The sequence below is a fragment of the Vigna angularis genome, chromosome 7 (genome assembly GCF_016808095.1).
Source record: "Vigna angularis cultivar LongXiaoDou No.4 chromosome 7, ASM1680809v1, whole genome shotgun sequence".
In the NCBI taxonomy this organism is placed as follows: Eukaryota; Viridiplantae; Streptophyta; class Magnoliopsida; order Fabales; family Fabaceae; genus Vigna; species Vigna angularis.
This window is the reverse complement of record NC_068976.1, coordinates 27,600,897-27,745,075: the sequence shown is the minus strand read 5'-3', so window position 1 is coordinate 27,745,075 and position 144,179 is coordinate 27,600,897. Positions and strand designations below refer to the sequence as shown.

General features: G+C 32.6%; 9 protein-coding genes and 1 pseudogene across 15 annotated transcripts; 3 read left to right on the top strand and 7 right to left on the bottom strand.

Moving 5' to 3' along the window:
• Window positions 1-6,975: 6,975 nt before the first annotated feature.
• LOC108337452 (probable LRR receptor-like serine/threonine-protein kinase At1g06840) lies at window positions 6,976-16,715 on the top strand. 2 transcript variants are annotated; one of them, XM_052879794.1, is made up of 21 exons: window positions 6,976-7,112; window positions 7,303-7,474; window positions 8,180-8,330; window positions 8,846-8,917; window positions 9,096-9,167; window positions 9,440-9,583; window positions 9,694-9,765; window positions 9,870-9,941; window positions 10,739-10,813; window positions 11,362-11,430; window positions 11,606-11,674; window positions 11,837-11,908; window positions 12,035-12,121; window positions 12,334-12,402; window positions 12,560-13,041; window positions 13,508-13,666; window positions 13,868-14,151; window positions 14,870-14,921; window positions 15,097-15,347; window positions 15,832-15,966; window positions 16,167-16,715. In XM_052879794.1, exons 2-21 carry the CDS (start codon window positions 7,375-7,377, stop codon window positions 16,512-16,514), a joined length of 2,835 nt encoding a protein of 944 aa, XP_052735754.1. In that variant the 5' UTR covers window positions 6,976-7,112; window positions 7,303-7,374; the 3' UTR covers window positions 16,515-16,715. The 2 variants fall into 2 exon arrangements, with proteins under 2 accessions (XP_052735754.1, XP_052735753.1); XM_052879793.1 differs by having other exon boundaries at window positions 6,976-7,189.
• A 2,922-nt stretch (window positions 16,716-19,637) lies between these two features.
• Window positions 19,638-30,197, top strand: LOC108337551 (probable LRR receptor-like serine/threonine-protein kinase At1g06840). 3 transcript variants are annotated; one of them, XM_017574106.2, is made up of 21 exons: window positions 19,638-19,707; window positions 19,822-19,982; window positions 21,291-21,441; window positions 21,551-21,622; window positions 21,778-21,849; window positions 22,068-22,211; window positions 22,339-22,410; window positions 22,519-22,590; window positions 23,387-23,461; window positions 23,802-23,870; window positions 24,027-24,095; window positions 24,225-24,296; window positions 24,523-24,609; window positions 25,110-25,178; window positions 25,448-25,932; window positions 26,619-26,777; window positions 27,050-27,333; window positions 27,582-27,633; window positions 27,869-28,119; window positions 28,459-28,593; window positions 29,585-30,197. In XM_017574106.2, exons 2-21 carry the CDS (start codon window positions 19,877-19,879, stop codon window positions 29,930-29,932), a joined length of 2,844 nt encoding a protein of 947 aa, XP_017429595.2. In that variant the 5' UTR covers window positions 19,638-19,707; window positions 19,822-19,876; the 3' UTR covers window positions 29,933-30,197. The 3 variants fall into 3 exon arrangements, with proteins under 3 accessions (XP_017429595.2, XP_052737047.1, XP_052737048.1); XM_052881087.1 differs by lacking the exons at window positions 19,638-19,707; window positions 19,822-19,982 and having other exon boundaries at window positions 21,174-21,441; window positions 29,655-29,816; XM_052881088.1 differs by lacking the exons at window positions 19,638-19,707; window positions 19,822-19,982; window positions 21,291-21,441; window positions 21,551-21,622; window positions 21,778-21,849 and having other exon boundaries at window positions 22,139-22,216.
• A 10,312-nt stretch (window positions 30,198-40,509) lies between these two features.
• Window positions 40,510-44,663, top strand: LOC108336631 (disease resistance protein RPS2-like; annotated as a pseudogene).
• A 32,832-nt stretch (window positions 44,664-77,495) lies between these two features.
• On the bottom strand, window positions 77,496-89,076 carry LOC108336174 (putative B3 domain-containing protein At5g58280). 2 transcript variants are annotated; one of them, XM_017572509.2, is made up of 8 exons: window positions 88,988-89,076; window positions 88,544-88,651; window positions 88,265-88,330; window positions 88,083-88,181; window positions 86,920-86,981; window positions 86,688-86,847; window positions 86,350-86,556; window positions 77,496-78,144 (listed from the first exon to the last, which is right to left on the bottom strand). In XM_017572509.2, exons 2-8 carry the CDS (start codon window positions 88,619-88,621, stop codon window positions 77,626-77,628), a joined length of 1,191 nt encoding a protein of 396 aa, XP_017427998.1. In that variant the 5' UTR covers window positions 88,622-88,651; window positions 88,988-89,076; the 3' UTR covers window positions 77,496-77,625. The 2 variants fall into 2 exon arrangements, with proteins under 2 accessions (XP_017427998.1, XP_017427996.1); XM_017572507.2 differs by lacking the exon at window positions 88,988-89,076 and adding an exon at window positions 88,859-88,969.
• A 1,654-nt stretch (window positions 89,077-90,730) lies between these two features.
• LOC108337654 (putative B3 domain-containing protein At5g58280) lies at window positions 90,731-95,358 on the bottom strand. The gene is made up of 8 exons (XM_052880434.1): window positions 95,293-95,358; window positions 94,854-94,931; window positions 94,570-94,635; window positions 94,388-94,486; window positions 93,577-93,632; window positions 93,345-93,504; window positions 93,006-93,212; window positions 90,731-91,423 (listed from the first exon to the last, which is right to left on the bottom strand). Exons 2-8 carry the CDS (start codon window positions 94,929-94,931, stop codon window positions 91,049-91,051), a joined length of 1,041 nt encoding a protein of 346 aa, XP_052736394.1. The 5' UTR covers window positions 95,293-95,358; the 3' UTR covers window positions 90,731-91,048.
• Window positions 95,359-98,439: 3,081 nt separating this feature from the next.
• On the bottom strand, window positions 98,440-101,532 carry LOC108337710 (metal tolerance protein 4). 2 transcript variants are annotated; one of them, XM_052880431.1, is made up of 7 exons: window positions 101,189-101,532; window positions 100,804-100,973; window positions 100,334-100,532; window positions 99,872-99,948; window positions 99,404-99,554; window positions 99,032-99,165; window positions 98,440-98,723 (listed from the first exon to the last, which is right to left on the bottom strand). In XM_052880431.1, exons 1-7 carry the CDS (start codon window positions 101,367-101,369, stop codon window positions 98,544-98,546), a joined length of 1,092 nt encoding a protein of 363 aa, XP_052736391.1. In that variant the 5' UTR covers window positions 101,370-101,532; the 3' UTR covers window positions 98,440-98,543. The 2 variants fall into 2 exon arrangements, with proteins under 2 accessions (XP_052736391.1, XP_017429774.1); XM_017574285.2 differs by having other exon boundaries at window positions 99,770-99,948; window positions 101,189-101,531.
• Window positions 101,533-103,708: 2,176 nt separating this feature from the next.
• Window positions 103,709-106,544, bottom strand: LOC108336234 (cytochrome b-c1 complex subunit 8). The gene is made up of 2 exons (XM_017572601.2): window positions 106,185-106,544; window positions 103,709-104,058 (listed from the first exon to the last, which is right to left on the bottom strand). Exons 1-2 carry the CDS (start codon window positions 106,352-106,354, stop codon window positions 104,010-104,012), a joined length of 219 nt encoding a protein of 72 aa, XP_017428090.1. The 5' UTR covers window positions 106,355-106,544; the 3' UTR covers window positions 103,709-104,009.
• Window positions 106,545-110,250: 3,706 nt separating this feature from the next.
• On the bottom strand, window positions 110,251-114,210 carry LOC108338626 (KH domain-containing protein At3g08620). Of its 2 annotated transcripts, XM_017575625.2 has the most exons (8): window positions 114,054-114,209; window positions 113,741-113,811; window positions 113,528-113,616; window positions 112,408-112,559; window positions 111,658-111,774; window positions 111,417-111,533; window positions 111,122-111,265; window positions 110,251-110,670 (listed from the first exon to the last, which is right to left on the bottom strand). In XM_017575625.2, the coding sequence occupies exons 2-8, from the start codon at window positions 113,764-113,766 to the stop codon at window positions 110,524-110,526; spliced, it is 792 nt and encodes a 263-aa protein (XP_017431114.1). In that variant the 5' UTR covers window positions 113,767-113,811; window positions 114,054-114,209; the 3' UTR covers window positions 110,251-110,523. The 2 variants fall into 2 exon arrangements, with proteins under 2 accessions (XP_017431114.1, XP_017431113.1); XM_017575624.2 differs by having other exon boundaries at window positions 113,741-114,210.
• A 9,504-nt stretch (window positions 114,211-123,714) lies between these two features.
• On the bottom strand, window positions 123,715-124,647 carry LOC108336630 (uncharacterized). Its single transcript, XM_017573102.1, has one exon. It carries the CDS (start codon window positions 124,645-124,647, stop codon window positions 123,715-123,717), a length of 933 nt encoding a protein of 310 aa, XP_017428591.1.
• A 10,216-nt stretch (window positions 124,648-134,863) lies between these two features.
• On the bottom strand, window positions 134,864-137,203 carry LOC128197873 (protein FAR1-RELATED SEQUENCE 11-like). Its single transcript, XM_052880714.1, has 5 exons — window positions 136,355-137,203; window positions 135,949-136,219; window positions 135,809-135,894; window positions 135,127-135,685; window positions 134,864-135,015 (listed from the first exon to the last, which is right to left on the bottom strand). Exons 1-5 carry the CDS (start codon window positions 137,201-137,203, stop codon window positions 134,864-134,866), a joined length of 1,917 nt encoding a protein of 638 aa, XP_052736674.1.
• Window positions 137,204-144,179: the final 6,976 nt, after the last annotated feature.

Here is a 144,179-nt window from a genome sequence, read left to right as displayed (position 1 = left end):
TAAATAATGCCTAAGTGGAACGTACCTAGCTTTTGGCCCTGGCTTTGTATTTATAATTTACCTCATGGATCCTGAGCTGATATAAGCCCAATAAAATATAAACAGAATAAGATATAAACAGATTACCTGAATATCCGGTTGTTTTTTTAACCACTCGGTTAATATTTTATACTATACAAATATCACAAGCAAAATTGGTTTTTTTACCTGAAGCGCTAAGAGAAAGTAGTTATAAGAAAAACACAACACACTCTAATTTTAAAAATGCTATTAATATATATAATCTTTATTTCATTTATATTTATATTTTTAATCAAATCATACATAAACATACTAAAAAGTTATTAAATTTAATTATATGTTTTTACAACTATTAATTTATTTTATGCTCCAATAATGCTTTTCTTCGTATTATTTTTGAAAATCTTATGATTCTAATTTTTAGTTTTTAATTTTTATAATTTTTTATTTGAGTTTGAGTGAATATAACATTTTTAATTAAAATATAAGAAACGAGTGTTATTTTAATAAAAATTTAAAAAGACGAGTATTATTGATTAAAAAATATAATAGAGATAAATATGGATTTAAAAGTTAAAGAGAATATAAATGTTATTTTATTTAAAAAAAACTTCAATTTCAAAATAAGAAAAGTATAATATTATTTATAGAATGACAATGTAGTACAAACTACGTGGACTAATTAGCCATGACAAAAAAATTCGCGTTCGCGAATATTTTTGAATAAAATCCGCGGTGAATAGTTGATACTTTGATATTTTATCAGTTATATTTAAAATATGTTTTTTATTCATTAATTCTTAATCCAAAATAATAAAATTAAGAAATAAATAATTCTTGTTTCAGTCTATTTATATGCAAATTATATATGTCATGCAGAGCGAGCCAAAAATATTTGTTATAAAAAAGAATGCCTAGAGTGTCGTTATATTGATATTGTAAAATATCTAAGCTTATTTGGTTGTTTACGTTCCATATGATGAACGCGATGCTTATTAGTTATAGTGCACCTGATAAGCTTTGGGGAGAAGCCTTGCTTAATATGTGCTTTTTACAAAATAGAATACCTCATAAGAAGACTGGTAACACTCCCTATGAGCTGTGGAGAGGTTATCAACCTAACCTTAAATATCTAAGAGTATGGGGATGCTAGCTAAGGTGATGTTACCCGATTCCTAAGAAAAGGAAAATAGGCTCTAAAACATCTGATTGCATGTTCTTAGGCTATGCTGAACATAATGCTGCCTATAGGTTTCTAGTTTTTAAAAGTGATATACTTGAAAGTAATTCTATAATGGAGATGAAAAATGTTGAGTTTTTTGAACATGTTTTTCCTTTAAAGGTTAGTGAGACGTTTCAACCTGTAGATAATAATAATAATGATGCCTTGTGTGAGGAATTAAGAAGGAGTAAAAGACAGAGGAAGGAAACTTCTTTCGGTAATGATTTCTATACCTATCTAGTTGATAATATCCAAATAGCTTTGTAGAAGCTATTAGAGCTCCTGATGCAAAACAATGGGATAAAGCCATTAAGACTGAAATTGAATCAATTCAAAATAAAATAATACTTGAACCTTAGTAGATTTTCCTAAAGGAGGAAAATCCATTGGTTATAAATGAATCTTTAAGAAAAAGTATCATTCTGATGGATCTATAGAGAAATATAAGGCAATGTTAGTAGCAAAAGGTTTTATTAAAAAATCCAACATAGATTATTTTGAGACTTTTAGAATGGTGATTTGGAGGTGGAACTTTTTATATGACTCAACCTGAAGGGTGTGTTGTACCTAGTCAAGAGAATAAAGTATGTAAACTTTTAAATTTTTTGTATGGGTTGGAACAAGCATCAAAACAATGACATGAAAAACTTGATAATGTATTGTTATTGGATGGTTTTTCACCTAATGATGTTGATACATGTGTATACTCTAAATTTGAAAACGATGATTGTGTCATTATATGTTTGTATGTGGATGACATGTTAATTTTTGGTACATGCAATGAAATTGTCGCTATAACTAAACTGTTTCTAGGATTGATTTTTGAAATGAAAGACATGAGTGAAACCAATGTGATTTTAGGTGTTAGAATAATAAGAAAGGGAGATAGTATATTGCTATCCCACCAAAAATACATTAAGAAACTTCTTAAGACGTTTGGGTATTAGGATTTCAAACCCGTGAGTACTCTTTATGATGCTAACTCTAAATTAATGAAAAATAAAGAATAATCTATATCTCAGCCTCAATATGCCCAGATAATTGGGAGCTTATTGCACTTGATGAGCTTTTCTAGACCTGATATTGCTTATGCAGTAGGTAGATTGAGTAAGTACACTCAATGTCAAAATCAAGAACATTGAGATGCACTTTCAAGGCTCATGAGATACTTAAGAGGTTCAATGAATTATGCCATTGAATATAGCTGATTTCCCTTTGTACTAGAATGGTACAATGATCTAACTGGATCTATGATTCAAATGAGACAAAATTTACTAGTGGTTATGTATTCACACTTGGGGGGTGGTGCGATTACATTGAGATCAGCCAGACACTCAATTATTGCAAAATCAACAATGAAATCTGGGTTTGTCGCTCTTGAGATGGTTGATAATGAGGCTGAGTGGTTGAAAAAATTCTTAGCAAACATTTCACTAGGAATGAAATCAACCGCATCGGTGTCAATAACTATGATATCCAAATTGCAATAACTATAGCTAAAAACAAGAATTACAATGGAAATAATAGACATATACAATTGAGACACAATTTGGTGAAACAATTGCTAAAGAGTGAAACTATTTCCATTGACTATGTGAAGTCAGAACAAAATCTAGCAAATCCTATGACAAAACCCTTAGGAAGAAATATGATCTTAGAAACATCTAGGGGAATGAGACTTAAGCCACTGACAAACAAACAAGTGATGGTAACCCAACCTTTGTGATTAGTGCTCCCATGAATAAGGTTCATATGGGTAAAAACAAATCACTTGTTAGTTCTGATAACACTAATTTGATTTTAAATCAAATATGTCCATTCCTATGGTGTGTGTGAAAGTGTTAGAGACTGCATTATTAAGAGGTTAAACTTTGTAATTAAACAAAATTTTTAATGATCTTCATATCCCTTACGGGTGGTGTATGATTTGCAGCATACACTTGATGAAATCACTTATATGAGTGTCAAGTGGGGCCGCTTGCATGAGATCTTGGCATGATCTCTAGAACACTCATGAATATCAGGCACGCACATGGCCTATTAAGCGCAATACAACGATAACAACAAGGATTGTGGGGATGTATTGTGATTGATAAACCTCTAATATACGTCAAGTGTCCTTGGTTCATATAACTTGCTATACCAATTATACTGTGTGTTAAGTTTCTTGATCTAGGAGCTCTGATACATTACATCTTATGAAACCCCATTAATTTCTCTTTTATTTCTTTCGTCTTTTATGTATATATATATTTTGCAATATGTGGGGGATTGTTATAAAAAGGAGTGTCTGCAGTGTCGTTATATTGATATTGCAAAATATTTAAGTTAGTTTGGTTGTTCACATTCCGCAAAAAACATTGGAACGTTGGAACTCCAAGTGGTCAAAATCACTCATCCGCAAGTCTCGCTCGGGATCATCCACGTTCAAAGAGTGGTTTTGCTCATCCGCAAGGCACAAAATCAGTTTCGAAGGCACAAAATCAGTTTCGGGAAGCTTCTTTCATAAGATGTTTTTTTTCCTTGGATCACTCCTTTTCATGCTCTATAAATAAAGCACTTCATTCACTCCAAAATACATAATCAAAAACCACTCTTTCATTCTCTCTTCTATTAGTTTCATTCTTTCTCTTTTCTTCTTTTCCTAAAAATATTCTAGGTTTATTTTATACTCTTTTTAGAGATTCTTGTTAGTTTTGAGATCTTCAAAAATTCTGAAAAGTTCCTATTATATTTTGGGGTTTGCACAATACACCAGAGATAAGTCCTTGAAAATAGTAATCTACATGCCTCAAAAAATCTTTCATTCGTGATTTTTATTTTTTTTATTGTCAGCTTCTATAATAATATTTGCGAAGATACATCCATCTAATATATTTTTTATGAGCTAAAACGGAACAGGACAATATGTATTATTATCCCTAATTATCTAGCATGACTTAAAAATATTTTCACAAATAAGTTTTAGAAGTAAAAAAAAATTATGGTAAATTCGATCTCCATTCTACCCATCAACTTATTCAAATTTGGCAACTTAATTATGATTAGGATCTCCAACATAAATAGACTTCTTCTATTTAAATATTGATTTTAAGACTTTTCTCAAGATTGGATAGCTTGAACAGTGTGAAATCACCCAATAGTTTAATGATTATGTATTTGAATAATAATTAAAAAAAACGAGTTACTTTGAGAATTAAAATTTAAAAAAGTAATTTGTTATACATTTTAGTTAAAAATGTTAGATATATTAACATAATGTGAAAAAAAATCGTATTGAACTGTATCTAACACATCCAAATTTGTCAAACTTTACTTGAATATATGGAATTTGATAAAGTCAAACCTGTATCTATGTAGAAAATTAGTTGACCGTTGTTCCTTTTATATATATTTATCAACCTCAAAGTTGAATTTGCTTCAAATAATTTTTAATACGATAAAAAAGAAATTGGACACCTGTTGCTTTTTTGTGCATGATTGCCTTCTGTGTTTGCTTATACATATAATCAATTTTTGTTTGTACATGTGATTTGAATATATAAATATAAAAGGATATTAATTTTGAATTATATTATATAATATGTTATAAAATTCTTCGACCAACGCTCATTTTTTTTTTAAACAGAAGACATAATAATATTCCTAGCTCATAATGAAAATATTTTTAAAGCAAGTATTTACCAATATATTATCATTTTGAATTCTAGGTAACATTGTTTTACTATATATCATTTTTTCTTGAACTTCTTATTCGTTCAAATTCACTCTTTTCATCTTCAAGCTAATATGCAATTTTTTTTGTATGATAATTTTATTTCGCCCATAAAAATGAAATTTCTCCATTATCTTAATCGGATTCGGTGGTAAATAAATATAAAACGGTAAGAGATAACTATGTTTTAAAAAAATAATATCATTTTTAGTTTAAATTATATATATATATATATATATAAGAAATGTAAAACTATTGTACTTATTTTCTCGAGGAAGCTTTTCTTTACACACGAAAGTGTTATACTCACACCGATACTTATTAAAACACTGAATTTTAGACCACTAGGTATAACAAGGCATATTCTGTAACAATCTGAATTAGTAAAATTTCTCTATTAATAAAAACATTTCATAATTTATATTAAACATACAAATTATATAGAAATACTCTATGTATTATATTATTCCTTCGAAGAAAGATTTCAAAAACAGAATACTTTAAACAAAAAAAAAAATCATTCCAAATCACTTCACTCCCGTTTCAAATAATGCAAATCAAATCAAAGAGAATTTAAATTAAAATAGAATATATACATCGTTCACACATCTCATACTTCTTTCTTTTTCATCTATTATTCATTATTTATATATCATATATATCAAACACATGTATCTTATTTTTTTCTAAACTGATCACATATAATTTAAATTCAATTAAAATATTAATAATACATTGCAATAACATAATATTTAATTACAATATTTTCATTAATTATATAAAAATAATCAAAATTTCAGTTGAATCTAATAAGTAATGAAACGAAAATATTTATGGTAGACAAGTAGCATCAAAATCCTTGATAAAATATTGATTTGAGAATGTTTAGTGATTCAAAAGTGAAATTAAGTGTCAACAAGTCAGCGAGTTCACTAATTTTGTTGCAATCGATGGTATTACATAGACACTTAACATTACATCAAATTTTGGGACTTTTTTATGAGTTTAAATCGATCAATTTGACTTTTCCAAAACTATTCATTACTAAATATGTCTTATAAGATTACAAGTTAGCTTTGTCTTAGAAATTCCTTATTAAGGACTAAAACAACACAAAAGAATTGAAATTAATTTGTTCTATTTGAAAAACTGACCGGATGAACTTAAAAATCTTGCTTCAAGAATTTTTCAAGTGGTTTCTGATTCTCAAAACAAATAAACAAAAAGTGAGAACTTCTAGAAAGAAGTTAAGTAACTTAGAAAAGTAGTTTGTAGAGAGATAATATATTTTATAAACTCATTCATAACAATACTATTAACCTTTTAATATTAAAATAGTCAAATCTCACTATTTTTAAATCACTATTACATGTCATTTTTTATGTATTTATAAATTTTATTTACTATAACATGTTTCAAATATTAGTTATACTAACTTTTATTTTCATATACATAAAAAAATGTTATTATTCGTAAGGAGTTGTTTTTTTTTCTTTAAATTTTTAAATTTTTCCTTTGATCTTTGAAATTGGAACATTCAAGCACACATGTAAGTAGTTGTCTCTTTCTTGTCCAATTCAGCCGTCAAGGATAAAAATATCTAGGTAACTTCATACAACACCTCTTGAAAATAATACCCTAAGAGAAAGGACCAATTCCATATAATTAACCCGCTCTTATATTTGATTCCAGAAAGTCAACACCACCAGCTACATAAATAAATATGATTAATTATATAACATGAATCTCTTGTGTTTGGTTCCCCAAGTTAAGAATGACCAACTCCACTATGAAAAGTTCTCTCCCTCTTTTTAATTACTTTAGTTGATATTTACGCTTGCACCTACGTTGAAAATTAAATTAGCTACAGTAACGAAAGTGATGGCCTTCGTCACCACTCCTAAACTACACCTGCAATTCCACGTTGCATTGGAGACCTGGTCAGAAGTTTGCATTCACCTGTGTACTCAGTTTTCAATGTTAATCTTATTTGTTATAATGACATATAAAGTTGTAGTTCACGTGTTGCTTCTCTCATATAATATTTGCTTGCAGGTTAATTATATATACAATCCTTTTCTGGGATAGGTTCTACTCTGTTGTTCCCGCAAGTGGGGTTCATTATTTTCTTGTTCTAAGCTTTCAGTGAAAAGGGTATTCTTATAAGGTTTTCTAGCTTTCTGGGATTTTTTTTACTTGGATATGCATGCATGAGGTTGCTTTTGCAAAGGGTATTCTACTTTGATTTGATAGCTATCTGTGTTTTGGATTTAGAAGAATATATGGGGTGGTGGGTTTTAAGTGCACGCAAATGAATGTTTCTGACTGGTGTTGTTGCTGGTAGGGAAAGAAAAGCAAAACCCTGTTCAGTTCAGGAGAGACAATCTAGAGGCTTTGTGTTTTCTGGGTTTCTGGGATGTATCTTTCAAAGGGTTGCAGGTGTGAAGTTGTTCTCTTTTTGTGGTTTTCCTGCTATTTTCTATTGGCTGCTAGTCAGGTCACTGACCCCACAGAAGGTATATTCCTTCCCTTTTGTCTTTTGTTTGTATTCCATGGTTTGCATTTATGATTCTGAAAGTGGTAGTAGGAATCAGTTGTTCTGTCCGGAAGCACTTTCTGTTAAATCCAATTTCATATATCACCAAATCTTTCCCCCTCTTTGTGTGGATCCAATGGGTTTTTATCAATATATTCTTTGTTATAATGTAAAATATTATCCATGAAGCCATTATCAGAAAATGGAAATATTTTATCTGTGTATAGTAAAATGATAATCCCTCAATCTCATTTTATTTGTTGTGCTTGGAATATTTCTCTCTCTCAAATTATTTTCCACTTAGAATATAAGGAAAATAATGATAAATTTTTCCCAATTATGCCCTCTAGAAATGAGCTAGTAGATGACAGTTGCAACTGTTAAGAGTAATTGATCCTTTATGTAAATATGGGTGTTTTAGTCAAATAATATTATGTTATCACAGAAATGGGTATAAGTAAAAGTTTCTTATGATTTTGTGGACTATCTTAATTGACAAAATGAGATCGAGGAAGTAATATTTAGAATCAATAGAAATATTCATTTATTGTTTTCTGCAAAAAACATAAACGGTGCTGCTATAGTTTCTTTTCACATATTTAAAAAAATAATATGTTTATAATGTCATGTTGTTTTCATTTGCCTCTCTTGATAGTATGATTGTTTCATTTACTTTAACATGCAGTTGAGGCATTGAGAACCATAAAGAGAAGTTTGATTGATATTAATGGAAATTTGAGCAACTGGGATCGTGGAGATCCATGTACATCGAACTGGACAGGGGTTATGTGCTCCAATACAACATTAGCCGATGGCAATCTACATGTTCTACAATTGTATGACTTTGATCTTCCACTAAACCTTTGTTTTTGTAATAGCCATGTTAACATATGTATAACCTTCCTTGTTTTGGTCAATGTTTTATTAACTTTTCTCCCTTTTGATCTGCTCAGTTTCGTATAGAGTCACAATAGTTGTTGAGTCCAAACTTTATTAATCAGAAACTGTTTAGATTAAAAAATTTGAACTTACTACAACAATGGGTATTGGCTGTAAGTTCACAATGCTGTACGATGATATTTTCTGTATTTTGACAAATTCATATATCTTGAAGCCAAAGAAAAATTTCTGTTTAACTACCTTTCTATCTTTTCATTACTTATCTTTTACTTCTAGAACCAATACTAATAATTTAATGCTCTGCATAATAGTACAGTGTCAAGTAGTATACACATGTAAGCTTCAGAATTCAGATTATATTTTCTTGATTAACTTTTGACAAATCACTTGGAACAACTTTTGCTACTACTATTGACACATGCGTTTGAGGACTGTTTATTTTTGTGTGTAGGCAACTGCTGAATTTGAACCTGTCTGGAACTTTGGCACCAGAGATCGGCAACTTGTCTTATTTGGAAATAGTGTAAGGCAGTAGCTGCATTGATGTTTCTAATGCAAACCGGTCACATATGAACACTCTTCAATTTTGAAATTTCTAGCTTCAACTTTTGTAAAATATATAGATTCATTTAAATTTTTTCATTCTGTAGCAGCTTGCAATTACTTCCTCTAGTAATGGTTTGAATTTTCATTCTTGAAAGGGACTTTATGTGGAATGACATAACTGGGAGTATACCGAAGGAGATTGGCAATATCAAAACTTTGAAACTCTTGTAAGTGCAGTCATCTATCTTGGCCAGCATGCAGGACCATGGTTGAATAATTTAGCAGTCTTGATTTGATTTCCTACTCATTAATACATATTAGTGCATGACCAAGCACATCTTTGAATAAAATGAGAGTGGTGTTTCATAGGAATTTGAAGTCAAACACCTGTTTCTATAGAACTGAAATTGAATTCAATTGGTTTCACAAGTAAACGGCTGGTATTTTGACACAGTTAGAATATTTCTTCTTTCTTTCTTATCAAATAAAGTTTTTGCAGACTCCTGAGTGGAAATAAACTAACAGATAATCTGCCTGAAGAGCTTGGCCATCTTCCAGTGCTGGAGAGAATGCAAATTGATGAGAACCATATTACAGGACCCATACCACTATCATTTGCAAACCTGAACAGCACACAACACTTGTAACATTCTTTACTATTATTACTAAAGTTTTAAAAACTATCACTCTTGCTACTTTCTTAGCAAGAAAACTGAAAGGAAATAATGCCTTCTTCTTTTCCCAATGGAGCAGCCACATGAACAACAATTCACTTAGTGGACAAATCCCAGTACAGCTTTCAAAATTAGGAAGCCTCATTCACCTGTAAGTTATTGGTGACATGATAGCCACTGACATATTTCTCTGGCTTTTATTTAATCCTTCATTTTGACGTTCATATTAACAAGATGTATCTTTTGGACATGCAGTCTTCTTGACAACAATAAATTGACAGGAAATCTCCCATCCGAGCTCTCTGAGATGCCAAGCTTGACGATACTGTATGATATATTATTGTGTTAAACAGGCTTGTGTGCATGTCTTTGAGTTCATTTGGTTATGAGTTTGTTTTGGATGAATAGAGTGCATATTCTTTATGTATGTTCAGGCACATCTTGCTTCTCTTCCTCTGGTTTTTATTCTCTTGTTAGATACTTTTATTCTGTGACAAAATGTCTGATTTTGACCGAGTTAAGCTTTTTATTTCAATTTTACATGGTATGATGTGAAGGGAATGTTGGGTACAAACAATGTCCCACATCGGGTAAAATAAGAGATGAACATGGATTTATATACACATAAGATACCTAAATTGGTAAGAAGCCTTTTGGAGTGGTACCAAAAGCAAATCTGTGAGGGCTATACCATAGTACTTTATGCTCATATTTCAAATATGTACCATTCAAACTCATTTATGCATTTGGAAAAATTTCAACAAATATATGCTATGATACTCCCCTGCCATCTTCAAACTGTTTAGCCTTTGGTTATTTCACAGAACTGTGCATTAACCCAGGAAGAACTGTTTTGCTGAGTCTTTGTTAGTAGCATGCTCATATGAAGTGATGCCAACCTATCATTACAAATTGGAAATGCAAGAAGTGAAATTCTAAAGTTGAATATTAAAAACCTAAGAACATTATGTTGGAAAGTTAACATTTCTGTCATTGTACTGTTAGACCCTCTGGTTTTTTTGAAGTTTTTGTTTCTATAATGTTAGCTGAACTTGAATCAATAAAGACGTCTTACAAATAAATAAATATTTGAAGTAACATTTTAGATCTTCTTGTTATTGCAGTCAACTTGATAACAATAACTTCGATGGAAGTAGCATACCAGAATCTTATGCCAACATGCCAAAATTGTTGAAATTGTAAGTGCATTTTGTGATTTTGTGTTTACAAGGAGTGAAGCTGCGGAAGCCTTTATTTTAATGTATTCTGAATACTGATTTAAGATTCTAAACCTTTGTGATTTCTAGTTTATGAAACTTTTAATTAGAGGTGCTTAAACTATTAATATATATATATATATATATATATATATATATATATATATATATATATATATATATATTGTTTCATGATATTTAGACAGTTTGGCACTTTGCAAAGCACATATGAAAAAGAATTCCATAACATGGTCTCATTCCCTCTCTTTTCAAATGAGTATTTACATATTGCTATTAGTCTGATACTGTTGCATTAGCCTAATGTCCAAATTGTTTTGGAAAAATATTATGGTTTTCTCTATTTCCTTTTTCTTTATTTGGAAGATACTGCACTAACATTGAATGATCAAAGTTATGCTTAACAAATTTTCATGTCTCAAATAAAAATATTTAGTTCTATGAGGAGAAATGATCAAAGTGTAAGGTTGATGGTCCATATGTTCTTACTGGTGTTTTCTTGGCTTTATCAGAAGCCTTAGGAACTGCAACTTGACAGGATCAATTCCTGATTTCAGCAGGATACCACACCTGGCTTACCTGTAAGTTTAGTTATTTCATTTTCTTTCAAATTAGTTTATGCATTGACTTTATTGGCTTTTTATCAAAAGAAGTGGCTGCACCTGACAAAATATTGAGTTAGACAATGCACATGTTTAAAAATCCGTCCAAGAATTGGTAACTGTTTCAACTGATTTCTACTTCTGTATGTTCCAGTGACCTCAGTTTCAATCAGTTGAATGAATCAATTCCTACCAATAAGCTATCAGACAATATGACAACTATGTAAGAACTTCTATTGCTTACAAATCTATTAGTCATGCATTAGTTGATTTGGATTTCTCCTTACGGATATTTTCCTCATGTTAAGTGGTTGGAGAAAATAGTCTAAATATAATTACATGGATTGCATGATATATTATTGTCTTACTACGAGGACTTGTGCAGTGACTTATCAAACAACAAGCTCAATGGAACAATTCCATCCTACTTTTCTGGTCTTCCACGTCTTCAGAAATTGTAAGTTTGTCTTTTGTTTCACCCTTTCTTCTTCTACATCAAACCGTAATGTATTTGAACACATACATATATGGAACACTGCTATAAAATCAACGATTTTTCAAGACGTATCTTTCCCTATGACAGGTCAATTGCCAACAATGCAATCAGTGGCACTGTTTCTTCTACCATTTGGCAGAACAGGACTTTGAATGCAACAGAGCAACTTATCTTGTAAGACATGAAATGATAATTACGCAATTTTGCTCTTGTAGGTTGATATCGTGGAGCATGAATTTATGTGTCCTTCATTTTTCTTCTTCATTGGGTGATACCATTTGTGAGAACATGCAGATGTCTGTATATTCCCAAGGCATCCTGTATCCATACAAGTGTTTTGTTAGCTTTTATTTTGATTTTTCTGTTTTTGATTTGCTCTGTTGCAGGAACATGAAGCATAATCAACTTACAAGCATATCAGGCACTACAAATCTTCCTTCAAATGTCACACTCATGTAAGAGTGGTGGAGAGCTTATCCTCTTTCTTTGTCATGCATGTTCATAATAATTATACAAACCTTATGACAAAAGTCAAATCTCGTTGAACATTGATTGACATGAATTTCATCTTGGGTAACTTGCCACATTATTATTGAAATTACTGTTTTTCAGGCTTGAGGGAAATCCTTTATGTTCGAATGACAGCTCCTTAGCTCAGTTTTGTAGACGTGAAAGTGACAATAACATGGACGGAAGCTCAAGTGTTCTCTGTCAAAGTCAAGGGTGTCCCCCTTCTTATGAATACAATGAGGAGTGTATCTGTGTTGCCCCATTGATTGTTCATTATCGGTTGAAAAGTCCAGGTTTTTCAGATTTCCGTGCATATGTTACAGAATTTGAGAGCTTCCTGTCAGATGGTCTTAGTGTGCATACTAATCAGCTGTTCATTGAGCGTTATACGTGGGAAGAAGGGCGATTGAGAATGAACCTGAAGCTTTTTCCAGAATATATTGACAATTCAAGTTCTCGTCAGTTCAATACAAATGAAGTTGTTCGAATTAGAGACATGTTCAGAGAATGGGATATTCCGGACAGTGACCTGTTTGGTCCTTATGAACTCTTGGACTTCGTTCTACTGGATATTTACAGGGAAGGTGAGTTACAGAAACTTATGATGACATGATAGAGTGTTTAGAAGTACTTGGACAATGTTAACAAGAAAAATGAAGTTGAACCTCAGTCAGGTGGTTGAACAGTGATCATGAAAACTTAGTTTATGGACAAGTTAAATTTTTTTAGAGAGATCTACATATTAGCTAGATGAGTGAGTTTTTATATATTAGCTTATGCATAAGCTAATTTTAGTTGATTGAGAAACCCAATTCATTTTTCCTTCATATTTTTTCTCTACTAAAGTTGCTTATAAAGAAGCTTTTCCAAACAGCCCTAGTGGTTCTCTTGATTCTATTAATAGATCAGCCTTTTTATAGTATAGTTCATACTTCACGTGTCAAATGAGTACTTTGAAATTATGTTCAAGGTTGATACCACATATGGAATATGATATTGAAAACTGTTTTATGGTTGATCACTTGAACTCATATACTCCTTATTATGCAGCGACTACTCCGTCTTCAAGTTCAGGGATAAGCACAGGTGCACTGGTTGGAATAATCTTAGGTGCAATTGCCTGTGCAGTTACATTATCTGCAATTGTTTCCATTCTTATTCTGAGAGTACGCATGAGAGATTATCGTGCACTTTCCAGACGGCGTAACGGTGAGTATCTTATAGTGAGTTAGCCTATTATTTCTTCCTCTTAGAAATGTCTTGAACGCTTTGGCTCTTGTATAATCTGATGTCTAGATGTTGTTGCATATGTTTTATTTTGGCATAACTCTATTATAAAGCTAATTTTCTCTTATCATGAAGAATGAGTTGATTGTATATATCTTAAACAAAGGCTTCAAAAATTGACAGCATCAAGGATCTCGATAAGAGTTGAAGGTGTAAGATCATTTGATTACAAAGAAATGGCATTGGCCACAAACAATTTTAACGAGTCTGCTCAAATTGGAGAAGGAGGCTATGGGAAGGTTTATAAAGGACGTCTTCCTGATGGCACAGTTGTTGCCATAAAACGTGCACAGGAAGGTTCACTGCAAGGTGAGAGGGAGTTCTCTACAGAAATAGAATTGCTGTCAAGGCTACACCATCGAAACCTTGTGTCTCTCATTGGATACTGTGACGAAGAGGGTGAACAGGTAACTTTTGTTTCACAGTTCAAAAATGTAAACTCAAAAGTAATTTTTATACAAGTTTTATTTTTGACGAGTCTTGTTATACTGTCTCATGTTTATTGATTTGATTCCACTAGAATGTGGTTTGTACTAAAATAAGATGTGGACTAAAACTAATATTAAAATTACAAGGAGTTCTACTAACGCACTGACATACTGGTTACAATGTATTTGAAAGTAGAAAAATCATCATTAAGTGCTAAGTAGAATTTACAAAATCCGACAATTTTCAATAAATTTCAGTCAATGTGATGAAATTTGAATTAGCCTTATCTCTACTGAATTTAAGATCTCCAACACACCTCTTTTCATGTCAATGCATGTATATACCATGCATGAACTAAATATTTGCAAATGGGTTAATAGTAACAACAGACTTTATTAGAATAGACTCTAAGACATTTTAGTAAGTGAATTTTAACCAACTCATCCTTACAAAACCAACTTGTAACATAAGGATTATCTTCACTTATGTACTATAAATTAATCTTATCTCTAATCAATTTGGAATCTCCAATAGAAAGTATTGATGAATTATAGGTAGGGAACTTAAGTAATCCAAATTCATATTCTTTTGCTTAGTATCCTTTCAAAACATTTTGGTTCTGTTTCTCCGTTAAATCTTATTTCCTTTTCTGATTAGTTCATTTGTTCTGTTTGTTTATTTTATTTGTGCTTGCAGATGTTGGTTTATGAATATATGCCAAATGGAACTCTAAGGGATCACCTTTCTGGTATATTCAAACTTTTATCATCTAGTTTTCTGTATTCCTCGTATAAGTTTTCCTTGTTCTTTCTGGTTCCAATTTGGTTTCAAGTACAACGAGACTAAAGTTATAACAATACTTTTAATTTAATAAAAAAAATGCCTTTCTATGTCTTAACTATGTAGCTTACGTTTTATGGCAGCTCATTCAAAAGATGTTTTTAGTTTTTCTCTGAGGTTAAAGATTGCTCTAGGATCAGCAAAAGGTCTTCTATATCTGCACACAGAAGCTAATCCTCCTATATTCCACCGAGACGTGAAGGCCAGCAATATATTATTGGACTCTAGGTACACGGCAAAAGTTGCTGATTTTGGACTTTCACGTCTTGCCCCAGTTCCAGATATTGAAGGAAATGTACCTGCTCATGTATCCACAGTAGTAAAGGGGACCCCGGTATGGCTTTCATAACTGTCTTTGCTTTCACTGTAATTGAGCATGTGTTTTAGGAACTATCAGGACAATTATGTGTATAAAATAACTGCTGGCAGTCAGGTTTGTGTTTTGTATATTGTAATTTGCAGTGTACATTTCAAATCCAAAACACAAAGAGGTGTCTTGTTAAGAAATGGACCCAACTTATATATTATAAACTAGTCTTATCTTTGTTCGACGTATTCCTCATGCCGAGTTATACTTTGATACCTTGTTCATTAAAATTGGACTTTAAGTTTAATTCAATTTTACAAAATCAACTTGTAAGATAAAATTTTCACCCACTTGTATATTGTGAACTGTGAATTGACCTTATCTGTAATCGATATGGAATTTCTAACATGTCTAACTAATTCATTGGAAATTATTTTTATATATTGGTTTAGGTTGAATTTATCCGTTCAATGATTTAATCTTCTGTTTGTACATTGTTCTGAACGTGCAGGGTTATCTTGATCCAGAGTACTTCTTAACTCGTAATTTGACCGATAAAAGTGATGTTTATAGTTTGGGTGTTGTATTTCTGGAACTTTTGACTGGCAGGCCACCAATCTTTCATGGTGAAAATATTATTAGACAGGTATGTTATGGTTTCACTTGTTGACAATTGGAAAAAAATAAATTGAGTCAACCTGTTTTAACTTCAGCACAAGATAACTATAACTAAAAAGAGAATACCATTTCGTTTCATCTTCTTATTTTCTTCTTCATGTAAGTGCTTATTGAGAAGTTTATGTTAGTATGACCTAAATCTTTTTGTTTTTTCCTTTCTTATTTCAGGTTAATATGACATACCAGTCTGGTGGAATATCTCGGGTGGTTGATAAACGTATTGAGTCTTACCCATCTGAATATGCAGAGAGATTTTTGACTTTAGCCTTAAAGTGTTGCAAAGATTCACCAGATGAGAGACCTAAAATGGCAGAAGTGGCTAGAGAGCTTGAATACATCTGTTCTATGTTACCCGATTCAGATACCAAGGGAGCTGAATATGTTAAAAGTGATTCTTCTGGTACAATATTCAGTTCAGAACCTTCATCATCTATTATAATGACTCCTTTTATTTCAGGAGATGTCTCAGGGAGTGACCTTGTCAGTGGAAGCATACCAACCATCAAACCAAGATAGAAGTTGAAAAATATACCTTGTTTTGAAAATATAGTTGATTGAACCTGAGAGTGTTAATTGATACCTTGTGAACTAGACAATGAAACCAATTTACTAATTTTCATTTATTCTTTTTGTGCTGCTTTGTTGTATGAAATTGACAGTGGATTTGCTTGTAAGTTATAATTAATTAATTTTATAACAGTGAGAGATATTGGTTTACGATGCTGCATTACAGGTACTTTTGAAGTACTAATCACATGTATTTTAGTCAATCAGGATTTCAAGTTCTTGACTTCCGTGATTCTTACATAAAATTTGAAGTAAATATCTAAATATTTGGATAATCACACTCAAAAAACTATTGAAAAGAGGGAAGAATCAAACACTTAAATACATCACTAAACATATCATATTAACGATACACGATATAAGACTTAGACATCTCATAATATCGAATTCCCTATCAAATTCTTGGATCCAAAAACAAGACAATAAACACTCAGATAAGTATATAACAAGATTCGGCAATGTGTATGGTAGCAGAACAACTGTCTTTCTGTCTTTGTATTATTGATTATTTATGTAAAGATTTTAACATTACCACCACACCCAACTCGTCACTACACTCTGCTTCCCTTCAGCAATTGTTTATACATCGTACTGTAGACACCTGTTTCCAGAATGACTGTAACATTTGATTTGTTCTTTAATCTGTCTCAAGTGTCACCTGGAATTCAAGAGTTTCGTTACTTTTCTAGTTTTGGAGATTTGGAAAATAAAGCAAGATGACAGAAAGAACGTTATATTATCTGAAAAAAATGAGTAGTGGAGGTTGCTCTTTTGAGTACGAGGATGGGATGTCAAGTTTTTTTCTTTTTTTTTTTCTGTGATAATGTTGGCAGTATTTTAAAGGTGAATTGGTATGTAATGTGCAAGAAACTTAGTTTTTTGATAGCCAATGCAATTAGAGCAGGAAAATTATTTTAAACTAAATTCCTCTGTCTTTTGTTTTTATTTTTAATTACTCTCTGCAGTATTTCGTATTTATAGATTGAAAAACAGTCACACATATATTATAAAATATTATGACAATACATTCATTATATATTGAACATCGCAATAGAATAAAGCATAGGAACCAATACACCATAAAGATTATTTACATGTATAAATCACAGGTACCAAAAACACAAGTTGATTAAATTTTTGTTGTATGTATCCCCGACTCAATTTAATTTTTTCTTAATGGGTTGAAAGAATTAAAGTTGATTTCTTCGTTTGAAAAAATGCCTTGTATTAATTTTAAATATTTGTACAACACTGATTCAAGCAGTACTACCTCTTTTATTACTGAGTTAAATAGGCCGAAATATTACCCACATAATCCTATTGCTAGATTAGCAAAAAAATGTTACCTGCCCAATCACTTAAGACACTGTTCCATATCACTCTTTTCTTTTTTCAAATCAAGACTACACTTGCCATACTTAACTGTAGCTCCCTTTTTTTGCATGCTTAATTGTAGCATTCTATTTACATATCTGATAAACAAAAAATAAATATTTAACATGTATAAACAAATTACAAAACATGTCATCCATCAGTTGTGGCTAAAAGGAACTGGCCCAATATAGATGAAAATTACAAGAGTTACGGTAAAAATTTAAAATAGAAAGGAGCAGAGAAAACAAGATTACTTGTATTAAGTATGTTTACTAAATATATATTCAATTGATTAAAATCATTGCAGTTATGAGTGATTACATTAAGAAAGAAACTTCATTCTTTTAATTCTTTAACTATATGACTTTCAGTTTCATAGCTAATTTTCCTCATAACCCCTTGTTCATTTAAAATGTCCGATTGGCCTTTTCTAGTTTAAATTAAATCAAGTTTAGTTAATAACTTCATGATCAAGTCAAACATTAATATGTATTTAATATAGATTTGTCTCAATCATAAATATAATAATTATCAAGTGGATAATTGGATGGATTATTTGAAATATATATTCACCAACTTGAAGTAGATTACTTCGTTTAAATCTTTTTTTTTAAAGAAAAGTGAATGTCGTTTAGTTTGCAATGGATTTCTTTTTACTCTTCATTTGGTACTTGGTACGTATATGCTGGTACATGCTGACGTTTTTTTCATATTAATTGTGTATAATCAACATGTGATTCGTTTATATAAAACTATAATAGTTGAGAAATATAATTAAACAAAACTACACGTACAAAAGTACTCAAAGCCCAGAGGGAATAATTAAAACTCCAATCAATTATTAGAAATTGATTCAATAACTATCATCCCCTAAATTCAAAAAAATCCCCGGATAAATGGTAAAATGAAATGAACATTTTCTAGCAAGAATTAAATTTTCACTCTCTAAAACAAATTATATTTTAGAAAAAATTATGAGATTTTTCTTAAAAATTAAGTCACTAAGAAAATTTCTAAATAATGATTAATTTTAGTGACAAAAAGATATATTTGCAAACTAATTTAAAGAATAATTTCTTAATTATAAATTTGTTTAGAAATCATTTTTTTAGTAGTCAAAACCTTAATAGTTAATATTAGTGATCAATTTATATACCAATTTATAATAGAAACTCTTTTAGTAACCAATTTAAAAATCAATTATAATTTTTTATTCATAATAAAAATTGCTTTAGTTATCAATAATTTTTAGTTTGGGTTTGTATTTAAATTAAATTAATAAACATAATGAGTAATCATTTTTAGTGATTAAAATTCATCATTAGGTTTTTGTTTTTTTAATTGAGTTGTCATAAACTAACTAACTTTAGTTTATACATACAGATTATAAAATAGAAATTAGTTGACATTGAATACTTCTTTTAATTTGAAGAGCTATTAAATTCGCTGTGGTATTACTTTTTCTAATTTCTTTCCTTATCAGTTCAGATTTGCTGTTATTCTCATGCAAGTTACTTGTTGAGGAGCAAGCCACAGTGACGAAAGTGATGGCCTTCTTGGAGAAGTACACTAACAATTCCTCGTTGCTATGGCGACCAAGTCAGAATTTACCTTTACCACACTATCTACTGTACGAAGTTTTCAACGCTGATACACTCTTCTTATTACATTATATAACATTTATTTGCAAGTTATAACAAACATTTTTCATTTGACCTGTTGTTGTGTTCTTCCAGCAAGAGCTTTACGATCTGTTTCCCGTTCTAAGGTAAAACCACCAAACCAGTTTGGTTTTGATGGCTGCTGCATGTGCATGACACTTTTGCACTTGGATTATGCATTCATATCTTTAATGTCTCTAACTGGTTTTGTTGTTGAATAGATTTTGCAAAGTTCAGGGGAAAAATATTGAATTGGTTTTGGCCGTTTCAGCTGAGATGTATCTTTCGAAAGGTTGTAAGTGTGAAGAAGTTGTTCTGCTGAGTTTGTGTTTATACTGCTACTTTTCATTCGCTACTGCTTTGATCACTGATCCCACTGAAGGTATAACTTTTATTTTTTGATTTCCATATTTTTTCAAGTTTGTATTCAATTATCATCTTTTTAATGATTCATTACCGCTTCTAGAAGTGATATACGGTTTAGGGTTTCAGAGTGTCTGCTACCAAAAACATTATGCATAGCAACAATTCTTCTAATAACATTCTTTTATTCTTTATTGATGAAAATTGGTTCAAAACTATACAAGACTAGAGAAAAAAAAAACTGTATCACCAAATTTTATTTATTTTTTATCAAATTTTAATCAATGAAATGATAATGTATTTTTTTATGTTTTTGCAAACATGATGTCTTATGGCTCCTATAAATAGTAATATTCAGATTCACTCACTAAACATATTCAATCCAAACAAAGTCTCCTCTGTAGGAAAAAAAAAACATACACGCTTATAACAATGTCTAATGGGGGGAGTTAGAAGATAAACATATACTTGTATCTACCTGAGCTTTAACTTGCTAAAATCGTGTGAAGAATCGGAGAAGGATATTTTTTATTTAAATTTAAAATTTATCATGTGTATGATGATCTAATATTGAACAAAGATTATAATATAGTTTTTGTATATATGGATTGAAGCATCTAAATATATATATATATATATATATATATATATATATATATATATATATATATATATATATATATATATATATATATATATATATATATATATCTTTGTTGATGAAAAAAAAATTGTAAATTAAAATTAAAATTGAGATTTAATTGGGGAAAGGAGAAATCTCAATATAAACAGAAACTATTAACTATTTGTCCATTTTTTCTAAAAGATGTAAAATTAAATAATGGTCAAGTTAAGTTTATTTATTGAGTGGTGAAGTCAACTGTCACGAAGAGGAAAAAAGTCTCCACTTATCAGGCGTGGGTGTAGAAAAATAAAATTGTCTAACAAGAAGAAAATAAAATAAACTTGCGCAATAAATTATGAAATTTTATTGACTTATAGACTTAATGAAAATTTTAAACCTAATATTTTATTCCTTTCGAAAGGTGATTAGGTTTGATGAATTTAATGCTTATTATAAAAAAAAATAATGAGTAGGGAAAATTATTAAAAGATTCTCTTGCTTTTTTAGATAACTCTTAAACTTACAAGTTTATCTATATGAACATTTTGTGCAGTAGTTATATTAAACTATAGGTGCTCATGTTATCCCTAATCATTTCACCTAAACAAATTCAAGTTATATTGAACTACTGCTGGACACAATGTGTAATGTTTTTTCATAGGTTTTTATTCATAATATGTGATTTATATGATTATCTTGCAGTTGAGGCGTTAAGAATGATAAAGGGAAATTTGATCGACATTAATGGAAATTTGAGCAACTGGGATGGTGGAGATCCATGTACATCTAACTGGACAGGAGTCATGTGTTCTGATACAACATTAGTCGACGGGTATCTACATGTTAAACAACTGTATGACTTTAATTCTCCACTTTCAATTTCTTCTTCTCTATAAGCCATGTTAACATGTATAAATCATCATTTTCTTGCTCCAAGTTTCAAACTTTATATTTTCCTGTAGGCATTTACTGAACATGAACTTGTCTGGAACTTTGGCACCAGAGATTGGCCGCTTATCTTATCTGGAAGTGTTGTAAGGCTGTACCTACATTGATGTTTCTAATTACATACCAACATTCTCAATTTTGCAGTTGCTATATTCCACAGTTTTTCATTTGGATATTTCCATTATTCCAATCGCAATTGCTTTCTTCTAATAATAAAGCTTTTACTTTATATTCTTCGAAGGGACTTTATGTGGAATGACATAACTGGGAGTATACCGAAGGAAATTGGCTTTATCAATCCTTTGAAATTGTTGTAAGTTGAAATAAAATTTTCTTCTTGGCCCGTAGTAACTTTGTAGTTTTTGTCACCTTAGTAGTTCTGAGTCCTTTTACTCATATTAGTGCATGAAACAGACTCGCCATCAAATCAAATCAGAACAGTGTTGTCTTAGTAAATTGAAGTTAAATAACTAGTTTCTGTAGGATATTTTTTTAGTTTATATCATAAATAAATGCCCTGTAATTTTGCAGACTCCTAAGTGGAAATCAATTAACTGGTGAGTTGCCAGAAGAACTTGGCTTTCTTCCAAACCTGACTCGATTGCAAATAGATCAGAACAATATCACAGGACCTATACCTTTATCATTTGCAAAGCTGAACAAGACTATACATTTGTAAGGTTCTCTATAACGATACTTCACTTTAAAAACTTGTTACTTGAATTTTTCTCTGTTTGTCTTCTACCTTTGATATTCTTTTCAAGAAACAAAATAAAAATAGTGCTTTCTCCTACTGGAGCAGTCACATGAACAACAATTCACTTAGTGGGCAAATACCACCACAACTTTCCAGCTTAGGAAGCCTTCTTCACCTGTAAGTTACTAGGTGACATGATTGCAGTTATTGACATATTTTTCTTGGTTTTTATGGTCTATTGGCAAGTCTATATATTGTTGACAAAATGTATTTCTGGGCTTGCAGTCTTCTTGATAACAACAACATTACAGGAGATCTTCCCTCTGAACTCTCAGAGATGCCAAGCTTAAAGATTCTGTATGATTTATTATTTGTTGCATAGTGTATGCATGTCTTTAAGCTCGTCTGGTTTTTGTTTTGTTTTGGATGAATAAGAGAGTGTTCTTTATAAAGTTGGTGACATTTCAGATTGCTTCCGCTTGGTTTGAATCTCTGTTGGTTGTTCAATTTTCTTTTAGCATGTGTTGGATCAAATAGAATGAAATCAATAGTGCGAAGAGAAAGGTACACACGAAGAACCTAAATAGGACTCCAGTGTCATAAGAGCCTTTGGAGCTTTTTAGGATCTTTGTGCATACGACTTTCTTCACATGAACAATCACGATAAGAGAATCCATTATTTTATCTGGTAATAAAGGACCTTATGTTTTTTGGTAATTGTTTTCCTTTGTCTTTTCTTATATGTGATTATAACCTTATTAGTTAACATGTTAGGCTCTGTAAATTATATATACTCTTATTTCAAATATAAGGTACCACTCGAATCAATTATTTTCTTTCTAACATATTCTTCAGATACGAATTTCCATGAATTTATGTTATGCTGCTTCCTGCCATCCATAAACAATTTACCCATTGGTCATTTTTTCGAAGGAGATATTTAAAATCACCAATAATATGTAATCCTTAAAAACTGACCTCGTGATGTAGGAAATGAAGAAAACTTTGAAATTTTTTCGAAGTAGCAATTCTTTAATGTTCAATTTCAAATGGGCGGCAGAGCAGGGCAGGGGCAGAGAATTACATTGACTAGGATCAATATATACTTTATCATTATATTTAAAGTATTTCATAGATCTTGTTGTTCTTGCAGTCAACTTGATAACAACAACTTTGGTGGAAATAGCATTCCACGCTCTTATGCAAACATGTCAAAATTGATAAAACTGTAAGTTCATTTTTTGATCCTTTTTTGTAAGTATGTTAACACTACAAAGCGACCTAAGGTGCTGGGAATCTTTGTGATCTGATGTACAAAGGAATTTCAGTTAAACATTGGCAATAAATTTAAGTATAAAGGTCCAAAATTAAAAAAAAAAAAATATATGGATATTGTTTAGTGGAAACATGATAGTTAGAAAGTTGATTAACTGGTTTTGAATACCCAAATCTATATAAAGGTCCAAATTGTTTGAGAAAAGTTTTATTTCCTCTATTTTCTTTCTTTGGCGTACACAACAAAGTGTAAGGTTGATAATATGCTGTTATTGGTTACTTGGTTTTATCAGGAGTCTTAGGAATTGCAACTTGCAAGGACCAATCCCTGATTTGAGCACGATACCACGCCTTACGTATCTGTAAGTTATCTCATTTGCATTCAACTCAGTTTATGCATTGATTTTTAGGATTCTAAAATGAAGTGTCTGCACTTGGCATAATGATGTAATTGTTCAAAAGACAGTACATCTAAGACTCTAACAGTTTCTACTAATTGTTGTTTGTGTATATTCCAGTGACCTCAGTTTGAATCAGCTGAATGAATCAATTCCAACTAATAAGCTTTCAGACAATATCACAACCCTGTAAGAACCTCTATTGCTTAAATAATTTACAAATCTACTGGTCTCGCATCCAATTATTTCGATTTGCAATGTAGATATTCCTCTTATATTCACTGTTTTGCGTGATAAGCTTCAAAATATCGTCTGCAGTGATTTATCAAGCAATAATCTTATTGGAGCTATTCCATCCTACTTTTCTGATCTTCCACGTCTTCAAAAGCTGTAAGTTATCTTCTTTTTTCCTCATCCTTTCTTCTTCCACAACAAACGGCATTGAATTGCATAAACCAAACAGTTTACCAAACGTTGTAAACTGTTCGAGTTTATATCACCTTACGTTACAAATCATATTTTGACGAATTTCAAATTAATATCCGTTTTTGATTTCTAATTATATAAAAATTGCTGTGAAATGAATGAGTAATGAACACATGTCTTTCTTTGACAGGTCAATTGCAAACAATTCATTGAACGGAAGTGTTCCTTCTACCATTTGGCAGGACAGGACTTTAAATGGATCAGAAATGCTTCGCTTGTAAGACATGAAATAATAATTTGGCAACTTTCCTGTTGTACCTGTACTTGGAAGCATGCATATTTGTGTCCTTTTTTCCTTTTCATTATAGAAAAAGGTTGTGGTTGAGGAGCTGGATTAATTGATAGTACATGTGTATGTTAAGACCCAAACAATTGGAATATTCTTAAATACACTAGAATAATTAGTGAGTAATAGTCAATTTGTTATGCTGAGACAGCCGGAATAAACTAATAAATCATATTTCCTATACATAGGAAGAGTCGTGGATAGTAGAAGGTGTTGGAATTAAGGCTAGCAGAGTTCTTTATATGCAAGGACTTTATTATTCTTTGTGTAGTTTAAGTTGTTGATACTAGGATTTGTTCTTTCACTCGCAAATTTGGTCCAGGCTATCACATCTTCCATTCTTGTGTGTTTTGGTATGTTTTTGTTTTAACTTCTGTATAGGTGCTACTGAATTTTGATGTTCTTCTCAGCATGGCCGTATGATCTTTCAGGGACATGCAGAATAATCAACTTACAAGCATATCAGGCAGTACAGATCTTCCTCCAAACGTCACCCTCTGGTATGCTTCTGACCATATTTTGCAGTTACACTATAACGTGATTAGGGTAGTGGAGACATGATAATTATTAAGTTTGTTGTGCATATTAAAATTAAAATTAATAATTTATTTAGTATCCTTATGATAAAGGTCAAAACTCACTGAGCATTGCATTTGACAAAAATTCACTGAACATTGAATTTATCATTTCCTTGTTTTCATTCTACATATGTCTTAAGCTACTGCATGACTTATTTTGTTTGGAGGCTTTGAAAGTTACTATTTTTCAGGCTTGAGGGAAATCCTATGTGCTCAAATAATAACACCTTAGCTCAGTTCTGCGGATCTAAAACTGACAGTAGCGTCAACGGTAACTTCAGTGTTAGCTGTCCCACCCAAGCATGCCCCCCTCCCTATGAATATACCGTGGACTGTTTCTGTGCTGCCCCCTTGCTTGTTAACTATCGATTAAAAAGTCCAGGATTTTCAGATTTCCGCACTTACATGAATGCATTTGAGAGCATGATGTCAAGGGGTCTTAAAATACGTATTGATCAGTTCTATATTCAAAAATTTGAATGGGAAGAAGGTCCTCGTTTGGGAATGCACTTGAAGCTTTTTCCTTTGTATGTTGATAATAACAGCTCTCATGTTTTCAATACAAGTGAGGTTCTTCGGCTCAGAAACTCTTTCTTAGACTTTGATCTTCCAACCAATGATTTGTTCGGACCTTTTGAGCTTCTAGACTTCATTCTCCTGGATCCTTACAGGGATGGTAAGTCACAGAAACTTCTTATGATCAGTTAATGTTTAGCGGGAAGTTGGACACTGAACAATATGACCTTGGTTGAATAGTCTTTAGCCTGTTAAACATTATTATCGAATGGATTTTAATGTTCAGTTTATTAATTGAATTGTTCCAATCACATTTTTGTATTTATGTCAGCAGTTCTCCTGTTCATGTTAGTATAATTCATGTCTCTCACCTTTCAAAGTTTGATTAAAATTGTGAAACCAAAGTTTTGCTCTAATAGTGCTATTTGATTTGTGACTGCTCTCAAACTGGACGTAGAGGTCTTTTTGTCAGAGTTTATCTACTTATGGTATTCTGGAAAAGTAACCATCTGTTTAATTACTCCTCAATTTAAGTTTTTTATTCAATTTCTCGGTTTAATTCATTCGAGATACCCTGACAATTAAGCAAAACTAAAGAGTTGTGATAAGTAAACGTTGGACAACTGAGATGCAATGCCTTGTTCATGGTTATATTATGTGTTGCTGTCAACAGTTTAAACGAAGCCGGTTAATATTGGAAATTTAATGCCCCTACAACTCATCAATGATTAATAGTATGACGCTTAATGCCAATTGATTTTAAGATGAAATCTGACAATCTATATGCAAAAAGTAATATTTTTTATTTGTTTTACGTTTGTTCTCATACTTTTTATATTGCCACAGTGATTGTTACCTCTCCAAGTTCAGGGATCAGCAAAGGAGCACTGGCTGGAATAGTCTTGGGTGCAATTGCCTTTGTAGTTACTTTTTCTGCAATTGTTACTATGCTCGTTCTGAGAATACTTTTGAGAGATCATTCTACACCTTCCAAACGGACAAAAGGTACCTTTAAATGAATAACCTAGCCTATGATTATTTCTTCTCTTTGAATTGTCTTCGGTGCTTTGCTCTGTCAATGAGAAGTCTAGATGTTTTCATCAAAAGTCAATGTTTTCAAATTATCCTTTTGGGACTGTTGCTGACATTCAGAATAGGCAATCCATTTAAAAGGATAATAGACGTTCTTATAACAAAAAATGAATGTGGATAGGACTAGATCACGTAACTAAATGATCAAAATACATGTTAAACATAGACTTCTATTTGTTTCGCAGCATCTAGGATCCCAATAAAAATTGAAGGTATAAGATCATTTAACTACGAAGACATGGCTGGCGCTACGAACAATTTTAGTGACTCAGCTCGAATTGGACAAGGTGGGTATGGGAGGGTTTTCAAAGGTCTTCTTCCTGATGGCACTGTTGTTGCCATAAAGCGTGCACAGGAGGGTTCCCTGCAGGGTGAGAAGGAGTTTCTTACAGAAATAGAATTGCTATCAAGGCTACATCACCGCAACCTTGTCTCTCTCATTGGATACTGCGATGAAAAGGGTGAACAGGTAACCTTTAGTTTAAAGTTCAGAAATGTAAAACAGAACTTGATAAAGTAAAAACATTAGTAATCCTTGATTCTTTATTTATTTTTGAAAGTTCTGTTTCCATAACTTCAATTACCTTGTTGACTCGTGTTAGTTGCACAAGGATATGGATTGTACAACTTACTGCATAGAATAACTATCCCTTAAATTTTAGTTCATTCTATGTCTGGTTTATTTTCTCCATCTGATTTACGATTTTCATTTGGCAGATTTTGGTTTATGAGTACATGCCAAACGGAACGCTAAAGGATCACCTTTCTAGTAAATCTTGTACCTTTGTATCTAATTCGTTGCATTGTCTGATAACTTAATATAAAGTCAATTACATTTTATAGTTGACTCTGTCATGAAATAAGTGTTGTTTTACCTGTATAAGTTTCCCTTGCTTTTTCTATTCCCATTTTGCAGCACAAAGAGACTTCTGGTTTTTCTTTTATAGAAAAAACACGTGTTTCTTGTTGTCTCTCTGAACTATGCACTCAATCTTTTATGACAGTTTATTCGGAAAAACCTCTTAGTTTTTCCATGAGGTTGAAGATTGCTCTAGGATCAGCTAAAGGTCTTCTGTATCTACACACGGAAGTAGATCCTCCAATATTCCACCGAGATGTCAAGGCCACCAATATATTATTGGACTCCAAGTTCACTGCAAAAGTTGCTGACTTTGGACTTTCACGACTTGCCCCAGTCCAAGATACAGAAGGAAACGTGCCTGGTCATGTATCTACTGTGGTAATGGGGACTCCGGTAAGGTTTTCATTAATGGGTTTTGTTCTTCTCTGAAAATGAGCATGTTCATAGTCAAGATAAAATTAGGAAGTATAAAGCACCATTTTACATTATTTAAAAAGAAATGTAGAACAAAGCATTAATACACATGATCCTCCCATCTCCCCTGTTACACATTGGGATCTTCAACCTTTTTCATTAATACACGTTCCATGAGGTTGAAGATTCATGACATTGGGATCGATTTCATTCTTTTCTCATACCCCTGATAATCTTCAATGTCATGAATCTAACCTTTTGCCTACAATGCCTCCAATCTAATCCTTTTGTTGTTTGTTCACTGTTTTAATCATGCAGGGTTATATTGATCCAGAGTACTACTTAACTCACAAATTGACTGACAAGAGTGATGTTTATAGTCTTGGTGTTGTATTTCTAGAACTTCTGACTGGGAGGCCACCAATCTTTCACGGCGAAAATCTTATTAGACAGGTATAGTTTGTTTTCTCTTCAAATATTTTCCAGAATTCTATGTGAAACATAAAACAATCATCTGCTTTAATTTTTGTTGCAACAGTCATATTAGTTTTTGTGCTCTGATGAGTAAGGGCTATAACAAAAATAACAAAGGCCTTTGGCTCTTCTTTCATTCATATAATTTAGTGATAAACTCTGTAATGTATCCTTCATAGACTCCCCTAAGGTTCTTTATATTCTGCTAATCTTGCTTCCAATTTTACCATGACTCTTTCTTCCATTTCTTCATAGCTGCATTATTACGAGTTGCCTCCACCATGACTCTGAAAATTCAAGTGACTGATACCAATTGTTATATAAGAATACAAAACACAAGGATCTTATATTACAGAAACACTCTTGAGAATCATTTAAAAGATTATAGAAAAAGAATAAAATTCAATTACAACCCCTTTCTTTCTCAAACAAGTACCCCTTTATATATCTCAATAACGGAAATAACTGTCATCCGTTATTTATGTTATTAGACGTTCACTTAGTTACAACAATTATTCATGACATATTTTCATCCATTTACTTTCTGAACAATGTTTGAAACTGTCATGTTCAATCCTTACCCTATTAATCAAAGGTTTTAGTCCAGTCGCTTTCCCTTGTTTGAAGAGATAATTATTGAGAGAAATTGTTTTAATAGGCTGCACCTTGATCTGTAATTCATGGTTTGGTTACAATCAAGGAATAATTAGCTATTGTTAAAAATTAACTGCAGTCTAATTATCATGACTAACTTACATCCTATCACTAGTCAACACAATATATTGTACATTACTTTCTAATTTATAAGGTGTAAATGCTAATATTTATTTAATAATCTAACATGATCAAGGTCCAAATGATTTGTATCACTTGTCATAATAGTTCCTTATAATGATTTCCCATCTCTAAGATATTTATATATAGAGAGAGATAACATAATTCTTGACATATTTTAAAATACTGTTTTCAGGTTATCATGGCATACGAATCTGGTGGATTGTTTTCAGTTATTGATAAACGTATTGGGTCTTATCCTTCAGAATACGTGGAGAAGTTTTTGACGTTGGCCTTAAAGTGTTGCAAAGATGCACCAGACGAGCGACCTAAAATGGCAGAAGTGGCTAGAGAGATCGAAAACATCTGTTCAATGTTACCCGAGACGAACAATGTGGAAGCAGAGCATGGGAGAAGTGGTTATGGAAGAATAATATCCAGTTCACAACCTTCATCATCTACTAGCAGGACTACCTTTGTTTCAGAAGATGTGTCTGGTAGTGACCTTGTCAGTGGAAAGATACCCACCATTAGGCCTAGATAAAACTTGAAAATCATCACCTGTCTTGAACAATGAAGCCATCACATGTACTATATATATCACAGTCAATTTTTTGTTGATGTTTTTCTATGTTACCTATTTTAAGGTTAATTGACAGTGAACTGTTTTGTAAGTTATACATTCATGTTGTGCACCCATCAGTGTATCTTTATTACGTTTTGTAATGGCTGAAATACTGGTAGTGTCACTGCTACATCAGCCATTTGTATTTTCTTCGATTGTCACTTCATCCTTTTGCTGATTGATACGCATAGCTTTGTGTCGGAACTTAAATATTTTATGGTATTTCCATAAGGGTATTTAAAGACTATAGAGTACACGAAGCAATTGGCTAATGGGTGTTGCTCCCTCCACCTCCATCTATACTTCCTCCACCTCCCTACATTATTTTAAATACAATTATATCAAGTTAAAAAGATTTTTACTTTTATCCTATTTTAAATAATTTGAAACCCTAATTTTACTTTTCCAGCACCTACCCACGGAACTCTCTTCTCATTTCCCCATTTTCGTTTCACCTCCCTACCTCCCGCACTTCCATTCCTTTTTCTTCCTAGTTTTTTTTGGCTTGAAAGCTTCCATTGCCGTCATGGTGTGAAGGAGTGTCGCCACCGTGGTGTAGAAGAACATCGAGGAAGGTCTAGAGCATCAACCAACGTGAGGAAGTATACATCAACGGAGGTGACATCCTTCAACGGATGTCCCCTAATAAAACAAACTCTAAAATAAAAAACGTAACCTTTAAACGAGAGACATCTTCAACGGATGTCAACATCCGTTTAAGGTAAAACGGATGTCGACATCCGTTTTTCCTTAGACGGATGTTGACATCCGTTGGAGGATGTTGACATCCGTTGGAGGATGTTGACATCCGTTGAAGGATGTCATCTCCGTTTTAAAGGTTACGTTTTTTATTTTAGGGTTTTATTTCAAGGTTTATTCGAATACGAGGAAGCACTCCACGCACCACGAGAGGGAGACTGCTTGATAATTCTTTCCACCACCACCAACCTTTGCAACTTGTAGTATCTCACAACAGACGAAAGAAAGAGAGAAAAACATATAATGTTAAAATGAAAGAAAATTATTTTACTCATGTACAGGACTAGAATAGGTTATTAACGAAGAATAGGTTATTAACGAAATAGGTTGTGAATGAGTAAAATTGAAAAATAATAACCGTAAAAATAAAATTTTAGTGAGGGACAAAATAGTAAAGGGGAGGTGGAGAGAAAAAGGTGTGGTGGTGGAGGGAGCACACTCCTGACTAATTTGTGCAAACTAATTTCTGGAAAGGCCCACTTAATAAAGCTTCAAGATTATTGCTTCCTTCACCCCACAATAAGAAGAAAAGACTCGAATACTTTTCGCATATGCACCACACCGTCATTGTTGGTATCACCACCAATCGTCAACGCACTGCAGAGGAAGTAGTAGTATAAAAAGAAATAATTTATAAAAAAACATAAAGAAGTTCATAACAAATGACTGAAAACTCAAAAAAGTTGTAAAAGACCTGATTATACTTATAGAATAAAATATTATATTTTACATAAATATAATAAAAATAATTATTATTATTTGTACAAAATTATAATTAGTCATAAGTTTTTTCTTAATTTATAAATTGAATAATAAAATAAATTTAAATATTATATTGTAAAATCACACAAACATAACAATTAAAAACATAAAAACAAAAGAGGTAATAATAATAATATAAATAAAATATTATCAACCAATATGATTGTTGTTGACTTAATAATAAAATTTTAAAAAATTAAAAAAGTTAAAAATTAAACTCCACTATATAATATTAATTAATAATTAACAATTATCAATATAAAAAAACAAATGATGAATCACTAATCAATCACCTTCATCATCACTTGTTTTGTATTTTGTTTCCGTATATCCAAACCTGAACAAGGAAAGAATTACTATAGTATAGATTTCCTTTATAGAACGTGACTTAATTTCTTGTATGTTTGACACATAAAATAACTTGCTCAGGGGTCAAAGCACAAACTTAACAAAATCGAAAGAAAAAATAAAATTAAGGAATAAATGTCATCTTTATCAATTTTATATACTTTGCTTGTAAACTGAGGAAGGATGAACTTCCTCTTACTTTAAGTTTAATCTCTAAAATTGCAACTCGACAACACCATTCAACTCATACTGTGCTTTAACGTTGTTTCTGAATTCTTGTTCTTCTTGACACACATATCTCTTCTGGTACGTACGTTTCCTGAATTCTAATCTTCAATTCAGTCTATATTTTGTTCAACTGTGAGTCTAATTTTATATCCAAGTTAATGATATGAAATGAAATTTTTATTTTCTAAAATTAATTGCTGATATTTATAACGATAAAATTGCATAATGTCAACTATTTGAATAGTGAAAATAAATTAATACTAGGTTTTTTCTATTTCAAATATAACAAAATGATCATATGTATATATAGAGAGAGTTAGTTGTGTTTTAATATCAGTTGACAGAAATAACATTAAGGCTTAAATGCTTACTTCGTTCCCATGTTAAGAGGTGAATTTCTGTTGAGTATACACCATTCATATACTTTTCATAACATAGTGACCCAATGTTGTATACTCAACAGAAATTCACCTCTTAACATGAGGACGAAGTAAGCATTTAAACCTAACATTAATAACTTTTTACAGGCTTACGTACGTAAATTGTTTAGAGAAAAAAAAAGTGAATAGTGAATGTTTCGTATTCTCTTATACACATATTAGAAATATAATATAATATAATATGTAACATTTATATGAGCTACATAAAATAGAAATAAAAGAGAGAATATTGGGAATAAGGCCCAACATCCCTCGAAGTCCAAAAGGGTCCACATCGCTTGGAAGCCCGTTGAGAGATAAACCGAAAACATAAAAAAATCCTAACTAACTAAATAAAACGATTACTGTCTTTAGACAATAATCTGACCGGTTATATTCGGTCTCAAATAGCCTCCCCTCAAGCTGGATGGTGTATACTCACTAATCCAAGTTTGGGAACTATCGATTTGAACCGAACACGATGAGGAAACTTGGTGAAGATGTCGGCTAACTGTTCATCCGAACAAACAGGAAGGAGATGTAGGAGATTTGCCTGTATCTTCTCACGAACAACATGGCAGTCGAGCTCTATGTGCTTGGTCCGTTCCTGAAAACTCTGGTTATGAGCTATGTGTCTCGCTGACTTGTTGTCGTAGTAGAGAGTAGGAGTCCCGGCTTCTTGAACTTGTAGATCTTGTAGGAGATAATGAACCCATTGTATCTCACATACAGTGGCTGCTAAAGCTCGATATTCCGCCTCGGTGGAAGATCTGGAAACGACGCTCTCTGTTTCTTGGATTTCCATGAAATGAGTGATGATCCAAGAAAAACACAAAAACCTGTAGTAGACCTTCTAGTATTTGGACATGTTGCCCAATCTGAATCACTGAAAGCCTTTAGATGTATAGGAGAATCAACTGCAAAAAATAGTCCTTCTGAAGGTTTAGACTTTATGTACCTAAGAACATGTTGCACAGCCCGATAATGATGGTTAGTGGGAGATTGCATAAACTGACTTAACAGATTAATGGAGAAACACAAATCAGGTCTGGTATTGGTGAGATAGAGCAACTTCCCTATCAGTCTTCGATAGGATCCAGGATCATTCAAATAGTTGTCCATTTTATACAGTGAGCTCGTATCACTTCGAAAGGGGGTAGAAGACGGTTTGCATCCCAGCATCCCTGTTTCTTCAAGTATGTCTAGAGCATACTTCCTTTGACATAAGTGAACCCCTTTCTTAGATCTGGCCACCTCCAAGCCTAGGAAGTATTTAAGTTCTCCCAGGTTCTTTATTTGGAATCTACTATGCAAAAGCGCCTTTATGTGATTGATTTCTATCATGGAATTTCTTGCCAATATGATGTCATCTACATAGACAAGTAAGGCTGTGAAGTCTGTAGGTGTCTTTTTGATAAAAAGAGAATGATCTGATTTAGATTGAATATAATTGGCAGAAATAAGAAAAGATGACAGTTTGTCAAACCATTGTCTACTGGCTTGTTTTAATCCATATAGGGATTTAGTGAGTCTGCAAACCTGATCCTGTTTATGGATATTAAGGCTGGGTGGTGGCTCCATGTAAACTTCTTCATTTAGGTCACCATGTAAGAATGCATTGTCCACATCAAGTTGATGTAGAAACCAGTTATTTGAGGCTGCAAGAGCAATGAGCAACCTAACAGTATTGAGCTTAGCAACCGGGGAGAAGGTGTCCAAGTAATCTATCCCTTCTTGTTGGGTATAGCCTTTTGTTACTAGACGAGCCTTGTGTCTTTCTATAGTGCCATCAGCCTTGTATTTAGTCTTGTACACCCATCTACAACCAATGGGGTTCTTTCCTGGAGGCAATTGTGTTAAATACCATGTATTGTTGTCCTGTAAGGCCTTGATTTCTCTTTGCATAGCTTCTGCCATTCACGTATGTCTTTGGCTTCATTATAAGAACGAGGTTCATGACTTGTAGTGATGGCCATAGTATACTTCAAGTGTTTTTCTGACAAAGAATCACAAGACAATAGAACAGAAATGGGATAAGGGGTTTTGAAATTGTTTTTCATAGATAAGGATTGATTAACCTGATGTACATAGTCACTTAGATACCTTGGAGCCCTTCTAACTCTGTTAGATCTCCTGTGACTATGATTTTCTTCACTATCAGTAATGTTGTCATTGCCATTGCTGTTAGTGGCAGTCTGTTGTGTCTGCCCTTGATAATTAGTATCCATTTCAGTAGGTCTATCATCTTCAATAGGACTGTAACTGCCTAGGAGATCATTCAGAGAGGTAGTTTTGTCTGCTTCTCTATCATTGATGTCTCTGCTGCTTTGTTGGTCTTTGTAGGGAAAAATGTCGTCATAAAAGACAACATTTCTACTTATAAAAAGTTCTCTAGTGTTAATGTCTAGAACAATGTAACCTTTGACACCACTCTTGTAACCAAGGAAAATCCCCTTCCTTGCTCTTGGGTCAAGCTTATTTCTGCTGTTTTCAAGAGTGGAAGCAAAGCACAAGCTGTTAACTCTTTGGCAAGTGTACCAAATCGTGCTAAGTAATAAACCGGTAAGACCGGATATCGTATCCCAAGGAACTCGTATGACACTTTACAATCGTATACTTATTTAACTAATTTAGACTAAAGAATATTCCCTTTTGATATGGTTTTAGTGCAATGAAATTTAACTTCATATATACGTGATAAATTGAACTTCTTGTAGACAAAACACTTGAAAGTTTATTAGTGAAAGATGATACAATATGGAATGGAGATGTTGGAGAATGATTGTAATTACTACACTCTCATGCAAATGCACATTACTACTACTTCATTTAATTGCTCATGTCAACCTGCCTATAATACTCAAACCCAATCCCTTGGTAGAGAGAGTCTAGACTTACTCATTAAGTTCCAATCCCTTGGTAACCTAGAAAGTTCATCTGCATTAAGAATAGTTGTTTAAGACAACTAAAGGGCCAAGCTCTATCCCTAAACACAATTTCCTTTAGGTGTTTATTCTAGATCAAGGTTCACATAATACTTCCCAATATCAAGCAAACCTAAGATTCATGCTATGGTTGATCAAGTCACAACAAGCTTTAAGAGAAGAAATAAACACTCACAATAAATGAAAGAAGCTTAAATTCATTGAACACAAGTGCAATTACATGAAAGTTTCGTAGTTACATCATTCCCCAACAAATTGAACTTAGCTCTCCATAGTCATGGAGAGCTTGAGCTTACAATGGAAGAAAATGGAAGAGATGGAGACCCAAGGAGGAAGGATGGAGAGTTCCCACTGCCCAAAACCAGCTCCCAGAGGTCCAAAAATGGTCTTTCTAGCTTCAGCCGCCAAGAAGATACCACCCTCAGTTCACGGAAGCCTTAAATAGGTCTAGGGTTCCAAGTCAGCAAAAGTCGCGCCCAACCCCCTTCTTCTGGGGTGCCCAGGTGCGAGGTCTGTGCTGGGGACTGGCACCCGGCGCCCTGTCTGGGGCGCCTGGGCGCGAGGCCTGCGCAAAAAGTGGCGCACAGCCCCCTGTCTAGGGCGCTCGGGCGCGAAGCCTGCGCAGAAAGTTGCGCCCAGCCCCCCCCCCCCCCCCCCCCTTCTGGGGCGCCCAGGCGCGAGGTACCTTCCATGCTCCTTCAAAACTCTTGCTTTTGTAGCTTTTTCTTTGCTCCCACTCTTGGTAATTAAAATACTCCTCCAAAGCACGCAAATTGCCTACAAATTGAGGAATTAGTGATGAAAACTTCTATGTGAAGCCTAAGCTAAACTTATTCACAAACTTAGATAAAAGAGAGGATTAAACATGTTTCAAGCTTCAAAAGAGTCGATTTGGTAAGAAAATTGCATCACAGATAATGGTAAGAATTACCGTTATCACAAGCAACCAAAGGTTTTGAGATTCAAATAAGTGGGAGGAACATTATAAACAAGATCATGGGGAGTTTTGTTATTAAGAATAGGGGAAGGTAATCTATTTATTAAGTAAACAGCGTGACTAACAGCATAGGACCAATAGGCATTAGGAATATTTGATTGAAAAAGAAGGCCACAGGTGACATTAAGGATGTGTTGGTGTTTGCGCTCTACAATAGAATTATGTTTAGGAGTTTCAAAACAACTCTTTTGGTGGTTGATACCATACAAATCATACAAATTAACACAATTGAATTCAGGCCCATTGTCTGACCTAACAGTTTTAATCACTTTATCGAATTGATTTTTAACTTTAACAATAAAATTTTGCAATAAATCTCTGGTTTGGCCTTTATTGTTCATTAAAAAGGCCCAGGTATGTCTACTATAGTCATCAACTATGGTAAGAAAATACTTATGACCATGAACAGAAGAAATTGAAAGACGACCCCATATATCACAGTGAATCATTTCAAAACATTCAGTGGAGAGAGAAATACTTCTAGGAAAAGGCAGTTTATGTTGTTTAGCATAGTGGCAAGTATCACAAACAATATTAGGGCTCATTCGCACATAGGGAAACTTCTCACATATTTGTTTCACAGTTTTGTGTCCAGGATGGCCTAACCTATACTGCCACAAATTTACATCAACATGTTTATAGGAAAAGGCAGTCTTTGAAATAAAATCTTGGTCCAGATTGGGAAAAGCTTGCAGGTGGTATAGTCCTTTGTAAGAATTACCATACCCAATCATCTTCAATGTAGAATTCTCTCTTGTTTTTCTTGTTGCATTAGGAGAGAGAAAACTCGATTGATGTTGGGGAGGGGATCCATCAACAGGATCTGAGTTCTTACAGTGTTATAGGTATCATTCAGCCCTTTTAAGAAACATATAACGTGTTCTATTTCTCTGTATTTTAAAGAAATCTTTGAGAGTTCACAGTTGCAAGGGATGTCACATGTACAACTAGGTATGGGTCTAAGAGATTCCAATTCTTCCCAAAGGATCTTTAAATCTGTGAAAAACTGGCTAACACTTCTTTCTCCATGTTTGATTGAATGAATGTCTTGGAGTAAATCAGAAATTTTAAAGTAGTCACCTTTAGAGAATCTTTCCTTCAATTCATCCCATAACTCTTTTGCTTCTTCAACATATATCACACTTTCTGCAATCTGTGGAGAAAGTGTCTTAATAATCCAAGAAAGAACCATCATGTTGCATCTTTCCCATGCATCGAATAAAATCTCACTTCTTTGAGGTTTCTTGATTGACCCATCATTGAACTTGATCTTGTTCTTGGAAAGGAGAGCCCTTCTCATGCTTCTGCTCCAAGAAGAGTAGTTATTCTCACTTAGGACTTCAGAGATGAGAGTAAGTCCTGGATTTCCCCCAGGATGTAGATAGAAAGGGCTGGCAGGATTGGTGGATTGGTCCATGTGATCCATTGCAGCAAGAAACAAGAAGTAGCAAGAACGAAAACCAAGAAGTAACCAAGAAACAGACCAAGAAGTAGCAAGAACGAAAACTGGGGCAGCGGAAGCAGAACAAGTATTAAACCTGGCTCTGATACCATATTGGGAATAAGGCCCAACATCCCTCGAAGCCCAAGGGTCCACCTCGCTTGGAAGCTTGTTGAGAGATAAAATATCTCGTGGAAAAAGGCTCTGGCAGATAGACTGCCTTCGTCACACGCAGATGAGAGAGAGAGAGCTTTAGGCTCTTCTTGAAACTAGAGAGAGAAGAAGCGAGGAGCTGCCTGCAAGGATTCAACCATGGATGTTGGGAGGAGAAGAGAAGAAGATCTGTACAATGGCTTCATGAAAGGTAAGAAAAGCGTAAACTTTGTTTGATTCTCTGTAATGGTATTTTGCATATTACAATCTACTGAAAATGAAAGGGGAAACTCTATTTATAGAGTTTATGGGAAGAAGGGGAGAAATCGAAAACATAAAAAAACCCTAACTAACTAAATAAAACGATTACTGTCTTCAGATAGTAATCTGACCAGTTATATTCGGTCTCAATAGAGAAAAATACGTAAACTTTCTAATCATCCATGAACAAAGAAAATTAATAAGGAATCTCTTCAAAGAATAAAACTTGGTGTCCAATTTGATTTAATCTATTAGTGCCTCCCTAAATGTGAAACTTCTTACTATTTTGTAAAATAACTCGACGATTTAGTTGAAATATATGAAATTTTCTCTTCAATAGAACAATAGTTAATTTTAATTTTCTTTTTTTCAACCAACTTTAGAATCTTATGAAAATGAATATTAATGTGTTTAGATAGTCAATGAAATATAGTATTTTTGCATAATGAAATTGCAAATTTGTCACAACATATATGTGGGGGAGTATCTTGTTTATGATAGGTTACTTTTAAAATTTTTCATAGTCACATTATTTGGGTTGTATAACTAGCTATACCAATGTATTTTGTTTCGACAGTTGAGAGTGCAACAATTCATTATTTCTTTGAAGATCGTGATATTACATGTATCTTGATGTGTGTTTTTTTTCTTATTTCTACATCTATTGTCCAATCGTTAGCCAACAAGTTTAATTTTACCATTACTAGCATAACAAACTCCCTTATTCAAAGTATCTTTGGTGTATCCCTTAATTCTTTTAACACCTTGCAAATGAATTTACTAAGTGATCATACTCTAAATTCAATATGTGGCCTTGTTGTAGTAAAAAATATGAGACTTCCATCAAACTTTTGTAATAGGTTGAATCTACTCTCTTGTCATCAATTTCTCTTGTTAGCTTTAATTTTTTTTCAACTTGTGTGGAGATTAACTTTAAATTCTCCATCATAAACTTCTTAAGAATATAACTAGCATTTTTTTATATGAAAATTCCATCATTTTGTTGAATAACCTCAATGCCCAAAAAATGATACATTATGCCCAAATATGTTATTTCAAAATGTCTTATCATAGTCTCCTTGAACTCTTCAATCATTTTGGGATTGTTGCCAATAAATATTAAATCATCAATATAAAGGCACATAATAAGAGTATCTCATGACTCAATTTATTGTATAAGGTATATTCAAATGGATTCCTGAAATCCATTTAGCACAAGTTATAAATCAATTTTCTTATAAGCCTTTGTTGTTTGCTTCAAATCACAAAATGTTTTTTTTTTTAATTTGTAGACTTTATCTTCGTTACCCTCAATCACATAACCTTTAGATTGTTCAACATATACTTCTCTCTCCAAAGTACCACTTAATAAAGACATCCATTAAAAATGTTCATTTAGTATTCACCATAGATTTTACATGTGAATATTTATGGGTATAATTTTTTTTGTCACCCCTAAACTCAATCAAGATTAGTTACTTGTCATGGGATTTATATTATAGACTTAATATTTTTTTTAAGTTCTAATTGACTTGTTAACCTGCTTAAAATTCTATTTAGTAAAAAAAAACCTTTAGATGGGTATAATATTTGCTTATACAAGCTAATGAATTAATATGTCAATGGAAAAAAAATTATTTAAAATAAAATATAAACTATGGAAATTGAAATTCCTAGACTCTCACAGACACTAAATTAGAGGTAGTTCAACTTGATAATAGTTGAATCCTTTACTTGTTTGCATGACATACTTATTTTCAAGGTTCAATTATAACTTTTATGATATTTTTCCTTTTTCCAATTAGGTTTGTAAATACGACATTAGTTTATTTTGTATCTGATCTCAAAAATTATTGAACAGTGTTTTGAACAATAAAATAAAATATATATATATTAGGGACAGACAAATAGCTAAATAAATTATTAGGTTTGCATGCCATTTTTTTTTCCTTTGACTGCATATTCATTTTCCAGTATACAAACACTACTATTTCGTAGCTAATGAGAAATTGATGAATTCATTCATGTTTAGGGACCAAGTCAATTCAAATGGAGGATTTTTTTATCTTCATCGCAGCAAATATTGCAGAATATGCAGTGCATTCAATTTTACATCATACTCAATACTTGTGTGGTTTCAACGACTTTGCTCCCAATCTTTCAAATGCCAAAATACGATTGGAATTGACTCGAGATGAAACTCTTTGAGAAGGTTGTCTTGGCAACAGTGTCGCAACCTCTAAATATAATAAGTATTCAAGATCAGATTTCTGATCAATGGAGCGTTGAGTTAAAGGAAGCATCGGAAATAGGTAGAGCACAGAGACTATCAGAAAGATTAAGGAAAGGTAGAACTCTTGTAATCTTGGATGATGTATGGGAAAAGCTAAACTTTGAAGCTTTAGGTATTCCATTTGATGAAAACAGTAAAGCTTGTTGCATATTCCTAACAACTGGGAGTAGAGAAGTATGCACTTGTATGAAATGTCAAAATATAATTGAACTTAATCCCTTGACTAACGGGGAAGCTTGGACTTTGTTCACCTTCCATGCAAACATAAGTAATGACTCCCCAGAAGCTTTGACATATTGTGCAAGAAGAATCGTTCTTCAATGTAACGGATTGTCTACTGCAATTGTGACGTTAGGAAGCACGCTAAAAGATAAAACCATTGAAGAGTTTGAGTCAGCAGGGTTAAGACTACAAAATCCCGAACAACTTAGTTCTCTAAAAGGCTTAACAAGTCATCAAGTTTGTCTTAAAGTAAGTTATGATAATTTGACAAACCAATTAGCCAAATCCTTATTATTGTTGTGTTCAATATTTCCAAAGAATCATGAAATTGATTTGGAAGATTTATTTCGATTTGGAAGAATTGAGAAAGAAAGGAGGGTGATGCGTGCAGCTATTAACATCCTTAAGAATTCTTATATGTTGGCATATGTCAAAGAAAAAGAAAAGGTGAAAATGCGTGACTCGATCCGTGATGTAGCCTTATGGATTGCAGCTGAAAGTGGTCAAGCAATTTTGACATGTACTGCAGTGGATCCGAGAGTGTTGGTAGATGATGAAATCACGAAAGATAAGAATGTAATAGCCTTATGGGATATGAAAAATGGTGAACTTCTCAACTATGAATGGAATTGTCCATCACTTGAAATTCTCTTGCTTCATTCTCCACAGGTTGGCTTTACAATATCAAATGCTTTTATTGAAAGGTTGAAAATGCTTAAACTACTGGCATTCTTAAAATTTGAATATAGGTGGGAAGTTGCCTTTGGAGACAGAAACTCCATCATGGTACACTTCACCACTATCGCAATCAATCGAGTCATTAAAAAATCTCAATACTCTTAGCTTGAGAGGTTATAAATTAGGTGACATCTCAGTTTTGGAAAGTCTAGAAGCACTTGAGATTCTTGACTTGCGTGGCTCTTCTTTCAAAGAATTGCCTAATGGAGTAGTAGCATTACAGAAATTGAAACTCCTAGATTTGTACGGTTGTTTGATTGAGAAAAATAATGCTTATGAAGTTATAGGAAGATGTTTGAGGCTAGAGGAATTGTATTTGTATTTGTTTCCATCAAAAGAGGAGTTTCCACATGATGTCTCTTTCTCGAGATTGCAGAGGTATGTTATAATACAATATCACTCTGAATCATTTCCATATTACATACATGCTGACATTTTGGAAAAACATAGACCATCTAGAGCTCTGTGCATAGAAGGTTTCAATGCCTCTACTCAAACTTTCATGTCATTACCAATTAAGGATCTCTTTCTGAGGGCAGTGTACCTTCATTTGAAGTACATTGAGGGAGGTTACAAAAATGTAATCCCATCCATGCGTTCACAAGGCATGAATCAGATTGTTGCCCTAATCCTTGAACACTGTCTTGATATTGAATTCCTCTTTGATGGAACTTTTACAAACAACAATGTTGATATGCTTCATACCAAAACTGTATTTTCCAACCTATGTACCGTAAGGTTGCATCAGATGCATGGCCTTCGAGAAGTGTTTCATGACCCTTCTTCACAATGCTCTTTAGAAAAATTAGAAGAGTTGAGCATTGATAGTTGTAACCAATTATACAACATATCCTTCCCAAGGAACTCAAATCTATGCAGTCTAAAGGTCTTGAAAATTCAAAGTTGCCCAATGCTAACTTCTCTCTTCATTCCATCCTTTGCCCAAACTCAAGTGTTTGGTGATAGCTCTTCGCAATGCTCTCTAGAAAATTTACAAGAGCTACTCATATATCATTGTGAGAAATTATACAACATATCCTTCACTAGGAACTCAAAGCTATGCAGTCTTAAGGAGTTAAGAATAACAAGTCTCTTCATGCCATTCATTGTCCAAACTCTGAAGCTGCTGGAGGTTCTGCAAATATATGAATGCAGTGAATTGATGCACATAATTCCAGCAGAAGGGAATGATTATGTTGGTACTCAAGATCATACATCTTTGATGCTCCCAAAATTAAGGATTATTGAGATTGCAGGATGTGACAAGTTGAAATATATATTCCATGTGTGTTTTGGAAGGCTACCAAGTTTGGAAAGGCTGATCACTAAAAATTGTGACAAGTTGAAGTATGTATTTGGCACTGAAAAGGAACATCATCTTTCAATGTACCATGAGTATCCAGATTTGCTTAATTTGGAAGTTCTCTTGTTAGTTTCCTTACCTAACCTGGTTGACGTTTGGCCTTCTTATTGTCATCCACGTTTACCAAATTTGAAAGAGTTACAATGCACTGAATGTTCAACATTGTCTAACTCTTCTTTGAGGAAGATGGCGATTGCTTCAGGTCTATACCACCAAGGCACAACTGAAATGGTAATATGTTATTTAAAATTGATGTTTCAGAAGTCTAAATTGTTAAGATGTCAACACTGTAATTCATGCTTCAGATTTTATATATTATACACAAAATGGTCAAAACAACTTAGGAATTTATTAAATATAATACCATAATTGAACATGTCTAACTTTTTTTTTTGAAGATGCAAGTACTTCGTAAACTAGAATTTTGTTTCTTTTTTAATTACTAGGTAGTTATTATATTTAATTGTTAGAATTACAAGTGAATTTAAGTTTTACATTTATAAAAATGAAAAAATAGAATATATTATAAAGATAAAGATCCGTTAACTCATTATCTTAAGATTTTGGATTAAAAATGATATTAATTCCTTATGTAATTGGACTTAAAAGTTCAAATAATTTTAAGATAAGTTCTAACGAGAAATGTATACAAACTATAGCAATAGAAATGGCTAGTAAACCTTGTTTCATCTTACACTAATTTTTGTGGTGTTAGTTATTTTCTTTTTTGATGACTATAGCATTCTTTCTTTATATTGAAAATTCCATTAAATTGGATTATCACACGTAGCAGAGTAATTAACAATGAATTGTGTTGTATGTAGAAGAAACTGCTAGATGAAGCTGCCCTCAAATTCACAAAGCTTATATTTTCTCATCTTGGAGTAAAATGCATTTTTCAATTCCAAATAGGAGAACTTGGGACCAATAGAGAACTACCCTTAAGGTTATCTACTCTGGAATTGCTGGATCTACCACAACTCAAATTCATATGGAAAAGCCCCACAAATTTTCTAAGCCTCCAACTGCTTCAATTTTTACATGTGGATAGATGTCCAAAATTGAAATCCATCTTCTCCTCTGCCATTATTAGAAGCTTACCAGTGTTGAGAAAACTAGAAATACTCAATTGTGAGGAATTGGAGCAAATATTTGATTCAGGGGATGCACAAGAACTCAAAAGTCTATTTACTTGTTCCCAACAAGTGTGCTTCCCTAAACTGGAGCAGATCAAAGTTAAAAAGTGCAACTTGTTGAAATTCCTTTTTCATAATTTTGAGGCTGGCCATTTTCCCAGTCTAAAAATTTTGAGAATACAAGAATGTTATCAAATAGAGAAGTGTTTTTCTTTCGAATGTGAAGCTGATATGGACGATAAAGTGGGGAGGGACAAAGATAGCGAACAAGTTCTGCTACAAAACCTGAGAAATATAACACTCACAAGTTTGCCAAACTTCAAAGAGATTCACCGTGGATTTCAGTTAAAAGATCATGTTGAACAGATCATAGAGGATTGCCCAGAATACTCTCGAATTATGGGTAACATTCTGATAATCTCATGTCTTACTTTTATCCAAAATTACTATTTTCTTTTTTCGGCAGCCAAAATTACTATGCCTTCAATTACCATCTTGAGTGAAATTCTATTTATTATGAAGTTTTTAATTCATGACAAATGCTTTGTGTTTAGAATAAGAGAGAGGCATAAGATAAATCCGTGATGTGTGTAGATCATATATGGAGTTATGCATTTATAAATAAATAAATAAATACAAAGAGATGAGTCTTACATCTAAGACTCCCCTCACACGATGCATATAAATTGTATCTACTCTTTCAAATATAATCAATTATAAGTTGCACTAATAATTTAGTGAATATATCTACTAGTTAATTATTAAAATTAACAAACTCAATGTTAATTTCTTCAAACACCATATTTTCTTGAATAGAATGATAATTAATCTCAATATGGTCCTTTCATGAAAGATGGGATTTGAGCTAACATGAAGAACAATTTAATTGTTGCATATAAATGTGTGTCATTTAAGTTTGAGTGACCTCTCCAAATTTACAATCATTTAATTAGTTGTTTAAGCCAAATAAGCTCACAAGTAGATGAGGTCATAGTTCTATATTTTATTTCCGCAGTAGATCTTATTATAGCATTTTATTTTTTCCTCTTCCAAGAGATCAAATTATCACAAACAAAAAATAAATATTTGGAAGTGAATCTCTTATTAGAAGGAGTGTTTACCTAATTGGCATTTGAATAACATACAACTTTAGTGTAATTATTTTATTTACAACAAACATTTTCCAAGAGAACCTTTAATGCACTTTAATATGCTGACAATATTTCAATGATCTACACACGAAGAATTAAGAAATTCACTCACCACACTAACTACAAAGGAAATGTCGAGAAGAGTAGATGTAAGATAGTTTAGTTTTCCAACTAATATTTTGTACTTCTCAAAATTTGATAGTGGACCCCCTTATAAGGTGGGAATTTGGTATTGAGATTCATGAGTGTGTCAACATACTTTAAGATTTCGTGGTGACCATTGTCCGTAAGTACAATATCATCAACATATACTACTATGTAGATACAAGAACACTTAACTGACTCTAAAATATTGAATGACAAACCTCATTGTAAGTCATACCAAATTCTTTAACAACAATGCTAAATTTGTCAAAATCAAGTCCTAGGAGATCGCTTGAGGCCATACAAAGATTTGTGGGGAGACATATTAATCCAGAAGACTCCTCTTAAGCAACAAAACTTAAAGGTTGCTTCATATAAATTTCTCCCTATAAATCACCATTAAGAAAAGCAATTTTTACATTCAATTGACAAAGAGACACTAGTACAACCAAGGGATATTGTCTTGGTTGTTTTGGGTTTATGATCGCGGTTACAGAACCGAGGTATATTCAAGTGAGGTAAAAAGTTTGGACTTTTGGCCTCGGTTCAAAAAACCCGAAGCAGTAAAGCAAAAAAAATAAGTAAAAATAAATAGGTCTATTGCCTCGGTTCTAGTTTGAACCGAGGTCGTAAACCCTTAAAAATAATTGACCGAGGCAGTAGGATTTTGCCCCCTATTTTTTGAAGGACTTTTGGCCTCGGTTCTCTTTTGAATCGAGGCAGTATCTTAGAAAATTTAATAAAAAAAAATTAACCAATAAAATAAATTTAATAATCAAATATCAAATCAAACTATTATTTATTATACCTAATGATTCCCTGACGTAATACTGGCAACTTTCCAATTCCATTAAATGCTAATAACTAAGGAGTGAGATAATAAAAGATAAGATTTTGACCATTGAAGGGACAAGAAAAAATTACAGGCCCGTAATAAATTAAAGGATTCTACTGAAAATAAAATTCAACCTAGTAAATAGACAAAACATATCACTAATTTGTTAACCAAGACATCAGTAAGAAGTCGTGTTTGTATTCTAATTTTTAAATAAGAAAGAAATTTTCTTTTGACTAACACTCTATTGTACCAAGAGTAACATGTTTTAAATTAAAGGGTACCTACCAGGCTTCAGATCTCTGTGTATGATTCCATTGGCATGTAACCAATCCATGGCCAGAGCAATATCAAGGGCAAACTTTATAGCCACATAAAGCTCTAATTGTTTAGGGCATATAAATATCTTCGTAGTGACAAACCAAGCAACATCTCTGTAACAATAACCATCAGAGGATCCTTACAAGCTCCAATAAACTGGAAGAAACAAAGAAATGCCTTATCTTCAGAAATAGGCATCTATTAGTCCTACAGTAGCATAAAGATCAAAAGACCATAATATACACTTTACACTATACATAGATAAGTCTTCAATGAAACAAACGATACAAAACACATACAGTTATAACATTTAAAGATATGCTGATATATCATTCGCGAGCAAAACGATTCTCCCGTGAAACTCTTTCTTCTAAAGTACTCCCACGATGCAGAACTTTGATAGCAACAATCCGTTCTCTGTACCTGGAAAATTATTACCTACACCTATAAAAACTAGCACTCCAGCTGCCAACAAACCACTTGAAGTATACACATAATTGTACAGTTGAATCCACCATACCATAACGACATTATCCTTTTCTAATGCATCCACAATTAATAACATTGGAATAAAAGTCAAATTAAGAGTTGAAAGCTCTCCATTAAAATCTCCATCTTTATATGGAACTTCACACGTGTTGGGACACCCGAGGAAGGCCATTTACTTCACTTTCTATCAGAACTAGCAGGGAGTTATTATAGCCACACAACAATCTTCAGAGAAAACATGCAGTATGCAACATATCAAGATCTTTATTCTTTCACCAATTCATCATTCGACCAACATCGTCTAGTTCAAAGTCAAGATATGCATTTCAACAAATTTCATGAGGTAAAACATAATTACAAGCCAAACAAAGTAGTCCACATATATCAACCATTACGGCAAAGCATTACAATGTATTAATAGATTAGCTCCCCTACCTCAACTCCAGTAGTTCCAACTCCTCTATAGGATCTAAGGGGTCTCCAAATATCTAAATCTACACTAATTTTGTCCAACCTCCTTGCTTACTTCTTTCTATCTCAGACCAATGTTCTTCCTTTCATTAGCTTCCAAATGAAATTTCCAGAATAGCTTCCAAATGAAATTTCCAGAATAGCTTCCAAATGAAATTTCCAGATGGATTAACTTGTCAAATACCAGAATATCAATGGTAGAAGCATGCTTCAAACTGCACATAAAAGTTATGAGAAAAGAATATATTCAAAAAATCACACGATGATCGGTCTCTAAAAATTGCCAAGTGCAACAACAACGCGTTGTCGTCGACGCTGTCGTCCTCGGCCTCCAAAGCAGAGCCGAACGGTCCCGCCGCAGCTTCATCCACAGGGGTTGAGGGCTCGGGAGTGGGCTGGATAGGGTGTTAGGCCATCGGCTCCACCATTGGCACGGGCGGCACCAGGCAGTCCACGAACAACACCAGATGATCTGAGAAACCCAAAAAAAAAGGGAGAGAAAGGGGATAACAGTTGAAGCAATGTAGATCTGAGAAAGGGGATAACAACACTAAAATTGGGGATTTGGGATCTGGATTAGAACCCTAGGAGCTGTTATCGAGTACCTGGTTCATTCCCAACGGCCACCGCTTGCTCTTCACTCTAGAGGCGATGCACTCGCAGGCGAGGTGGAAGTCGCGCTCGCAACCGTCGCACACGACGAGGTGGTGGTGGCTCCCGACGGCGGCGAGGCAACGCGACAACACTGTAGAGGCGCCAACGACGCGGTGACCCTGTAACGGCAGCGGTAACGGAGCGGCGAAGATGAAGGAGAGGTTGGATATGAAAAACCGATATTGCCTCAGTTCTTACTAAACTCGATGCATATACTCACCCTACTGCCTCGGGTCTAATCGGAACCGATGTTGTAGGTCAATCTCAAAAAGTTGTCAGTGGAAGACTCAGAGGTAGGTGGGAAACAACAGAACATTACGCCTTGGTTTGACCATTAACCGTGGTAATTTGAACTTTATGCCTCGGTTCAAGAGGAACCAAGGCCTATAAGTTTGTTTAAATTTCAAAAATACCACCGCTTTTACATATGCTTCGGTTTTTTGGAAACCGAGACGTATTACTCGCGTTCTTTTCTTCGTTTTGCACTAGTGAGACTAGACATGTCATGCACACCAAGGTAGTTCGCACCTAACTTGAAGCTAGAGTGGAAACCACCAGCTCACTCTACAACTCCCTCACAGGTTAACTCAACTTCTCAACACACAGGAATGAGAGGCAAAGGAGTGTGTCACTCCATGGCTCTAGCTATTCCAAGAGACTCAGTAGAAGGTTGAGGGAAAATAAGGGTTCTCTAGCGTTTAAGAGCCATCCTGATACACCTCATGTGACAGACATACTCATAACATGCATACTTTATATGCACATAAGACTCGCTTTCGAAAGACTAGGACCAAGTGAATCCACCAAGAATCTTTCACTTGTCACAAGCACACCTCATTTACACGAAAAATTTTCCTAGGATGTTGTCATTTAGCAATGTCAGATCCCTATTGGGAGGACCTACTTTACCCAACCCATGTGGTCAAACTTGTATCCACCTTTTTTTCATGTGCAAACTCCTACTATAAAGACCTCCTACAATTCTCACACCATATTCACCTTTCTCTTGATGATATTGTGTGCCTACACAAGTGAAGATAGCTCTCTTATCTGCCCCTATTCAATTTGCTCATTTACCACCTTATAGGGGGTTATCACCCTTAGAACACCCATTAATGCAGTCATCATAGTATACATATCATACCTCACACAAGTATCATTTTAGCATAAGGTTCAAGCTCTACTTTGCTCAGCAACAATCATTGTATATCTGTAACTGTCACAAACCTTACTCTGCAGCCTCTTGCTCAAGCACCTAGGTAGTTTTTGGACTATCCAACACAAATCAACCTCTAGTCTACACATACACAAATGGCTTTGTACCTTTATGGAAGGAGTTCAAAATTGTCTCTACCATCATGTAATGAGCACCTCGTCTGGTACCTCACTGGATTGCCACTTGTTTAATACCCAAGGTCGTTTAATAGAACTGGGTCATCTAATAGCCTAAGTCATCTACAAGGAAAAGTTGTCTAATAGTCAAGTCGTTTATAATAGCCCGAGTTTTCTACTAGCCAAGGTCGTCTAACAGCTCGAGTCGTTCAATAGCCCGAGGTCATCTGCTAGGTACCTTGTTCGGTGCCATATTAGACTATTAATTGTCTAATAGACCCCTCATTTAACCATAAGGTGTTTAGTTTGGTTTTACTCATTGAGTCCTCCCCAACCAAGCAACTCCAAACCACATGCTTCTTCCTCACAATTTTAGACTCACCCATTCTATTTCCCTCTGGTATTCCCCTCATAATCCTACCTTAACAGGTTTTAATTGGAATCACCCATAGTTGACCATTAGAATCCCATATTCAACAATGCACCACATGGTGGCAACCACAAACTAGGTTTGTCTCATCCACACAAAAACATCTTGCAAACAATACATATAGGAACCACTATGTGCTTAACATATCATCATGTTCTTAACATACCAATATACATTCCTTTATCTTCATAATACTTAAAACTATCTAATAGGGTAAATATTATCATTCATACAACATATCAACATGTTGTTCATAACATTGTCATCACTTTTCACCAAACAAAACATTGAAGCGCTAAACAACCATTGCTAGGTTCCCTTGCCTTTCAAACTCATTTTCTACCAAGAACACAACACTGCTACTAGCTCACCAAAGCTTCCTCTCAAGTAGACATTCCTTAAATAGACTCTAAGCACCAACAAGCTCTCACATTATGACTCAAAAATCATAATCAACTCTAACGAAGAAAAGACATGGAGAGAAGAACGTAGGAATGAGACATGCTACTAAGTTCCCTTGACCTAATATGGCTGATATAGCCTTTTGAAAGGGACATCATAATACTTTTGGTTTGCTTTGCATCTTCCCCCAATAGAAAGCAAAATCATACCATAGTATTGTTGGGGTCAATTTTATCCTCAAAAAGGACAAGGTATAAGAGTGTCAAACCTTATTTTCTTTCCATATCTTTTCTCTATCTTCCTTATGTCTCTCCTTTGTCTCTACACTCATCTTTCTCTAGGCTTAAGGCCTCTACATTACCATTGCCACGAGAACCCTTTAATGTGATTTTGTGTTTCAAATCCTCACTCCTTTAAACTCTAATTGTGTAGTATACTATAGAAGAGATAATATTTTCTTACCTAAAGCATGAAGCATCTATGAAATTCCTAAAGTTTTGCCCTTCATGGAGTAATTTCTTTAATAAAGGGTTGTAGATTTTATGAGAATACAATATCAAAATCCATGCAACAACTCTGAAAATTGATTGAAGAAATTAATCATATTTATGGAAATAATTTATTCAACTTGAATATCCCATTATCCCATATTATTCTACATATTTGGGAAGTCGCTAACACTCTCTCACTTTGTCCATTTATCCCATTATCAATCAATATAAGAAACTAAATACAAGAACCATGGTGATAGGTCTTCTAAATTTGAGTATTATTTCCCATGCATAACAATATATCAAATTTCTCATCAAAGACTCCTAAATATAATGAATAAATCATATGTTTATTCTGAGTCAAATAAAATGAAATTTCTCAAAATAAACAAATATGTGCAAAACAAAGGAGAATAACGAAATATGAGTTTTATGAAAGTAAAATTAATGATTGTTAGACATGGAAGTAGGTCCAATTTTCATTAAATGATCCTTAAAAAATTTTAATGGCATGCCTTTAGTTAAAGGATTGATAAGCATTAACTCAATACTAACATGCTCAATGACCACTTTCTTTTCTTTAACATATTCTTTTAGGACTAGATATTTAATTATGTGTGTTAAACTGATTTTTGTCGCCTAAAATCAGAACAAAATCTGGTCCCCACTAATGTAGCATAAGGCAACCAGAATATCAATCCTAGGACTCAACAAAATTAAGTTTTAAAATGTAGAGTTAAGTCTTGTATTTATTTACTAATTATTTACTTACTAACTACTACTAAACAGGTGGGGACATTTAAAATGAAAACACAGAAATTAAAAAATTAAGAAAAGCGAAACTATAATCTGTTTTAAAATAAAAGAAGGAAGAAAATAAAGAAATAAAATCTAAGCTAAAGTAATGAAGAGATTAAACCTATTTATATCCAAAACAAAACCTATATACTAAAACTGGAACAAAATCAGAAATAAAACCAAATTGAAAAGAACTTAAAACTCAAGATTGAAAAGCATCATATCAACAAGAATGTAAAGGCTGAAACAGAAGTAAAGCAGATCATAAATTCTAAAATACTCAAAGTAAACAACTGGAACATCAAAACTCAAACTGAACTTCAACTATCACTATCAAAAGCAAAGACAAAATTGATTTCATAGGTGAATGTACATTGATATGAATAAAAGAGTGCTTAGAGTTCTCAAGAAGACATCATGATAATGTGAATCCCAATCCAGGGTATTCTAGTTCATATTTCAGAACTTTAATTTGACTCTTTCCACTCATTTTTCCAATCAAGGTTCATTAGCCTATTCATCAATCTAAAATTCACAAACAAATTCAAGAAACACAAATTTGAATCAATTTTTATGCATTGGACTTTTCTCTGTCTCGAGAAGACATCTCGATGAAAAATGCTCACTATGGAGACATTTAATTCCGAAAGAAATCATAAAATTGTAGAGAATCAGAATCCAAATCATTTTCTCAAAACATAACAATGGCAGAAATCAAGAACACAGAACAATCTCAATACAACAAACAAGAATAAAAGCAAAACACGAAATCGAATTTTATTAATATGAAAAAGGAAAATTACACACATTATACCAGACATCACTAAATGAGGAGCTCACGGATTGTCACAGTTCCATGAATCTCATCAGCGAAATCCAGAATCACGAACAATATCTCTACTCTAAGAAAAGCGAATAAAACCCTAAACTCTAGAACGGAGAACTGTAAACTGAAAGGGTAAAAAGTGTGTGAAGAAGTGTTCTCTATCTCTCTATTTACATGGTGAAAACCCCCTTTATATAGGGTTGGAGAACGAAAAGAGAAAGAGGAAAAATTAGGAGAGGGGAACCTCGCTTCACTTGGACGCTTCAATCTTCGCCCTCCACGTGGCATCTCCAGTCAGCTCCATTTGCTCGCCAGTCAGCTTCTCCGGTCAGCTATGGTCAGAGTGCCGCGCTCCTCTTCTTCCTTTCTCGTCTCACTTCTCTCTGCCCAGCACATGCCCTCACTTTCAAGAGCGTTTTCTGCCAAATGAAATCACAAAAGTAAAGACCCCTGCAACAACATCTTCAGTCTCTCCAAAACGACATCGTTCCACTTAATTGAAATCAGCCCATGCACCCAATTCACTTTCAGCCTAATGCAGTGGCAGCTCAAATGGCCCAATTCTCCAATGCAGCAGCAACATTCAAATTTTTACTTGTAGCACCCAATTTCAGCGACTCAGTGCCAGTCCAGTCAGCATAGAAGCCCAATTTATTTCATATCTGCACCAAAAAAACAATCAAATTAAAGAAAAGAAAATAAAATCTAACAATTAAAAAGAAATATTTATTTTTTATTAAAGATATTCTAAAAAATTATTATTTTCCTACTAATTAACAAAAACTAAAAATTACATCTAAAAACTTATTTTTAACTAGAATTTTATAAAACTAAAGAATTAAGAGAAAAACATAAAACTAACCTAAATCTAAGAAATTAAAAACTAAAGAAATCTAAGAAATGATTTTTAACAGAAAAAAATATGTAAATCTAGAGTGTTATCACACCCCCACACTTAGACAACTGTCCTCCGGGCAGGGACAAACTAAAAAGAAAAGGAATAAGAAAGACTCAATCTACAAAGGAAAAGTCTAAACACATAACAAGAAACTTCTAAATCCTATTTCAGCTTATTCAAACCTGCAAAATCAAACCAATTCTAGCTATTTCATCAAATCAGAACTGCACCAAAAGAATTCTCAACTTAAGATTCAAACTTCAGCAATTCCAGCAAGCATTATAACAGCTTAATCCAATCTATCTCAGCAAAGCAAACATATGAACAAGTAGCAGTCAGTCTCAACCTCACAGGGTGTAGTGTATGCACTCAAATCACTCAAGTGTTTAGGGACAATCCTGTTTCACTCCATCATGTCATGCCAACTACCATTCACAACTTTGAAAAGACTCTAAATGACAGTGCTTGACTCAAGGCTTCTCTAAATCAATAGGTCTTTAATTGGCTTGTAATGTTCATGGAATGAAATGGAAACACAGAAAAGAATGGGAACTGAAATGAGTAGAGAAATGTGAAGAAAAAGGGATAAAACTAGAACTCAGGACATACTTTTTTTCTCAGACTTTGGCCAGATGATTTTTTTCTTTCTTTTTCTCTGGTTCTCTTTCTATTTCATTCATTTCAGGTCTCTTTTTCAATTTCTTTTTCTGATTTTTCTCATTTCCAGACCTGTTTCTTTCTTTTTCAACCAAACCAGATTTTTGTTTTCAACACATTTTTTTTCTTTTCTTTTTCACTTCTGGCCTCACTCTTTTTCATGCACTCACCAAGTTTTAGACTTCTCCCTACATCTCACAAGTCTCTAAGGAATGATTGGTTGGGGGAAATGGCTTGAAATGGATGGAAAACAAAGAAAAGAGGCTAAGGCTCAATATAAGGTGCAATGGTAAGGAATGAAATGGATAAGCTAAACTGGAAAAATGAAGGATGCCTATATCATATTTAAAGTTACCAAGAGCGAGCACATAATAAAGAATCAATGCAAAATCAGAATGAAAATTAAACATGCATGTTATCACACAAGAAAGACAAAAACTGGCCCAAAATCTCTCAAGGGTTTAAAATTTGTTAAAACTGACTTGCTACTCATCCTATGTAACAATTACTGAATTGAAATGAACTAAAGACTGTAAAAATTAATGCTAGAACTACTTCTACCCAAATCCAAAGCTAAGTCTACTATTGACAATTCTAATCTAAGGAAATAAAGCTAAAATTTGAATGACATCACCAAAGAATGAAGATAAGCATAAAACAGAATCTAAAAGAATAGAAACAAAGGTTAGAGAAATAAAAGGAACCTGGAGTCAGTCCTAAACTACCTAATATATTGACAGAAGATAAACCTAAACTATTCATATAAGCTACCTGACATATGCAATATAACCAGAATAGAGAATTGACAAAAAGAAAGCTAAACAGATTCAGAAAAATTTTAAAAACAGTAGCAGAAAGAAAATAGAACCTAATTATGAAGAAAATCCTAATTAAAACTTGAAGCAAAGCATGAAACGAATCAAGAGCTTAAAACAGAACAAGTAACTAACATAAGGAAGAGAAAATAATAGAAAGAAGAAAAGAAAAGGGATCTAAAAGAAGTTCTAAAACAGATTAAAAAACAGTAAAAGATCCTAAGCTAAAACAACATAAACCAGAAAATGAATGAACTGTAAAAACCTAAAGAACTATTAACAACAAAGCTAAAAACTAAACTAAAACAGATTAGTAACAAAAATAGGTATTTACAGGCTAAAACAAGAATGGGAAACTACTCTAGGTATTTAAAACTAAACCAGACCTAAGTCAAAGAAAAACAGCTCAGAAATAAAAAATTTACCCCTATTTTACTCAAAAACAGATGCTATTAAAGCTATATACATCAAAACAAAAAATTTAAACCAACCTATACCTTCCCACCCCCACACTTAAGAGGCACATTGCCCTCAATGTGTGAGTGGGTAAAGTTCTAAAACAGCAACAAGTATATACAGATCAAACAAATCAGAATTATACAAAAAATTGAATTGAACAAACACAAATTTGAACAAGAAATGTACAGAACAAAACTGAAAAGCTAAAACCTAAAACTATAAGGCTAAAAGAAAAGGAAAACATGTTCAAATGGGCCAGAGATCAAAATTAATTTTTTTAATTTTTATATAAAAGAGCATATTTTCTATCACATTATTTACTATACTATCTATTACGATGCAAGCTATTAGAAAAAAATCTATAACTACAATTAAAGAGAATGTAAAGAAATGGCTTATTGTTTTTGGTGTTTCTCCATGGTCATCCAAGATATGCATTAGCTCTTTCCAGCTCCCTGCAGAATTAGCTATGCCCCCTTCATCCAGAAAAAATGTTTCAGTGCTTTTGTCCTCTTTCAAATCAGCAGCTTCTTTCAATTCTGCATTAAGTATGTCAGCAATAACAGCAGAATCCTTAGTCCTCAGATATTGACTCTGTGTGTTCCATCCTTGAGCAGTATTGGCATCCTCTTCTGCATCAACTAGGACTTCCTTTTTCTCTTCAGTATACACAGCCTCCTCAAGATCAGTGCCTGCACTAAATGTATCATTTGCAACATCCAGATCAAGGTGAATATGCACAATTAAATCATCAAACTTTGCATAATTGTCAGAGGTAAGAGCATAATCATTCAACAGATCATCAAGAGCATATGCATTCAAGTCAGAACACCCATCAGTAGGTGTGTTTGTATGATGCACAACAAAGATTGTGTCTAGCAGTTTAAAATGCTTAGAAGTATCAGGAAAATCAGGTAAAGCATGCAAGATATTGGAAACAGTGTGCATTTCAGCTATACCAGTAGCAATATCAAATTCAGAGTTAACCTGGACTAATTCATCAAAGACAACCTCACTAGTATGAGAGGATTCAGTGGCCACAACATCACATTCTGCACAGCTACCATCAATTGAAATAGTGTCAAAATCAGTGTATAACTCTTTAACAGCAATAGACACATCAATATGCTCAATTTCAAATGTTGCTTTAATAACCTTAGAGTCAATAAGTTCAGCAGTGTTAACAACAGGCTCTATAAGATCTAAGCAAATACAATCAAATGCATCAAATGGCATAGGAAATTCAGATGTGGCAGTGGGAGTTTCAAGGTTAGAATAAACCTGTATTGACTCATAAAAATTGTCTTCAGCAACAACAACGGAATCAATTGAGTCAGCACATTGCACAGAATTATCATCAAAACTGTGATCAGGCTCAGTGCACACATCATAAACAACATCAGGTATATCAATGTGTTCTGCGTGAAAGAATGAATCTAAAATGTGAGTGTGTGCAGGCATCAAAACAGCAGTATCAATGGCAGGTTTTATGGGTTCAACTTTAACTAGATCAAAAGCATTAAAATGAATTTGAACCTCATCAATATTGATAACGGTAATTTTTACCATTATCTTTGAACCAATTCTTGTACCAAATCTACCCTTTTTAAGCTTGAAACATGTTTAATCCTCCCTTTTTATCTAAGTTTGCGAATAAGTCCAGCTTAAGCGTTACATACAAGTTTTCATCATTAATTCCTCAAATTTGTAGGAGAATTGCAAGCTGTTAGAGAAGTACTGTATTTACCAAGAATGGGAGCAAGAAAAGGATTCAAAAGCAGGATCTGATGGAGCAGGAAAGGAAGTTCACGCCTAAGAGCCCAAGAAGAAGGAGGCAGGATTCATTTTCTGCGCAAGCCTCGCGCCCGGGCGCGACCAAAAGGGCGCCTGGGCGCGACCATCTGCGCGAGCTCCGCGCCTGGGCGCGACCAAAAGGGCGCCTGGGCGCGACAATCTGCGAGAGCTCCGCGCCTGGGCGCGACCAAGAGGGCGCCCGGGCGCGACCTTCTGCGAGAGCTTCGCGCCTGGGCGCGACTGAGGAGGGGCGCCCGGGCGCGACCTCTGCTGACCTGGAACCCTAGATCTATTTAAAGCATTCTGTAACTGAGGGTGGCATGATCTTGGCGGCTGAAGCTTGGAACACCATTTTCGGACCTAAGGGAGCTGGTTTTGGGCAGTGGAAACTCTCCATCCTTCCTCCTTGGATCTCCATTCTTCCATTTTTCTCCATTGTAAGCTCAAGTTCTCCATGACTATGGAGAACTAATTTCAATTTGTTGGGGAATGATGTAGTTACGAAACTTTCATGTAAATGCACTTGAGTTTAATGAATTTAAGCTTCTTTCATTTGATTGTGAGTGTTTAATTTCCTTCTCTTAAAGCTTGTTGTGACTTGATCAACCATAGCATGATTCTAAGATTTGCTAGATATTGGAAAGTATTGTGTGGATCTTGAACTGGAATTAACACCTATAGGAGATTGTATCTAGGAATGGAGCTTGATCCTTTAGTTGTCATAAACCTCTAATTGTAATGCAGATGAACTTTCTAGGTTACCAAGGAATTGGGACTGCAAAAGTGAGTCTAGGCTTTTTCTACCAAGGAATTGGGTCTAAGTATAGTAGGAAGGTTGACAAACGCAATCAATTGATGAAGTAGTAATGTGCATTTGCATGATAGCGTAGTAATTACAATCATTCTCCAACATCTCATCCATATTGTTTCATCATCCATTAACCATTTTCAATCTTTTAGCCTCTAAGACGTTCATTTTATCACATATTTATGAATGTAAATTTTATTACACTTGAATCATACCAAAATGATGTTATTCTTAGTCTAAGTTAGTTAACTTATTATACGGTCTTAAAGTATTACACGAGTCTCTTGGGAAACGATATCCGGTCTTACCGGTTTATTACTTAGAACGATTTGGTACACTTGCCAGAAAGTTAACAAGTTTTTGGCGCCGTTGCCGGGGACTCGGTGTTAATACTTTACTGTTGTGTAATTCTTAACCAACTTAGGCTTTATTCTTATATTCTTTATACTGTGAATAAATTTGTTTTAGTGATCTTAAAGTTAATCTTGTGCTCTAGTATTGTTGTTTCTAGTGAATGCAGAGAAAAATTCGTACTAGAAGCACACCATCAGTTGAACCTCTTCTATTGGATCCTGAAGTTGAAAAGACAGCAAGAAGAAACAATAGCCGAAGAAGGAGAGAAAACAGAACTTCGAGAGACATTTCTCCCGCACCTGTAATCTCTGAGCAACCAAACTCTTCCACAGCTAATCAGGAAATGGGGGATATGGGTGATGATATGAATGGCAATGGTGATAGACAAGCAAGGCGCACCTTGGAAGATTACTCTACTTTCGCAGGACCGCTCCACTTTAATAGTATTGCTCGACCACGGGTAAATGCTGTGAACATGGAAATGAAGCCTGCTCTCATCCATCTGGTGCAGAGTAATCAATTCAATGGCCTATCACACGAGAATCCTTATAATCATTTGGCAACTTTCTTGGAAATTTGCAACACTGTAAAGATCCATCAAGTGCCAGATGAGGCAATAAGACTCAGCTTATTTCCATTCTCCTTGGGAGGTAATGCGAAGATGTGGCTAAACTCTTTCCCTGAAAATAGTTTCACTACTTGGGAGGATGTTGTGGCAAAATTCCTCAACAAATTCTTTCCACAGTCCAAGGTTAACAAAGGGAAACAGGAGATTTCATCTTTTCAGCAGGATGTTAATGAGACTTTGAGTCAAGCCTGGGACAGATTCAAAGGGCTACTGAGAAAGACACCCACTCATGGTTTTGATGAACCTACCGTTCTCAACATGTTTTTGGGAGGATTGAGATCCCAAACCAAATTGATGTTAGATGCCTCAGCTGGAGGAAATATCCGTTGGAAGACACCAGAAGAAGCTCATGAGCTAATAGAAAACATGGCTGCAAATGACAGTGAATTGCAGAATGAAAGGGCTCAGCAAAAAGGCGTTTTTCAACTACAATCTCAGGACGCTCTATTAGCCCAAAACAAGATAATGACCCAACAGCTTGAAGCGCTCATGAACAAACTCTCTCAATTGCCAAAAGAACTCCAGAATGTTTCACAAGCCCAACATCAAGGGTGTGAATTGTGTGGTGGAGAACATGCTAATGGTCATTGTGCTATGCAGGTCAATACCCAAGAAGACGTGAACTATATGGGTAATCAAAACTGTAACAATCACTTTAATCAAGGATGGAGACCGCACCCAAGCATGGGCCAAGGACAAGCTGGACCTTCGAACAGACCACCTCAACAACAATACCAACCACACCCCTCTTTATCAGACAGGACCTCTAAATTGGAGGACACTCTTCAACAATTCATGCAAGTATCCATCTCCAATCACAAAAGCACGGAAGCATCCATAAGGAATTTGGAGATACAAGTTGGCCAACTGGCCAAAAAGCTAGAAGAAAAACCTGATAAGAGTTTTGGAGCTAATACTGAAACCAACCCAAAGGAGGAGTGCAAGGCAATCACTACAAGAAGTGGTAAGTTGTTAGTGAGTGGAGAGAAAAAGAACTCAGAAGAAAGTGATGAAAGAAAAGATGAAAATGAGACAAAGAGTGAGAATAGAAAAGAAGAAGAGAATGAGAGAAAAGAAAATGAGAATAGTGTTAGTGGAGAGAAAGAAAAAGAAGAAGAGGATGAGAGAAGAAAAAGAAAAGAAAAAGAAGTTGAGAGGCCCCTTCCCTATCCACAAATATACACAAGAAAGGATAAAGAAAAGCAGTTCGGACGGTTCATGGATATCTTCAAGCAATTGGAGATAAAAATACCATTCTCAGAAGCACTACAACAAATGCCGGCCTATGCAAAATTCATGAAGGAACTCCTCACTAAAACGAGGAAATACATTGAGGAAGAGACCATTGAAGTTCAAGGTAACTGCAGTGCCATTATCCAGAAGCTCCTCCCTCCTAAATTCAAGGATCCTGGTAGCTTCATCATTCCCTGCACTATAGGTAAGCTAGCTATTGGAAAAGCATTGATCGATTTGGGTGCAAGCATCAATTTGATGCCTTTCTCTTTATTTGAGAAAATTGGAGAGCTTGAACTCAAACCTACTCGGATGAGCCTACAATTGGCAGATAGATCCATCAAGTATCCACTTGGTGTAGTGGAGGATGTTCTTGTACGAGTAGATAAATTTGTGTTTCCAGTGGATTTCGTTATCATGGAAATGGAGGCGGATGTGGAGGTACCACTCATCCTTGGAAGGCCATTCATGAAGACGGCAAGAGTACTCATCGATGTTGATGATGGTAAGCTCAAGGTGAGGGTGGAAGATGAAGAGGTGAATTTCAATGTTTTTGAAGCAATGTCTCACCCCACTGATGAGGGAGCTTGTTTTCAAGTTGATGTGCTTGAGGAAGCCTGCATAACGGTAGAAAGGGAGATACATGTGTCGTCCCCGCTGATAAAAACACTCATAGATGCACGTGAATCTCTCAATGAAGAAGAAGAGAGAATGATTGAAGAACGTTTAACAGATTTGGATGTGCTGAAGGAGATCCCATCTCATGAGGTACAGATCGAAGATATAAAGACTGATGTCATGATGGAAGAGAAGAAGCTTGAACTAAAAATTTTACCCTCTCATTTAAAGTATGTTTTTCTAGATGAGGGTAACAACAAGCCTGTGATTATCAGCAGCTCCTTATCATCTGCTGAAGAGAAAAAGTTGATCGAAGTGCTGAAAAGAAACAAAGGAGCTGTAGGATGGTCTATCTCTGATTTAAAGGGGATAAGTCCAACCTATTGCATGCACCGCATTTTTATGGAAGATGATTTTAAACCAGCAACTCAACCTCAAAGAAGGCTAAACCCAATCATGAAAGAGGAGGTGAGGAAAGAGGTTCTCAAGCTTCTTGAGGCAGGGATCATTTATCCTATCTCTGATAGCACATGGGTAAGTCCTGTGCAAGTGGTCCCGAAGAAGGGCGGCATGACAGTTATATGTAATGAGAAAAATGAGCTTATACCTACACGAACTGTCACTGGTTGGAGAATGTGCATTGACTACCGGAAGTTAAATAAGGCCACACGAAAAGACCATTTTCCACTCCCCTTTATGGATCAAATGCTGGAGAGATTAGCAAGGCAAGCTTTCTACTGCTTTTTGGACGGTTATTCTGGCTATAATCAAATAGCTGTCGATCCAAAAGATCAAGAAAAGACCGCATTCACGTGCCCCTTCGGTATATTCGCTTATAGAAAGATGCCTTTTGGACTTTGCAACGCCCCTGCCACCTTTCAAAGATGCATGCAAGCTATATTCTCCGATCTTGTGGAGAAATGTATAGAAGTCTTCATGGACGACTTCTCAGTGTTTGGAAGCTCATTTGACCTATGTCTGGCCAATTTGGAAACAGTGTTGAAGAGATGCATCCAAACCAACCTCATTCTTAACTGGGAGAAATGTCACTTCATGGTAACGGAAGGGATTGTTTTGGGGCATAAAATTTCTTCCAAAGGAATTGAAGTGGACATAGCTAAAGTGGAAGTCATTGAAAAGCTTCCACCACCAACTAATGTGAAAGGAATTCGAAGCTTTCTTGGGCATGCTGGCTTTTATAGAAGATTCATTCAAGATTTCTCCAAGATTGCTAAGCCCTTAAGCAATCTCCTTGTAAAAGATACACCATTTGAACTGAATGAGGAATGCTTGAAGGCATTTGAAGCATTGAAAGCCAAGCTAATTTCCGCTCCGGTGATCATATCTCCTGATTGGAACAAAGATTTTGAATTAATGTGTGATGCTAGTGACTATGCTATTGGTGCAGTGCTTGGACAGAGAAGAGAGAAAGTGTTCCACACAATCTATTATGCAAGCAAAGTCTTGAATGGAGCACAACTAAATTATGCAACCACAGAAAAGGAGTTTCTTGCCATAGTGTATGCATTAGAGAAATTTAGGCCCTACCTCATTGGGTCTAAGGTGATTATATACACTGATCATGCTGCCATCAAGTACTTGCTCACCAAACCTGATTCCAAACCGCGCTTGATCAGATGGGTGCTCTTACTACAAGAGTTTGACGTGCACATTCATGACAAGAAAGGCAGTGAAAATGTAATTGCTGATCATCTGTCCCGGCTCATCAATGATGAAGTTACAAGTAAAGAAGAAGAGATCCGGGAATCCTTTTCTGATGAAACTGTCTTGCACATCCAACAGAGGCCATGGTTTGCGGACATAGCTAATTTCAAAGCTGCGGGAATCCTTCCAGATGATCTTTCATGGCAACAAAAGAAGAAATTCTTAAATGATGCTAAGCAGTTTGTTTAGGATGACCCCTATTTATTCAAACTAGGAGCTGACAATCTCTTGAGGCGGTGTGTTACTGAAGAAGAATCAGCAGGAATCTTGTGGCATTGCCATAATTCACCCTATGGAGGACACTTCAATGGTGAAAGAACAGCTGCAAAAGTCCTCCAATCTGGATTTTACTGGCCTACTATATTCAAGGATGCTTATGCCCACGCCAAGCGTTGTGATAAATGTCAAAGAGTGGGCACTATCTCAAGAAGGCATGAAATGCCAATACAAAGCATCCTGGAAGTTGAGGTTTTTGATTGCTGGGGTATTGATTTTGTCGGTCCCCTACCTTCATCTTATAATAATGAGTATATTCTGGTTGCAGTAGACTATGTTAGCAAATGGGTGGAAGCAGTAGCATGTCAGAAGAATGATGCAACCACTGTGATTAAATTCTTGAGGAAAAATATATTCTCAAGATTTGGGGTGCCAAGAATTCTTATCAGCGATGGAGGATCACATTTCTGCAACTATCAGCTTGAAAAGATACTAAAACACTATGAGGTGAAACATAAAGTTGCTTCCCCATATCATCCTCAAACCAATGGGCAAGCGGAAGTATCAAATAGAGAAATCAAGAGGATTCTGGAGAAAACTGTTTCTTCTTCCAGGAAGGATTGGTCATTAAAGCTGGATGATGCTCTGTGGGCTTACAGGACTGCAATGAAAACACCTGTTGGGATGACTCCCTTTCAACTAGTCTATGGCAAATCTTGTCATTTACCGGTGGAGATGGAGCACAAAGCTTATTGGGCCCTGAAGTTCTTGAACTTTGATTCTACCTTGTCTGCAGAAAAGAGGAAGTTGCAACAACATCTTCAGTCTCTCCAAAACGACATCGTTCCACTTAATTGAAATCAGCCCATGCACCCAATTCACTTTCAGCCTAATGCAGTGGCAGCTCAAGTGGCCCAATTCTCCAATGCAGCAGCAACATTCAAATTTTTACTTGTAGCACCCAATTTCAGCGACTCAGTGCCAGTCCAGTCAGCATAGAAGCCCAATTTATTTCATATCTGCACCAAAAAAACAATCAAATTAAAGAAAATAAAATAAAATCTAACAATTAAAAAGAAAGATTTATTTTTTATTAAAGATATTCTAAAAAATTATTATTTTCCTACTAATTAACAAAAACTAAAAATTACATCTAAAAACTTATTTTTAACTAGAATTTTATAAAACTAAAGAATTAAGAGAAAAACATAAAACTAACCTAAATCTAAGAAATTAAAAACTAAAGAAATCTAAGAAATGATTTTTAACAGAAAAAAATATGTAAATTTAGAGTGTTATCAATGTGTTTACTTTGACTTCCACTTCTATTAACCATAAATGTCAGAATAGAGTTATTACAATATAACTTCAAAGGCCCAACAATTGAACCACAACTCTAAGCCTAGATATCAAAATTTTCATTTATGTCATATAAGGTAGTTATTAACACAAAACAGTAAGTGCATCATTGGCACGAATAAAGTAATAAGTATTTATCATTCTCTCCTAAAGAATTTATGCAACACTTGATAACTCTAACATTTAATAACTCAATTAGACAACAAAGTTAAGAAAATACACAAAAACTCTTTGGTATTTTCATCAAATAGTTAGTGCACAACAGAAAATAACACAGTATTTACAATTGTCAAAACTATATTTCATTCACTTCATTCTCATGCATTCACAATCATCTCAATTTCAGTTTCACGTCACAATCAACTCACAAATATATTCAAAACCTACCTCTAGTGACTTTGAGTCTATGATTACTCATTAAGTTTCAATTCATTGAATACTCAATAAGTGAAATCATATATTAAGTTCAAAGTTCTTAAGATTACTAATGAATCATGTTTTATTCCTAGATACAATCTCCATTAGGTATTTTACTTTCAAGTCTAGGTTTAAAAGACATTTTTCAACATCTCAAAAATCAACAATCAAGTCATGAGTAATCAAGTCACAACATGCATTAAGCATAGAAATCAAACACTAACATTAAGATCATAAAATACACAACAACAAAATTCTTTGATTTATCAACAAAATTTTATCAATAAAAACAAATAGTGGATAAATTTAAATTACCAACAAATTTTATCAACAAATTTATTGTGAACAGTTTTTAATACATATTTCATTTATTAACAAATTTTTCCATCAATAAATAAAATATATATTATCGACAAATATTTTTATCAATAAAATTCAAAATATTTACATTTAATAGTGTATGGTATAATAATATGTTATCATATTCTATTATATCATGATGAAATATCTACAAAGTATTTATGGTTAATATCTTATTATATAATAATTTATTATTATATTCTATTATATCTTTAAAGTATTATAATAACAATTTATTATCTAATATCTTCGATATATTAGATATAATAATTTATTATATAATATTTTTAAAATATAATATTTGATTATATTTAAATAACAAAATATGTTTAATATATCAATTTATTTATTGTTTGATAAGTTTAAAATACATGCCACCACATGAAGTATAAGAATCGAGAATTTAATAATTATTTTAATCTTATATATTCACTCATTTTTTTTACTCAGAATCTTTACAAATAAGTTTTTCTTTGTGATCGAAACATAGGTTGCTAGTAAACAATCAAGTTTGTCCGTCTAAAGACATTTTCGGTAAAAAGAGTTGGTATTGCAATTAATGTTTAATTGAAAGGTTTGTGTGACATCAACTTTTGCACAGTTTTCACTTGTATAATCATAGTTTGGAATGAATCGTTTAAAGTTACTTGTCAGGAAATTTTGACAACCTTATTTTACACATTTCTTATTGATTTTACCGCTGGATTTGGTTTTGTGGGTTGTTAAACATTATACACAAAAGAGCCCATTGTCTATTCCTCTGGGCTTTGGAATTGATTTCTCTTGATTCTTGATGTAGGTGGACCAACTTTTATGGAAGAAACTTTACCATTTGTTACGGAAGAAAAAGTAGGTAAGTTTAGCTTTTAATTGCTTTTGTTAACATCTCTTCAAAAGTTTTCTCTTCTTGTTTGGGTATTCATATATTTGATAACTATAATATTAGTTTAGAACCACTGCTTATATATTCTTATAAAATATTAAATCAGAGGAATGAAAACATAAAATATAAGGTCAACAGTACCCAATGAAATAAAATGTCATACATTTTCACTAGTACAATAAAGAGTAAAGACACCGGTTCTATATGTTCATAGGCATTGGTTCTACAACCGAGACATATGCGGACGAGGTAAAAAGGTTAAGTTTTATGCTTCGGTTACTGACCGAGATAAAACGAAATAGAAATATGTCTCGGTTCTTAGATAATCAAGGCAATTGTGTGTGTGTTTTTTTTGGATTCAGACGGTTCATTCATTGTGCTAAGTAAACTCAAGATTTCCCAATGCTCAATAATCTAAAACAAACAAAAAAATGCTAACAGGAATCAATCAAGACACAGTATTCCAACAATCAATATCTACAACAATCAATATCAAAAATCTGTACAGAGAAGCAGCAAATGAGCTCATACATATAAACAATCAATGTCAAAATTACAACCCAGTGATAATAGCAATGAGCAGAAACTCAGAAGCAGAAACTCAGAAGCAAAAACTCAGAAGCAGAAACTCAGAAGCAGCGATGAACATGGACTTAAGCTGAAGCGTTTAAGATCGAATTTCTTCCTCTTCGCACATGGGTTTCTTTGTTCTTCCCCCAACAGAAGCATCTCCGGCCACCACCATCTCCCCCACGAAGCTTGCCAGCATCCACCATCACTGACTTCCTCTGCTCCCCCTCCGCCGTCCCCACGAAGCTTGCCAGCATATCCTCCGTCGTTCCCACCTCCTCGCCACCGTCACTGACTTCCTCTGCTCCCCCTCCGCCGTCCCCTCGGGTGGTTCTCCGCTCGTCACAGATCTACCCTCCGCCCCTCCATGTGCCCAGATCTGACCTCCACCCGCTCAGATCTGACCTCCACCCGCCCAGATCTTACCTCCACCCACCCAGATCTACCCTCCGCGTCCTCGCCGCTGTGTCCTCGCTGCCGCTGCGTCCACTGTTGGTGCTGCCTCGCCGCGTCCACCGTCGTCGCACATCGCATGAGAAGGGGAGGAGAAGAGGAGGTCGTCGCGTAGGAGAAGATCGCAGGAGAAGAGGAGAGGTGTTTTGGGGAAATGATTTGGCTACCCAGCTTTTTCACGATTTAAGTCCAGCCCAATATGTCTCGGGCTCTATGTCAACCGATGCCATATCTGTGTTACGTGAAGATTATGCCTCGGTTCACTTTGGGAACCGAACCAGTATTCTTTTTAGACACCGATTATTAATCAACCGAGGCATATAATGCTTTTTAAAATTACGAGCTTGCCACCGCGTTTCATATGCTTCGGTTCAACAAAAACCGAGTCATAATGTACGAGTTAAAAACCCCATTTTTTATTAGTGTTTATCCCTAAAACTTATTCACATTTAAATTTCTTTAAAATCCAGACTAGTGATGGTACTCTAATCAATTCTAAATTTCAATAAACATTTTATACACAAAGCTTTAAATATGATTGGAGAATAATATTAAAAAAATATCAATAATATGATTGGATAATAAACCATGTCTACATAAGTTTAGAGTATCATTGAAATTAAAAGCATCTCATGCACACATTTGTTTTATAGAAGTTTAATGCTTTTTCGTGTATTAAAGTGATGGAAGATGGAAGATGTAGTTAGGATGATACTACAATTCATAACTTATATATAAAAACGTAACACTTATAACTCTGGTATTATTGTTTAAACATAAATAGGACATGAATTTATGGACCAACAAATGAGAAAAATGTCTCTATTGAAAAAATATATAGCCGCCAAACTAACAAAAGAAGAGAAACTACTTTTTCCGAAAATTAAAAAAAAAATCGACAAAACATAATTGCTTCCACGTAACTCTCATCTAATGTGTATTTTTCTTATTATTTTTACTATATGTTTCTGTGATAAATTCTGATCATCTTTGTCAAACAAAACAAATAGAAATGTGAGTTAATATAAACAACACATAACTCACAATTTTAAAATCACAGCATAAATTTCATCGTCATAAATCATCTACGTAACAATCACAATTTCACGCACAATATTAAATATTATCACATATCACAATTTCACGCACAATATTAAATATTATCACATCATAAGATCTTAGACTCCCAAAGTCATAGGTTTCACCAAAACCTCCACCAACTCACACATAGTTGTTGATTCGCACAAAGCTACCAAATATTCTACTCATGTGAAATTATCAATCATTACTCTCTCATGGAGTTTCAACCATTCGCTCACACTGAACTATCTATTGTTTGCTTAGCAGAGCTCCCAACCACTCATTTCATAAAGTTTGTCAGATATCTCAACCCTCACAGGATTACCAACTATGTCACTCAAACATATATTACTAGCCATTCAGTCACATAGAGTTAAAAATCATACTCACGTTGAGATTTATAAAGTTCCTTCATGCTCACACAGATACGTACAAAGTCCACTCATGCACAGAGACTTACAAAGACCTACTCTTACTCACGTAGAGACTAACAAGGTTCACTCATGCTCATATAAAAATTGATAGAGTCCATTCATGTTCACACAAATGACTTACAAGATTTATAATATACCCTTATCGATACCAGGTTTCATATAAACACACACAGGTCCACAATATACCCCTGCCCATACAGGGTTTCACACAAACATACATCACGTCAATCATATAGTCACAACATCACACATAAACTAGTTTTCCATTCAACCATGAACTCATCAAAAATTCCAAACTTTCAACTCATTCAAACAAGAAAATAAGAAAAACATAAAATAAGAGAACAAGAAAGAAGACAATTAGTCCCCTGAATATTCAAATGTTTAGAGTAACCTTCACTTTAAACTCTATGCCTCATCCTACACATTTCTTTCCAAAAGTGCTTCAAGAATCACTTATATTCTTTTTAAGAAAACTTCCCACATTTCTCTCTCTAAATCACTAGATCTTTAGATTTTATAATCTTACCACTACTCCAACTCACATATATTTTTAGTAAAACTCTTAGTCCAAAAATTCAATTATCTTCTAAAATAGTATTAACTAAAGAAACAGTATGAAGTTTATTCACTTTATACACTCTATATAATCACATTATATCTTAAAAAATTTGTTTAATATATTCTTAATTCTTAATTGAAATATTATTCATCAAATCCTATCTCTTAAAAAATATTTTAAAATAATTGTTAAACTTTTTTATCTCTTAAAAATATTGAGAATAAAACAAATCTTTAAAATAAATCATTTTATCTCTTTTCATAATATTTTAAAATTAAATAATTAATAAACTCTTTTATCTTTTAATATAATCTTTTAAAAATAAAATAAATCTTTCAATTAATAAAATCATTTTATCTTTTATTTAAAATATGTATTTAATCTCATTTACTTATTTTTATAATTATTACATTTTCCAGGTTCTCGTGAAATTGATCGCTACTTATTGGATTCTGTGCTATGGAAAGCACACAAGAACCTCCATGAACGTCATCATTACTAGTAATGTTATGGTTTGTGATGAATAAGATTTGTTTCTTAAAGCTTTTCTTATGGTGAGTAAGGATTGATATGTAGCCCCTCTAAAAGGCATGTAATTATTGTAAACTCTAAACGAATTTGAATTTGGGAATGGACAATAAAGAAACTTTTCTGAGTTATTTTAAAAAATCCATCCGTATTTGATTTTAAGTTGTACTTGTATTTCAATGTGTATAGGTACTTTTATTTTCATTTACAAACCCACATATTTATATCCTAGGATTTCAAGTTATCATTCTATAAATTAATATTAATAAACTTTTATCATTTACCATTGTACTATTATTATTACATATTTGAAGACATTGTTGGTTATTTGATTTTTTTTTTAAAAGAAAAATTAGAAAATTTTCCACAGATGTTTTTGTGGTAAATGGGTGTAGGAATTTATTAGGCAAAATTCATGGTAAAAGCCGCAACATTTTCCACAAAATAAATTTATGGGAAATTAGACACTAAAATGTTGTGACATTTGACAAAATAACATTTATAAGAAATTATTTGCAGAAGACAAAATATATGAATGTTTTATTATGGGAAAAACATTATCATTTACTGATTTATAATGTTTTCAACAAAATTTAGTCATAAAAAATTATAGTTTTTCTTATAGTGAAGGACTAAGGCATTTTCTACATATTTTGAAATTAACATAAAAGAAATAAACGAAAAATAGTTATATATAATATATGATAACTCAATGTTGTATAAAGAGAATAGGGATTACAGGTAGTATATACTTTTACATAGGACAATGAAAAGATTAGATTCAACTATTGTAGCTGTAGGGGATTATAAGAAGTTGGTACTAACTACTTGTTCACTTGAATGGATTTGGGGAGAGTGATTGAATGGATTTGAGAGGATTTAAAAGTAAATTTTTTGTTGTTTATTTGAGTGAATTTTGGAGGTAAGTGAGAGTGGATTTGAAAGTAAATTTTTTTAATATGTCACATCAATCAAATTATACACTAATTTTCACAAACTTTACTTCCAAATTCACTCTTACTTACCTCTAAAATTCACTCAAATAAATAACAAAAAAATTACCTTCAAATCCTCTCATATTCATTCAATCATTCTCCTTTAAATCCATTCAAGTGAATAGGAAGATAATCATCCAATGGACGATGAGAAATTTTTCGAAAAGGACTAGACTTAAAGTATAGAGAAAACCTAGTGAAGGAGACATATGTTGAAATTAAATAATGGTTAAGAGAAGGAAAGCAACATGCATATCCTTTTTGTGATCTAATAAATTCTAAAAAGACACATTTATGAAACTTGTAGAAAATCTATCCAGGAAATTAAAATTGTGAACAAAACATGTGGACCCAAATAGGATGGAATGACTCAATAGAAAATAAAATAGAATGAAAAATATTATTATTTAAAATTGAAGATAACATATTATTGGTGAGATAACATATACCAAGAACAACATTACTCCAAAAATATTAAGGACTCTCACCATAGATTAAAATCTTGCAAGATTTTTAAATGAGATGTATATTATACCACTCAACCATGTCATTTGATTGAAAAGCACATAAGGTTTGATAATGTTATAAGAAGCCATAAAATTTTGAAATTAATAAGAAAAATACTCATGGTCATTATGACTTTGCAAACTTCAAATAAAAATTCCAAATTGAATTTTAATTTCATTATAAAAGAATTGAAATATAAAAAACAACTTAAAATGAGTTTTTATTGACAACAACCAAATACATCTCGAATAATTATCAATAAAAAATGACAAAATACTAAAATCCGAAATTTGTCTTAACACAACTTAATCCCCAAATATTAGAGTAAACTACGGCAAAAGAAGACAAAACACATTGTTAGACATTGTTAAGAAAAGAACTTCCTATTTGACATGACTCAGGACAAACTTGATAACATAGACAAACTTGAAACAAGTTTCTACATCTTGGCAAGGTTATGATGACCTAATTGAACATGAATAAGGGGGAAAATTTATAAATAATAAAAATTATGAGACTGACATCTAGTGTCAAACATATGACTTGAACTCTGGTCCTATGAACAAATTGATCCTTTGATAAATGAGATAATACAATCAAGGAAACAAATTAAACGTTTGAGGAATAATAAGTTAAATCCAGATCCAAGAATATAAAAGACATTATCAATAGATATAGAAAGAAGAAGATGAATAATATTTGTTGGGTCTATCAAGGAGGAGGTTCCCTGTGGGTTACACAAACACCGATAACATCTGAGCCAACTATATAAGGGATTGACACCACTCTTTACCCAAAATATTAAGGCAATGGGTCTTTCACCTTTATATAATGCTCTACTTTCTCATTTCTATCCAATATGGGATTTGGACTGATCATACTTAAAATATTCAACTCCTGACTTATCTCCTCGGCCTTTCCCTTGTCCTCTAACACCATGTGGATGGCCTTATAGCCATTGGGCATGATAATAGAAAGAAAATAACTTGAAGTAGACAGAGCAAAGAAAACAATTCGTTACTAGTAATGTGATCTCTGACGCCTCAAACTAGAACCCAAGGGCGAAGAAATTTGAAGTGAGTAAAGCCAGTAAATGATGTACATGTACCTATTGCAACATAAGCAATGGAACCAGGCTTTTGCGAGCCTCGTATCATTTAAGAAATTCTTTGAAGATAATACAAGCACTTCAATCACACAATTGCAACTGATAACCAATAATACCAATTGTCAATCAAATGTACTTAATTGCGATCCATCGCCATCTCATAAACTAAGGTACTGTGATTTTTTTTACCAGCAATGCAGAATTGGCTTCAATAGATGATTTTCACACTTTTAAAATTTCCAGCTCTGGTTGGTCACAAAGTTTTTGAAAATAAAACTAGAACCCAATTGTACAAATCCCGAAATCTCATAGTCCCTCCCAAAAAATTTTATTTATAAACAAGTAAACACAATTCAATTCACTCAAACCTATCAAAAAGATAATTATCCACCCAAATATCACACTATCATCTCAATTTCACAAAAAAAAAATCAAACATATATAAATCGAACAAACCAATTTTACAGATCTCCAACAATTATTTAAACAATAATAATCAAAATCAAAATCAGCTTTCCTTACCCCTAATGGTGTGCTATGCACAATTGTCCCTACACCCAAATACCTCCCAAGATGCGCCTAAACACAGAAGAAGCTTAGATTAATGATCTAAGCATACTTCTAGAACCACAACTATTGGATTTAATTTATTTTTCGTTCATATATGTGCATTGATGTTCATATATGTGCATTTATGTTCATATATTAATATTATGTTTTTATATTTATATTATATTTTTTATATTGTTTTAAACAGTTATATATATATCAATTGTACTCTCTCCTTATATGATAAAAATAAGATACACATTTTTCATCCTTTCTTTTCTCATAACATGGTATCATAAGAAAATTAATTCTTGATCACGTTCTTTCGCAACCAATTATGTTAGTGCCAAGATCTTCATCTTCTACCTTTCGTTCTTGGCTTTCCTACAATTTCTTCTCTTTCTATGGCTACTCACTCTGGTACTCTCGCATCGTTATGTTTTATGTTTTGACTTTGTGTTTCTAGGGTTTTCAATGAGAAATAATTGGGTGCTTTAATCACTCATAGCCCTAGATTGATTTTTGAGGAATCTGAAGGAGTTTTCGGAGATTCGGGTTCTGACATTTTTGTCCAATTTGAGATTGTGAAATTCAATGTCTTCTGCAGTTGTTCCTTCTTCTAATAATTCTCAGGCGCAGTCACATTCCTCAACTCTAGGACTTTCTCAAGAGCAAATTCATCGTCTATTGGCACTTCTTTCTCAATCTAATCCCACAGTCACGCATTCTATTGGTCTAGTGAGTTCTCATAATGTTTCCACTTCTTCTCAAGATCAAGGTAATATTTATTCCCAATGGATTCTAGACACAGGTGCTACTGATCATATATGCAGTTTTTTGTCTCATTTTATTTCTTATCATAGAATCTCACCAATTACAGTATCTTTACCCAATAAGAACTATTCATTTGCTCATTTTTCTGGCACAGTTTCTCTTAGCCCACACCTTACTTTACATAATGTCTTGTTTGTTCCTGATTTTTCCGTTAATCTTATTTCGGTCACAAAGTTAACTAAATCTCTCTCTTGTAAAATTACCATTTCTGAATTTTCATGTGAAATACAGGACAAGTCAACCCTGCAGATGATTGGGAAAGCTAAAGAAAGAGATGGCTTGTATGTCATGATAGTTCCTGCATCCACACCCCTTGGTTCACCAGCTGCTATTACTCTTGAGAATTCTATTGCTTGTTCTACAATAAGACTAACTCTATAGATATTTGGCACTCTAGACTAGGGCATCCTTCTTCTTCTTGTTATATCAAATTACGCACCATGTATGCCACTTTACCTGATACAAAATATACTCATTGTGATACTTGTCACTATTCTAAGCAAAGAAAATTGTCTTTTCAATTAAGTACTATTGTTTCAAAAGCTCCTTTTGATTTAATTCATGTTGATATTTGGGGGCCCTATTGTACTTCTTCTGTTGATGGTTTCAAATATTTTTTAACTATTGTGGATGATAGGTCTAGATTCACATGGATTAAATTGATGGCAAGTAAGTCAGATACAAGATCACAACTTATTGGCTTTGTTTCTTATATCAAAACACAATTTGGCATTGATGTAAAAGTTATTAAATCAGATAATGGTAATGAGTTTGCAATGACAAATTTTTATAAACAAAAAGGGATACAACATCAATTATCTTGTGTTGAAACACCTCAACAAAATGAAGTTGTTGAGCGAAAACATCAACACATTCTCAATGTTGCTAGATCTTTAATGTTTCAATCCCATTTGTCCATAACTTTCTGATCTTTTGATGTTCGTTATGTTATGCAACTCATTAATATTTTACCTTCCAAAGTTTTGGCATATTTTTCTCCATCTCAGTTGTTACACAATGTTAAACCTGACATTACTTACTTACGTGTTTTTGGTTCACTTTGCTATGCTTCAACTCTTCAAGCTCATAGAACAAAATTTCAACCTCGTGCAAGAAAATGTGTTTTACTTGGTTTTAAAAAAGGAGTGAAAGGCTACCTTTTGTTAGATTTAAACTCTAGGGAAATTTTTCTATCACGGAATGTAGTATTTTATGAAAACATATTTCCTTTTGTTACTAGTGACAAGCACTCACCTATTGATACACAAAATTCCTTGGATTTTGTCACCAAAATCATTTCCTCTCCATCACCTATTTTCTCAGAAGTTACTGATCAACCCTCTTTACCACCTACATCCTCTCCTGCTATTGTTCCAGACCCTGTTATTTTTTCTTCTCAACCTGTTTTTGTTGAATCTGTCACTGCTACTCCACAAAGGAAATCAACCAGGCCAAAACATAAACCATCTTATCTGCAGGACTATCATTGCAACATGTTATCTACTTCTTCCGCCACTCAGTCATCCACAGGTACCTTATATCCTATCTCTTCATATCTCTCTTATGATGCATTATCATCTCTTCATAAATCATATGTCCTTAATCTTTCCCAAGTTAGTGAACCTAAAACATATAACCAAGCCATCAAACATGATTGTTGGAGAAATGCCATGGATCAAGAAATTGCAGCTTTAGAAAATTCCAAAACTTAGGCTTTGACTGATCTACCTTATGGAAAGTAACCTATCGGATGTAAGTGGGTATACAAAATAAAGAGGCATGCTGATGGGAGTATTGAACGATACAAGGCAAGTTTAGTAACCAAAGGCTACACACAACAAGAAGGCTTAGATTACTTTGAGATTTTTTCACTTGTTGTCAAACTCACAACAGTAAGATTGGTTCTGGCTTTAGCAGCCTCCAAACATTGGTATTTACATCAACTAGATGTAAATAATGCTTTTTTACATGGGGATCTAGATGAAGAAGTATACATGTCTCTTCCTCTTGGCTACAAAACAGAAAAACCAGGGCAAGTTTGCAAGTTGTTGAAGTCTTTATATGGACTCAAGCAGGCATCTAGACAATGGAATTACAAGTTGACAACTACTTTACTTTCTTTGGGCTACATACAATCAAAATCAGATTATTCACTTTTTGTCAAAAGTGATTCTGCTCATATCACCATCTTACTTGTTTATGTAGATGATATAGTCTTGGTAGGTGATGACATCCAGGAAATCCAAAATGTGAAGGCTCTATTGAATGCAAAGTTCAAGATTAAAGACCTAGGCCAACTCAAGTATTTTTTTTGGGCTTAGAAATTGCAAGATCTCAGCAGGGCATTAATTATTCACAAAGGAAGTATGCTCTAGAGTTACTAGAAGATGCAGAATTGTTGGGATGTCAACCTGTTTCTACTCCAATACAGCCAGGAACAAAATTTTCCAAGACAAAAGGGAAATCCTATTCAGATGTGCATGCCTATAGAAGAATTCTTGGTTGGTTATTATATCTAACCAACACAAGACCAGAGTTACGTTTTGTTGTTAGTACTCTCAGTCAATTTCTTTCCAATCCTTTGGAAGATCACTATGCAGCAGCAATAAGGATCCTGAGATATATCAAGAATAATCCAAGATAAGGATTATTCTTTCCCTCCAACACAGAACATGCTCTCAAGGCTTTTAGTGATTCGGATTGGGCTGCTTGCCCTGACACTAGAAGGTCTGTGACTGGTTTTAATGTGTTATATGGTGCATCCTTAATCAGTTGGAAATCCAAGAAGCAAGGTACTATATCTAGATCATCAACCGAAGCAGAATATAGAGCCTTAGCTTCCACAACATGTGAAATTCAATGGCTTTTGTATTTGCTCCATGATTTGAAACAACCTCTACCACAACCAGTTCCTCTGTTTTGTGACAATCAATCTGCTATACAAATTGCACAGAATCCAGTCATGCATGAGAGGACAAAACATATTGAAATTGATTGTCATCTCATAAGGGATAAAGTTCAAGCTGGTGTAATTAAGCTCCTGCCCATTTCTACTTCAGCCCAACTTGCAGACATTCATACTAAAGCTTTGCATCCAGCACAATTTCTTGCTGTGTGGTTTATAGTGGTGTGCTCGATTCTAGGAAAAGAGAGGAGGAAAGGTCAGATTCTGCATAAAGGAGTCAAGGAGCTACAAGAGGGAAGCTTTAGAGTGACATGGGAGCTTTTTCAAAATGACTAGTTTCTAATTGAAGCTCTACTTATACGTTTTGCTCTTTTTAAGAGTTTATATTTTTTGGGTTCTAACTTTCCGTAGCACACATGCTTGTTTCTTCAACCTTTTCTAACTTGCCGTCAGCATCAAAACTTTTCTTCTCTAACTGGGCTGAATCATCAATTTCATTGATACCCCTTGACTTCCTTGTCTTCTTTGACAGCTCTAGAGACACCCTTGGTTTTTCAGTTTTATAATCATGAACGTATAGCATTACATGAATTAAATAAACTTTTCACTCAACCAAGATTTAAAAGTGATTATATACAAGAGATTTTTGTTGCCAACTTTTGCTTCCCCTTTATTTTCGCAGAGAAGCTTCAAGCATTGCAGTACTAAATTTTGTTCACTTGAGGAGAATCTTCACAATCAGTTGTTCAGTCAACAATTTCTTTCTAATAAAAGTATTTATCTAGCACTTTGATCTCAAAGCTTTTATCCTTTTGTTCGGTTTTAGTATCCCCAATTGAAATAGTTCACATTTTAATTCTTTTGGTTTTCAAATTATTTGTACTGTCTGCTACTCAAAAATTCCAATAATTAACAAGGATGTGTAGCACTGATATAACATACCATTTATTTGTATACAAAAAAATACAAAGATTTATGGCCACAAATGTCTCCCAATTATAGTGATTCCAGTGAAACTCACTCCTCGCCTTCTTTGATGCAAGGGCTTCTTGAATCTTGATCCAGACAACAAATCCTGTTTGTCACATGTGCTTTGCTCTTGTTTGCTCAAGGAATGTGATCCCGAATGCTAGTTCCAGCTGAAGCTCATTTGTGGTGTCTGTATCATAGTTGTGAATTAATGCAAACTAACAACTCTCATGACAATGTCGTGTTAGGATTCAGGGTTAAGCATGAACTATTTTACTGTTAGGATTCAGGGTTAATGCATAAATATTTGGAGCAACATTTTGATAAATCCTGAACTGGAGTTTAGTACAAAAAAAAAGAGTAAAACAGTTTTCATCAACTTCCTTTACAGGGGAAAAAGACAAACATACAATAGAAGTTATCATAATACACTCGATACATGTATGTTTTTTACAACAATTTTTTACTAGTCATTAGCTCCAACATTATGCTTTCTTTCTGAAATACTTTGGACCTGGTTTTTTTCTAGCTGTCTGTACCACACATTTGCTTGCTTCTTCAACCTTTTCTAACTTGCTATCAGCATCATGAACACAAATTTTCTTCTCTAACTTGTCTGAGTCATCAATTCCATTGATACCCTTTGACTTCCTTGTCTTTGACAGCACTAGAGACAACATTGGTTCCTCAGTTTTCAATTGCACTTTCCCTTTCGAATCTGTAGTAGCCAAAAGTATTGATTTCTTTTGCGTTTTTTTCTTAGAGATTTTAGTTTGCTTCAATGGATTTGCACCCTGTGGCTTGACTTCTTTGTCAATATGCTCCTGAGAACTCTCTGATTCACTAGTTTCATATGTTTCCTGTCTTGGCTTTTTAGTCTTGGATTCTGACTCAAGATTACATTTAGTTTTCGGTACTTTGGTTGCATGCTTGTTTCCTTCTTCAACTAAAATATCATTTCCCTTTTCTTCAACTAAATTTGGAAATGCTCTAACAATATAAATCTGCAGCAATAACATGTCAGGCTCATTATTCTTTGACACACCAGTTCATGTCATATATCAGGCATGTCTATAAATTAAAATACAAGAGCTGATTTCAGACATCTAATAACAACGTGATGGTGAACTTTTGAAATTTGATGAAGTTATGAAAGGTCTAAAAATATGCAATACTCCAATTGTCCAATTTACCAAATTCAACTACTCGTTCAACTTAACAAAAAGATGTCACGTGAAGTGTTCAGAAAATCGTAAGTTGAATGAGGCAAAACCTTTAAATTATTAAAGGTTAAGCTCTGAATTTTGACAATGCTATGAAAAACGCAATATGAAATGCACCGTTTCTTTAAAAGGTGGAAAAAAAGATACACAAATAAAAACAACATTCCCCTTATTGCATATCCCTTTCTCATTTTCTTTTTAACAACCCTATAGTTCCTCCCCTGTTTACCTGAATTCTTCCATTGCTTTCTCTAATCCTTGCTTCTCTCGGTCTCTCATGACTTTCTGTGTCATTATCCTTATTTTTCCTTTCTCTCCAATATTCAAAACTCATCAAATTTCAAAATTCTTGTGGTTCTACAATCATGAGGAAAGTGTTTGAGGTAGGGAAAACAATTCATATCTCTTTGAGAGAGTTCACAGTTTAGATGTAAAAGTTAGATAGTTTCGCGTTCATATATTAATTGTGGATTGTGCATTAGGTGTAAGAATTTTAATTATTAAAATTCTAGTGTTTCTCTAAAAGTTTGGATTTTTTTTTCTAAATCATCAATATCTTGTTCATAATGTCGAGATTCGTAGAAAAAAATATTGTAGTTACTCGTACTGACAGTGTATTGTGATAGTCAAAGTAGTTAGTGATTTTGTTTTAATAAGCCGAATGTCACGGGAATCAATTCCGTGATTTGTGGCACTCTTTTATTCTGTTTCGGATTCTGTTTTATATTCAGTTTTCTTGTATAGAGGCGATAAAGCCTCACGCTCCTTTCAATTAAATAATATAATAGAGGCGATAAAGCCTCACGCTCCTTTCAATTAAATAATATATTCTCTCTTTTATTACTCCTTATACATACCTAAAGTTTCTACATCTGGTATTACATCTGGTATCAGAGCTCCGCAAGGGGTCTGATAACCTAAGTGAAGAGTGTGTGAGTTCACAAACAAAATGTCAGAAAAATTTGTGCAAACAGCCATACCAAAGTTTGATGGCTATTATGATCATTGGTCAATGATGATGGAAAACTTTCTCAGAAGTAATGGAGCCTTGTAGATGAAGGGATACCATTGACAACACCAACGAGTAATGCAGAGAATAGGAGTGTGGATGTGCTAAACTCAAGGATTTAAAGGTTAAGAATTTCCTATTCCGGGCTATTGATAGAGAAATTCTAGAGACAATTCTTGACAAGGAGACATCGAAAGCCATCTGGGTATCCATGCGGCAGAAGCACCAAGGCTCTACAAAGGTAAAAAGAGCACAACTTCAAGCTCTTAGAAGAGAGTTTGAGTTACTTACCATGAAAGAAGGAGAGAAGGTGGATATTTTTCTTGGCAGAGCCCTTAGCATGGTGAACAAGATGAAATCGAATGGTGAAAACATGGAGCAAAGTATGGTTGTCAGTAAGATTCTTAGATCATTGACTTCTAAATACAATTATATTGTATGTTCAATAGAGGAGTCGAACGATTTAAGCAGTCTAACTCTCGATGAACTCCATGGAAGTCTTCTTGTTCATGAACAAAGGATGCAGGAACAGTCAGTGGAGGAACAAGTATTGAAGATTTCTCAAGATGAAAGTCTTGGACAAGGAAGAGGATGAGGAAGACGAATCCAGAACAAAGCAACCATTGAATGCTTCAAGTGTCATAAGTTAGGACACTTCCAATACGAATGTCCCGAATGGGAGAAAAAAGCAAACTATGCTGAGATGGATTCAGAAGAGGAACTGCTATTAATGTCGCACATGGAGATGCATCAAACTGAACAAAAGGAGGTTTGGTTCTTGGACTCTGGATGCAGCAACCATATGACAAGAAATAAAGGTTGGTTTTCTAATTTGGAAGAAGGTATTTGCCATACTATAAAATTGGGAAATGAAATGAAAATGAATGTAGTAGGAAAAGGAAATGTAAGAATGCAAGTTGATGGTGTTACTCAAGTTATTTTTTATGTTTATTTTGTTCCTGAGCTTAAGAACAATTTGCTTAGCTTAGGACAACTTCAAGAAAAAGGATTGACAATCTTAATTCAAAATGGAGTTTGTAAGGTTTTTCATTATGATAAGGGCTTAATCATGCAAACTGAGATGAGTGGCAACATAATGTTTTATGTGTTGGCCACCTCAGATCTAAAAGAAACCAGGTGTCTTCAATCGGAGTTAGAAACTGACAAGGTAACACACCTATGGCATTGTCGGTTTGGGCATCTTAATCACAAGGGACTCAACGTTCTTTCACAGAAGCATTTGGTAACAGGTTTACCAACTCTGAAATCACCAACAAAAACCTGCATCACCTGTTTGATTGGAAAACAACACCGACAATCAATCCCAAAGCAAGGTATGTGGAGAGCATCAAGGAAACTACAGCTTGTGCATGCTGACATTTGTGGTCCCCTAAAGCCTTCTTCAAACAGCAACAAAAGATACATCCTAAGCTTTATAGATGACTTTTCACGAAAAGCTTGGGTTTATCTCTCACATGAGAAATCTGAAGCATTCCAACATTTCAAGAATTTTAAAATACGTGTTGAAAAGGAGGCCGATGAACATATTGGCTGCTTATGCACAGATCGGGGAGGTGAGTTCACCTCACATGAGTTTGAAGAATTCTGCAAAAGTCAAGGCATTAGAAGGCAACTAACAACATCTTATACTCCTCAGCAAAACGGAGTTGCAGAAAGGAAAAATAGAACGATCTTGAATGGCGTAAGGGCTGTGTTAAAAGAGAGACAAGTCCCAAAGGTGTTCTGGCCAGAAGCTGTGAAATGGTGTGTACATGTTCAGAATCGAAGTCCAACATCAACCTTAGAGAATACAACCCCTGAAGAAGCATGGAGTGGTGTGAAGCCTACGGTGGCATATTTTCGAATTTTCGGGTGTGTGGCTCATGTTCATATACCAGATCAACGAAGAACTAAACTTGAAGATAAGAGTAAGATGTGTGTTTTCTTGGGAATCAGTGATGAATCAAAAGCTTATAGATTGTTTGATCCTGTTTCCAAGAAAATCATTATAAGTAGAGATGTGGTGTTTGAAGAAGAGAAAAGTTGGATTTGGGGTACAACCAATGAAGAAAAGAAAAGTGATGTCTTAGCATGTGAAGAGGAAACAAGCATTCTTGAAAGATCAAATGTTGAGCAAGAAGAAGACGTTGCACATGATGATGGTGGCAGTGATTTACAAGAAGACGAATCACCCACCAATGAAGAAACTAATATTGGTCAAGATAGTCCAGTACAAACTAATATTGGTCAAGGTAGTCCAGTACAAGGGAGGGCCACAAGAACTAGAAGAGAACCAACATGGATGACAAATTATATGCAGGTGTTGATTTGGACGATGAAAATCTCATGATATTGATGGCTGAAAGTGAAGACGATCCACATTCTTTTGAAGAAGCTCATAGAAATAAGAGGTGGCAGGAAGCAATGAAGAATGAGATGAATGCTATAGAGAAAAACAACACATGGGAGTTAACAGATCTGCTTAAAGGAGTAAAACCAGTTGGAGTCAAGTGGATTTTCAAAACCAAGCTCAACCAAAATGGAGAAATAGAAAAGCACAAAGCACGATTGGTAGCAAAAGGATATTCACAGTGATATGGAATAGACTATACTGAAGTCTTTGCACTAGTAGCTAGACTCGACACAGTATGCTTAATTATTGCACTCGCAGCTCAACATGAATGGGAAATATTCCAACTTGATGTGAAGAGTGATGTCCTTCATGGAGAGCTTAAAGAAGAAGTCTTCGTTGAACAGCCAGAAGGATTCATCAAATTGGGAAATGAAGAAAAGGTTTACAAACTCAAAAAGGCGTTATATGGCCTTAAACAAGCACCAAGGGCTTGGTACAGCAAAATTGAAGCATATTTCATGCGTGAAGGATTTGAAAATTGCTCCAACGAACACACACTGTTTACCAAAATCGAAGGAGGTAACACACTTATCGTTAGGATTTATGTAGATGATCTCATCTTTACCGGAAGAAATAAGAATATGTGTGATAACTTTAGAAACTCAATGATGAAAGAATTTGATATGTCTGATTTGGGACGGATGAAATATTTCTTGGGAATTTAAGTTATACATGATAAAGCTGGAATATTTATCTGCCAAAGAAGATATGCTCGAGAAATTCTTAAAAGGTTTGGCATGGAAAATAGCAATCCTGTGAAGAACCCATTGTTCCAGGAACACAATTGTCAAAGGATGAAGCAGGAGAAGGAGTAGATACCACTATGTTTAAACAAGTGGTTGGTAGTTTGATGTATCTCACAACTACTCGACCAGATCTAACCTATGGAGTAAGTTTGATAAGTAGATTTATGGCTAACCCAAAGTCATCTCATTGGCTTGCAGCAAAGAGAATCTTAAGGTACATAAAAGGAACCACTTATTTTGGAATACTATACAAAAAGGGTGGTAGAAATATAGGTCTTGAATCTTATACAGATAGCAACTATGCTGGAGATTTAGATGATCGAAAGAGCACTTCAGGATATGTGTTTATTATGGGTTCTGGAGCAATTTCATGGACATCAAAAAAGCAACCAGTTGTGAGTCTGTCAACCACAGAAGCTGAATACATTGTTGCAGTGTTATGTGTCTGCCAATGCATTTGGTTTAGGAGAATTTTGAAGCAACTTAGAACTGCTGAAAAAGGAAGCACAAAAATCTTTTGTGACAATAACTCTACTATCCAATTGTCCAAAAATTCTGTTTTACATGGTCGAAGCAAGCACATTGAAGTGAGGTTTCATTTTCTCAAAGATTTGGTAAGCAATGGGACTGTGAAATTGAGTTTTTGTAACTCTAAAGAACAAATTGCAAATATCATGACAAAGCCACTCAGATTGGAACAATTTGTAAAACTCCGTGGAATGCTTGGAATGATTAATGCAGATGAAATCTAAGCTCAATGCAGATGCATTAGCTTAAGGGAGGGAATGATAGTCAAAGTAGTTAGTGATTTTGTTTTAATAAGCCGAATGTCACGGGAATCAATACCGTGATTTGTGGCACTCTTTTATTCTGTTTCGGATTCAGTTTTATATTCAGTTTTATATTCAGTTTTCTTGTACAGAGGCTATAAAGCCTCACGCTCCTTTCAATTTATGAAATAGTAGAGAAGATTAGGAGAAATCTCCCTTATGTGTTTAGCCCTAAATACAAAATGGGCTAAGCCCAATTAACATAAACACACAACTTAACATCTAACACTCCCCCTCAAGCTGGAGCATATAAATCATATGTTCCAAGCTTGTTACAAAGATAGTCAATTCTAGGTCCTCGTAAGAACTTGGTGAATATGTCTGCCAACCGGTTGCTTGAGTTAACGAACTCAGTCTTGATATCTCCGGATATGATTTTTTCTCTAATGAAATGACAATCAACTTCAATGTGCTTGGTTCTCTCATGGAAGACAGGGTTAGAGCTAATATGAAGAGCAGCTTGATTATCACATATAAGTGTCATGTGAGTGACATCTCCAAATTTCAATTCACTAAGTAATTGTTTAAGCCACACAAGCTCGCAAGTAGCAGAAGTAGACCTCCTATCAGAAGGGGAACCAGCCCAATCAGCATCTGAATAGCAAACGATTTTTGTATCGTTGTTAGGGCCATATAACAAACCTTTTCCAGGTGATCCTTTGATATACTTCAGTATGCGAACAACTGCATCCCAATGATCTTCACATGGGGAGTTTAGAAATTGACTCACCACACTAACTGCGAAGGAAATGTCAGGACGCGTAACAGTATGATAGTTTAATTTACCAACTAATCTTCTGTACCGTTCAGGATCTGAGAAAGGCTCCCCGATTTGGTAGGAGTTTGATGTTAGGGTCCATAGGTGTCTCAACAGATTTACAGTTCATTAACCTTGTTTCCTCCAACATGTCTAACGCATACTTCCTCTGAGATATGACCATACCATCATTGGATTGTGCTACTTCAATACCCAAAAAGTACCGGAGTTTGCCAAGATCTTTGGTTTGAAAATGATGACAAAGGTGTTGTTTCATCTGAGAGATGCTGAGATAGTCGATGGGTACCGGAGACTGTGGAACTGGCTGGAACAAAACCTAAGCTCTAGATACCATATGAAATAGTAGAGAAGATTAGGAGAAATCTCCCTTATGTGTTTAGCATACACATAGGGTAGTTTATTTATAATGTAAGATAAGGGTTAAACCCTAAATACAGAATGGGCTAAGCCCAATTAACATAAACACATAACTTAACATCTAACACAATTAAATAATATATTCTCTCTTTTATTACTCCGTTTCATACCTAAAGTTTCTACATATTGTACCTAGTGGTGATTTTGAATTGTTTTTAATGAGAAGCAAATATCATTAACTAAGTTCTGTTTACAAGTTTAGTTTCCACTACTAGCTAAGAATCAAGAATAACAATTAATTTTTCTTAGTTTGACTTTAATATTTGTTATCCTTAATTATTAACGTGTATTTTAAATAAATTTGATTATGACATACAATTTTCCATTCGCCACGACAAAGATATTATGTGGTATATTATTTGTTCACCACAACAAAGAGATATTATGTGATATTTAGTTATCTATATTTTAAATTTACTTATATATATAATTTTTTAAGTTTTCAAGAAAGTAAATATTAGTTTTGGAAAACGATATGCATTTATTTTCCACTTTATTAAATATCATTATAATTCTTTTTGAAAGAAAAATATTCAAGCTATATTTGTTTCTCCTTCATATCCACTTTTTATTTTATGCTCTCATTAAGTCCTTGTAACTTACCCGTTTTCTTTTCTTTTCTTTTTCCCTCATATACACAAGCAGTTGAGTAGCTGATTTCCTAAGATTTACAAACTTACCCAAGGATTTGTACATCTTTTTGGTAAGCCTCCATTAATATAATGGAAAGTACATTTTGGTAACTCCATTCATGCAGCTATAGTGATAAAAGATATACACTCAAAGATAGTCATGGAGAATGGAACAGATGAAATCACTTTATCCTGAGATGTAGAAAATAGTAGTCTATAGACAGGTATATGTTGCAAGTTATGATGTTGTGAGAATATATGAATGATTATTGCTCATAAGCTACATTAAACTTGTTGATGTGTGTGTATACACACATATATTTTGATATTTCTGTATCATGGTGGGTGGTTTCTGACATTTGAATAGATCACATATGTACGTGTATATTGTTTTCATTTACAAGTTACTTAACTTGTGGTTTGTCCTATTTTTAAGGGATTTTGAATTTGTGGTAAGCCATATAAATAGGAATTCTCATTTATGAATTTCAATGTTTATTTTGTCAACCGAATGAATGGCAAAAGATATGCAATTGTATATTTATTTGAAACGGTTATTCTCTTAATTAGGATAATTAGTTGTTGTAAATGTATATATGACAATTTAGCTTATTTAGTGGGCTGAAAATCAACTTGACAGATTGTAATAATTTGTATTTATATGAAAATTCTCCAGCAAGAGGGAAGACAGTTTTTTGGCTCAATCTTCTCTAAGTTTGACATATTTTCCTCCAAGTTTAATCTCTATTTTCTCGAAAAGTTTCACTAAATTGTAATAGTGTTGCAAAGAGAAGTGTTGTAGAGTGTGGGCCACCGCCAATGGCAATGCAATGATAGGAATTTGATGCTTATCAATTATTATTAGATAGTTGTTGATTGTGAAATTTTTATATTAGTTCGTTAGTTAGTTAGTTGGGGCTGGGATTTTCAAAGAAATAAGACATATTGCCTATAAATAAGAGGATTTGGGCATTTGGCAAAGTTTTGCGACTTAGACACTATCTTCATGGGAGATATCTGTTGTTATTCTTTGGATTAAAATACAAGGTTTCTTTCATGTTCACTCCAGAAATTCGTCAGTTATTCTTGAAGTAATGACGATACAGGCATAACACTTTTAGGGCTTTCAAGTAGTGTTACAAGAGTGCTAAAACTAATTACCTTAAATCTCGATGCTTCAATCAATTCAAAAACAAGGGCATCTCCATCATCCAGTTTATGATCCAATGCAAATGCTCTCCAGCCTCCGCTTAATCCAGCTCTGTTGCCTATGTAAACAGCCTGGTATTCTGAACCATTTTCATCTTCTAAAACCATGTCATGTACAGTTTTTGGAAGATGTTCCTCACAAAACTTAGAAGGAAGACCCTAGCAAAATAAAGAGAAAATATTATAGCAAGAAATTAACTTCTGTTACCTTTATTAACAATATAATAAAAAAGAACCAGCAGCAGATTAAGTGCACAACATAAATAAAGATTATTTGAACTACAACCTACCAACCAAAAGCAGCTATAAACGTGAGACCGAACCATTGACTTGATAAAGGAGGGATTTGAAGAGTTCAGATTGATTTGGAGTTCTTCTGCAGCCTCCAGAGCACAAAGTCTTTCCTCTTTTGAGGCTTCTTTGATTTCATCTAAAGGCCTCGCAATGTAACTGAGAATCCCATAACTGTGTTATTAATATTTGATGAGCAATGTAGAAAAAAACATTATGTAAGTAAACCACCTTCCCCATGTTGAAGAATTTGATCTTGACCTCTTCCTCAAAGCTGGAAGGTGTACGCTCACCTGTGATACAAAGAATATACACAATGTCAACTACACATTTCTGATAGACCAACACCTCGGAAACAGAGTGAAAAAAATCAATTTTTAAAGCCACACATAACACCAAAGACAAATATGGATGCTCATTGATTACCATTCCTAATCATTAATAAATAGATAAATCTAACGAGATGGGATTAACTAATAAAAAAATTAGGGGAATTGTTGGGTACTTCTCAATGGTGGTTCTCATGCATAGTTAATTACTATGTTCTTGAAAGTTATATTTGACTCTAGACAAAATCTGCATTCAGACCCAAATTTAAATTTCAACAAAATAGCAAAGTAGAGCACTCGGGAAAGCAAGAAAGCTAGAAATTATCAACATAGGCTGTGTATTTATTATGAATGAAAGAAGAGGTATATATACAAGATGAAAGTATACGTGTAACTAAAAGCAATCCAACAGAAAGTGTAATAGACTAACAGCTATACTGACAGAAACATTATGTTTAAGAAAGTTAGGAATGGATATTAAGCATTTCCAGCTTGGAACATATAGTCTGAAACACAGCAGGAAAAAAAGCCTTTGTATATACATCAGCAAATTGTAATGAAGAGACTAGCAAAAGCTTGATTAAACAAGATAGAGGTCTTGGAAAAGTGAAGAGTAATTTATATTTCTGGATAAAAATAAAAATAAAGCCACCACTACATAAAGAAAGCTTGTTAAAAGTACAAGAATTCCACCCATCCAATCTAATCTCCAAGCATTGAGAGTCAACTAGAGAATGGTGATATTTTCAAGTTTTCAACAAAAATTGTTATTTTATTGAGATGGAGAATATCTCGTTGGCATATTTCCATGAACATAGGCAGATGTTGTTATACCACACAATCAAGCTTCTTCCATCATTTTTCTTTGTGCCTTGCTGTATGTATTCACAACATCGACGGTAAACTATTGGTGTGTGCATGCATTTTGACAACACATAATATAATCAGTGTTCCAGTTTAAGATAATTCAATTTCTAACCTAATTTGATTTTTTTATTCTTTCTTGGCTCCCATGTTTGTTGTTTGAGCCTGCGTTATGGTAGTTTGATAGAAAATATTACTTACATCTTCCCTGTATGAAGGAACTGGGTTCCGCACACGAGAAGATCGCCTAGGTTCCACTTCAGCATTTGATTTCTTTGATTTCAGTTTAGGAACATGATCCTGCACAGACACAGGACTGAAAAAATGAATCTAATGAAATCCAGGTTCTTTGCGGAGAGTAAACAAATAAAATACAACTTTACCCGTGTCTTCTTTCCAGAACTTGTGATCTCGGTCAAATTTTTTGAAATCCTTAAAATTCCCAAATCCTTGAGAGAGAAAGGTAAAACCAAGAAAATTGATCAGTCATCAAAATTCAAAACAGAAAATCAATAAAAATCAAATTTACACATGTTTTAACTCAAACAATATGAAATCTATCTTTGCACAAGCATACATCACAAAGATTAAGATATTATAAAAAAATTGAAAAAAAAATGGCCACTAATATACTATACCATCTGCAACAAACTGGTGATTACCTCAAACCTCTTTTTATTTTCTTCAAGTCTCTGTTTTCTAGCCTCTTCGTAAGTGTTGCTCGTGCCACGCCTTGCCATCTGCTGGTGCACAAGACACAATGCAACCACCTACATCATGTCACCAAAATAACTTACCAACTATTATCCATTAGAACCAAAAAAAAAGATTTCAGTGACATTTATAAAAAGACAAAAGTTGAAAGCTTTTTAAGTTTTTTCAGCTCTTTATCATGAAAAAAATTTAAAATAAGTTCTGTAACAGGATAGTCACTAAAATGGGTCCTGCACAAATTGGAAGAGATCGAATTTTTATACAGTGGGAGGTTGTGAAAAATATTCTGAGAGTGTAGCTTGCACACAAGACATAGAATCACACTACGAAAGTAGAAGAAAGGCTGCAAAAGAACTTGAAGGAAAAAAAAATAGAGGAAGAATGGTCATTACCAACGGAAAGAAGTGAAATAGTCAATGGAGTGAACAAAACTTGCTTTGGGAGGGAAGCAGTGACAATTTAATTTTCAAAATCCCCGTTGTTCCAGCTGTGGCCTTTAACCCTAACAGTAAAAATCAGTGGTATTAATACTTATATATTATTATATTATTATTTATAATTTTTATGTAAAGAAAATTGGTTTTATATACTTTTTATTACTTTTGTCCTTATAAACATAAAACGAATTCAATGAGGTAAACCAGCAGATTTATTTTTATGAAAAGTTTAAAGTTTTTTAGTCATTTTATAATTATTTTATCAGATTGAATTTTATTCAGAAATAATAAATGATATGAATATTTTAGATTTTATAATCTGTAATATTTATATTTTTTATTGTAAAATTTATAATGTAAATTTAAAAGATAATTTAAAATATAAATTTATGTAATCTGCATATAAATTTATATTTTGGATTATTAATCTGTAATATGTCTGAAAATCAATTTATAATGTAAGTTATAAGATTTTATATTATGAATTATAGATTTTAAAATATAATTTTATATTAAGAATAAAATACAATGGAGATAAGGAGGTGGGGTTTGTCACACTAGGATGAGCCAATTGTGGTGAACAGAGCATGAGAGAAACCTGAAATGAAATTAGAATTTTAAATTATATTTTTAATAAGGATAAGTAAGTCATTAGACTAAGACTATAGGGTGCATAAAGAAATCCCCTCATATTAGACATGGTAAATGGCCGGAAGTTGTGGAAATTGTAGCCCATATTTGGAATGGATTTGTCAGGTAAAATTTAGAAAATATTGCTGCTAATTTAATTCAATATTAAGAGATAATAGAATAATAGGATCACACTAAATTCACAAAGTTTTCAACTGAAGAACACTTCCACAATCATGGTCGCTATAACTATTTTGGACTGTTAAATAATGTTCAAATATGTAGAACTTATGAAGTGAACATAATAACTGAAAGTTTTTCAAAGTTCTCATACTCGAAAGTATAAGGAGGAGAGTAAATCACTCAATTATTATTTCATTAAATTGCACATTAAAATTAACCATGGCCTTTTATAAATCATAACATGAATGAAATAAAGTTTTCACTCCACAAAGATTTAAAATTGATTACCTACATGAGAATTTTGTTGTCAACTTTTGCTTCCCCTTACTTTAAAATTGATAAACATTTCTTTCAAATAAAAGTAACTAGCACTTTAATCTCAAAGCTTTTAACCTTTTGTTCGGTGTCTCTCCAATTGGAATACTTCGCATTTTCATTATTTTGGTTTTCAAATTATTCGTACTGTCTGTTATCTCAAAAATTCATCCAATAACTAAAAAGGACGTGTGGTACAGGTAAAACATATCATTGATTTGTATAAAAAAACAAATAGATCTATGGTCATAGTTGTCTCCCAATTATAGTGAAACTCACTCCTAGCCTTGTTTGATGCAAAGTGCTTCTTGAATCTTGATACAGACAACAAATCCTGTTTGTTTAAGGTGTAGCTCATTTGCAGTTTCTGTATCTTAGTTATGAATTAATGCATCTTAGCAACTCATGAGAATATCATGGTAAGATTCAGGGTTAAACATGTTGGAAATTTCACTTTAACTAAAAAAAATGTCAATTTTAAAATATATAAATAGATATAAATTTTATTTTACAAATTGATTTTGTAAAATTGAATTAAACTTAAATTCCTCTTATTAACATAATTCAGGGTTAATCCATAAATATTTGGACCAACATTTTGATAAATCATGAACTAGAGTTTAGTACAAAAAAACAGTAAAACAGTTTTCAGCAACTTCCAGCATTCATAGATGGAAGTGTCAAGATTGCGACCTAACACATCCTTTACAGGAGAAAAGACAAACATACAAGATATCATAATACACTCCATATATATATATATATATATATATATACTTTGAAGCTGGTTTTTTTCTACACTTGCTTGCTTCTTCAACCTTTTCTAACTTGCTATCAGCATCATGAACACAAAGTTTCTTCTCTAAGTTGCCTGAATCGTGAGTTCCGTTAATACCCTTTGACTTTTGTCTTCTTTGACAGCACTAGAGACACCACGGGTTTTTCAGTTTTCAATTGCACTTTCCCTTTCAAATCTGTGGTAGCCAAAAGTATAGATTTCTTTTGTGTTTTTTTCTTAGAGATTCTAGTTTGCTTAGTTGGATTTACACCTTGTGGCTTGACTTTTTTGTCGATATGCTCCTGAGAACTCTCTGATTCATTAGTATCACATGAGGCTGCCCGTTTTGGCTTTTTAGTCTTGGATTCTGACTCAAGATTACATTTTGCTTTCCGTACTTTAGTTGCATGCATATTTCCTTCTCCAACTAAAATATCATTTCCCTTTTCTTCAACTAAATTTGGATATGCTCTTACAATATAAATCTGCAGCAATAACGGGTTAGGTTCATTATTCTTTTTGACACATTTCAGTTCATGTCATATACAAGGCATGTCTACAAATTAAAATACACGACCTGATTTCAGACATCTAATAACAAACCATAGACAATATCTACACCAAATGGTGTAGATTTTGATCTTGATAGGCTCATTAATAAAGATATCAGGAATTTTGAATCTGGGCTATTTGCATGTGTTTTACTACTCTAACGGGCAAGAGTTAATGTAGAGACTACCAAACTCCTCAAGAAGTTTGGAAGTGGAATTAAAGCATGGTTTTGGAAGCATATACACTCATTTCTAAATCAATAAAAATGACTGATGGAACAGCATAGAGTGTGTCTTTCTGACAGTGGTTTAAATTCAAAATTCCACAGATTGGAACTAGAAATCGAGATGATGAGTTACATGGAGTAATCACTGGCAGATGGAAAGTGAAATAATGTCTCGTGAAGTGTTAAGAAAAACGAAATGTTTAAGATTTTTCACTAGATACAAAATCCCTAACCCTTTGTTCACTTGAATGAATTTGGAAAGATTGATTGAATGGATTTAAAGATAAATTTTTTTGTTATTTATTTGAGTGAATTTGGAGATAAGTGAGAGTAAATTTAGAAGCAACTTTTGTGAGAATTAGAGTAGGATTTGATTGATGTGACAGATTAAAAAAATTTACTTTCAAATCCACTCTCACCTACCTCCAAATTCACTCAAATAAACAACAACAAAAATTATCTTCAAATCTTCTCAAATCCACTCAATCACTCTTCTCCAAATCCATTCAAGTAAACAAAGCCTAAATGATCAATGGTGAACTTTTGTGACTTGATGAAGTTATGAAAGGGCTAGAAATATGTAATACCCCAATTGTCCAATTTATGAAATTCAACTACTCATTTAACGTACCAAAAATGTCACATGAAGAGTTATGAAAATCGTAAGTTGAAAGAGAGGAAACCTCTAAATTATTAAAGCTTAAGCTCTGAATTTTAACAAAGCTATGAAAGATGCATCATGAAATGCACATTTACTTTAAAAGGTGGAAAAAATTATATACAAATAAGAATAACGCTCCCCTTATTGAATAGCCCTTTCTCATTCTCGTTTTCACAACAAGAGCCCCTCCCTTGTTCCAAAGTGAAGTGTTTTCGTAGGATGTGGGCCACCGACCACGACAATGCTATCATAAGAATTTGGTGCTTATCTATTTTTATTAGATAGTTCTTGATTCTCCAATTGTTATATTAGTTAGTTACTTAGCTGGGGCTGGGATTATTAGAGAAATAAGACATATTACCTATAATAAATAAGAAAGATCGAAAGGGAGGGTTGTCTTGTCGTTTGTGAGAGAATTTGGGCATTGGTAGATGCAAGACCATCATAGTTTAGAGACTTAGACACTATCTTCAGGGGAGATATCTGTTTCTTTGGATTAAAATACCAGGTTTCTTTCATGTTCACCCCAGAAATTCGTCAGTTATTATTCTTGAAGTAATGACGATATAGTAGGCATAACAATTTGAGGGCTTTAAAGTAGTGTTACAAGAGTGCTAACAAAAATTACCTTAAATCTCGATGGTTCAATCAATTCAAAAACAAGGGCATCTCCATCATCCAGTTTATGATCCAATGCAAATGCTCTCCAACCACCGCTAAGTCCACTTTTGTTGCCTATGTAAACAGCCTTGTATTCTGAGCCGTTTTCATCTTCTAAAATCATGTCACACACAGTTTTTGGAAAATGTTCCTCACAAAATTTAGAAGGAAGACCCTAGCAAAATAAAGATAAAATAATATAGCAGGAAAATTAGCTTGTGTTACCTTTATTAACAATATAATCAAAAAGAACCAGCAGCAGGTTAAGTGCGGGACATAAAGAAAGATTTTGTGAACTACAACCTACCAACCAAAAGCCCCTGTAAACGTGAGACCAAAGCATCGACTTGATAAATGAGGGATATGAAGAGTTCAAATTGATTTGGAGTGCCTCCGCAGCCTCCAGAGCATAAAGTCTTTCCTCTTCTGTAGCTTCTTTGATTTCATCTAAAGGCCTCGCAGTGTAACTGAGGATCCCATAACTGTGTTTATTAATATTTTATGAGCAATCTAGAAAAGTCATTAGGTAAGTAAACCACCTTCCCCGTGTTGAAGATATTGATCTCTTCCGCAAAGCTGGAAGGTGTATACTCACCTGTGATAGAAAGAATATACACACTGTGAACTACACATATCTGCTGGACCAACACCTCAGAAACAGAGTGACAAAAGTCAAATTTTTTTAAGCCACATAACACTAGAGAGACAAATACGGATGCTCATTCATTACCATAGCTTTGATCATTAATAAATAGATATACCGAACAAGATGGGATTGACTAATCAAAAATGTTAGGGGAATTGTTGGGTAATTCTTAATTGGTGGTTCTCATGCATACTTAATTACTATGCTCTTGAAAGATATATTAGACTCTAGACAACCAACATGCACCTTGGAAAAGTGAAGAGTAATTATTATTTCTGAGAAAAACAATAACGCCACCACTGCATAAAGAAAGCTTGTTAAGAGTTGAATAATCCCGCCCATTCAATATAATTTCCAAGCATTGAGAGTCAACTAGAGAGTGATGAGATTTTCAAGTTTTCAAAAAGAATTGTAAATTTATTGAGATGGTGAATATTTCGTTGGCATATTTCCATGAACATAGGCAGATGCTGTTGAACCACAAAATCAGACGTCTTCTATAGTTTTTCATTGTGGCGTGCTGTGTGTGTTCCTATCATCAACAATCAACTATTGGTGTGTGCGGACATTTTGTCAACAGATATTATAATCAGTGGTACTAGTTAAGATAATCCATTTTCCAACCTAATTTCATTTTTTATTCTTTTTTGGCTCCCATGTTTGTTGTTTGATCCTGCAGTAGTTTGATAGACAAAATTCCTTACATCTTCTCTGTACGAAGGAACTGGGTTCCGCACACGAGAAGATTGCCTAGGTTCCACTTCACCATTTGACTTCTTTGGTTTCGGTTTATGAACATGATGCTGCACAGTCACGGGATGAAAAAGATGAATCAAATCAAATCCAGGTTTTTTGCAGAGAGAAACAAAATAAAATACAACTTTACCCCTGACTTCTTTGCAGAACTTGTGATCTCAGTCAAATTTTTTGAAATCCTTGAAATTCCCAAATCCTTGAGAGCAAAAGGTAAAACCAAGTAAAATGAACAGTCATCAAAATTCAAAACATAAAATCAATAAGAAGCAAAGGTATGCATATTTCAACTCAAAAACATGAAAATCTAACTTTTCACATGCATACATATGCTGCTGAGAAAGATTAAGATATTATATAAAAAATGAATGAGAATGTCTGCTAATACTATACCATCTGCAACAAAATGGTGATTACCTCAAACCTCTTCTTGTTTTCTTCAAGTCTTTGTTTTCTGGCCTCTTCATAAGTGTTGATTGTGCCACCCTTTCTCATCTGCTGATGCACAAGACACAATGCAACAACTTACATCAAATGTCATGTATCCAAAATAACTCACCAACTATTATCCATAGGAAAAAAAAAACAGAAATATTTTCCAAGGACGTGTTATAAAAAGACAAAAGTTTAAAGCTTTTTATGTTTTGTCAGTTCTTTCTATTCGGAAAAGAAGTTTGCAATAACTTTTGTAACAGGATAGTCACTAAAATGAGTCCTGCACAAATTGGAAGTGATGGAGGTTGTGAAATATATTAGAGTGAAGCTTTGCGCACAAAACATAGAACCCACAGTAAGAAAGTAGAAGAAAGGCTGCGAAAGAAATTGAAGAAAATAATAAAGAAGAAATTATCAGTACCGAAACCAGTGGAGTGAATAGACCTTCTTTAGGAGGGAAGTAGTAAGTGGGAATTTGATATTCAAAATTCCCGTGGATATCAACTTTGACCCTCTATTAGTACATTGTTAAGTATATACAAAGAAAAATATTTTTAGAAACCTTTTAACTATTTTTACTATTTTTGTTTCAAAATTATTTATAACAGCATACTATAAAATAAAACACAGCCGATTAAAATATTAAGATTAAATGTGATTTTGTCTTGTAAAAATTAAAATTAATTTAATTTTAAAATTTTGATTCAATTTATTTCTTTAACTTTATAAATATATAAATTTATTATTTTTAACAAAATTCTTTTAAATTTATTTAATACTTAAAACACGTCTTTCAATTATCATTAAAACAAAAATATTTCAAACAGTCATATGTTTCTAAAATTAAAAAACAAAATTAAACTAAAATTAAAAAAAGATCACTTAAAATTAAAAAAAAAATTCACTTAAAATTAAAAAAAAAAAACTTATTTAACCCTTATCATATAACTTTTTATTTCAATGTAAAATAAAGTACATACGAATAATTAAATAATTAAGACGAGTTCACCTAGGCCTAACTCTGTAAGTCTAATTCTTACAGGCTAAACTCCTCTAGTTCGAGCTCTTCCAAGTCAAGCTTTCCTAAGTCGAACTCCTCTTGGCCAAGCTTTCTAGGTCATGCTCCCTTCAGGCCAACCTATTCTAGGGCGAGCTTCTGTTAGGTCAAGCTCCTCCAAGCCGAGTTCCTTGAGACTGAGCTCCTCCAAGCCAAACTCCCCTAAGTCGAGGTCACCTAGGTCGAATTGCTCTAAGCCAGTTGTCCAGGTCGAGCTCTTCCAAGTAAGCTCTTAAGGTCGAGATATCTAAATAGATCTCTTTCAAGCCGAGCTCTTAAGGTTGAGCTTTCCCTCAAAGTTGAACTCTCCATCGAGGTTGAGTTCTCCCTTAAGGTCGAGCTCTCACTTAGGCTAAGGTCCTTTAAGTCAAGCTCTATAAGTCGAGCTCCCGATACGTCGAGCTCCTCCAAGCCAAGCTCTCATAGGCCGAGGTCCCTTTAGGCGAGGTCCCTTTAGGTCGAGCTCCCGTTAGGCTGAGTTCTTGTAGGCCGAGCTTCCCCGGCCGAGCTCCCCCAGGCTAAGCTCCTCCAAGCCGAGCTCCTCTAAACCAAGCTTTGCCAACTAAGCTCTCCAAGGTCGATCTCCCTCAACCAAGCTCTTTGAGCTCCTTCAACCAAGTTCCTTCAAGATCAAGCTCTCCAAGAATGAGCTCTTTCAGTCGAGCTCTTCCAAGATTGAGCTCTTCACGCCTTTTGTAACACCCCATTTTAGGATGTCATGAGTAAACTATAAAACATTTCGTAACGCCCAGACTACCCATCGTCTAACAACTCATCCTAAGTCCCAAGTGGCCCATTCACATTGTCTAACATCTTAGTTACACCCATAGACAACCCATCGTCTAACAACTCAATTATACCCCCCAGACCATCCATCGTCTTACAAATCAGTTACACCCCATATGACCTTTCGTCTAGGGCGTTAGACGTGTCTAGGGTGTTATACTAGTTGGGATGTTATACGCATTTGGGGTTAGATTGTCTCGGATGTTAGACAATCTGAGGTGTTAGGCGCGTTTGGGGTGTTAGACGCCTCTAGGGTGTTAGTCTGCTTGGAGTATTAGACCGCCTAGGATGTTAGACTATCTAGGGTTTAAACTATCTAAGATGTTAAACGCGTTTAGAGTATTAGACGTGTTTGAGATGGTAGACAATATGGGGTTTTAAACCGTTTGGAGTGTTAGACGCTTGAATGCTTAAGTCAATTTTAAAAAAAAAAAAAAAATACATGTCTTTAATGTTGTTTGTACACTAAAAAAACAATGTGTTAATTTTTTGAAAAATAAAACTTGATTGAAACAAAAATAAAATTGAAAACATACTTACAAATTATTAACTAAAATGGGAACAAAAGAAGTAATTAAATTTTATTTTTAATATTTTATTCTTTTCAACGTCGACTTAGTCGGACGTTAACATTTTCATATCTACATAAAATATATTTAAAAACTTGTTTGTTAAACCAATAATAAGATTTTTATGTAACAATATTAAGTTTTTTTTTATAAATAATTTAACTTCATTTACACTAACTATGATTTTGCCTTTTTAAAAAAAAATTAAAAGTAAATAATATTAAATTAAATTTGGTTAAATCGACTCTAGTAATGTTTTACACTAAACAGTTGCCAACTAATTTTCCACATTCTTGTAGTACCTAACTTAACATAAACTAAAAATAATGTATTGATTAATATAAATATTTCATATATGTAATTGAAAATAGGTAAAAATAAATCAAAGATAATTCAAAAATATATTAAAATACAAAATGATATTAATGAAAGAAAATTAAGGAAGTTACTAATTGTGTTAAAAGCTATAAGCTAACAACATGTAACTTGTTAAGTACTTTATAGCTTATAAAATATGAGCTCTTCAAACAAAGTTACCATAAGAGATGACAAATGAGCTATCTCGATAGTGATTAAACTTGTCCTGATTTTAACAATGTATATATTTGTCTCCATTTTAATATATATATTCTTTTTAAATTGGATATGACGAGAAGGATAAGAACGAATATATACATATTTTTCTTATTTCTATTTAAAATTATTAAAATATATTTAATTTTATTAAGTAATATAAAAACTTTTATTTATTTATTTTTAACTCTTTTATACATGTATAATTTCTTTTTTCATATTTGGCTTTGGAATATATTCGCTTTTTTGATAAAGATGAGATAAAAATTTTAAGGTATGAAAATCAATTTTTATTTCGAGAATAAAGATTAAATCCTTAAGGTGTCTTAACGTTTTGCCACCTCTTGGTCAACCTAATATATAACCTTGTCATATAAGTTAATAGTTTTTGTTCTTTCCAAACACAATTTACAAGAAGGCGTAATAATGTGTTAAATTACTTACATGCTTAATGATAGAAGTTCAAGAAACTTAGACTTTTGAAGGACTAATGTCTTTGTTTTTATTATATAGATATAGATAATGGATGTGTCAACAATATAACGTTTTACACTCATGTAAGATGCAATTGGAGATTTTCATAGAAACATACAAGTGTATATTGATCTTTTATTCCTTGTATTCATACCACAAATGAAGGTTAAACTTGAGAAGTTTACACTTATTCTACATGGTCTTCAAATGCACTTAAGGCCGAGTATCTGGAAGTTTGCTAAGAACTGAGTGTTCTGGTTTGTGATCACATTCGAAGTCTAGATGAACAAATGCTCTCTCAACTTCTGGAAGTTTCTCTAGCTTTATCTGAAGGCTCTCTCCAATGGCATGTGCTTCTTTTAAGGGTAAATCCTCCGGCAGTTCAATGTCAACCTGAAACCAATAGAACCAAAATTATAACATCTTCCAGAACTTACCAAGAGAAATGTTGGAAGTGATGTTGACTAGAAATAATAAAGACGTAAACTTTACTTTACAAGCTGATTTTTGTAGGTTAAGTTAGATTTAAAGTCTAAGAAATCCTTCTTATGATACTAAATTCTATGCCTTAGCTTTTAATCCGCACACCCCCTTGTGTTATATACATAGAAGAAATGAGAACCATTGCTCTCATGATTTTTCCTTTCTTGTAATGTCTGTATTCACAATACTTTTCTTTTCTTATATATATATATTTATACCTCCGCAAAATATAGAACACCAAATGTGTAGGCGCGGACAGTGTCAATGCGCTTAATTTGATGAGAGTGCATTACGGCAAGATATGTCAGCTTCTGCAGAACTTCAGGAGATGCAGATTGTCCCACTAGTGAAACTGTAAGTTTAACAAAATGAAACCTCCACTAATTAATTTTGCATATAAACCATTCATGTTTACTTTTCTATATATTAAAAAAAGGACATTTGTGTTGCAGTTACTGTAGTAATCTCTAAACAAAATTGAAATTTCAATTCTTTATCATAGACAGCACAGGTTATTGAAGAAAAACTCAGTTCTGGTTAAAGAGGAACACTAGCAAAAATACTTAAAGAACTGTGTCTAAGTTTTTTACCTGCATTTTCTATCACAGTGCCAGACCAATTTGTGATAGTGTAAATTGAAAGTAGAATAGCTCCAACCGGGTCAATCCACCAGTAAAATTTATCACCAAGAACAGCTGCAACTAATCCAATCACATTTGTTACAACATCAAAGTGGTGATCCTGCAAGTTGGCATTTGTAAGATTAGAATTGTTAATTTGGCACACTCCATGGGGTTTGGCCCTGATTCAAGTGAGTTGGGGTCAAAAAAGCCCACAAGATAAAAAACCTCCTATTGAAAGAGCTCACAGCGTACTTAAAGTAGATGTTACAGCAACCTCTTGATTTAGTTCATTATTCATTGAGCAGTTTATTATAAAAAGATAAAGACACATACATCTGCATAGGCACGGACAATTTTGCTTCCTGAGCTTCTACAATAAAGCCAGAGTGCAAGCTTCACCAATGTTGCAAATATCATAACTAAGTACAACCATACCAGTTTATCATAAGACATCTTCTCAGGAGGACTGTTTTCTATCAGTTGTTGTGTAGATGTGATTAGTACCTGAAAGCCTGTAGCAAAAGGATATGATCTTTATGTTTACAAAGAACAATGGAACTCCCAACTAGTCAGATTCTATGCATATCAGCAATAGCTCAGAAAGCTGAGCATGTAATGTTTCTTTGTGAATACTTTAATTAATCTTGAAGTATCAAAAATGAATTTAGAAATTGCAAGATGGGAAAGTTTTGCATGAGTTCATCATTGTAATCTGCATCCAGCATACTCATCAAAGGAAAAAGAGAATGTAGATGAAAGCATCAAATGATTGAAACACAAACAACTTTGCTGCATGAACCTGTTTGGAGAAGGAAATATTTTAGATAATGACATTAAATAAGCATTTATAAATGAACCGTTTGGAAGCAAGGAATAGGCTAAATCAATTCAACTCACCAAGTGTCGCCATGACTGCAGCAAAGATAATAATTCCCACTGGCTGCACCCTCAACTTCCCAATTGGGTATTTATACATGTTTATATCCTTCATTGCAAGGTGGGTGAACCAAAGTATGCCACCAGCCATGAAATCAAGCAGAGAATCCAACGTTGATGCTGCAACAGCTATTGATCCACTCCTTATAGTCACATAAATCTGGATGTGTATATGAATATATAGTTATTTAGCAAACAGTACAAACAACTATGATACATAAAACAACAAACATTAAAGGAACTTATACTAATCAATTGTCAGAAACTTCTTCATATGAAATTTCACTTGCATGAAGTGAATCCTATTAACGATGATACATAGGTTTATAACTAATGGAACCTGGACTAATTAACAGCAAGCCTTATCTATTCAGAAAAACTACTCGAAGTTTCATGAATAAATGAATATCTACATCACATTAATATATCACCTTCAATGCCAATAAAGCTGCATTTGCATAATTAGAAATCTTCATTGCTCGTTCATGTTGGGCTTGCTTTTCAATGTCTTCTGCATCAGTGCAGTCCAATGTTACTATGGAGTCAACTTCTTCAAATGACTTCAGAGTAGCAAATTGCCTTTCATAATATTCTTTCTCTCCTATAAATATGGAAAACATATCACTTCAAAGAAGATAAAACTTTATGCTTGGAATACAGATCATGGCTCTATGACAAAGTAAAGCAATCAAAACATTGAATCTCCACTGAGAATGACCACAACACAACATTGAATCTGCAAAAAGGTTGTTTTCAATGTATGCTTAAAAGACTAAGCCATGGTACCATACAAGTCTAATATTCCGAGAGAGATACCTTGGGTTAACTGGGTGGTATTGGAGAAATTATGATCAAACTCAAAGGGAGACTCAAAGTCTAGGCCACAACGGACCTTATCAGGAAGCTTGGACAAGAAAGTTGTTCTAAGGGAATTAAAAGAGTTTCCACCATGGTTCTGGTTCCCCAGTAGTGGCCTTGAACTGTTATTCTCATCCATTCATTCACAGCTTTTAGATTTTGGTTTCTAAAGTAACTTTAACGTTATCAGACAGCCCTTGTAGAACCACCCATCATGCTTCTTGGTGCTGTTCATACAAGCTCTTGCTTGTTGAGAAATTTATTCAAAGTGGGGCATTTGACCAAATAACAATGACACTCGGGAACAAGCATGCTGAATGCTGCATGCCCCATGTTGTCACTGCTGTGGTTGCTGCAAACTATTAAAATTTGGAAGGTTTGACTTATAATTTCTTTGTGTTGTGCTCCCATACATGAACATTTTTTAAGTTGCAGTTGAACCAAACAACGGATGACGAAATGAAGAGTAATTGATTCAATAAAGATTTTTTTAGTTGACTAGATTGGTTGTTTCAAATCATAAGTTTCATCAATTTAATCCCTTAATTATAGAAATTGACACCAAAACTTATCATTCTATCTTTATATTGACAGCACTTTCTCGTTTTGAGAAACAGAATTGAAGTGAGTTCATGGAAGATTTAAACTGTTCGTGTTCTACATATATGTGGAGAGTGGTGTAATTAAAAAATAAAAGTAACAATCTGCTTTCCTTTATTTTAGGAAGTTTGGTTTCAATGTGACAGAAGAACTTAATGTCTTGTGCAGTTTTTAAAGTTGAGGGTTTTATATTTTACGACAATAGCAACAAGGAACTTAAATATAGAACGTTACACAAATACTTAAACCTCCTACCACTTGTCCTTTTCAATTTTATGTAAAATGATACATCATTTTGTTTCTTCTTTCTTTCTTTAAGTTTAGTTTTTTTTTCCGTAAAATAACAATGTATATATGGATTATAATTATGAACTAAAGCTTTTGTTTAGCGTGATTTTTAGTTGTAATTTTCACCAATTTCAAAAACATCAATGAACATGTAGTTTTTAAAATAGAATTTTAGTTTTTTCTTCTCTCATTTTTAGTTAAAATATGACTATGATGCCCATATGTTGGTGGTGTAGTAAAGAGAATATACTTTTTTTAATACAAAAAATCAAATTTTAAAAAAATATTTTCCTTGGTTTTAAAAATAAATGTAAGAATGCATAGAAAACTAGTTAACCTCTTGTCACAAGTCTTTTGTTTAGAAAGTTACATCCTTAGATTATAATAACTTAGAATGTCATACACGTGTTTTGAAGTATATTGCCATATTAATCATCAAATTATCAATCAATAATTATAGCATTGTTTAAGTACATTCCTTCATCTTAAAAGAGACAAATGCCCTTTCCCTTTGCATTGAAATTTCGTTGGCTGAAAAAATATTAAAGAGTAGTTAATTTCGTTAAAATTTACTCTTTTTACAAATATACACGTTAAATTTTAGTTTTATTTTAATTATCTTCAATTTTAATTACATTCACAAATTTTAAGCTGTAATTTTTATCCCAGTCGATCTTTAAACTTGTTTTGCATAAATAGAATCGAATTTTATTCTAATTAATCCTTAAAACTTATCAATCTTTTATCATATAGCTTTTCTAGTAAATTTGTGTTAAATCCTTTACATCAAATGTCAATCATATTTAATTGAGAATAATCTATTTGATTTTTATAAATAATTTTTAGTCGAGTATGATGTTTTGTTGTATAGGAAATAATCTTTTACTTTGATTTAATTTGTTGATTAAGATAGTATTATCTCTTAAAACTTAATTTTATTTTGAACAATAAATTGAGAATCTACAGATTCAGATTTTTATTTAAGAATTTATAATTTAATTTAAAATTGATGACAATTTTATCTAGAAAAGTTTGATAAGTTTTAAGTATCAATTAACAATTAAAACTCTAAATGTTTATACACCAAAAACAAGAAAACTTTAAGGATAATTGGAACAAAATTAAAGTTTAAATATTCATTTGTAAAAGTGATAAAGCATGAAAATCAATTAAAATAAACTTAAAATTAGGACGTCCTTAGAGTTCCGAAATTAAGTGTTCTTTTCTATATATAAAAAACTTCTCATGCCTGTAGAAGTGCTGATGACGCGTTAGTTGATATGATATTTTACTAGATGTTTTTCAACTCTATTAATGAACAAAATCTAATTTTGTACTAATAAGATTGAGCAATTAGTAGTACAACCTCTCTTGATAATATAATATCTATTAGTGCCCAAATGAAATGCTAGCAAGTGTCCAATTCAGACTTACATCGTTTAAAATAGACCCACTGAATAAATTAGAAATTAGAAAAATTATAAAATGACTTGTGATTGTCACCAATTATAAAACAAAATGCTAATCTGCATTATATGGAATTTGATCCTTTATAAAACTACTAAATATTTTCTGATTTTAAATAAGATATCGATCAAATAAATTTTTTATCTTTTACTCCAGCTATCACATTTTCATGATGCATGGAATTAAAAAATACAACACAAACTAATTCTGGCATTATTGACAAAACACGTAAATTGCCTTCCAAAATATAAAGTAGTATAAAATAGGAAAATGAAATAGAACATCAATGAACACTGAAAGTTAGGCTAAAAACTCGAGACATCTCAAAACAAGGGTAAGAGCAAGTTTGTGTCAACATTATTAGGTGCGTAAACAAGTGCAAGGCAACAAACTTGAAGCTTATCCAATCAGCTCTTGCAAGAACTCAGTACCTGTGATGAAGCTTCTCCTTTTCCAGGTAGTTCTGAACATACCTGCATCCATCCAAAACTATATCAGACATACAACTTAACCAGCATCAGAGAGATGGTTGGTCAATCAAAGCTCTACTCAGCTAATGGAGAGGTGAATCACTCAAAAGGTTGAACTTGTCACCATGAGATGCACTTAGAGATTCATGACAGGATATATTATAGAGTAAACTATACTAACTACTCTTTGAATTTTGTCAAATTACACACATACATTGTTTGCTTATTCAAGCCATAAATTAACATTCCTTAATTGTTTAAAAAAATTATCTGTCACCACGATTACATTACACTAACTTTCCGCAATTGTTTGAAAAACATTACACTAAACACTTATTACAGAACTTAATATAAGCAGAAAGTGTATTTAACGAAACTTTCCATATGATTAGCGTAATTTTCTATATTACAGACAAACTAATCCAGCATTCATTTTCTCATCTTCAAATCCACCTCTCCATAGAATTACTGGCTATTTTAAGTCCAATACCAAATAAAAAATGTAGTTAAATTTTGTTTACTCATAACTTTTAATAGAAAAAAAATTGCAGAATGGTTGCTGAGGATAACATCAGATTGAGGGAAGGGAATATAATGCAGTGGAATAATAAGACATGCATTGATTTTAAAATAGGATGAATTGGAATGAACCAATTCATTCCACCCAAATCCTTTTTCTTTCTTTCTCAGTTTTTTTTTCATGGGAGGAAATGTACAAAAAATTTTGCACAACTGCACTGCTAATAGTAACATATAGCGCCAATGTTGTTTAGATTACAATCTTCCTCAAGAGATCGCATAATATTGCACTTCCGTGTGGGAGCTTCAATTCAATTATTCCCCACAGACTCAGATTTAAATTATACCAACACCAAGCAAGCTTATCTAATCACTCAAACAGGGGGGTTCAAATCTACCCACAATGCCATTTAAGAGACAGGACTGGGCAACCAATAAAAATAAGTTGGCTGGTTATTGACCATTGTGAATGATGTGAATACATTTTAGTTTGAAATCACTATGCACCAATTGATAAATATGGGAAAAATGGAGAAAAAATAATATATTAATTTCCTCCGAGAAATCATAAGATGGCTTATATAAAGTACCATCAATATCTTCTAAATGATATCTTTTATTAAGGACCAGAAGAAGTTTTATGCCCCTTTCAAGGGTGCCTAGTCTTAGGGCTATCTCTACTCCCATACCACATTTGTCTCTTCAAATCCCCAAGCCTGAGTGTACATCACTAACGCGTAAAACCATGTTTGCCCAAATGGAGTTTCCAAAGCAGAAACAATCAGACTAAGTTGCTGGTGGTGAACAGGGCTTCATCAAGGCTCTCTGCCCTGCATCCATGTCACTGACTTGTGGGTGGGTGGGTGGATGTTACATTGAGATCAGGAAGTGACTGTATTTTGACTCTGGTGAAGCACCCACTGAGTTTTTTAGTTTACCAACTAACATGTACGGAATAAGGCCCAGGAGTACTAGTCAATTACAATCTTTAACCCTCAGGAAAGCATCCATAAAGTCTTGATTGCGAGTTTTGTGGATGTTATGGCCGTGTCTTCTAGTTTTACTTGTCTCATATTCATGACTAATACTATTATAACCATGATTAGATTATAAATTGAGGTTAATTAAATTTTAGCCACAAAATCTTTAGGTTATGCGTTTATACTATTCCTCCCCTTCCAATTTCAATACCATAAACCCTAAGCTCATCACCAACAAATTCAGTATTTATTGAAACATATTCGTTCCTTTTTTCCCTGGCAAATAAAACACATCGCCTTCTTCTAGCAAGGTTCCAGACCAATTCCAGTCCAAACCAACAACAAAAAGTTTGAATTTTCATCGTCATTCGACCGAATTCACAACGATGAACAAGTAATACATAGCCATGGCGTAAAACATAGAAAGAGGGAAACCCTAACACAGATAGATAGGTAGAGAGAATTACTGCGGGTGCCGACAAAGGGACCGAGTAATTCCGGTCCAAAACCAACAAGAAAATGTTTAGCTATCCATCATCACTCGATTGAATTCACAACGATAAACATAAAATACATAATCATGGCGTAAAAAGGAAACCCTAACACAGAGAGAGAGAGAGAGGGAGTTACGCGTAGGTTCCAACGAGGGGACCGAGCAAGAGAGTGGCGCTGATCCAATTCTCGGAGACCTTGTGATGAATCTTGGTGGGCAAGTCCTTCCAGAGACCCGTCATTACCTTCTGCTGGAAAGGGGAGAGAGCGTATATCACCGATTTCACCGGCACAATCTGTTTCCCCATCTTCTCAACTACCGCACAACCACGCAACACAGATCAAAGAATCTGAACCTGAAACGAAATGAAAGAAACAAAAGATGAACCTAACTTTTAGATCCAGTTCACTCTCGTATTGGGTTTCGAATTGGATCGGATCTTCGTGCCCAGTCCAGTCCAATAAGACTGCGTACCACAATTTCCTGCCTCAAACTCTCCACAATTCTAGAAAACACTGGAACAACTCTCAAAGTTTCCTTTCCTCGTTTCTAAATTATTATTATTTTATATAAATTCATGTTAGGTATTGCTTAATTTTAACATCTCAAAAGCTCCAAAATTTTGTTTAATCTAATGTAATTATGCGAATAATTTTATTTTATCTACAAAGATATAAAAAATATATAAATTAAAATATTCTGTGTGGATGATATTTGTCAGAATCCTTAAAAACCTTAAGTTAGTGGAAATCATGTATAGGAGAAAGGATTTAAAATTTCAGAAAGTGGAAGACAGGTGTGCAGAACTAATCGATCTGTTGTGGGTAATATATAAGTAAAAATTTTAAAAGTTTGAGTCACTTCTGCATGCATTTTCTCTCTCTTCAAAACTTTGAGTTTTTCTCCTTCTTATCTCTACAATCTCCATCTTCTCTCTACAAATTCTTATCTTTCCTTTTCTCCGATCATCATTCAAGCAGCACCTAAATAATTTTGGTGTCAAGCTCTCTCTTTTGAACCGATCAAGTGGTTGTTTGAAATTTGTAAGTTAAACCCCTTCATCCTTTTAGGATTTATGTATTTTTCTGACATGCAAGCACTGCTCAGTTTGCATGTATTCATCAAACTCTCCTCTGAATCTAGTTTTTCTTTGATTCTATGATGGGTTCCTCTGCACCGATCAGAGGTTTGTAGGAGGGTATAAAGGTTCTGACGGTGTAAGCAATATTGTAGAAGCATAGCAGTTTTCTGGGTTTCGAGGTAAGGGAAGCTTATATAATTTGATTATGATTCTTATTTAAATGGTTGCATGTTTGCTGATCGTTGGATGAAAATGAAGTATTGTTGTTACTGTATGTTTTTGGTTGTATGAGTGTATGAGTTAAATGATGAGAAACTGGATTGATATAGGGTTTTGATTTTAAGTCCACACTATGTTGCTTAATTTTGTGTTGTCACCGAGAGTCATTATTGACCGCTCGGTTTATCCTTGGGTATTCGGTCTGGACTAGATTCTTCTTCTGTGGAGAATTTCAGTTAATGACCAATCGGTTTTCTCTTAGTATACTTGTAAGTAAGCGTTCAATATAAGTATAGTTTTCTTTTTATGCTTCCTAATCAGTTTAGTTAATATATTCTATAATATTTAAAGTCGTAGATGTTATCTTTATCCTTCATTGAAAATAAGTTGTGTAATTATATATATATATATATATATATATATATATATATATATATATATATATATATATATATATTCCTTAATTTTGATATAAGTTCAGTAGTGCTCGGTCTTACTCATTTTGATATATATATATTATGATTTTCGGTTAAGTCTAAATTATATGTATTCTTTAGTATTCGGTACATTCTTAGGAGTTATGTCTAATGAAATAATGTTCTGTAGTAATTGTTGAGTAACCAGTAAACGTCCAAATATTATTACGAGTGTTCGGCTTATGATGAGTCTTATTCAGAATAGACCGTTTGGTCCTGTTCTGTGTATAAGTGGAAGATCGTTCGGTCTTACACTAAGTGTTCAGTTATGTAGTCTAAAAAGTATTCAAATCGTTCGGCCTTGTCTCTGGGATGGAGGTTATTGTTCAGTTTTGGTTTAAGATGGGATATGTTTCTATTGGTTCGGTTTGATTGTATTGATGAATAAATATGATGGTATTTAAAATGTGATATGAATGGAATAGTATGGAAATGAAAGAGTATTCCAGGGAGGAATATCTCATGATGGGTTATGGAATGGTAGAGTATGAATGTGGTTATGCTTGGCTGGCGTTTATCCTGATATTCTGTGATTACTCATTCTCAAGTAGAGAGGAGTAAGTCACGTGTGAGAATGACAGGAGGTCCTAGTCCATAAGGTGAACTTGGACGGAACAAACTAACCTCGGGTGGCAACTGTTGAGGGCATCCCAGCTATTACATTACCCGGGTGCAAACCGTCGTAGCTACACAGAATTCACACAGTCCGGACAATCAGAGTAAAGCGGTCAGTCATTTCATGCATTGATGTATGGTTATGGTTGGAAATGCATGATTTGTTGTTGCATGATTGACTATTGAATTATGTTAGATTTATATGAAATATAGGTTTTACTGAATTAATTAAATTACATAAGCTTACCCTATTTCCTGTCTTGTCTGTATTGTCCGTTTGGTTGTTATTCCTGTTGTAATGATCATCCTGTGGATGTGAGCAGAAGGGGAAGAATGCTTGCTGGAAGAAGCCTTGGAAGAAGTGAAGGTTAAGGCTGAACCTTAAGACCGTTCGACAATTAGAGACTTTCATTTTGTATAACCGTTTGGTATAAGCATAGTTTTTGGAAACAGTTCGGTCTAGACTGTAGATTTTGTAAAATTTTAAATTATGAAGTATTGTTGTAAGGTCGTTCGGCCATAAACGTACTTATTCTCTTTCAGAACTGAACTGTAATATTGTTAACTGTGAATATTCTAAGGAATGGTTTTATACTGTATTTTTGGAATGTTACCGTATGTATTTAAGTTTTCTATTTTCTTTATTAATTGATGCTGAATTAAATAATTTCCTTTTGGTTGAATTTTCAACAAATTATCAATTTTGTATGTTGTATTTTATATTTTATTTTCAAAAGTAGTCTATTATAAATAGTGAAGGATTTCAAATAACTTAATTATTGTAATTTAGCTTCATTTTAATTCAAAATGATTATTATTAGAATGTTAATTTTAAATTATAGACAAGTGATGTTTTCCTTAGAGATAATTTACTATTATCGTTCTAGCTTGTCAAAAATATACTACAAAGAAAAAAAACAATAATATTATTATCAACTCAATATTTAAATTAAATATATATTTTATCGTTTGCTTACTTTAAAAAATACGCAAATATTTACCTTACCCATACGATGATTACTCGGGTACCGCACCAGTAACTCATAACAGAAGGTATTCCATTCAATCATTGTTCTTATTTTCAAAATCACAGTTTCGTGTATGAAACAACTAAAACAGAATAAATTCAATAGAAAATGCTGTCATAGTCGGGGACAACGAAAAGTATACTAAAATAATGATGATACATCAACTCACCTTAATTATTGATATTATTTAGTTATAAAGCAGACCTTAAGCTTATTTTATACAATGATTGGATAAAGAAATTACTATCAATGGTGGGAATGGTACTAAGCTCTATCTTTCCAAAGATCTTGAGTAAAATGATAAAGTGGACTGCCATTAATTCGTTGATATTTTTATTATGTGTGCCTGTTATAATTTATATAATTTAAATTAAAACAAAAATAAAAATTTAAAAGGATTAAAATCTTTAGAGTAAACAAAACGAATATATAATAATATTGTAGTTTAAAACATGAATATTTGTATGATTATTTTTATGGGAAGATGTGGTTTAGCATAAGGATGAAGAATGTGGTGGTGGGTAGGGATATGAAGGCCCCACGATGGACTTGTAGAAATCTAGAATAGTTCCACTTTACAAAGACATGCGTTAATAAGTCAAGCCAAAACAGGATTAGTTTGGCTCAGTATTGCTACAGACAACAGCGTCCACATCTACTGCATTAACCTCAGGTCCCACCAACAATACACATTATCCTTAACAAAACACTGTTATTGTGCTTGTGCTCAGAAGAATACATATTCTCGTAGCAACTATTCTTTCAATGCAACATGAACCAACAATAATAGCAATGATGATGATCAGTTTATAACTCCCAACAGAGTTGTGTTTATAGACATTGCAGATATACATACATATACTAATCAATCGGTCAAAATATATAATAATAATAATGAAGTTTTCCTAGTTTTACAAGCCTATTGGTGCAATTGATTGTGACTTAATATGTACCCCGGTATTGTTTCAGTCTTTTTGTGAAGTTTTCTGATTGCTGCTTCACAGAATTTACATGCAGGAGCTGACATCAAATGACACATTTTGGCAATGTAGACACACTATTGGTCTGTTTTGGCCCGTTTCATTTCATTGGAGTTGAATGTGGAGGGACTGCCACTGAGTTGAGGACTCTCTTCTCTAAAATTGGAATTCAGCATAGCAAGTTCTCTCAGTTGTTGCCTTTTGTACAGGTCCTGTGACTCATCCTGCACATCAAATGGAAGAGAATAAGAAGTATTTCTATACAACACAACAATTTATACTTAATCTCATTTTGGTGAGTGATCTTCAGCTTGACTCATGAAGCATTTTGCTGCAAAGAAAACCGAGCTTTCTACATGTTTCTCTCTTATACAGCTACTTTATTAGCATATAAACACTTTCAGTGGATTGATTACCTTAAGAGATGTGCAGAACAGAATAGTAACTAAATAACAGAACTTTTGGGAAGAAAGTAAAGTTTTTTAGATAACCTGAAACTTTTTATCTTATTTTTAAATCTGAGCAATTGCTGCTACTGCAATAAATGATAACAATGTGATATAATTGATAACTCCTTGCATAAAATAAATGTCTAGGGAGAAAAGTAGGTACAGAATATGTAATTGGTAAGTAAAATTCTGAGGTCAGCATCAAAGTTAAACAATGAAGAGATACCATGGGTTTAAGTAGCTCTTCTATGATCTCCTGTGCTTGCCTCAGCCTTATATCAACAATATTTACAGGTAATTCAGCCTCAATCAAAATGTGCAGAGGCTCATTTAAGTGCTCATAGCCTGGTCTTCCCCTTAACAACTCTTCCTTTATATTATAACAAGGTAGTTAAAACAATATAAGTAGTGAGAAAATCACAGCAAAAGAAACTATCAACAAGTTGAAAGGAAAAGCAACTGTGACATTAAATTAAGATCCAAGGAGCTGCAACTAGAAAAAACTTTAGAAGAGATGACACCTTATCAAGTTCTTTTATTGAACCTTTCCCTCTGATATATACACGGCAACCTGTGGTAGCCTCCACTCGCTTCAGTGAATTACCCCTAGGGCCAAGAAGCCGTCCAACAATATTGAACTGAAATTTAAGCTTAGATTAGTGACTCAATTCTGAGTAGAACACCATAAAACTAATAGAACATGGCATGAACCTGCATAAGGTTGCAGGAAAATGCACTAAAATGTTCTACACTTCTTCTTACATTTGGATAGTTATCATTAGCAATATCCAGGCGCAATATCCTCTTCACAATGTTAGAGTTTGGTACACCTGATGCTGCTTGCCAATCCACGTTTAGTCCCTGAACTCCAGCTAAACCCTAATTTAAGATTGAACATAACCTCTTAGCAATTGAAATGACCAGAGGATAAAGAGAGAAAAAAGAATAAAGGATAAATAAAATGGAAGAGGGATCGTGATACTCGGTGGAAAGAAATCAAATTGTAGCTGCTCTGTTTCAACTGATAAGGATTAAGGGACCAACGCAAATTTCACAAATATTGACAAAATTCATGTCGTAAATTAACAATTACAAAAGTTTCAGATGTTAGATGAACTCATATGCCTCCTCACACAAGAGAGATCATAGGTTCACCTTCCTTGTACTGAAATTAAACATTTTACCAAAAGAATGCGCAAGTAAGACCACTTGGTTATAGAGGATTTAATACCTTCTCATGAACAAAAAAATCCAAAAGCTTAAAGTCTTAGATAAAGGGTGAAAACAAATTAATGATTTTGGTAAAATATTTGTAACTATTGTCACCTACAAATAAGCGGCAAACAGATAATTTAAGAATCTAAGTGCCTGAAGTTGTGATAGGCTTAGAGATACATTTTCTTTACAGTTCAACAACAGCACATAGGTTAACAATGAAACAAGAAAAAATTGGAACTAAACAGGAAAGAGTACCGGAGGATTATCTATAAAACAGAAAACTAAAATACTTACTTCATGCGACATGCTGTTCCAACCTGTAAAATTTGGTTGTACGTCTAAAGAAGGCATAAGGTTGGGTTTGGGGCTTCCAAACTGCACTCTATCATAGTCTCCGAACCCTTGGTTCTGCATCAATCCATTCTTTCCAGAAACCCTTAAAATCTCTGATAATGAAGTAACATTGAATATAAGAATGAGAACATGGAATAAGACCTTACTAATGTAAGTTTCCAAAAATGAACATGAAGGAGTAGGACCGTACTAGCAAACACATAAATTGAAACCATGGTTATGAAAACAAAATGCTTTAGCAAGCATTAATAGTAAAACTGATCAGTTGAAGTTTGCTCTAATCATTCAAAAGAACATGCCTAATTTATTTCTTTTACTATAGTGGGGTGTCTTCAATTCAACTAAGCATTTTATTCATTGTTGAGGAGCGTAACGTGTTTTTGAACAACATAAGGATTTTGTTTCCTCTCGAAATTTTCGTTCGTCATTGCTTTTATGTTATCCGAAACTCACCACCTAATACGATTGATTCCTTTTTGTTGAATTTATATACAGATAAGAGTTCTATAGAACCATGTTGAAGTTTGCTATGGTCACATATATAGGAGACCAATCTGTTTTCAAGTTACATGTATTTTGTTCAACAATATAGACTTGTAATTCCCTTAACAACTATTAGTCATAACAGAGCTAAGTATCAACCAGTAAATTGATATAAAATCCTTCTATACTTCAGCCCGGTGAAAAGACCATAACTTTGACGATTCAATGCAATTTGAAGGAGATACAAAAGGAAAATGAGACACTAGTCCATGTAACGAGAAAACTGGGTTTTTAAAGATTAGGCCAAATTCATCTGAAAGAAGAGGTTGGTTGCAATAAATGGAACAACAAAAAGAAGAAATTCTCAACAACAGAAACATTGGAAGGTTGTAAGAAACAGCCTATGATCGCAATTTTGGTCGCAACATCAAGGTAATTTACTATTTGCAAACCCAATTACGACCGCATCATCCAAATTTGTCTGGTATCCCCCACAAAACAATATCAAGGATCGCAACAAAAACTTAATTACAACCTCAATTTAAAACCATTGACACATAGATTTAGAATAATCAACCTTGATTTAAGAGCCTGGTACATAAGGGTAGGACTTGCATGAAAGGTCCAAGCTTCTGATGTTCTGCTAGCAGCTCCGTTAAGTACTGACTATAAAAACGTGAACAAGAACATGCATACGGAAGTTAATTGAAGAACTCATTCCAGATATATGCGTATGGATATAACATAGGTACCAAAAAAATCAAAAGGTTTCACAACAAAATTCATATACCTTTCAACATCAAAACTGCTTCTCATGTTTATGTTTGGTGAATTGGCCCTCGCTGTTGAAGGTGAGGAAATCTGATTATACAAACCAGACATCAATTCTTGAAGAATAAGGGCTGCAATATTGCACAGAAAGACTAAAGAAAATTGAAGGCAGTAAGAGAGAATAAAGGGTTGATTGAGATGGGATTTGGCCTCATATATCCTATTAGAAAAACACAGAACCAGCTCACTTATTTATGTTTGAAAGAGAAGAAGAGAAGACAGTAATGGAAGAAGGAAAGGTACAAAAACTAGAAATATACACGGAGGGCCACCTTCTGTTGCTCTGTAGTAAAAGCAAGAGTTAAAGGGTTTCTCTCAATCTATCTATCTATCCCTCTCAGGGTGTGTTTTAATTGTTGTTTTGTTGACTTATAATGCATTTGCAGCGTTGGATCATTGGACAGTTGTTCTTAACAAACAGATAGATGTTAACACATTTATCCCATAAAATTTGAAATGAATGATAAATAGATACACTTGATTTCAATAATAATTTCTGATCATGAAAAACTTTACATCAATAACGTATTTACTTCTATGAAAAAATGAACCTTTTCTAAAGAACCTAAGGTATCTACTTTTAAGAATGAGTAAATTTTGAATCAAGAGTTGTGGGGTAGTGAAAAAAGATATGAAAGGACTTGAATCTTCATTGCATTTTGGAAGAGCAAAAGGCAAAGGGGTCTTTGCTTGGGTGATGTGACTATGAGAGTTGTGTTGTGAGGTGGAGAATGGTAATTAAAATGGCAAAGCAATGATTGAAATGGTGAAGCATTCATGCACGCACGCTCCAATAAGGGTGCGTGGAGATGGATTAGGTTCAACCAGTAACAAAGAAGAAGCTAGCAAATATAGCAGAGTAGGGTTACCTATGTGGGTCAATGGCACCAGATCATGATCAATTCTGCTATTTCAAACCAATCACCTCATGTTTCACGCTTCTATACTTACTATGTAACATAGCATAAGTAATATTATTATAATTATTTTTTATTATTGTTAGCATTTTCTTTTTCTTATAATAATATTTATTCACAAATTTTAATTGTTAGCAAATTTTAATGATAATTTGCCCTTCCAAAACGCAGTTATTAACTTGACAGCTTAATTGCTATTATTAATTAATTACTAAAATCAACTTGTATGCATTTGTTTGAAATATCATACCATAAATGTTATGCCATTTGTTTTTATTCAACCTTCTACCCATATCTTGTCTTACTCGAACCAACCCTATCGACCTACCAGTGCAATTTTCTTTTTATTCATACTTTATAGTCTTTGGAAATAAAATAATATATATATATATATATATACATATATATATATATATATATATATATATATATTATAATTTTATAATACAGGGATTATATAATTTTTAAATTTGTTTTGATATCATAAATTAAATTGATTGCAAGTACACGTGATGAGAGAATAGGTGAGATATTTTCATTCATTCTATTTTCCTCTTCACATAATATATGATATATACTTTATGAATCAACATATAATATACTAAGTATTCTTAATTGAATGTGTTGTCATCTAGTGTTATGAATTGAATTAAATGTGAAAAAGGCATGGTTATAAACGTCTTTTCGTTATTTTCATTATCGTGTTGATTAGGATACATGTTTTAAGAATTTAATGTTAATAATTATGTTCCGATGAGCCATGCAATAAAGGTACCACTGGGTTCTAATTTCTAAGGACTCTGAGAAGTGCATGCAGCAGAAAATGAAATAACGGAACGTGAGTGTTGGGCCAGGCTTAGCGATGATAACTTTGAGGCTCTTGCTTCGTGCACCCATCATTACCAAGTACACTCTAAGTTAATAGAAAAGACCTAAAATATCACCGTCACTATCATCGTAGTCCCTGATGCAAAAGAAGAAGAGAGAAAGCATAAGTCATGTATACGAGAAATCAACACAGAATTCATCACCCACAAAGGTCACGCAAAAAACAGTTGAGTGATGGATTTATCATATTACAGGGTTGAGTGATGCATTTATCATATTATACGTTTCAGCATTAACCATATATCTGTCCAGAAGAAGATATGTAATTAATTTTATCTTTTCACCAGTGTGAAAATGGATTTTCACCACATTCATGACTAAAAAATAAATATCGCCAAATAAAATATGATGACATTTTTATAATTTTTGTGAATATTTTAATATTGGTTTGTTTACCATCATTGTTAAAAGTGGTATAGTAAAAAAAATGACAATGATTGTTTTATACAATTGATGTTAAAAGTGACATAGTGAAAAAACAACGATGGTTCTATATTACTTCAATCATCTGGTGTAACTTTTCACATTCCATTTTCTTTTTTCATAACTATATGCATTATTTTTTCTCTCATTTTAAACTTCTTCTCTCTCGTTTATATACCCTCTTCAATATTTAGATTATCATTGTCGCTCGCTTAGTCTAATGTCGTTGCTTTTGTCATTGTCATTCATGCATCTAATTATATCGTCATATGGATTTGTGTGACGCTGCTATGTGTTCTAGTCATGTCGTCATTGTTACGTATTCTACTATTGTCATTGTTCGTTCACACACTCCACTTTTGTTGTCGTTAGCTCATGCCCCACACCATGCGAACATGAACTTCAGCACCCTACGAAGCTCTGCTGCACCATATTGTGCACTCTGTAATCCATGAGGCTCTGCCTCACCGTGTCGTGCAACCTCTGCATCCCATGAAGCTCCTCTACACCACGCCACACACTTCTCATAACTCCTTCTCACCATATTGCATCATTCTCCATTAATGGCCTTTTGCAATGTCAAACCGCTATGAGCGGTCCATGTGAAACCTAATGCATTCTTTGCGAACAATCAACATACATACACATACTTAATCATCATTAAAAAACTGTGTTTAAAATCTTACTTAACTGTCATTAAAAAGAAAACTACAATAGTGTTTGTATAATTTCATTAATGAAACATGTATAAAAGTATATAACATACACATACTTATACAACCACATCATCAATTTTCAACAAAAATTCCTTAAGCGAGTTTCTTTCGCTTAAGCGAATACATCAATATAAACAAAGCATCAATAATTTCACTTGAGTGATATGTTTATCGCTTGATTGAAATGCAATGTAAGATTTCACCCTCGTAGAATTTTTCTCACTTCAACAACTACTTTGTTTCTTGAGTGTTCATTGCTTGACTTTTACAACCAACACTTATGCAACAACTATGTGTTGGAACATCATACAATATGTTATAGAGAACTTTCCCATAACTTTAGAACATTAAAGCATATAATTAGTACTCAAGCACCCAAGCTATGTGTCATGTAATGTCATACATTTACGCCACTGTCCATTGTCACAACATCATGTTTAAGCGTTCAAAATCAATTATTGAGCTAAACCACATTGTTTGAGTGTCTTGTCTAATGCATGGGTGACAACCCTTCAAAGGAAATAGAATCGTCTCAACCTCTCTTTCACTTAAGTTATAACTTATTGTTAAATACATAAGTCTAATTATTTGAGTGACTTAAGACATTGGGTGTAATGATTACACACTTATCGGACCTCGCCTAAGCAATAATACATCACTTAAGCAACAATCCACTTGAGAGAAATCCCTACATAGATTTCATAAGAAATTTCCAACAATTTACATTTTCAAATCTATTTTTTGCATCTACATTTAAGAACTTTTCATAAGTTTGGTAGGAATGTATTTTCACAATTGAGAAACAAGAAACATTATGCAACTTAGTAGGATGAGGTGGTAAAGCAATCTCATAGGCTATTCGGCCTATCCTTTGAAAAATAATGTGAGCTTTCTAGACCTAATGGCATGATCGATATTGCATTGATGAAGCCTTAATAAATACATGGTCACCTACTACGAACTCCAAAACCTCCTATTATTTCTATAGGATTTCTACCTACTTTGAGTGGTCTTTATATGATCAAGTATTGTCTAACCTTGTCAATAATTTTTTTTAGCAACTTTAATCCTACCAGATAGTCTTACTTTCAAGATACCAACACAACAATGTCCACATATCCCACCATACAAAACCTTGCATGGAGTCATCCTAATACGTAACTAATAGCTAATATTATACGTGAACTCCACCAAAGGCAATATCTCATTCCAACTCCCAATATATCCAAAACATGTGATCTCAAAATCTCTTTACATATGTATAGTTCTCTCTAATTGTTCATTCATTTAAGGATGATGAATTAATTAAATCTTAACCATGTTCCCAAAACTTCTTACAATGTTTTTCAAAACCTAGATGTAAACCAAGGATTTTGATTTAATACAATACTTGCAAGAACTCCATGTGGTCTCAAAGTCTCACTAATATACATCTTTGTCAAGTTCTGCATGAATATCCTGAAGTTCACGAGTAGGCAGTGAATAATATTTGTCAATTTATCTACAATGACTTGCATGACATTATATATCTAAATTGTATAAGAAAAATAGGTACCACAACTTGTAGAAAAGTTATCTCATTTCCAAACTACAATATCCAACTACAATAACATATTTCCATGTGTTTTTAATGTTATCTTACTTCTATATTGAGACACATCTCTAAAAACCTCTAACAACTCATTCTCTTTAATCATTATACTAGATATCTATCTTAGAACATTAACACACTAGTGTAGAAATAGAGTTTAACGACACGCATTTAACGTCTAACGAAAGAAAATTCAACGTAAAAAATAACCAGTGGCAGTTTTGTAAATAAAACGTCATTATAAAAGTCGATTAAATGGGTCCCTGACGTCAAATAAGGTATAGAAGTCGACTCCCCCAAGGTCAGACGTCAAATGGTCTGCATAAAGAACTGAAAAAGTCACTATTTTATTGTCTTTAGATGTTGACTCCCTCTTTTACAGACATAAAATATGTCCGAAAATATCTCATTTTAAGTGTCAATATTAACTTTTTTACGACATAGACATGATACCCCAAACTAGACGTCAAATCCTCTGTAAAATCAGAATTGAAAAGTCACTTTTTCGGACATTAAACGTCCCACATAGAAGGGGTCAATGTTTAATACACATTAAACGTTGGATCCCCTTCCCCAAACGTCAATAAGCTACAAAAATACCGCAAAAGTAGTGCCAAAATGGATTTTTTTAGCAATTAGATGTTGATGGTAGAGGAGACTGACGTCAAATGCCCTTTTAAACCCCAAAAACTCAAAACGTGAGCCAAACTTTCTTTCATGTTTTCGTTTGAGTTTCCATTTCGTTCGCGTTCGCCATTGTTGTTGCAAAGTATGTTTGATTGATTTTCTTCCAGTTAATTTATTTTGCACCAATTAACTTTAGTTTGTACCGATTAAATTTCATTTGCACCAATTAAATTTTGTTTGCACCGATTAATTTTGGCTTATGATGTAGTTTTGAGCACGAGTTGACAAATCTCGACAGCAACATTGAGTGGTCATTCTCGATTGCTTGAAACTCATAGTATATATAATTTTATGATGTGTTAGGATCGTTTTCCGTAATTCAGGTGTGGTAATACTGTAAAAAGAATTTGATTTTTTAAAAAATGGATATCAGTTTAGGAGGGGTTTGACGATAAAATTAACGTCAAGAAAGGGAATCCGACGTCAAAATTGATGTCTCCTAATAAAACGTTAGATCTAGATTGAACATTAAATGTCAAAAATATTTGACGTCAAAATTCTTTTTTACCATCGTGAAAAAAACATTCACAAATAATAATTCAATTAAAAGTTATAATAAAGAATTCTATCTATCTCTATTCTCTCCTATTTAACTTCTTCTCATTAAACAAATACATCATATTTTTGTTTATATAATCCATAAATATTATAGAAGAATCAAATTATCCAAAACAAAACCATATATATTTATAACTCGTTTATGAAAAAAAAATTATTACCGCGTTTTAAAATTTTTATTAAAAAATATAATTAAATAGGAGGATTATAACCTTCAAAATTTATGGTAAATGATAATCCCTTTGTAAATTATTACAATTAAAATTTACTTGTAACTAAAACTTATTTGTATTTAAATTTTGTTTAAAAAGATCGTACAAGTTTGTAATATAACGTACATCACTCTGTTTGTATTCTCTTCCTGGAAAGAATACTCCAATAATTTTATACTATCATTTTAAATATTATGTTCATATTCCAAATACTTAAAATTGAAGTAAAATATTTTGAATTTGTAGATTTTTGGAATTAATAGACTTTTAATAATTACTATTAATTGCATGTATGTTTCAATTAATATATATATATATATATATATATATATATATATATATATATATATATATATATATATATATATATATATATAAAGGGTTTGGTAACTTGTGGTACGCTCTTTTTTCAGTTGGTACATTTTAGCAATGTATACTGAGAGTTAAATACTCTCATATACTATGAATTATAAGTTTTAAGGTTAAAGGTAATTGAATAATTTTCATTCTCAAAACTAAAGAAAACAAAAAACCCCCAAACCCTTACTCACCTCTCTCGTTTCTCTCAACCCTTTCACTTTCATCTTTCTCACTCTAACATTTTCTCTCTCATCCCTATTGTAGCCCCAACTGAAAAAATCAGAAACACTCACCTAACCCTAATCCATCTTCCTCACTTATCAATTTGTTCCTCTATCATCTCCATCGTCTCTCACATCCACACACAGCAACCCGCGACGCCACAATTTGTTGCTCTTGCTCTGTTCGTTCATTTACTTTTCACTTTAATAACAAAATAATTGATGATGTTGATGTTTATTTTTTATTAAAGGGTTGTGTTATATCTTTTCACATCCCTATTGTTATTAAATTTGTAAAAAACTAAAATCTACAATAATTTCAAAACTAAAAAAAATAAGAAACCCCTCCACGAAAAGACGTTAGCATCAACCCATAATAGTTGCAAAGCATTTAGTTTCTTAATACCAATTTTGATAAAATCATAGAAATGAAAGGAGTAGAAGTTAAACTATGAGCGTGATAGTAACAAATTTATTAAGTTTAAATTCCAATTTGAAATTCAGTGCGTTTTTTTTTTTTAATTTTACTTCTGTGGCAAATGATAAATTAGAATGACAACATGATGTTTATAATTTTAATAAAATCATAGAAATGAAAGGAGTAGAAGTTAAACTATGAGCGTGATGGTAACAAATTTATTAAGTTTAAATTTCAATTTGAAATTTAGTGCATTTTGTTTTTCTTAATTTCACTTCTGCGGTAAATGATAATTCAGAATGACAACATCATGTTTATATTGACCAAACAAGTTGGAGATGTGAATTGTTTAAAATAAACTTACATGATGCGATTTACTTTTGGAAAGTAATTTTCTAGTCCAACTAAGAGCTAACAGGTTTATTATGACTAGTTTACTAATTTCTGATTGATTTTTAATTAGTTGGTATATTAATTCAGTTCTTCTTGGAAACTACTCAATAAAAGAATATTTTATTGAGTAATTTGTTAGAATATTTTTATTTTTTTTTACAAAAATGAAATGAAAATATGCTTATCAATATGAAACATTCAAAGTAGTATTAATAAAGAGGATAATAATGCAGTAGCTGGAAGAAATCTAGATGAAGTTGATGTTATAGCACATCTAAAACGTTTTGAATGCTAAAAAACGAAGATAAGACTACCGTTAATAAGGTTTGAAATTGAAATGAGTTTCATGTAAGTAGGCACACCTCAGTTACAGTTGTTGATGAAAACAAGGGTTTACATTGAGCAAATCTGAATAACGTGGAATTCCTTCATCATCATTTAGGCTTTAATGAGCCATGGTCTTTTTTCTGAATAAGGTGACAGAATCAACAACAACAATTTTCTTTGTTCATAATTCTCTTCAATAATTTGTTCTTGTTAAATCATTTAGTACAATGTGCAGAAGCTTCATTTTTTTACGTTGGTTATATGCAGGAATGTGAAAAGTATATTTCGAGATATTGTTTTCAGCGAAAAATATGTTTTTAGATTTATTTTTAAGAGCTGAGTTCAGAAATCCATTTTGTGAACAATGACTTACCCCTTCTAGAATTCCCTTTCCACGTAAGGGTTTTCGAACAACTTAATAGTCAAAATATCAAATCTTTCTAGAGATAAACTACTAATTCTAAAATTTAAAAACGAAATTTAATAACAATCAGAAAGAAAAAAATATAACACAACCCTCCAATCAAAAATCAACATCAACATCATCAATTATTTTGTTATTAAAGTGGAAAACAAATGAACGAACAAAGCAAGAGAAATAAATTGCAGTGTCGCGGGTTACTGTGTGTGAGTGAATTGGATAAGTGAAGAAGGTAGATTAGGGTTAGGCGAGTGTTTCTGATTTTTTCAGTTGGAGTTATAATAGGGATGACAGAAAAAATGTTATACTGAGAAAGATAAAAGAAAAGGGTTGAGAGAAATGAGGAATGTGAGTAAGGGTTTGGGGGTTTCTGGTTTTCTTTTTAGTTTTGAGAATGAAAATTATTCAAATATTTTTGACCTTAAAACTTAGAATCCATAGTATATGAGAGTATTTTTGTCTACTAAAACCCGATACACATGGCTAAAATGTACCAACTGAAAAAAAGCTTATACTAGTTAACAAAGCCATATATATATATATATATATATATATATATATATATATATATATATATATACACACACACTTTTGCCTTTAAACCGACCTTTTATCTTTTATTCGTAAAATTGTTAGTAACGAGTGAAAACTGGATATAATAATTTCGACCAAGAATAGAGAAACAAGAGTAGTATTAGTTTTCAATATTAAACTAAGTCCTATTTATATTAGCTTACTCTTTTTATTCTTACAATTTCACAAATATACAATTTTAAATCCTGTTAAATTTTAATTATAGATTTGGTTCTTGAGTTTTTAAAAGTTAAAGAGTTTTAGTTGAAGATTAATATGTATTTAATTGCTTGTAAAAGCACTACTATAAATAAGTATATATACTTACTAATTTAGGTAAGATATTAATAATGTACATCATAATTAACTTTAATACACGTTGTTCTTATATGGTTTTTAATAATATGTTAGCATATAATTAACAATATATTAATGGTATTGATTAATTTTTAATAGATTAAATAAAAAAATTATAATTTCACTTTTTTCTAAAATGATTGTTGATCCTAATTATGTAGTTGCAGTGTGATAAATGCACAATCCTCAAATCTTGGAGTTTCTACCTATGATGGACCCTTACACATGTAGATTAGGTACACGAACTCATTTCTTCCTTATTATCTATTTAGTCGTTTGTTAGTGATTAGAGACTTTGAATACACTATTATATTTTTTTATATTCTATACCTTCCTTAGGCATAATAAGTAAAAGCAATATCATACCCATATAAATCAATAAATAGAAGATTATGTTATATTTATGTTTTTAAAGTATATAAATATTAAATAACTACTTTTTGTTTATCCAACAAAAACCATTTACACTAACAATCTCATGTCATATTTCAAAACTTTAGAATTTGATATACGAAATTCATATATTTAAGCTAACATTATATATCAGAGATAAAAAAAATCTTACATTTCAATTTAAGCAATTAAATCAAATGAGTTGAAACCATTAGAATGAAATCAACATTTGAAATTAATTGTATTCATTTCTTTATTAAAATAATAAGCAACTACAAAAAGTAAAAGATAGTGAAAAACTTTATGTTTAATTAAAATTTGATGCATAAACTAACAAATAAATGAAGGTGAAATATATAATTCTATTTTTTTTAGAATTGAAAGTATGAAACTCGACAAAACATTTTAAGACATCAATTCGAACTAATATTGAATAAAAATGTATATTTAGAAGAGAAGAAACAAAAATGCCATAAATTTAAGCAAAATATTCATGTTCTATCACTGGTTGTGTTCGAGTCCCAAATGCAAATGGTACTTTGATGTCACCAATAAAAGTCATATCCAAAATTTCATTGTTTTCAACTTCACGATCCAATTCTTGTACCCTTGATGATCCCTTTTTGTGTATTATCACTCCAACAACCAATAGTCCCAAAATAATCACCACCAACAAAATCCCACTAATCAACAACACAATCTTCATATTTTTATTATTCTTCTCACCAAATTGAACTTTCCTACAACCAAAAGGTCCTGGTGATGGGGCATTTGTCTCCACAACTATGGAGAAATGTCCTTGCTGCATTGTTGAACACACATTCCCAGGTAATAGGATGTCAAAGTGAACAGAACCTTGCAAACCAAAACGCACACACCTGGCCAATGCTCCAATTGGTACTGGTTTCATATCAAGGAAATGAACTAAAACTGACCTATCAACAATCTTTATATTCAATTCAGGTAAAGTTGAAGCAGACAAATTATCACCACTGTAGGCTAAGAGACCCAAAACAGGAGTCAAATATGAATAACCAGGTAAAGGGTAAAATGTATGAGACCAGTTTCCCAAGTTCTGGTACACCAACACAAGCCTTTCCACATAAGGTTTCTCAATAACCCCAATTGGGATCTTAAACTCTTTGTAGTTGAGCACACCCCTAGTCCTCAAACTATCACTCCTAAGCCTCATTGCTGAAACTTTTATCCCTGTTAGGTTGGTGGGGACACGAGCATCATAAGACACCCCAGTTCTTGGATTGAAAAGATTCTTAAAGGCCAAATCTTGAAGATGAACATCTAATAAACGAGGTGAGAGTTGAGCACTTGAAAGTGATAAATAAAGGAGAAATATCAAGAAGAATAACACAAACAAATTATTAGTTTTGACTTTCCTCAAGATCTTATTCATTTTATCAAATGAACACTTGTACAAAGTCAATGGATTAGTTCGTTGACAATGGAGAAGGGTTTAAGATCAAATGTTCAAAATTATTGTGAAATAAGTTTGGTGTTTAAAATTTAAAGGAAACAAGTTTAAAGAAAAAAGATTAATCTTTGATTAGGATTTCTCTTTGTTAGCTGAACATTTGGGAAGAGAAATAGAGAGAGAGGGGGGAAGAGAAAGTAGAAGAATGGAAGGTAAGGTGTTGGAGAAGTATCAATATTTAGGAGGCCATGTGGGTATGAGTTTATGAGAGTAATAGTCACTCTAATACATGGCTACAGTTTACTTTTTATAAGGATAAAATATGTTTTTTTTCTCTGTATTAATAAATATTTGAAGTTCAGTTTCTTTTAAAAAATTATTTTAAATTCTTTAAAAAAAGGTTGTTAGTTTTGGTCTTTAAAAATGCTTTTCATTTTTTAACCGTTATGTAAAACTAATTTACCTTTTAATAAAGCGCTATTTAAATCACAGAGAGAATTAAAAAAAATACTAGGTTTCAAAGTTAGAGAAACTAAAAAAGTAAATACATTAAGAAAGATTAAAAATATATTAATATTCGATCTTTTTTATAGCTTGGTAATATGATATTATATTACTTTTCTTTGCATTTCTGAATATATTTAAGTATTTGAAAAAGATTGTGTGAGTAATTTCTCGTGTATTAGTCTAAGAACTTTGTTGTTAACAATGTATTTACCCGATAAAAAAATTATTGTTTTGTATAAAAGATGAATGGTTAGCATAAAAATTGTTTCAGTAAAAGATCACTCTTTATATCATTAGCGAGGATAAATTTAATAAAATAGATTAATTTAAAATTTGGATTTCATTTTGAAACTACAGTTAGTATTTCATAATATCTCAAATACAATTACAAATAAAATACTATATATATATATATATATTAAATATTTGTAAGTATTCTAAAAAGACAAGTATTAAATAATTTATACATATTTTGGTAATATCTTAATGAAATTTTAATATAAAAGTATATTAATAATAAAATCAATTAATATTAAATAAATAATGTTTTAATGCTTTTCCTAAACTTGTTTTCGCCAATGTCTTAAAAACATGTATCTGCATTTGTTGAAAAACGATGATATGGACAAGAAAGTAAAACACTTAATTGAAGTTAAAGAGTGATAAATAAAAATCAATGAGAGAACAACTAATTATTATAATAAAAAGGGAATGATCTGAGCAGGCCTATCATCTCTATTTTTGGGTGTATAGAATTGTTTAAATAAATACTAAACTCATATGATAAATGCTCTTTAATAATTTTCTATTTCTATTTTCTTAATTAATATCTTTAAAATATCAGTTAACATTTATCTTTTCTTAATGAATGATTACCATTTATAACCTTAAATATGCTTAAAAAAAGTATTTCATGAAAGGGATATTAAAAGCAACTGCATTTACAGAGAAAAATAATTATAAAGCACAAATTCGATGTCTCATATTTATACGCACTTGATAAAAAAGACATGTTTAATTAAATTTTAGACATTCAATTGCTTTAATACTTTACCTTATTAATATTTTCTAAAGCTTAACAACCTAAAGTGTTTCTTATATGGATGTTTGACCCTGCATGTCTAACATGTCATCATACACCTCTAACTATTCCACTTCTAACCTTTATAAATGTTTTCTAATTTTTTCTCTTTCTTTTTAAAATTCTTTTAGTACGGATTTCAAAATCTGATTCATAAACTTTTTTAAATTTTATTTTAAATTTTAAATTTAATAACAATCTAATTTAATTTAAATTTTTAATATCATTTAATATACATTTATATCTTAATAATTATTTAGTATACCTTTTTAAAAATGTTATTAAATACACATTTATTTAAATATACATTTATTTAATATACATTTAATATCTTAAAATATATATTAAATAATTATTAAGATATAAATGTATATTAAATAATAAAATTTTAAATTAGATTAGATTATTATTAAATTTTAAATATAAAAAAATTATAAATCAAATTTTGAAATCGTAGTAATTTTAAGAAAAAAGAAAAAGAAATTAAAAAACATTTATGAAGGTTAAAAGTGAAATAGTTGAAAGTGCATGGTGAGATGTTAGAGATAAAGAAGTCCAATGAGCTTCAAAAATTAAACCCTAATTGAAGAGGAAAAGATAACTATTGTTTGGGCTTCCATGATTACTTCCTGCACCTCCTATTTCATACTACTCAATCTTGCATATCCTAAAACTGTAACGAGGGAACTTATAGCGTAAGCATAAAACAGATTTCTTCAATGTCCTTGGATCTGCCATATCTATTGTTTCAAAAATTTGTTAAAAGTATTAGATTTTATGTTTTCATAAACAAAATTTTGCAATTTGGTTTAAATTATTTTAGAAATATTATTTAACAAGGATCAATTTTATTACGAAGTATTTTTAAATGATTGACTCGAAAGTCTTTTTATCATTACATTATTGTAAAGGAGGGGTGCAAAACGAAAAATAGAAGTACAAAAAAAAATGTTAAAACCCATTTGTTCGAAGCATTGTATTAAAAGATGAAGGGCAAACAAAGACATAATTTTCTTAAAATTAGAAAGGATGGAACACGAAGATAAATGTAATGAACTATCTTAAAACTAGTCTCCAAGATACTATAGAACACTGAATTATATTACTCCCATAATCACAAACTTTTTTCAAATCTAATAATTAATACTGGGTATTCATGAAAACTATTAAATTTTAAAAAGATGAATGATTAAGATAAAGAGTAACTCTTATAATTAATTTAAGATAAATTTAATTCACCATCTCTCTTTCTCCATTATTGTATTTGTCATATCTCATTCATATAGATTAAATTTGACATAATATATAATTTTAAAATATATTGAAATATAAATGATTTCTTTATTATTACTTAATTTTGTTAAAAAATGGAATAAATGTTCATAATGTTAAAAAAAATTAAATTCTACAATTGGACAATAAATTCATTTTATATAAAAATTGTTGATATACTTAGTCAATAATTCAACATATATAATCCATGACCAAGTTAAAATAATCAACTTTTTAAGTCTGTATGTAAGTTTATCCTTCATATTTTAAAAATAATTTATTTCATTACCATTTATATTAATCGATGTTGTACGAAAGTTTACATTTAAACATTAAATAATTAATCCTAATATATATTATGTTAACAATATATTACATTTATTATATTTTTTATTTGTAAATATATTTTTGTAGGAAAATTATGTAATTGCATAATAATGATGGGGATATCATTAATTTTTTCCATTTTTTCATGGAGTTAGAAGTTTCGAAACTAAATAAAAGAATTCATTACTGAAAAGACGTATTCGGCAAGTGTATTAATTGTTGAAAGTAATACATGCATTAAAAAAACAATCAAGTGCATAATGATTTTGTATTGTTTGTGTTGTTGAGTGAAAGTTCATTTAAATTTAAGTAGAAATAAAATTATTTTATTAGAGAGATAAATTTTTGCATTTGAAAGTAATATTTTTTTTACAATAGATTTTTTGTAAGTAAGGTGAGTTGAACTCGTAACTTAAACAAATATTTTATCTTTCAAATGCTAGTTTGAGTTGAACCATCAACCTCTCTTATTATCTCTTTCAACTTTTATTACTATTACTACTAAATCAATTTTATAACTCAATTTGAAAATAATAATGATACGATGTTTTTTACATTAAGAGTTTTGAAAAGACTCCGACCTTCAAATTTCACAATTTTTTTTTTGTTATTTTGTTTTTGTTTCAAGTGTCTTAGATTAGTTGATATTGTCGGAGTTGAATGCAATGAATATTGTTTTATGTAATTTCTTATATATCTTAATTATGTAGTTTGGTGTATATCTTAATGTATGTTTCTGTTCACAACTCACATTCCTCCTTAATGATTCAAGTTTATAAGTTTATCATCCATGTCTTGTTAAGTTTATGCAATGAAAATATTCCTAAATTTGAACTATTGAGATATTTCATATTAAACATAATTAATAATGTCAGTATGAGTTTATATGCTATATATGAAAATCTTAAATATCTTACGTTTTATTGTTTGACAATAATACTTATACTTGATAATAAACAAGACAAATTTGATGTCTTCATTATATTTATCTAGTTTAATTATAATAAACAATACATATTTTATGTATTCAATATATTTATCTAGTGTGTAAAATATAAAAAATACTTGAAATGATACTTAATCATGATTGAAGTATCCAAGACAAGTGTGCAACCATGATATTTATCTAGTGTACAAGTCTTCCTTTCAATATATAAGTCAAGATTAAAATACTAAAGACAATACGATACCATGTTAGAATTTGTTCATAAAAAAGAAGACAAACTCTACAAAAATAGACAATTTTTTAAATGTGTCATACATGACACAACAATAGTACAGAAAAACGTGAAATGTACAATTTTAAAAAAAAAAGTATTAGATGGTCATGTCATCTACAAATGACCATATTTTCTAAGTCTTCAAAAGTTTATCTTCATGACATGAAATGTGTCTTTATAGCCAAGAAGAATGAAATTTGATAAAACCACATTAGAACAAACTTCTTTCAAGAAGTGTTAGATGTATACAAGAAAAAAAATAAGAAGAATATCAAAATAAAGTATCTCTAGCTTATGTTTCATTAAGACACTAAACTATAAAAACATGAGTATATATAAAAAATCAATTAGACAACCTTCATGTGGCTCCTCTAATCAACAAACATCAATAGCAAGATTACTCGAGCCAAGTATAATAGACACAAAATAAATATAGTGTTATCCTATGCACATATTTAGGATGTTGTAATTTCTAAATTTCTATAGTTGACCCACAACGATTATCGAATGAAAATATTAATACAAATACTAATTATAAATGTACGGAAATTCTTTCTAAAATTTCCAATGACATATAATTATTCACAAAGAAAAATAAATATGTTTCAACCACCAAATACAACAACTAAAGGACGTTAGAAGAAAACCACGGCCGATAACAAAAAAAAAGTTGACAAACAATGACTTCAAAAAGCATGCATTATCAAGGATCATTTTGGACATTTATAAAACGAAGACACAACAATATAAGAACATTAGCAAGAATAAAACGAAGAAAAGTATTGAAAAACATCATACACATTACACATGTGAAGTGATAAAGTGCTAAAAATTTGAAGTGCAAGAATAGTATTTTGTCTCCTAGAAAAACAAGAAAGTATAACTTTAGTATAATATAAATTAAAATTGTATCTGTTTAATTTTAGTGTGTTATAATTTTATTTTTTTAATTTTAATTGAAATCGTGTTAGTTTTTGAGAGATAATTTATTAAGTTAATATGAAATTAATATGATTTTTTTTATAATAAAGTCATGCAAAACTAATACATCTTATTTATTTTTGTATTTGTTTTTAAATTTGTACCATTCCAATAATTTTGAAAAAAATATTATTGTAGTGTTTTGTCCAAAAATCTATTCAGAGTTAAAATTAGTGTCACAGTTATATATATATATAGATCCAACATTTTTTTTATTTCTATTTAACTGAATCACTAGATTAAAAAAATCTACAAAGTATTAATCTTATTTTGCCATACCAATTTAAGAATTCAGTTATGAGAAAAACATGAAATTCTGAAAGTAGTAAAAGAAGGAAGGTAAGCTTCTTTTATCTTAACCTTTTGAGCTTGTTTATGAACTTGTGATTTTCTTATACTCAACTTCACCTGGTGCGATTCTTTTCTTTCCTACTGTAGCTCTGTGTTGAACATAATTGAATATCGAATAGGGATTATGAATAACCACAGCAGCCTCCATGCTTGAAAAATGCTTCATCATAAAGGGTAATTGACCATTCAACCATATTTTCTTCTCTGTTATCAATTTCCAACCCCACATCATTAACTCACACCACCCACTGCAACTCAACACTGCCCTTTCATTTCACGACAACTCGTGCATCTTCAAATACTATACCTATATTATTAAGATTGTGTCTACACTACTTTTTCCTTTCTCTGCAACATTTCCAAATCCCATGCTCTATTGCAACCTCAAACCCCCCGACAAAACAACCTAACCTAACACTACCATTTCACAACAAATCCTCCCATGCCTCATCCTTCCAATGCAGTAAGACAACGTCTTCTTTTATTCTTTCCACAAACTATTTATAATCTTTTCTCAATTTTTTTTTCATCATACAATCTTATGGACTATTTTTAGTATCATTTTTTGTAGCCACTGAGTCCAGAGTATTATTCTCTTTGTCTGTCTCACCATGACTCTGGTTGTATATACTTCTTTCCATAGATTGAAATCAACAATGAAATAAAATAATCTCTTTTGTTAATAATTATATTTATCGAAAAACAAGACGAATTACAAGAAAATAATAAATATTTTAATAAAAATCGTAGTAGTTATTTTTTTTTCTTAAAAGACTAAAATTATAATAATTGCGAATATTGAATTATTACACACATTTCAAGGAAGTATTGGTGAATGTGTATATACTTATATCACTCTATCTATTTTTGATGGGCGAAGAGTATGAACAAATATCTAAATTGATTTATGAAAGATAAGTGCTTAAATGAGAGAGGTTTTTTTATTGAAATTTTAATCTATTTGCATTCACTTATTTTAGGTATATATATAATATATAATAAACATTTTTTATATTTAATATAGAAAACCTATATACAAACATATTTTTCAAAAACTTATTTAAATAAGATTTTTAATTGGGACCTGCTAATGAAAGTGGTGGCAATTAGTTGTTGGAAATTGGTCACCTCTTTGGTAGACAAGTCAACACGTCTGAAGCAGTAGCAGCAAGCAAGCCCTAACTAAATTCGGTGTTCGATTATAATCGATACGCCTAAAAAAAACCCTAATTTTTTAGTATATAATTCATCTTCACATAACATATGAATGAATCCAATTAATCAGTTTTAATTTTACAATAGATAGTGTGTAAAAATGAAATTACTTTTTTTAATGTTTTATCCGTTTAATTTAATATTTTTTGTTTTTCCAAATTGAAAGTAAAAAATAAAATATTAAATTAAACTGATAAAAGTATTTATCCTATATATTAAATAAAAGAATCTGCCTTCGAGTAATTAGTCAATTACTATTTTTAGTTCTTACAAAGACGATAAATTCTATCATATTATACCTTAAATGGAATACAATTTAAAAAAATAAAATAATAAATTGATAAAAATTAAGAAATGAACGTATGATTATACACATATATACAATATATATATATATATATATATATATATATATATATATATATATATATATATATATATATATATATATATATATATATATATATATATATATATATATATATATATATATATATATATATATATATATATATATATATATATATGGTTTGCTAACGCGTGTACGCCTGTTTTTCAGTTGGTACATTTTAGCAATGTATACGCCTGTATAACTGCAAGTGTTTCTGATTTTTTTCAATTGGAGTTACAGTAGGATGACAGAGAAAATGTTGGAGTAAGAAAGATGAAAGAGAAAGGGTTGAGAAGAATGAGAAAGGTGACTAAAGGTTTGAGAGTTTTTTTTTTTTTAGTTTTGAGAATAAAAATTATTAAAATATCCTTAACCTTAAAACTTTGAATCTATGATATATAAAGATATTTTTATCTACTAAAACCCGGTACATATTGCTAAAATGTACCAACTGAAAAACAGGTATACGTACGTTAGCAAACCCATATATATATATATATATATATATATATATATATATATATATATATATATATATATATATATATATATATATATATATATATATATATATATATATATAGGGGTTTGCTAACGCGCGTACGCCTGTTTTTCAGTTGGTACGTTTTAGCAATGTGTACCGGGTTTTAGTAGACAAAATTACCCTAATATATCATGGATTTTAAGTTTTAAGGTTAAGGGTATTTTAATAATTTTCATTCTCAAAACTAAAAAAAAAAAAAGGAAACCCCCAAACCCTTACTCACCTCCTTCATTCCTCTCAACCCTTTCTCTTTCATCTTTCTCACTCCAACATTTTCTCTGTCATCCTATGGTAGCCCCAACTGAAAAAATCAGAAACACTTACCTAACCCTAATCCACCTTCCTCACTTATTCAATATGTTTCTCTCTCATCTCCATACTCTCTGTCATCTCCATACAACAACCCACGATACCGCAATTTGTTGCTCTTACTCTGTTCGTTCATTTGTTTTCCTTCTTATTATTATTAAATTTCATTTTTAAATTTTAGAATTGCTCTTCTGTTCGTTCATTTATTTTCCTTCTTATTATTATTAAATTTCATTTTTAAGTTTTAGAATTGCTCATGCTCTATTTGTTCATTTGTTTTCCACTTTAATAACAAAATAATTGATGATGTTGATGTTGATTTTTGATTGGAGGACTATGTTATATATTTTCCCTTCTTATTATTATTAAATTTTATTTTTAAATTAAGTCACGGTAGGGATGACAGAAAAAAGGTTGGAGTGAGAGAGATGATAAGAAAGGATTGATAAGAATGAGAGATGTGAGTAAGGGTCTCTGTTTTTTTTTTCAAATCATAGAAATTTCCATGCATCATTTGCACGTCTACACTACATTTCATTATATTTTTATCACAGTATACATTGAGTCTATTTATTGATGTGTATACATGACTTTTTTTTAGTGATAATTACTAAAATTAAAAAAAAAATTATTCCCTTGCTTGAAGTCTCTTTCCTTGAGTTATGTCAGTATATCTGCATTGGATCTGAATCTTCTGGTATATGCATGCCCGAAGATTGAAGCTTTGGAGCTTGTGAATCCTGAGATTGCAATGTCTGATGCATAGGTGACGGTTGAATTGAGTAGTTCAACACTGAAGAAGGTGTATGTAGAATCAATCAGTTTGGACAAGTTTATATTGGAGGCTGACGGGCTTGAGACCTTGCACTTGAAAGATTGTGCACTTGAGTTCTTTGAACTCGTTGGCAAAGGGTCCTTGAAGCATTTTAAGATTGATGATGTTAGTGTTATACATCTTGATATTGGCAACACAGTTGAGGATTTGAGACAGTGCATATCGGCAACTTCACAATTATATGGCCAAATTTTTACCAGATGATTTCGAGATCATCAAATCTAATGGAGTTGTTTCTGAGGCAAAGTCTCATGAAGAATGCCAGATGTTAGCCAGTTTCACCACAGCAGGGGTTGGACATGATGAGGAGATACATTTTAAGTATGAATAGGATTTTTGTTAAATAACTTCATATAGCTCATGCTTTCTATTAAGTCTAATTATGTAGGCATATTTGCAGGTAACTTGTTCAATTCAAAAGTTTATACTCAACTTTTAACTTGTTTGAAATCTTCTGAAATTTAGGTGACTGACCAACAAAGACAGTTCATGATAAACATTCAAAACTTGGATCACTCCTTGGTACACAAAATGGCCATGAACTAATTTTGAAATTTTACACTTTCATTTCTTTTATGGGAATTTTGATCTTATAATTAAGACCGTAAAAGTAAAACATGAAGTCATTAAATAAGTAAAACACTCTTTTTTCTGTAACACTGTGCTAGAATTGAGGTACTACAAAAAAAAATTTATGTATTTGTTGTTTTTTAACATTAGACTTATTTACATGAACATCTATATAAACACTTTTTTTAAGGAGAAGAAAATAAGAAAAATAAAATAAAATAAGTTTCTCTAAGAACTAAAACTAGTTTATAATAAGTTATAAATGGTTATTATTATTAAATGTTATGTAATAACGTAAAATAAAAAAAAAGGTATAGTCATTTTTGTGTTAGTAAATAATGAGAAAAATGAATGTCGTTTTTGGTATTTCATTTTTAGGAAATTTATGCGTTTTGTTTTGTCTCCATTTTCACCGTCTTGAAAAATATAGTGCAGTGTAATAAAGTTCTACTGAAAAAAGCAGTGCAACAATCACATAATATAACCAATATCACAAGTTTAATTAAGAGGAAAATATAACCAATACATGTCACTCTCAATCAATCACCTACATATTACAAATTAATGAAACTTTAGAATACAACAGAATCATGCATTACTTATTAGGAGATGATTGAGAAGCTAATAATGAATCTTTCTTCCTTTTAATTGGACAATTTCGTGAGTCATGATCGGTTCCACCACAATTAGGATAATGACAATGACGAGACTTCTTTGCAGCTTCAACTCCTCCTTTTGCCCTTGATCCTCTTGGTCGACCTTTTGTTTTAGAAGTGATAGGATTTTCAACATCACACTCATCAACATTTAAAACACCATGTTCTAGATCAATTGAATTTTCTTGAACATCAGGCATGCCTTTTAAATAGTGAATGACTTTCTTTAACTCTTTAGTAGCTACTTCAACTCGATCTTTGGTCTTTAAAGATTCAACCTCTAAACATTGCACGAGTGATCGAAACTCAATAGAGGAGTTATCATTATAGTTGATCATGTGTCTTGATTGTGGGATCAATGAGCTTTCTCTTCTCCATCGAGAAAGAAGATATTCTTCTGGAATGCTAAAATAGTCATTCTTCAACAACACTCGAATAGCATGTCTACATAGTATCCCAGAAAATTCAAATTGTTTACAAGAACAACGAATTGAATTTTTTTCCTTTATCCAAGTTACAGAACGACCTCCATCAAGTTTGGTATGATGCCGCACCAAGTAAGAGTCATTGTTAATCACAGTTGCTGCATATTTTGTAGATAACTCAATCTCATGTTGAAGCAACTCAAAGGCATATGGTGTGAGTATGGATGCAGCATGTTCCTCAATCGGAAAACTCGTTTTCATTAGAGGATTATGATACTTTTGACGCATTCTCGCCTCTTCTCCAACTTGATTTCTAATGTTCACAGCAACTCCAACCTTAAAAAAAGGAAATATGAAAAACTTATAAGTTGATTATAAAAAAGGAAGAGAAAAAACTTGTAGCACCAAACAATAATATATTCTTACTTGATTCACAAAGTCCACCAAACTCGTTTTAACATCCAAGAATCTTTTAATATATGAATTTATAGATTCTGAACGTCCGGTTGTCGTCATCCCAGCGAAAAAGAATTCTTTCAAATAGGCTAAGGCCCAAAATTGACGATGAGAATACAATACCTCAATGTATGTGTTATTACTTACATGAAAGCGGTCAACCATCAAATCCCATTGTTGTTCAAAATCACTTTCACATTCTAAATTATATAGCCTATAAAACTCAGTTTTGAAGTCGTCATATTTTGTACCCAAAACGAAAGAAAACCAAGTTGGCAACTTTGTCGCAATATGCCATATGCAAAAAGCATGCTTTGTATTTGGCAATTCTGTTGAAACAGCTTCTTTTAGTGCATGGTCTTGATCAGTTAGAATTGTTTGTGGATATTTTCCTTTGACAATGCGTACAAAACTCTGAAAATATAAAAAATAATAAAAATTATGAAAATACAAAAGTTAATATTTAAGAAACAAAAATAATAACAAATAATTATAACTTACCTTTAAAGCCCATGTGAAGGAAGGTATCTTCTCATCCCTTAATAGAACACAACCAAAAAAAATGGAACTTCCATGATTATCAACTCCAACCCATAGTCCAAGAGGCATATCATAACGATTAATCCGATACGTAGTATCAAAGACAACCACATCCCCAAAAGCTTCATATGCTCGCATCGAATCACCAAATACCCAAATAATATGTTCCAACTTGTTACTTTCATCCAATGTAAAATCATATTGGAAAGCATCATCTTTGTCTTTCAAATCTTTGCATAATTTGAGAACACCTGAAGCGTCGTTCTCTTTATCAATGCTACTTTGAGATTTAATAAAATTTCTAATATCTTTGTCCAGAAATGGTAGATGTCCTGCCTCTATCCCTTTCTCCGCTTCAAGCACTCTCATAATGAGACTTACCGAGCAACCAACTTTCGATAATAATAATATACGAGCTTGATCATTAATAGGGATATCACGATAAGCTGGAAGAAATCGAATTTCTTTCTCATCTAATAACGCATGATTATGAGAGTTTTCGAAACATGTAACCATCCATTTTTCCTCGAAGCCAAATGTTCTTTTAGATATCAACAATTTTGCACTACAATTACATCTGGAACTTTTTCGTTTCCTTTGGTTTTCTACTTCAGTAATTTTTCTTTGTTTAGCAACACCTGCTCGGTGACAAATAAACTTTCTTTTATATATATCTTCAATGTTATTGTTGATCCGTTTGTAACTATGTCCACGTCTAACTGAAAAAGCAGAAGTCTTTGCAAATAAACAATAAAAATTGTAAGCATCGGTGTCGCTATTAAACAATTTTCCTTTGTAAAGAGTTGAGTCATTGCCATATTCGCCTTCAACCATAGGTTTATTCCAGATCTCTTCCATTTCATCATCTTCACTAACCTCTCTAATTTCATCATCTGGAGATGTTGAATCATCATCTCTAAATAACCCTTGAGGCCAATTACCAATTCCTTCGGATGTCATTATACTTGTGAAAATTAGATAAAATTAGATAAGACAAAAATTATAACTAGATGTACAAATTATATATATATATTCATATAATAGACTATTTAACTTCTGCTCTTTTTCCATATACTTCTAACATAATCATGCATTTTACCAATATATGAATAATTTTTAATGTTCTCTTTTTATCATTTAGTAACGCATAAATATTCTTAATGTTTAATATGAAAAGCAAAAGTTATAAAAATTATAAAAGATCAGCAATTTCTTATATATGGAGACAATTTCTTATATATGGAGAGTCTTATAATAAAAAACACTTTTCAAATTTACGAGAATTTAAAACTTGAATACACTTTTCTCATACCTGTGTTGGGAGTTGTTTAATGACATTGCAACTTCATCCATGCGATTACCAATCCCACGCTCCATGACCTCCTTTGCACCGGGAACCTTCCAGAAACTTAGCCTTTCGTCCTCTGAATGATCAGAAAATGCAATCCTTCCTCTCAGTCTCACACAAACGCCAATATGTTTCTATTTTTTTACAACCTGAGTAACATTGCATACAATTAAATTTAGGGTTTATAAAAAAAATGGAATCAATTTAAAAAGTAACAGTATATCTAATTTCTTTATTTATGCGATATGCACTAGTTTCGAATAACTTAATAGTCAAAATATTAAATCTCCTCAAAATAAACTATTAATTCTAAAATTTGAAAAATGAAATTTAATAATAAGAAGAAGGAAAACAAATGAACAAACAGAGTAAGAGCAACAAATTACGGTGTCGCGGGTTGCTGTATGTATGTGACAGACAGAGTATGGAGATGACAGAGAGTATGGAGATGACAGAGAAACAGATTGAATAAGTGACAGAGAAAATGTAATACCCTTAACCTTAAAACTTAAAATCCATGATATATTAGGGTAATTTTGTCTACTAAAACCCGGTACACATTGTTAAAACGTACCAACTGAAAAACAGGCGTACGCGCGTTAGCAAACCCCATATATATATATATATATATATATATATATATATATATATATATATATATATATATATATATATATATATATATAAACACATACGAAGAGAGATAATAATAATAATAAATGTTTAAATTTAGATAATTATTTAACGTTTTAAACCCCTTTTAATATTTTCTAAATTTTATAACTATAGTGAAGATGTTTACCACTTTGAAATCAACAGTTTCAAATTGCGAAGTCGATAAAAAAAATCAATCAAACCAAAAAATAAGAAAAAAATGAATTTGTTATTGTTTTGGTTTGAATCTAACCAAACTGGCTGAATATGATATATTACTTATGTTAGGTACTTTTATATAAAATATCATGCTCTTAATTATGTTGTAATTAAATTTTGATAATATATGTGAAAATTTGGTAGTTATGATATATTATAAGCTTATAAAAGGGATAGTACACTATTAATTAACAACTAGTTATTTACAATGTACTTGTTTTTATAAGATTTTGTAATTTAGTTGTTATTGTATTTAATTTTTTTATTTATGTTCCTTATAATAAAACAGTATTGTGGGAGGCATAGCAGCCCCTAAGTTATTCCTCCGCAAGAGAACAAAAGGCCCAAGAAATTAATTTTCTCTTAATCCATATTTTTATATTTTATTTAATCTAAAATACCCATAATGTTAAACATTTGAGAGATGTTAATCAGTACCTATATACATTATGCTTTTTTAAACATATTATGCACATGACAGAGAGTTAGATGGTAAGCATCGCAAGTTGTGGTCTGATGTTGTACAGACAAAAACAAATGGCTAGCATATACTTACCCTTTTTTTGTCGGATTATCATAATAATTAAAACATAATCTCCTAATAAACTATAATTAATTTGAAGAGAATAGATTTGTGTCTTTGGACTGTATATATGTGTGATGAAGAAACACATGATGTGTTGGTATTTTGGACTAAAATGATTAGGAAATTAAGAAACTTTATTCATGTAATTTGATGACTAATAATCACATGCGTGGATAAGGAATCCAGGAACCAGGTCTCCCTGGATATACTTTTTTGATCCAGTTAGCAAAACCTAAAGCACAGACAAATAATTAATCTAAGTACGAGAATAAGATATATTCAATGGTCTGGGATAGTTTAATATTATAGGGTATCCTATTAACCTGGTGTGTGAGGTCAATTTTGCTGTGTCAGAGTTTTAGAAATGGATATTTAGGATAATTGTGAAAATTAATTTATTCAATAGTTATTAATAAGTGTAATTGATTACTAATCAATTATCAAAGTCGGCTTTTATTTTTGTAAGTTTGGTTAAAAATAGTTAATTTCGTTAGAATTAAAAAAACCAAATTTTACGTAAAAAAAACTGTAACTGGAGTTAAAAGAAAAAGTATCTTAAAGAAATGATTATAAATTACAAAACTTTATATTCATTAAAACTAATCATTATAGTGCATCTAAAATTGTATCAATTTTTTTCTTTAGTATAAAAAAAACTAAAATTATCATAGGATCCAAGGAAAAAAATTGAGATGAAAAAAATTAAAAACCCGACAAAAAAAACCAGTTATTTAATAATAATTATAAATAATATGATTTTAAAAAAATTAAATAAGTTTTTGTTTGTGAAATTGAAATTTGTGATTGGAAAATGACCAAAAAATTATAACAAAGTTAACAAATAAGTAACACTGAAGCGAAAATTCAATCTTTTTTCTTACGACAATATGAGTAATAGCGTAGTGAAAATTCAATCTTCTTTCTCACCACAATATGTGAAGAGCACCAAACAAATAAAACAGTAACAGAGTCTAAAACATAAAATGACGCTAACAATTTTTAATGTAAAAAAATCCTCAATGCAAGGACTCAATGCAATGATAAAAACCACGAGTCGTCTAAACCAAAGAAAAAAATTTATTATGATCAATAATAGAGTACAAAAGAGTTTCTAATAAAAATATCAAATAGTGTTTTCAATCAGCCAAACTAACTAAGCATAAATGTTTACAAATGAGAACAAAGAAGATGAAAATTCTCCACGACAGAGTTGTGGATGCGAAACTGTTTTCTCCCAAACTAAACCTTCGATTACGATCAGAATGAAAAACCATACATATGAAACCCACTGTCCAAAAATCAACCCGATCCAATTGTGGACGACTTCACAACGATGAAAGCACAAGTGCAGACTTTGTGTTATGCGAGAAAAACTTTCTCTTTTTCTTTCTCTCTCACTTTGGCTTTTTTTGTTTTCAAGTGACTTTTTTGATACTTACTAATCTAACCCTTCTCCACTAAAATAAAGTGAGACATAATGATCTACATAATTTAGTCTTATTCATAACCCAACAAATACCCCCATCACGACTATGTGGAGATATCTGCCAAACTGGAGATCTCACAACAAGCTTCAAACTTTCCTCTTGACAATACATTGGTTATCATATCAACACCATTATCATTTGTATGAACTTTAGCTAACACCAACAACTTAGCATCCAAAACATCACATATTCAATGATGTCTCACATCAATATGTTTGGATTTAAAATGAAAAGTTGAATTCTTACCAAGATTGATGACACTTTGGCTATCATAATGCAACAAGTATTTGCCTTGCACAAAACCAAGCTCCTACAAGAATTTCTTCACCCATAAAAACTCCTTACAAGCTTTAGTAATTGTAATGAATTATACCTCAATAGTAGACAACGCTACACACTTTTGCAACTTTGATTGTCAAGCCACAACTTCCCTTGCAAACTGAATCAAATAGTCTGAAGTGAAATTTTTGGAATCAATGTCTCCAACCATATCTAAATCTGAGTAATCTGTCACAGTAGGCTTATCACCTCCAAAACAAAGCTTCATACCATTAGTACCACAAAGATACCTTAAAATCCATTTCACAGCATTCCAATACTCTCTACTTGGATTTGACAAAAATCTACTGATTATACCAAGAACATGTGGACTTGATAAGGAAATGAGTAGGGACCAAGAAAAATGAGAGTCTAACGTTATGTTCTATATCTTTTTCAAAATAATTTAACCATGTCAGACTCTAGTTTGGAGTTTTGTTTTGTATTTGCAGTAAATTTGGATGAGTTATGTTTCATACAACTCTTAACAAATTTGAGAGGTAAGCTAGATGAATCAATGTCACCATACACAAAGCAAAGTTGTGGTAACATAATGGATATGCATGGCTCATCATAAAAAAAAACTGGATTTCCTACTATCCATTCTTGAAATTCTTCAAAGAAGATTGATTTCACAATGAATTTTTTGCAAAATGAAGTAAATTTCAAACTATCTATTATAAAAATCTTAATTTGTAAGCTTTTGTAACATGAATACTAAATGGATAAATATATAGAATATTTCATTATGATTAGATGAATGATGCCTAAAATAGGGATTATGTTTGCACAAACATAAGTATGTCATTCTTTTGTAAAAAAATTAGAACACCCATGATGCTTTGTAATATTATATATATATATATATATATATATATATATATATATATATATATATATATAATATGTTGCTGGTTGAAAAATCATATTATAATGATTGAAAAGTATATAAAATTGGAAATTTTATAAAGTTTTGTAACTCTTTTTTAAAGATTGTACATTTGCAAAAATATAATTATTTTGACATATGATTTAAAAAAAATATTGAATTAGGAATGATAATGGGTGGAAACAAGTTTTGCTATTCTATACATATCATTTTCAAAGAAAAAATTCATACTTACCTATTAACGGGTGTAGATCCTTACGTGTGTTAGTGCATATACTTGATTTCTTATTGTTTCAATATTAATTAATTTTTTTAATAAAATAATAAAAATTTGTTTCAAAGAAAACATAATATTATCAAATATTCAAAATGAAAAGAATGGATTATCGTTTATTCAATATCAAATATTTAGAAAGAAACTATAATTATATACATTTCAAATTGAAATATCAAATTAAATTTAATGAAAACCAAAATTTAATTTAATTTGCAAATGTTAGTGAAATAAAGTTGATAATTTTTTTTAAATGGTACAAAAACAAAATATATATATATATATATATATATATATATATATATATTCAAACTTAAAAATATTTTAAAAGTCTCTCTACCCACATTTTTTAAATTCTAATGAAGGTTTAAACCCTCATTTGGTCATCGTATTTGTGTGTCAATCTCAAGCGGGTCCTCATCTTTTTTTTCGGTCTCAATCGGGTCCATAAACTTATAAAAATGAGTCAATTAAACCCTCTCCGTTAAGTTATCGTTGACGCCGCCTAACTGTGATGAGGTGGTGCACACTTAAAATGATGATGTGTCAGTATTATATTACGTGGAATTTTTTAGGTGAAGCTAGCCACTGCAACAGTGTCATTCCCCACCATCCTCGCCGCCACGACCAACCACCATGCTCATCTCGTTGGACAACCATCGTCCATCACGCGCCACAACCCACACAATGAATCACGCCACTGCCTATCCTTCTCTTGTCACCAATGCCGCGAGCGACGCGGCATCCACCATAAACACCCAAAATCTCAAGCAACCTCATCGCTCCACCATGAACCACGAGCGTTGCCATCACCACAGTCTTGCCGCCACCAAACCCTAGGACAGTGCTGCCATCACCTCGCGCAACCATCACCTCCTCTCGCAGTTCACCTGTAACCCAAATCGCAACGGCGAAATCATCTTCTTCACCATGACGTCGTGCCTTCATCACCAACCCATAATCACGAAGAACCCTAAAACCCCAACCTCTCCAATCTCTACGCGCTGCCTCCATTCAAACCTGCAACCAAGACAACACAAAAGATCCAGGAAATTCCCCAAATCAAAATCCTAAGTCGCGATCTTCAATTCGCATATCAATTCGCCCAGAACCGAGCAAGGACACGAAACACGCAAAAGGGTCGATGTATCTCAGGCCAAATGGCAAGAACACACACACTTGAAGAACCCCACCTGAAATTCTCTCAGTAGGTTGATGTCGACCCAGCTCCACAACCCCAATGGTAAGAATAGAAGAAGCCCAAAGAAAGCAAAGGAACCCCACTTTCCAAAAATCCGTTCTTTTTTTCTTTTTTTGTCACCCAAATACTCCTTGATCCGATTAACATTGGTGGTGTCTGCAACTACAAAGAAAGGGAGCTGAGATTATGAGGCAAAAGAAGAAGTCACAAGGGAAAGTGGTTGCGAGAGATTTCTTCGCAATGGAAGAAAGGGGTGTGTGTTCTTCCCAGCAACAATGAGAGAGACAGAGAGAGATACAAAAATATTATTTAAGGACCAAAAGAGAGTGAATTTGCTTTGAAGAAATAAGGACAAAGGGCTTTTTTTTAGTGAAAGAAACAATATGAAAAATGGGTTATTGCTGAAGATTGTGCAGCGATGGTGGTGAGTGGCGGTTGGAGAAGAGGCCGCCACAGCCTGTGGGGTGATTTTGGGAGGGTTTCCGATGGCAGTAGAAAAAGTATAAAAATTTAACACATGTGGAATTGTTGATTGTACAACACATCACCCTTTCAATTTAATATACAATGTCACACCATATAAAAAAAAATACAACTCAGCACAGTTAGACAACGACAATGATAACTTAACGGAGATGGCTTAATTGGCTCATTTTTAAGAGTTTATGGACCCGATTGAGTCCGAAAAAAATGAGGACCCACTTGAGATTGACACACAAATACGAGGACCAAATGAGAGTTTAAACCTAAATTCTAATGAAATATCTTTTTTTTTGTACATTAATAAAAATTATAATACACCACTTAAATGGAATCACACCTTAAACTAATAATAATTAAAATTTAGTTTGTTTTCTT

Coding starts and splice junctions, on each gene's coding strand:
- LOC108337452 (XM_052879794.1), top strand. CDS start 7,375: ATGTATCTTTCAAAGGGTTGCAGGTGTGAAGTTGTTCTCTTTTTGTGG. Junction 9,766..9,869: donor TTAGGAAGCCTCATTCACCT/GTAAGTTATTGG, acceptor TTGGACATGCAG/TCTTCTTGACAACAATAAAT. Junction 11,909..12,034: donor CTTCCACGTCTTCAGAAATT/GTAAGTTTGTCT, acceptor TCCCTATGACAG/GTCAATTGCCAACAATGCAA.
- LOC108337551 (XM_017574106.2), top strand. CDS start 19,877: ATGTATCTTTCGAAAGGTTGTAAGTGTGAAGAAGTTGTTCTGCTGAGT. Junction 22,212..22,338: donor CTGAACAAGACTATACATTT/GTAAGGTTCTCT, acceptor CTACTGGAGCAG/TCACATGAACAACAATTCAC. Junction 23,462..23,801: donor ATGTCAAAATTGATAAAACT/GTAAGTTCATTT, acceptor TGGTTTTATCAG/GAGTCTTAGGAATTGCAACT.
- LOC108336174 (XM_017572507.2), bottom strand. CDS start 88,909: ATGTCTTGTGTGCAAGCTACACTCTCAGAATATTTTTCACAACCTCCC. Junction 88,652..88,858: donor ATTTTTCACAACCTCCCACT/GTATAAAAATTC, acceptor GACATGATGTAG/GTGGTTGCATTGTGTCTTGT. Junction 88,331..88,543: donor AAAATAAAAAGAGGTTTGAG/GTAATCACCAGT, acceptor TTCTCTCTCAAG/GATTTGGGAATTTTAAGGAT.
- LOC108337654 (XM_052880434.1), bottom strand. CDS start 94,931: ATGAGAAAGGGTGGCACAATCAACACTTATGAAGAGGCCAGAAAACAA. Junction 94,636..94,853: donor AAAACAAGAAGAGGTTTGAG/GTAATCACCATT, acceptor TTTGCTCTCAAG/GATTTGGGAATTTCAAGGAT. Junction 93,213..93,344: donor TTTACAGGGGCTTTTGGTTG/GTAGGTTGTAGT, acceptor TTATTTTGCTAG/GGTCTTCCTTCTAAATTTTG.
- LOC108337710 (XM_017574285.2), bottom strand. CDS start 101,369: ATGGATGAGAATAACAGTTCAAGGCCACTACTGGGGAACCAGAACCAT. Junction 100,974..101,188: donor TACCACCCAGTTAACCCAAG/GTATCTCTCTCG, acceptor CCATATTTATAG/GAGAGAAAGAATATTATGAA. Junction 99,166..99,403: donor CACTGTGATAGAAAATGCAG/GTAAAAAACTTA, acceptor TTAAACTTACAG/TTTCACTAGTGGGACAATCT.
- LOC108336234 (XM_017572601.2), bottom strand. CDS start 106,354: ATGGGGAAACAGATTGTGCCGGTGAAATCGGTGATATACGCTCTCTCC. Junction 104,059..106,184: donor CCCCTCGTTGGAACCTACGC/GTAACTCCCTCT, acceptor GGATGGATGCAG/GTATGTTCAGAACTACCTGG.
- LOC108338626 (XM_017575624.2), bottom strand. CDS start 113,832: ATGTCTGGTTTGTATAATCAGATTTCCTCACCTTCAACAGCGAGGGCC. Junction 111,534..111,657: donor CTAATGATAACTATCCAAAT/GTAAGAAGAAGT, acceptor CTTAAATTTCAG/TTCAATATTGTTGGACGGCT. Junction 110,671..111,121: donor AAGAGCTACTTAAACCCATG/GTATCTCTTCAT, acceptor TTTGATGTGCAG/GATGAGTCACAGGACCTGTA.
- LOC108336630 (XM_017573102.1), bottom strand. CDS start 124,647: ATGAATAAGATCTTGAGGAAAGTCAAAACTAATAATTTGTTTGTGTTA.
- LOC128197873 (XM_052880714.1), bottom strand. CDS start 137,203: ATGGAAGAGATCTGGAATAAACCTATGGTTGAAGGCGAATATGGCAAT. Junction 135,895..135,948: donor GGTTGACCGCTTTCATGTAA/GTAATAACACAT, acceptor TTTGGGCCTTAG/CCTATTTGAAAGAATTCTTT. Junction 135,016..135,126: donor AGTCATTCACTATTTAAAAG/GCATGCCTGATG, acceptor GTCGACCAAGAG/GATCAAGGGCAAAAGGAGGA.